The 144,179-nt window shown below is 45.0% G+C and overlaps 5 protein-coding genes across 6 annotated transcripts in view; 2 read left to right on the forward strand and 3 right to left on the reverse strand.

Annotated features, from left to right (window-relative positions):
* The first annotated feature begins 64,206 nt into the window (after window positions 1-64,206).
* LOC119396836 (reticulon-4-interacting protein 1, mitochondrial) lies at window positions 64,207-70,973 on the forward strand. The gene is made up of 9 exons (XM_037664174.2): window positions 64,207-64,609; window positions 65,176-65,327; window positions 65,519-65,587; window positions 65,691-65,815; window positions 66,129-66,177; window positions 66,746-66,882; window positions 67,758-67,941; window positions 68,955-69,047; window positions 70,643-70,973. The coding sequence occupies exons 1-9, from the start codon at window positions 64,384-64,386 to the stop codon at window positions 70,775-70,777; spliced, it is 1,170 nt and encodes a 389-aa protein (XP_037520102.1). The 5' UTR covers window positions 64,207-64,383; the 3' UTR covers window positions 70,778-70,973.
* A 2,358-nt stretch (window positions 70,974-73,331) lies between these two features.
* LOC119396837 (centrosomal protein cep57l1) lies at window positions 73,332-85,496 on the reverse strand. Its single transcript, XM_037664175.2, has 7 exons — window positions 85,296-85,496; window positions 85,145-85,231; window positions 84,787-85,073; window positions 80,733-80,870; window positions 78,268-78,491; window positions 76,285-76,414; window positions 73,332-73,644 (listed from the first exon to the last, which is right to left on the reverse strand). The coding sequence occupies exons 1-7, from the start codon at window positions 85,345-85,347 to the stop codon at window positions 73,483-73,485; spliced, it is 1,080 nt and encodes a 359-aa protein (XP_037520103.1). The 5' UTR covers window positions 85,348-85,496; the 3' UTR covers window positions 73,332-73,482.
* Window positions 85,497-92,514: 7,018 nt separating this feature from the next.
* On the reverse strand, window positions 92,515-111,977 carry LOC119396838 (protein O-linked-mannose beta-1,2-N-acetylglucosaminyltransferase 1). Of its 2 annotated transcripts, none has more exons than XM_037664177.2 (19): window positions 111,794-111,977; window positions 111,645-111,722; window positions 111,534-111,581; window positions 111,037-111,118; window positions 110,035-110,184; window positions 109,078-109,187; window positions 107,281-107,365; window positions 105,043-105,169; window positions 103,213-103,279; window positions 103,012-103,110; window positions 101,695-101,784; window positions 101,512-101,588; window positions 98,839-98,938; window positions 96,677-96,726; window positions 96,399-96,525; window positions 95,742-96,003; window positions 93,922-94,095; window positions 92,784-92,915; window positions 92,515-92,688 (listed from the first exon to the last, which is right to left on the reverse strand). In XM_037664177.2, the coding sequence occupies exons 1-19, from the start codon at window positions 111,843-111,845 to the stop codon at window positions 92,577-92,579; spliced, it is 2,022 nt and encodes a 673-aa protein (XP_037520105.1). In that variant the 5' UTR covers window positions 111,846-111,977; the 3' UTR covers window positions 92,515-92,576. The 2 variants fall into 2 exon arrangements, with proteins under 2 accessions (XP_037520105.1, XP_037520104.1); XM_037664176.2 differs by having other exon boundaries at window positions 111,037-111,121.
* Window positions 111,978-115,470: 3,493 nt separating this feature from the next.
* LOC119397650 (serine/arginine repetitive matrix protein 1) lies at window positions 115,471-117,705 on the forward strand. The gene has a single exon (XM_037665074.1). It carries the CDS (start codon window positions 115,471-115,473, stop codon window positions 117,703-117,705), a length of 2,235 nt encoding a protein of 744 aa, XP_037521002.1.
* Window positions 117,706-136,584: 18,879 nt separating this feature from the next.
* The window catches only part of LOC119396839 (acetylcholinesterase-1), a 129,207-nt gene continuing 121,612 nt past the window's right edge, over window positions 136,585-144,179 (reverse strand). Inside the window, exons 4-5 of the mRNA XM_049417250.1 lie at window positions 140,825-140,916; window positions 136,585-136,971 (exon numbers count right to left, since the gene is read on the reverse strand). Of these exons, the coding sequence (XP_049273207.1) occupies window positions 136,595-136,971; window positions 140,825-140,916 (469 nt within the window). The 3' untranslated portion in view covers window positions 136,585-136,594. The remainder of the gene's footprint in view (window positions 136,972-140,824; window positions 140,917-144,179) is intronic.

A 144,179-nucleotide genomic window follows, 5' to 3' on the forward strand; every position in this document is an offset into this window, starting at 1 on the left:
CTTTACTTCAGTGATGGTTATCCTTAGCAGTTCAGAAAAGAAACAGTTACAAGATATACTTGGAATGGGAACATACATCTCGCTGCCACGTCGCAGCCTTGTTCTTTCTTTCATTTGTTCGGAACTGTTATAGCAATGCGAGCGGCCTCCAAGTCTTCGAAACAGCCAGTGATGAGTAGTTCTAGAGAACTGCTTGTGGATTCGATCCTCCATCTCACTCACCGGTATCCATTCCTTCAAAGAAACACTTTCTTCTTGGACGTACCCCCTTATCGGCATTCAAGTCATAGGCGGTTCATGCAGTCGAAAACTAGTTATCTCAACGCTCCTGCGCGCGTGTAATGAAATACCGCAATAGGAAAAGTTTAGCGAAAACTATTCACTGACGAAGTCGAACGGAATGTAATGTGAGCATAGTCGCTAAATTGCCAGTCTGGTTAGAACGGCCGAATGTTTGAAGAGCTGCTCACGGGTTAAAGAAGGTGACCTCCGAAGAAGCCGACAATGTACCTTATTTTATGCACTGTAAGAGTGTTATCCATGTTTAGTTCAAACAAACAAGGTCAAAGACGAGCGAGATCTATTCTCGGATACAAGTTCCTTATCAGCTTAACTGCTTCCTGATTGACAAAGCCAGTGAAACTGGACGTTGCTAAAGCAAGCGAATACGGCGTATAAATATGAGCGTACCAGTAAGGTTGTTTTAGCGACATCCATTTGCTCTATCTTTTCTCAAGAGAGCTTGAAACTGCTTCAATAAAAATGCGGGCCTGAGCCAATTAACATCACAAAAAGGTTATCTCCCCATACACAACTACATAAACTTATAAACAGTCATATGTATCTTGGATATTTGTTGCTTATCGGTTCTCTGAACGAAATACCTTGATTACGTTTGGATGTGTTCGAGTTTAAAGTCCTCACGGACTGAAACGTGAAAATTTAGAGCTAAATAATTACCGTACTACAGTTCGCGTCATAGCAGCGTAATTTCGACGCAAACACTGGCATCAGAGCCATCATTACCTTTAGCGGTCAGATTTGCAGCGACATGACGCGGTTATCACGAGCAGCTGCTCATAGCAGTCGTTATAGCCCCCAAAAAATGAGGCGCTTCAATTCGTTTGACTGTACATGCCCCTTCGTTGTGGCGAGTTTGGTGTTTGTAATTTAACACTTCATCGCATTTGTATCGATCAGCACGCTAGGTTTGTCATCGATCAGCACGCTGGGCGAACCTCCGCACCATTTATTGAAGAGATCCTCTTTCCCTCGTATACACTGCAGCAATGTTTCCTTCTGTCCTCCTAATCCAACGATCCGTTCGTTCGTCAACTCAATGATCCATGGGTCTATCAATTCATTATTGCGGCCATTAGTCCTCGCTAATCCATCGTAGCCTACCTCTCTCATCATTGGAGTACATGTTCACAAATGCGTATCTTGCCTTGTCCTGGCCAGAAAATGCGTTCCATTGTGTTTGTATGCGTGCGTAGCTTTCACTACGCGTTCACATCCAAGAAAAAAGAAGCCCTATTCAACCAGCAGCGCTGGTACTTACTGACTTCGCAGTGGTTTGGAGCGCCGAGCTTCAGGTTTCGTGAGGCATTACGCATCACTGGCGGCACACCTTGTTCAGCTTGCCACGCGAACGGCTTTCTCCTATGACGAGCTCTTCTGCGCCCTAATAGCCATTTCGATTAGTCCCCGTTCCTTTCGGCTGCTTTTACGCTTCGCAGCAATACGCCGGCTGTGCCTCGTAGCTTTCATTTGTTCTTCCACGCCATCTGCTAACGGCCGCTCGATTGCGGGATTACCTATAAGCGTAAACTCTGTTTTTTGCTGACGTGTTCTCCCAGGCACCAACTAGTGCCCCCTCTGAAAAGCGAAATAGACAACTATTGTCTTTTTCTCTTTTTTGCTTTAGAGGTTTAGTAAGCACAGTCAACAGCTTCAGTTATCTATTCCGATGCGCCTCAATGCTTCGGATTGCAATGCTGGACTAGTTGGGGACAAATGCTCTTCGATGCAATCCAGCAGATCGGAAGGAAGGAAGGAAACAGAAAGGCAGAAGGCAGGGAGGCAGGTACGCTGAGAGCATACATTCGGCATTTGTCACGGCTACCGTCAGATCATTTAGCGTGTTTGCCAGCGCGGAGGCCCCATGCTTCGTTCTGCGGTATTGTGACAAAATACCACGACATATTACCGCCTGGCTTCAAACCTGCGATGCGCCCGGCATCTGCGTTGTGGAATCTCCATCAACCTGATGTGTGCTTATCGGTTCCTGGAATCGTTAAGAAGGCACGAATGTCACCGCTAGCTCTGAAGCAGTTGTCTTTGCGTCTGTTGGAAGAAACCTACCTTGACAGCAAGCATGTTTACACCGATGGCTCCACTAATTCCAACAGCTCTACAGGAGCGGTGGTTGTTCCATCTGATAACATACTGTTACAGTTCAAGTTTTCTCACATCACGACGTCGACAGCCGCAGAACTCGCAGCGCTTCAAGGTGCGGTCAAGTACATCCTTCAGCAGCCACCTAATCAGTGGGCCATCTTTTGCGACTCCAGGTCAGCCTTACAAACACTACGGTTTGCTTTACGGCACGGATTACACGAACAATCCGTGCACGAGATAAGGCACGACTACCACCAAGCTCTCGAGGAAGGACATAATATTATATTTCAATGGTTGCCGAGTCATTGCGGAATTGTCGGCAATGACCGCGCGGACGAAGCTGCACGATCGGCTCATGACCAAGACCTGCGGACACCCATACCACTCTTGAGAACGGACGCCGCGTGGCGACTACAATCACTTGCACGCCGTATCACTCTTCTACAATGGAATACACAGGGTTTTTCCTACACGCGCCTGTATTCGATTGACCTAAATTTGAAACTTCGTTTGCCATCCGGGCTCTCGAGACGCGATGCAACTTTACTGTGCCGCATGTGGTTGGGCGTGGCATTTACGAATGCGTATTCGTGTCTAATTGGAATGGCCAGCAGTGCGGCATGCAACATTTGCGCCTGCGAGGAGACGCTTGAACACATTCTATGCCACCGCCCATCATATCAGGCTCAACAAAGTAGTATGGAAGTCAAGCTCCGTCACCTGGACTCAAGACCGCTGACAGAAAAGAAGATATTGGGACCTTGGCCTACGGTCTCGCATATGCGCAAGGCCACGAAAGCCCTCTTGTGCTTCTTGAGGACCACCGGACTTCACGAGCGCCTGTGAACTAACAGCGCGAGTTCGTGTTGTGTAGTTTCACGCTGTTCACCCATCTCTTACACTTCTTCTTTCTTCTCTACCCTTTCCTTTCTATTATTCCCCCTCTCCCCCACCCCAAGTGTAGGGTAGCCAACCGAGCCAAAGCTTGGTTAACCTCCCTGCCTTTCCTCTTCGTTACTCTCTCTCTCTTCCGGTTGGCTACTGGGGTATTAGGGAAAAGAAACAGAAAGATGGAGAGAGAGAGAGGGGGGGGGAAGGAAAGCGTAAACAAGTTGTGCTGTCTGATGAGTAAAGGCTAATAGACCTTATATTATTCCCTTGTTGTGGTTGTCGTTGTGGTTATTGTCGTTGTTGTTGTCTTCGTGTTGTTGTTGTTGTTGTTGTTGTTGTTGTTGTTGTTGTTGTTGTTGTTGTTGTTGTTGTTGTTGTTGTAAAGCAACGACAACAATTTTAGCAAGTAAAAGATTACCTTTAGAATTAATAGTCTATGTCATATTCGGCTATACCAAACGCCGCTCTTTAAGTCCGTATGTCTTTCGTTCGTATAGTCCAACTCGCGATACACAGCTTTAGAATAGGCTGCCCAAAGCCTGGCGTACGTAATCGCTTGGGTTTATTGCCACTGCGTATGCGTCACACTCTAAACTCTTGGGTACGCACGTTATATTTATAAAACAGAGTGCGTGCCCGAGTAAAGCAAAGCCTGGGCACCCATTCTAAAACACCCTGATATCTGACAGCCGCATCATTTCTTTCTTACAGCAAAGCTGTGTATGCCGAGGTGAAACGGATGTCCGTAGGCAGGTTATCCCTATGGCGCAGGTATGCGTCACAGATATTTGACAATCCCCTCTACCCATCACTGCTCCACTTAAAATGAAGAAGTGTCCACGGCCGAAAACTTCCGTACCGCAGAAGTTGGGTAAACCCTTCTTCTCACGACTAGTACGTCCGCTAAAGTGTCGCGAAACGGAGAATGCGACAAAAGTATACGCTTGGCGCTCAAATGGCTCCTGAAGATAGAGAGAGAGAGAGATACGAAGAGGAAAGGCAGGGAGGTTAACCAAGCTTTGGCTCGGTTGGCTACCCTGCACTTGGGGTGGGGGAAGGGGAAATAATAGAAAAGAAAGGGTAAAGAAGAAAGAAGAAGAGTTAGAAAGGGATGGATGAACAGTTTGAAACTACACAACACGAACTCGCGCTGTTCACAAGCGCTCGTGAAGTCCGGTGGTCCTCAAGAAGCACAAGAGGGCTTCCGTGGCCTTGCGCGTATGCGAGACCGTAGGCCAAGGTCCCAAGATCTTCTTTTCTGTCAGCGGTCTTGAGTCCAGGTGACGGAGCTTGACTTCCATACTACGTCGTTGAGCTTGGTATGATGGGCAGTGGCATAGAATGTGCTCAAGTGTCTCCTCGCAGGCGGCTCCTGAAGATCGTGCCCGAAACGCCAAGCGCATGCGGTAAGCGTGACAAAAGACGACGCATGTCGCGGCAAAAAGACGAATGCTGTTCAAATCGAAAACCTTAAAGAAGCATACGCTACATTCAGAAGGGACTTTCTGTACCTTTCATAAAAATTCAGCGTCACCTCTGTTCTGTGTGCTACACAGCTTCGCTGGTCATTTACCTTCACAGAGTGCAATGGCTCCTTGATAAACCCACTGTGGTAAACACCGGGAGCTTGGCTAATCAACCGACTCCACAGTGTGTAAGGGCGGTGATTTTTTCCTTCAATTCTTGCTTGTTTGTTAATTAGACATCGATATCGTGATGTTGGGATAATAGTCGGTTCTGAGGCAGCCTACCTTCCCATGTTTACACATCAAAGGAGAGCATTTTTTCTGACATATGACAGTGCCTTGATTCTCCTTTCCTATTACAAAACCATACGTAAGATGTCGTTACGCCGTTCAACCTCTTAAGAACGATTTACCTTTCACTCTTTTTCAAAAATACAGAAAGAATGTCTAGTCTCATCGTAAATGTACTGACTCAGAGCGCTTGCGTCGTAACCACTTCGTCACTGTACCGTTTTTTTTTTTTCTTTTTACGTAGAAGTGGCAAGGGCCGCGCATAAAACTCGCCCGCTGTCTGTGTGAAAACGCCCGAGCTGGGAAGCGTGTTCCGGTTGAGAAGCTGCAGCCCCGAGGGCGTTTATGGCAACACGCAACAAAGTGCGCGCCTCTTTGGGAGCGTTGCCAAGTGCACCACCCCGCGACGCAACACATCACCCACTTTGCTCGCGTACGGAAGCGAAAATACGCAAACGCGGTGCTTTGTACACGGTGCTCCCGTCGTTCCCACGTTTGTATGTTCAGCTCGGTTTATTCGCCTCGAAAGACCCGTTGCCAAGCGTATGTGCCGTGAATCTGGCGAGTGAACTTGGTTTTGTGAATTTTATGCGTTTGCCTAGCCGCGAAAAGCTTCGTTTACCTTCACTCGTTCATTCCAATCTCGTCGTAAATTTTAAAGGGGCCCTCCAACACTTCTTCAGTATGGTCATTAAACGCTGTTGACCGGTAGTCGAGGTTCCTGAGACTTTAATGTTATTACGGTCACGACAACTTTCTGCAGTAATTTTGACATACGGATGAGTGAAGCAAATTTTAAGTGACACAACTTCATATCGTTTTGTTTAAAGCCTGGTAAACAACCGCCGCGAATCTCGAGAAAGAAATCCATCCGAAGCAAATTCGAGGCTTGTACTTCCCATCATTCCCATTATGGTCGAAGTGCCGCTCAAGGAGCCCCGCATAGACACTAGCGCCAGATTCTCATCTAGCTTTTATAGTATGAAACTCTATGGAACATATATTCTGACATTCTACTACTACAATCCTTTTTTGCACTACCCGTCGTTAGTGTAGGAAACAGCTTGTGTCCAAGGAGGTGAAAGTATCGATGTTCAGGCGCTCCCTTAAAGAGGCCCTGCAAGACTTTTTGAGTATGGTCAGAAAACGCTGCCCATCGCAAGTCGAGGCTCCTGAGAACACACTAGGCAAACGTTATAGCGCAGCACGCGGCCTGGAATTTACAATTAATTCTCAAAGTCAGCCAGAAATCGTTCCCTCAAGGTGCTCAAGGTCGTGACGCGAGCTGACAAACGGACGTGGCTTCTTGCCGCCTTGTCATACCCCCCCCCCCCCTTCGGAGCTTTCAACGCGCTTGCTGGTACGAAAGGAGAGAGCGCTTGATGCAACAAATCCCTGTAACTGAGCTCATACTTGACGGATTGTAAAAATTTTTGCGGCAGTCGATTCGTGAGACAATAAACTCCTTTAATGAAGGAAGCCATTCGACGATTACGCGGAAAAGTATTGCAGAGCTCCTTTAACGTGTAAAAATGCCTGCACTGATGGAAAACGCGGATGACCTTTTACTTGCCCAGGTACTGTCTTGAAAAATGTGTTAGATTGTATCATCGAAGAAATAAAACATTTATAAAACCTATATGAACAAGATAACAAAAGAAACTAAAATGAACATTGGAATCAATATGTGTATCATGTACTTTTTCGTTTTCTCTCATTGCTGCTCCTTTACGGGGTGTGACGTCAGGAACACAGGATTGCTAAGAAGCAATACTGCACGAATTTCGAGTGTGAAGCTCTTGCTAATTTCATTATTTGTGTAAATAACTTTCATGGACTTCGTTGTGATTTTAAAAAGCGTTTTCACCTCATTATTTTCTGCAGATTATACCTGAAGATAGTAATGAATTATAGCTTGAGTTGTGCAGGAAACAACAAAGGCGAGAGCGTCAGGCAAAAAAATAAGTGCGCTCGCAGTTTATCAGTAAAATTGTACGCTTCCCTTTACATTCTTTCTTTTCTTGCAATAATTATTATTATGTTCTTGTTGTAATTAAACATCAGTCCATTACTCTTTCCGAGAAACCGGCAACGAAAGCCTCCAACGTTTCCGGTTTCGCGACGCAAGGACAAAGTAATAAATCAAGCTGCGCATTGCAAACACGACGTGGCAAAATCGCGCCGTGTTTTCACAATCCACACCAGTACAACATTCACATCAGCTCAGCGTCCTGCTTTCTTTTCTTTTTTATCTTTACCATTTTCCTATGTTTGTTTTCATCCCCTCACTATGCCGGCCGACGGGGGGAGATGTTTTCCGCGCCAACACTCAATCCTCATCACTTGCACAAACAAAGTCTCTCCAGCATTAACGTGCGCAGCGATGGCACTGATTCATTATTTACGTTCCTCGTTATATACCTTATACAAGGCGCTCGAACTTCGACGTGATCTGTTTACGCAGCGCTGACTAAGCTTTTTTTTTTTTTGCGTTTCAGGAGAACCACGCGGTAGTTGGAGAGGCGCACGTGGGCTAGCGCGCCCAGATAACTGCTTCAACGATCACGGCCTCCCAAGCATCTGGTCGTCTATGCATTCCGTTGGCCTCTACCAAGAATACAGGCTTCATTATATTTTTTTGCTTATTTGCTTGTTGTCTAGTGCGGTAGAAAAGAATGCTAGACTACAGCGTAGCATTCTGCTACTGGCTATTGATACTATTATTTTTACTTGTAATTAGACAATCAGCAAAAGGCATGCCTATTGCACCAGAAAATGTTTGAAGATGTTCGTAGATTTCGTATCAAAATAGTGCTGTCTCTAGCGCGCGCGACTCGAATGTTCTCTTACATTTTGGAATGTACGCGCGCTCGATCGATTATTCACAAGTTTGGCGCAGTGCGTGCGTAAATACACGTGCCTGAACTATAAATCTTCAACGATCGAATGTCACGCTCTCCGTTATCGTTATGCATTTACAGATACACGTTCATCCAGTAAACAGATTAAGTCCGAAGCTTCGGCTCCGATTAGCTTTAGCTTAGGCATGATTTTAGTTGTCTATTATTGGCTAAGTTAGGCAAATTGGTGTTATGGCAGAAACATTTTGATGTACTCTCAATCAAACGACGCCTCTTGCGTACACATAGGTAACAACTTGAGTTAATTTTTCGATTTCCAAATATTCAGAAAAAGTCATCTAAAAAGTAAGAATCAATGGTTTTGGTTCAAGTTAGCGGTTATATCGGATAGATATTATTTCGTAACATAATTTTACTTATTTAATTTTACGCATTATTTTACTTACCCCAGATTTCAAATCGGCGATCGTCATTGGCAAAGAAGGGAGAAACAAGAGTGAACGTGAAATCTGTGAGGCCTTCGAAGTCAGGAAGCAGAGCAAAGCGTCATACGTGAGCGAACCCTCGGTCTTCCTCACAAATAAAGAATTCGCTTTTCCGGATAGCTGATAATCTTCGCGGTGAATTTTTTTTCGGTGTTTCACACGTTTCATGCTCTGTACTGTTAGGTGTGTAACTTTGACATGGCTCAGGTGGCCCTTTACGCGTGCGCTGCTGATTCATGTGTGGGGGCGTGTGCAATTCTTCAATAAGCACTCAGTTATAAGCCCAGCGCTCGTCCTGTCTGGTTGTTCTTCTTCGCTGTCTTCGTGTGGTTTTTTTGCTGGTTTCAGCTTCCGGCAATTTCACGTAAAGAGCCAATAGACTGCCAGCATAATTCATAAAAATTTTTATGATCGAGTTCTTTAAAAGATTGTGAGCAGCTAGGATCATTACGCCACCTGGCGAAGCAGATCTCAACGGTGCGCTTCTTTACACTTGGCCTCTGAGATCCGCTTCGTCAGCGGGTGAAACATAAGGTTAAACCAAGGAATACACCAACGCAGACTAGTGCCGACGTGTCAGTGCTACTACCGGATGCCTCAGTCAAGGATTACAGTCGCCTACAATTCTTTTATACTTAACATGAACTTGGTCGACGTAAAATTTATTGAGCTGTATTCTACACGCGTTTGTGTTATACGAGGTGATGTACGGCAGTAGCAGAAGTTTCAGGCTTGTGACCGCGGTAGGCATACACAGAGGAGATGACCGGCCCACCAGCGCCTACCGGCACACATCAGAGTCTGGGAAACCGTACGTGCGGCAAAAATGGGCGCGTCGGCAACATTATAGCGGCTGAGACGGGAAGTGCTTGCGTCGCCGGATGATTTATGGAGCCCGGCTGGACGATCTTCTCTGATCGATGGGAGATGCTGACTGGCCAGATTGGGCGACGGAAATAAGTAAACGCTCGGAGATACACAAATACAGCGGCATGAGAGTAGTTAACGTGCCAACGATGCTGAATGGTACAGTAGTACGACTGAGTACAATGCAATGCTGACAAGGGGAGAAAAAGGACCTATGGGTGTTAGTTACACTATTCCGAGGCACCCTTCTATCGCCGACGAAGGTTGCCGCATCTTTCGTACTTCCGGTATGACCAAGATGAAGAAAGGCAACACAAGGAGATAAAAAAAAATTTGTAGGCGACCCTGATCCTTGACTGAGGTTTCTGGTAGTGGCACTCACACGTCGGCGTTCGTGTTCTCTGTTGCATTCCTTGGGTCAACTTTCTGTTTCGCCGCACTGCAGAAGCGGATCTCGGAGGCCACGTGGAAAGAAGCGCGTGGTTGATATCTGCTCTACCAGGTGCTGCAACGATCCCAGCTGCTCACAAGAAAACCATCTGCTCTTTTGATGAACCCATTCAATTGATTTTCAATAATTATCCTCACAGTTAATTGAACCTTATCTTAAGTAAACTTATGCGCCGATATCATACGTATCCGGTATAAATCTTAACGTTAACCAGACCCACTCTTATCAGTTTTATTTTTAAGGGGACTTTTTTTGGACGTTCGGAAAACCGGAAGCAAGTGCTCGACCAGAAGTGCTGAGAAGAAAAACAAGAGTGTCACTCGTAGCTCATGCCACTAATAAAAATGGAAAGACAGGGAGCTTAGCGAGTTCTTAGATCGGATTGGCTACCCTGTGCTGGGCGAAGAGGATTAGGGGAATAAAAGATGGCGGAAGAAGACACCACCAGACAGATATTAAGACACCTTTACTAGTCCGACAAGTTTACTAGTCCGACAAGTTTACTAGTCCGTAAAAAGCGCAGCAATGCTTTCAACGCCTTCAGCGCTGAGGACTGTCCTCGGCCATTGCCCTAGAATTCTTTCTTCTTATAAAATACCGCTGTCAAGTCTGTCTAACGCATTTATAATTTCTCTGCGCACTGAAACGAGGACAATCGCAAGACAGGATCGACAATCGTCTCCTCGCGCCTACAGTTATCACATGTGGGGTTACAAGGGAATAAATGTGTGCAAAAATGAAACTAACTGCTCCCTATACGGTTCTGTTTCTATGCTGGTCGCCAGCCGTGATAGCTTAGCACCGACGGCGTCACGCTGCTAAGATCGTACGCATGGGTTCGATTCCCAGCCACGGCGGTCCTGTTTCAGTGAAGGCGAAATGTGTCACAGTTACGCGTGTACACAGGTTCAAGTAGACGTCAAGGAACACCGGGTTGTGGTCAAAATTAATGCAGAGTCACCCCGCTATAGCATGCCTCACAAGCATACCTTCGTTCTGGTACGTAAAACCCCAGAATTTAAATTTTTATGCCTCTGATGGGCCACGCTGGGAATACGGAAAATTGTACACAAAAAGAGATGTAAAGGCAGCAAAAACTAAGTAATAAATAATGAAACCTTATGGAAATTTTCATGGCACTAATTCAGAAATAGACGTATCAAAGAGGTGCAGTACACTCGGCAAAACCACCAGAGTAAGCTTCTAGGCGCTTCAGCGAATTCAAATAGACAGCCTTTCTAGACAAAGAGACAGCAAGGACCACTATCTAAGTACAACGGGATGTACCCTCCGGGAACTTGTTCGTGCTTGGTCGATCAGTAGAATATGCACGTGCGACTGTAACACAATTAGAATTAAGCACTAAGTGCATTGGGGTATCTGTATAGTACTCTTCTGTGCACACCCTTGTCAGCGATAATCTTCCGTTGATAAATACCGTACCTCATCATTGTCCTTGCGACCCAGGCAGCTCAAATGTGAGCGAATGACGAGGCTGCGCTCGAGTCATTTGTTACTGCTTCTGTATACCTGACTAACAGTGGCCTGGGCCGTGAAGGCCACCGCTACCGAAGGGCTTTCGGTTGTCGCATCTGAGTCACCAACGTTCCCTCATTATTTGATGTCAATAAAAGATTTTATTATTATCATCACTAGCTCGTACCAATCTTTGTATCATATAGGTTTCGACATTGCCTTGCATGAGTTCGTTTAGTAATAGGTTAGTGCGTTTCGTAAATGAGGTGAGTAAAAAAAAAAAGATGCTCCACAGCGTTCACAAAAGCGAGATGTCGATAAGTTGAACACATTCGTGTCCGCCAAGCGCGGAGCCCGCAGCTTGAGTTCACTGCTCTGCCTGAATATTTAGGATTCACACGCGAGGCGCTCGTCGTCCACGTGTCACCGATCGACCCAGGAAAACACGTCAGCAAAAAGAAGGCCAATAAAGCAGTAGATATCGATCGATTGCACATCTTTTGGCCGTTCACTTTCTCTTAATGAATGCTTCAACTGACTTTGCAGCCTGTCTATCGGCATAAGCGTTGTATCGTTGAGGCTATAAGTGAAAATTGCGCGGTGTATCTTAATTTTGCTATTTTGATCTCCTCAGTCAGTTCGGTGTTATTCTCGATCGGTCTGTCCTATTAGTGTGATCCTGGATGTATTCCACGTCTACAGTTCCGTTCTGTGACCCAAAGATTACAGCGAAGGCAACGTGTAAAATATTAACGACTCGAGAAGTGTTGAACGGGGACAACGTCAGCTGGCACACGAAAGTAATTGCACGGTGAAAACTGCAGGCGCTTCTATTGTACTATCAAAATTCTCCCGAATTATTTCCGTGCAAAGAATCGCACAGATTCTTCTAGCACGGGTTAGTAGAGACGTGTCTATCTGGTGGCGCCTCTGCGTCCGAATCCAAAAACAGCAATTGCATTTGGTTCTGCTGTGTATTATATGTGAGCGTAGCGGCTCAAAACTTACGTGGGCGGAGTATAAGAATTAGTTCAAACTGCCGAGGGAGATCTGGTGCTGACAGCTGAAACTTTCTCGCGTCTTAGGTGTCCAAAGGATCGATTTTGTTTTTGTTTTGTTTTGTGTACTATCGAAATTCCCCCGAATTATTTCGGTGCGGTTGCGCTGTGTTCAGACAGCAAGTACTGTGAAGTTTTGAACGCAGTCGCGTTCTCTGTTTCTTAGGATAACGTCCGAGCAGCTACCTTCCTGTCAGGTCGCAAACGTCACATTTGATATGGTCCATAACTTTCATAAGTAAATGAACGTTTGCTTCCACTTTTTTTTTAATTTTGTATGTGCACAAACTATTTTTTCGGCCACCGGAGATGATGAAGTTGATTGGTTTAAGACTCCATGTTCTTCAGGCTGTAAGAGTGTTATCGAAGGCGCAGCCTCAGAATAATCAACTCTGAGGACAGAGCTCTTAAAGTAGGTGTCAGAAGACATATGACACAGTACCACATGCGACACTTGAGCAATATTTTTTTTAATTAACAGCCTGAAGTACTAGGTGCTAAAAGCCTATGATTACGCGGCACACCATGGCAGGAGATTCCGGAATAAATATGACCACCTGTGGTTCTTTAATCTGCACGTAAATTTAAGCGCACGGGTGTTCTTGCATTCAACGCCCGTCTTCATGCATGCGCCGTGGCCTGGGATCGAACCCGCGTCCTCGAGCTCTACATTAGTCAGTAAAGTACTACCGCTGGTCGCGAGCAATTTTCTTTCCTTGTACATTCGCAGTGCTGCTATTTGCTGCTGTGAATTCTGCACGTTACTGCATAAACTGAGTTCATCGCTGCAACGTCGTTATTGGCATTAAGATGCTATCAACATTGTTTTGCACCAACCGCCTGAGTTTTGGCACATGATTCCATCTTGGTATACGGCATATTTAACACTTATCATCATCGTCTTCACCTTCGCCGCTTCTCTGCCGCGGACGTTGTTTTATTACGTATGACAACTACCAATTGTCCGCTCAGTTACGAAAACCCATCAATGGCTACGCCTACATCTGGACGCCCTTACTACCAAACACTAAAAAAACAATTCGCTACACCAATTGCTTCCCTAAAAGTGAATACGATGCCGGCGATCGGATTGCTTCTTCGCCTCTTCGTCCGTTGCAACTAAGCAGATCAAAAGCCAAGTCATTTCCCTGACGCAAAAAGAAAAGCAAGTAAAGATAAAAAATCCGGTACTCAGTAACAACATGTAAAGAAAGGAAAAATAAAAGGCAGGCCAGCAGACATAACAGAGCGGCCAGAGGCAAGTCGAAAACAAAAAAAAATGTAGGCCTGCCGCTGAGGCCCTTGTTGCGAGAGAGCAGACGTGGTTATGCCATTCGTTCCATGTCGGAGCCATTATTGCGCGCACCGCGCGTGTGGAGAGAGGGAACAGGCCAGGAGATAAAAGGACCCGAAGGGCAAGCCGATAAAGGTTGAAGGAAAGAACAGATCGTGCAGACAATGACAGCAGGCCAAGCGTGTGAGGGAGAGAAGAAGACGAAGAAAAAAAGAAGCAATGGCAATGATGACGACGCTCGAGTCTCGCGCATCTGCCTTGGTCGTCCGGAAACTTGCGTCAACTGCTTCCCAGGGAATACGCCCTTGGGTTCCTTGAGAGCGGAGTGGCTGCAACGCCATCGCCAGAACCAGTGGCACTCGCTTGGTTCTCCTAAAGAAGCACGCCATTGAAAAAAGAAAGGCAGAAAGTATCGCGACGAGATACAAATTAAAAATAGATAGATTGCAACGAGACAATCTCCGCGCAACGCGTACAGTCTTTTTTTTATAAAGTCAAGTTCAAGGCGGAACCGACTCTGGTTGTTGTCTGTGTGAAAAAGCGTCACTGAAATGAGATTGAACGAAGACGATGCTACTGTTATAACAGCGGGTGGCCACCATTAGATGACATTAGCCAATGATAACCCAACGCTAGCCAACATTCGCGATCATTTAGCCAGAATTAGCCAAAGGTGACCATCATTTAGGCAATATTGGTCAACGCTAACCGATAATAGCAATAACTTAGCCGACGCAAGTCAAGATTAGCAAGCGCTAACCAATACGGGTGTTAAGTAAAAACTAATAGGCCAGAACATTACCGCTCACAAAGCGAGGCCGTGTACACTTGGACATGCTCTAGCATATAAAAAATTCATTGTCATATTCGCTTAGCGAAGGCCTTGTAAGGTTTACCGAAGTGGTTTTGATCAACAATAACTACAAGAACAACAAAACTGTCAGAAACAAAGCGAATAGCATCCCGCTCATACGAGGGACAATAAAAAAAAGTCTCAAATTCGGATAAAAGCTTCGAAAGATGTGGCTCGTTCGCTAACTACGGAATTCCCGAGAATTTTCTTCGATATTACTGAAGATTCAGCCTCTTACTAAAGCAACAAACACTTTCGGGGCAGGTTTTAAGAGTTTCAGTGTTCGCAGCATCTCGGAAGAGTAGCAGTCTTAACGAGCTTTCCCGTCTCCAGAACAGATAAGCTGCAGCTTAAGTATAAGGACAAGACGAGACAGTGGCTGACAAAAAGGAGTTACGAAAGCGTAATAAGAACTGAAAGCTGTCAGTAGATCGAGGTCAGTAACTTCAGCGACGAGAGTGTACTCTAGCGGGAACAAAAAAAAGAGAGAAATGGGCGCATGGCTAAGGAGGCTGCCTGAGTGCCGCAATGAGTGGATAGACGCATTAACGCTGCAGTAGGCAAGTAACATTGATAGGAAATCCGAAAGAAGTTCTGTAGCAAGCGCGAACAGTGTCCAAACTAGGGCAAACATACAAAAAGGGGGTTCTTCGTTTGTATTGGCGTCACGCCATGGCTAGTCTGGTGAGTGCTACTGCGCACGCTGTTGGCTAACTCCGTGAAGGGCGAGAGAAACAGGCGATAGCAGCTGCTCATTTGTGCTGTCCCCGTAGCGCTGCCGAAGCTATTTGAAACGTCCATGTGGAAATGTCGCACTGGAAATTTCATCTCGCTACTGCTCCTGCTAAGGCTGCTCTGCCACTGAAAGACAACATGTGCAAAGAAGAAAACTTGCAGGGGCCGAGCATCACATTTATTTCTGTGTGAGCTACATCACTCACTATGTTGTACTTTTCGGGTGGAAAAAAGAAATGGAAGGGAAAGGGGGTCAACCACCCTATATGTATGTTCGTGCGTGTGCTTGTATGCGTACGCGTGTGTACACACAGGCCAAATTTAAAATTTTCGGAGGGTTCGAATCGCCACCAACCCTCCGCCCTCACCCCCGGACTGCGCCAATGACAAGTACCTTTGCGGTTGTTTTTGTTTCATGCTTAGCCCCTGTCAAAACGCGACCGTTGTTGCCAGGAATCGAACCTGCGATTTATGTTCAGTGACAAAATTATTTGTTTGTTGTTTGTTTGTTTGTTTGTTTGTTTGTTTGTTTGTTTGTTTGTTTGTGTTTTGTTTGTTTGTTCGTTTGTTTGTTTGTGTTCTGTTTGTTTGTGTTTTGTTTGTTTGTTTGTGTTTTTTGTTTGTTTGTTTGCTTGCTTGCTTGCTTGCTTGCTTGCTTGTTTGTTTGTTTGTTTGTTTGTTTGTTTGTTTGTTTGTTTTTCACTACAAGTTAGCTGATGTATTAAAATGCTGCCTTTACCTCATACATGCGGCCGCTATTATGACGAAACAATGTCTCTGAGAAAGTTTCGATGAGAGCTTTCAAGAATGATAACCCCGGATAAACCAAAATAATAAAATCAAAGCAGTGCAGCACGTGTGCCCCTTCGGTGCGTGCGAGTGTTCCTAAGTGCCCCGGCTCAAAAATAGCGCGCATGTTGGGCGAGCTTCGTTCAAAATCAAGAAAACCAAAAAGAGTCGCGGCTGAGAGATTAACCTTGGAAGATCGATTTTTCGCGACCTGGTGGCCCAACGCTCGAACGAGCAGCCTGGTACGCCTCACTGACGCTTCTAGTGGACACGTCACGCGGCGAGTAATTATTGCCTCAGTTTGCTGAACATATCGTAACTGGCGCGAAGCTAGAAACATGAAAAAGGGCCGGAGGAAACAGACAGAAGAGGCGCTCTTCTGTCTATTTCCTCCGGCCTTTTCAGATGCGAAGTATCTTAAGGCGGAGCTCAATCCGGTGGTGGTGTGCGGCGTGACCACCCTTACTGCGCATGCTCGTACCCTCTCCACACACCTCCTCTCCACTCCCCCTCACCATTCCCCCTGTCCTCTACCCCTCTCTCCTTTCCCCTCTCCACTCACCCTCTCCCCTTTCCCTCTCTCCTTTCCCCTCTCCACTCACATTCTCCCCTTCCCCTCTCCCCTCCTCCTTTCCACTCTTACTCTGAAACGCGGGCTAGACACGCCGAAATTCTCTCCTGCGCAACGCCGCGATGAGCTCGAGCGCATGCGCGTCCCCTCCCCTTCTCTCTCCTCTCCTACGCTGCCCCCCTCTCGCCCGCCTGTCGACCGCGTTCCCCGCTCGCCCTGTGAGAATTAACGGCCAGGCTAGATCGAAGATACGTCGCGCGTAGCGTCCCTCTTCGCATTCCACGACGCGAGGTCGGTAGCATGCCCAACGAACGCCAACGGAACGCGATCGTGCAAGTGCTCCGGCTTCGCATCGCCTCATGATCCCCTTTAGCGGGAGATGGTGTAATTTTCTCGTGTTTCTAGCTTCGCGCCAGTTACGATATGTTCAGCAAACTAAGGCAACAACTCGCCCAAAAACAAGTTCTTCTAGAATTATTGCCTCCTTCAGCGTGCAAGCGTACATAAGTACAAACGCGCATTTGTAAAGGGTAGGAGGATGCGACGCTCCGAGTTGAGTAGTAAGTGAAAGCTACTTTGGGAAAAGTACACGTTTCTAATGACTAACCGTACGAAATTTGCTCTCTACACGAAGTCATGCATTGAAACGATTCGACTCGTGGTCCGCCGCGGTGTTATAGTGGTTACGGCGCTGGAATCCTGGGATGCTCATCCGCAGGTTGCGGGTTTGGTCCCGACCGCGGCGGTCACATTTCGATGGAGGTGGGATACTAGAGGCCCGTGTACCGTACGACATCAGTGCAAGTTAAAGAACGCCAGATGGTCAATATTTCTAAAGCCCTGCACTACGGCATGGCTCATAATCGTGCCGTGGTTTCAGCACGTTGGACACTAGATATTATATTTGACTCGTCTGAAAACATGCATAGGTTTTCACGATTTTGATTCATAGACACGAGCTTTATACTTCGCAAAAAGGATTTCAGTGTTAAATTCAGAGTTTGTGTAAGGTTAATTGCGACCGCTTTTTTTTTACCTAAGGCCAATTATTACCGAACTGAAAAAGCCACCAGGCTTGTGCGGAGAAAAAAGCATTCCTTCTTTTGTTATTCATAAGATGAAACCTGTATTCTGTATCTCACTATATCTGCGTTAAGCAGGCCAACATTATTGATTCCTTTCTCCTGATTCCTTATATAAGTGCGCGATCATCCTTCGACGCTTAGGTTAACGAACTTTCTCACTTCAGTTGTTCTTCTACATAATGACTGAAATGACGCTTCCGCAAAAGTGCTTATGAATCAAACTAAGCGCTGTCAGTAGGACCATTCTACAGTCCTGGGCCATATAGTTCCTTGCACATAGAACACAGAGAAACGATGCTACCGATGCATGGACATCTTCTGATGATGATTATGATGATGACGACCTCTTCCTGGTGGCGCATCTTTCTTTAACGTCTCCACCCGACCATCCTAGTCTCCTTTCATATACAACACAGTTCATTCACGTGGCTCAAACATACCTGCCACTTGCAATTCAATTTCCGTGCCGTGTCCCGCAGGCCACGGTTGTGAAGGACGAAAAGGGCTTCGCGTCTAGCTCACCATCGCATGCGCGGTTCGCGTCCAGTTTCGAGTCGCCTCGGCGACAGCAGGTTGGCGTCGCGTCACCCGACGCATGGAGATGCCCGACGCACGGTCACTACTTCGCGCCGGCGATCAGTCACGCCTGGCCGGACTAAAAGCTCTCTGCCGGACAGCGCATTTCCACCTGTCACGCTCAGAGGCACGCCTGTGTGGTCTATAGGCCGTGCGTGCGTGCTTAGTGGCGCGCGCGCTGCTTTTACTCGTGCCCCGCCTGGGTGTTGTTTTTCTTTCTGCCGTTCTCCTGTGACGCCAGGCGCTGTTTGTTTGTTTGCTTTTTGTCTTTTTACCCGATACTGGGCCTGACCCTTATGTATAATATATGCAGGACCTTCCTGACAAAAAAGGAAGGGCGCTCTAGTGGCGAGCGAGAGCAGTGCTTACGAGAGACCTTCAGTTCCGGTCCACGTAGGTGTCCCTTTTCCAACTTATTATTTCAGTTGACTTCGTTTGTATTCAATGTTCCGCTGCATTACAGGAAGCCAATGACCCGCGGCACGCGGCGCTTCGTATAGTGAGAGAGCCTTAGCAGTTTCATAGCCCTGCAGGCAGTCTGTAATCATGTCAATACTTCCCCCCTAGGAAAACCACGTGCCCGTTTTTTTGTGTATATACGGGAATTAATTTTGGTTTTCGTTTTTCTTGATAACTCATGCCGCACTAAAGACGTAACTGGAGATTTTCCTGTCATGTCTGGTGGCGCAATATACGTGGATGCGCTAAGATCAATTTTATCTGCATTAAAATGAACGAGAGCTTCTTTCATTGTTACATACTGATCAGAACTCTGACTTGTTATCTTTCAGAAAAATAATAATAGTTGTAGTACTAATGATAAGAAGAACAAGAATATCTGGGGTATTACGTGCCAAAAGAACGATGTGATTCTGAGGCACGCTGTGGTGTAGAGATCCACAAATTGCGACCGCCTCGCAGGGGCGTAGGCAGAATTTTTTTCGAGGGGGGATGGGGGGGGGGGTCACCTTCTTGATCAGAAGTGGGGACCGGGCACGCAGATATGCTCGAACGTCATTGTTTGCTCTCTATGCCATGGCAAAAAAAATTTTTCGGGGCTAGGGGGGCGGGGGCGGGGGGTAGGGAGGGGCGGGGCGGGGGGACACGGGCTCCGTGTGCCACCCCCTGGCTACTGTAGGCACACAAGGGACAAATGGCTTCCTTCCGCGTTGCACGAATGGTCATTTGTTCTATCTGTGCTCGTTTTCGAATATCCTCCATACTTGCTGGAAATACCCTAAACTAGGCGCTCAGACAAATGCCACACTGTGATCATATGTATCATCATGTGAGAGCTTGAACATTGCGTCGAATTGTGTGCCCCCAACAAGGAGGTTCTAAAAGAATTGGCCCCCAGATAATTTCACTGTTCGTGCTTCTTAAGCCGGATATTCTGGACAAGTGAGCCCTGTATAGTAGGAAAAAACAGGCGAAAAATTGCTGTTACTGCTTAGAAAGCAGCCACCATATAAAAGGGCTAAAACATATTGCCTTTTCCCGACGCAACTTAGCTCATCGAAGCTTCCGGAATTCTAGTAAAGCACCCTGATTTATAAATTTGCGGTGTGCCTCGTAGAGCATGTGGAAACTGAGTTTTCCATCCTGAATGCGAAACACTCCAATACAAAAACAAAAAAAAATTGCGTAATTCACGGGAGGCCGTCGATGCGTGCGCACTGTGATGCCGACGCTCCATGTCACGTATATAGGCCTTCTCTGCGCGCCCGAGTGACCACCCCTTTATGCACGGTGCAACAGCAGAAAAACGCCATTCTGTAGGCACACGGACGGTGTACGCTTGCGAGGAGCAGCAACGGATCAGTGCCCTGGAGACGGCCCTCGTTAATGAGAAGCCACTGATTAAAGGAGTGGCTACAGAGAGCCGACGTTGATTTCGCAACGGCGCTCTTACTCCGCAACAAGCCTCTTGTTTTCTCTATTCACAGTTACCTGCACGCAAAATAATAATAATAATAACGAAACAAAGACACTAGCAACAAATGAGCAAGGATCGTTTGAAAGGCTGCGATCTTTAAAAAAAGAATGCGGAAAAACACTATGTTTGCTGGCCGTGGTATGGCACCTGGTTGTCGCAAGGTGCTTTACACGAAAGTAACAGACACAGACGCCTGTTTCCCGGCAAAGTTCGTCACTTAACGTAAGCTTTTCTTGTGTCGTTTCGTGTGAGCACGCTGCAGTGAATTCTCTGCATTTGTCTTCTCATTTCCTTCCCTCATCTTTCTACTCCCCTTCCCCAATCCTCCAGTGTAGGGTAGCCAACCGGCAGTTTTTCTGGTTAACGACCCTGCCTTCTCCATTTCTATTTCTTCCCTTCCTTTCTTTGTGTGCGCAGATACTCTACGTGCAATGTAAGTAAAAGTACCGCAAAAGGCGTAATACTGCTCGATACGAACGAGAATGACGCTATAAACTCAATGAAGACAAGATTTTGGAACTACCTTCTGTTCTTCAGTCTGATGATTCGTGGTCTCTGCGCATTTTTTTCCACCCATTGGCTCTGATAGAAGAAACGTGTACTTGAGCAAAATAAAAAAAGCTCACATTGGCTAACCTTACATTGCTTAAGAACGGTGGCAACTGAAGGCCAGAGAAAGAAAGACAGAGAGGAAGAAATACGAGAAAATGGTTCTTAAGTAAAAGTGTTAGTAAAACTTGTGCTTCAGAGGAGCCATGCATACGCAGTCTGCGCTTCCACGGCCATCGGGCATATAATAGATGTAATGCATTCCGCAGTCTGACATTTGACCCCGAAGCGGAGACCGGGGCTCTGGGAGTGCTGATTTTACAGTCATGACCTCCCAACGTGTACCCATTATTTCGCATCACGGTGAAAGGGGAGCAGCAATATTTTCATTGATTGATTGATTGATTGATTGATTGATTGATTGATTGATTGATTGATTGATTGATTGATTGAGTGAGTGAGTGAGTGAGTGAGTGAGTGAGTGAGTGAGTGAGTGAGTGAGTGAGTGAGTGAGTGAGTGAGTGAGTGAGTGAGTGAGTGTGAGTGAGTGAGTGAGTGAGTGAGTGAGTGAGTGAGTGAGTGAGTGAGTGAGTGAGTGAGTGAGTGAGTGAGTGAGTGAGTGAGTGAGTGAGTGAGTGAGTGAGTGAGTGAGTGAGTGAGTGAGTGTGAGTGAGTGAGTGAGTGAGTGAGTGAGTGAGTGAGTGAGTGAGTGAGTGAGTGAGTGAGTGAGTGAGTGAGTGAGTGAGTGAGTGAGTGAGTGAGTGAGTGAGTGAGTGAGTGAGTGAGTGAGTGCTATTTCTTATCTTTAAGCGCCCCTAGTTTCCAATGTTTTCACTCGATGTTGGTAAGAAATAAAATTTTCCCTGCTGCGTGCAGTCAGTCAACAAGCAGTTTTCAAGACGAGAATCTTCACGAGAAGATCTAGAGTAACACGATGAACGCAATAGGAGGCATATTTAAAGTATTTCGATATGAAAGTCCTAATGCTGAAATAAATGCCCGCGTAGCTGATTACGAAACATTTAAAATCATGCAAAAGGTTGCCTAGCTCATGCGAACCGGCATCTCCTGTCCTCAAACGAATTCGAGAGTTCCTGCAGTACCCACCACGGTGGTCTAGTGGTTAAGCTGCTCGACTGCTGACCCGCAGGTTGCGGGATCGAATACCGGCCACGGCGACCGCATTTTTGATGGAGGCGAAAATGCTCGAGGCCCGCGTGCTTAGACTTGGGTACACGTTAAAGAACCCCAGGTAGTCGAAATTTCTAGAACCCTCCACTACGGCGTCTCTCATAATCATATCGTGGTTTTGGTTGTTAGACCGCAACAATAATTATATTACCGAGTCCCTGCAGTTAAACAAAGTGTAATGAATGAACTTGATGCTAAACGTCCCATCTACATTGATATCCTTACTCTGCGCCCGCCATGCACGCACTCCGGAAATACATTTCCTATCGACTTTTTAAACTTCATAGCATACAGTATCAACGCGCGCCCTATTTACATTCTGAGTTCTCCTTAAGCATCTTGGCCTGGCACAAATCTTTTATCTAACTCTGCGCAGAACCTCAAATGATCAAAGCAAGGCCGCGCTTTCCAGCTCTCTTTTTTGCAAGCATCGACGTAGAAGGTTTTCTTGGCAACAAAGCTATTTCCATATCGTTGTTGCGTTCACTCGCCCTTTAACGCCAGACGCCATCTTCAAGCCGCCATGTTTGTTTGTTTTTTTTCAATTACACTCGAGCGTAACCTTTCACCTCAACCGCCACTTTATGCAGCACTCGACCGATCTCCCGACCCTGGCGCCGCAGTTGTTCACGACTAGAGATGCGCAGTTTCAGAGAGCATCGGTCGCGTGCTCTTCGCCGAACCAAGTGTCTCCATTTGCTTTCCGAATTCCTCTTTCGTGCTTTCTTTTCATTTATTTCGTTAGTTCGCATCGTCTTCTTCTCCATCCCTGTTATCGCGAGCAATCCAAAAGAACGGAAACCCTCCAGCGCGTGCATCTGGATTTCATTTTCCATCCTTTTCAAGCGAGCGACTGTAAAGGAAAATCGTCGAAAGACGAAGAGGAGCAGGAAATAAGGAACGTATCACCCTCCCGACGAAGAATGTCGACCGTAGAAACGAAAAAAAAAAAAAAACGACGCACAGCTAGAGGAGGGGGGCGCCTGGAAGAGCAAGCGGAATCTGCGACAAATTGCTTTGCTCCCTCGTTCGTTCTTTCTCTCTCTCAGCGACAATCAGTGCAAGAAGAGAGGCCGACTTCTTGCTAGGTTTCCTTTGCGGCTGCACGCACGCACAGATGCTGGAATATTTGGGTCGGTGGGCGTGTTTTGCCATCGAGTCCCACCGTATACGCCCAAGAAGAAACACGCATTCATGTAAAAGTGCGAAAAAATTGAGCGACGCTTAAGCTTCGCCTTTTAGAGTTGAACGCGATAGCGATATCCGGCCCCATCCTCATCGTGCTCTGTTTCGCTTGTCATTATGTACAGTCGCCCGTTCTCATACGCACGCACGCACGCACGCACGCACACACACACACACACAAACACACACACACACACACGACATACCTATAATAGAGTAGAGTAGATCCTATAACTTTGGCACACACCCACGCTGGGGGATTGGCCAAGAACCGGATAGTTTTTAAAATCTAATTGTTAAAGTAAAGCGTAGATTTTTTTCTATTTAAGAGGAAAGAAGTAAAATGAAAAAAAATTTAACCTATACCTATACCACGGCCGCTCGATGAAGCGGCCGTGCCTATACCTATAGTATAGCTAAAGGTTTCCGCCCTCTTCAACAGCACTTTTATGACAACAGTGTACCCACTACGTGTGTGTAAGAGAAGGGGCGCACTAATGTGTGTGCCCTTTGTAATGGGTGGCATGCTTTAAACCAGCAGCAATTACGCGCGTGATGCTTCTTCGAAGTTGCGATGCACCCACTACGTGTTCGTAAGGGAATACGCGCAGTAATGTGTGTGCCTTTTGTAATCGGTGGCCGGCCGACTTAAAACCACCAATGCGTTATGCAGTTCACATGGTGTGACGCCCGATGGCAATATACGCTTGTACCCCATTTTACTGCGATATTACATCTCGTACTGTGACACCTGTACACAGGACGCGTATGTCTGTGAAGCATTAAAGTTAATTTCAGTGCAGTTCCAAGCAATGGAGCGGCTCTGTGGTAGAACAGTGAACACCTGCTTGCCACGCATGCGGCGGCCTTGGTTGGATTCTCGTTCGAACCTAAGATTTTTTTATTGTTTATTTCATACAATATAAGGATTTTTCGCTCGTAACCCACGACGCCGACACCGGAATTTCTGCGGAACGAGCTCTTTAACGATATCGCATTAAAAATGAAGTGTATGCACCGAGGAGCCGCATTCGTGTCGCACTCAAAGCAAGAAAAGAAGATGCTACGTTGTGAATTACTTTCACCCGCTGTGCTGACCCAATAACTATACAGGTCGCACTGCTGATCTCGTGACCATAATTTCGGTCCCGGGAGTGTATCGATAAAAAGTGAAAACCAGTACAGCTCGAAAGACGCGCTTTAGATAATCACAAGAAGACTCATTAGACGTGTCTACAGACCTTCGCTACCCTTACGAAAATTCTTAGAAGTTATGTTGCCTTTCTGTTGAACTTTTCCTGCCCTCAATATACCTTGTGTTGACACATATGAAATGCAAGATGATCTGTTACGTGCGCCTCATTCTTCAGTTAATGTCGTATTGCCCTTATGACATAGTGAATTTTACCAGTTGCTTATTATTGCCAGGTTGTTCGCGTTCCTGTAAATTATCTTTTGTCCCAGGTATCAAATACGTAGTCGTTACCTTTTTTATGTCTGGAATCGTCGTCCTTGTTTATTTGTTGCACTTATTTTTTTAGAAGAGGATAGCCAAGCCATAAACGCATAACAAGCCTATTTATCAGACTGATAAATAAAGCTAGAGCAATCCTCGTTTTCGATATTGCATAAAACACTACAGAAACAAATGGAAGGAACTGAAGGCAACTAAAAGTGAGAAAATTCTAGTATCGACAATGCTATGTGAAAACACACGTGCCTCGTGTCTAGCTGATTGAAACTGAATGAATGATTAGAAAGCCTTCCAAGTTTTTTTTAGTGTGTGATAAGAAAGTTCCGCAGCTCTAAGGCAATATGTAGGCTTCTGATGCTTTGTTTTTTTTTTGTTTCCTCAAAAGTAAATGTAAATTCTGGAAAGATTTATTTTCCCTCGGTGTTTTTCTTTGAAGATGAAAACGAGCAAACAGTTCCTGCGTGGTTCAAGATGAATCGCCCTCTTCCTGACGTTAAAGGCATCGCTATAGTAATGTATCCTGTATTTTTTATGCTTTTCGTCGTACTTTCTTTGTCTTTTCTTTCTCTTTGGATGTTTCCGTTTCTAAACACGTCGCATAGAAATTAGACTCAAGCAGCGAGGTAGGGCCAACAGCGTAGTGTAACGAGTCGGCAAAACCCAAAGTCGGTAAAATGAAACGAAACGTGTCTGCATAAAACTCGGTTTTCCCAATTGGCTGAGCTTGCAAGACAGTTCAATCAGTTCTCCTCCACGGATGTCATTTCGGCCGCCCTGTCGAACTCCCGTGACAGCCCGAAATGGGAGCGCCGGAATCGTCTTGACTAAAAAAAATAAGAAAAAGAAAAAGGAGAAGATACAACGAGAGTACTTGAGATCCTCATTTCGTTGACTGCGCTGCCCAATACCTGGTTTGGCCGCGCTGTGGTAGATTCCTTGAGGCACAGAAATAAAGAACGAAGTGCAGAATTTCCATAACCGATATAGATCTTACACGCTGTAACAAATTAAAGAAAAAGCTCGTATAATTGCGGATTAGATTGTCGTACGATAGCTCACACTTCAATGTGATAAGAACATATGGTTGAGAAAGAAAATGTACCCAGTGGAAGCGGTATGCTCTAACGAAAACTCCTTGAATCTTGGTTCATCCGTCGTGTCGCAATGGCGTGCTACACCAACTGCTGCCTCCTACCGGGTGTTTGCAAGGACGTGTGTGAGTAGTGAACTGGTCGACCCCCGCCCATCCGTGCTAGTGTATGCCGAATATGCCACCTGAATGGGTGGCATATACCTGCATGGCGCCTGCATATGTGGCCAGACGTCTGTATCATATTGTTGCTGATAATTTTTGTGTTACGTCGGAGTAAACTTTTCTTCAGTCAGAAAAAAAATGGCGTATTTCTGTCGCACAACGGTGATCATTACCTATCTCGCGTACCTTTCCTTGCATTATTGCCGCGCGCCCGGTATTTCCAGCGTCGAATAACCAACGCGCTATCGGCGTGGCATAATATTCTTGACAAGAAAAGGGGTGAGCGCTCAGTGTTCAAGAAAGGAAATGTTAGCAAGGCGCAAACTGCAAACGGTTTTTGGAGTGTAACGCGTGCAGACACGACGCTGTAGGAGTGCTTCGCCACTGATACAACCGAAATTCCTCGCGACGCCTTTCTGTCACCTGTAGTGTCTTTGGACGTGTCATTGTGTCAAAACGGAGTAGAGCACTGCGAGGAGCGTGAGACCAGGTACGCCGGTCGACAGCCAAGCGAGGCGTTCCGTTTCTCCCGAGATCGCCACTGATAGCGTGACCGGAGAATTGCGTTTTCTGCGCACACAGCTGCATCCTCTCTTGCTGGCCACCCCTTGTATACTCCGTAAGAACACGAGGACGGCCTACAAGTGCGGCACCACCACCCATCCGAGAGCAATCTAATTAGGCGGAAACCTTTCTGGCTGATCGGTTCGCTTAGCACGAATAACAGACTGCTACAAGCGTTCCTCGTAATGGGGTCCTTCCTCCTCTCCCTCCTTCGCGATCCACTCACAATACCGCATCTGCGGATTAGTGATCGCGATTACGCCTGAAGGTCCATCTCGTGAGATGGGCCTTTGCGTCTATCTCTGTGCCTTGTAGCCTGTTTTTATTTATTTATTTATTTATTTATTTATTTATTTATTTATTTATTTATTTATTTATTTATTGAACGAGGGGGTCGTATGATGCGTAAACATTCTTTTTCTGCTATTATATTGACGTGTTATCAGCTTGTCCGAACAAGTGATGGGCGTTGGCGATGACGATGGCCATGGCATCCATCATACCGTCACAGAGCAGGCAAAAAAGAAAAAAGAAAATTAAACAGAATGATGCATATTGATGCGGGCCTTGAAAGTTTGAAGAACGTCTCTTTTGTTCATGCGATGAGCCGTTATCATAAATGTGCGTCATTTGCATCTCGTTTCGTGCGTTTAGTTAGAGCGATGGATCATTCCTCCTACAAATGCAAGCAGAGATGCGTGACCGAAATTCACGTACACGGCACGCACACGCACACACACACACACACACACACACACACACACACACACTGTATATATATATATATATATATATATATATATATATATATATATATATATATATATATATATATATATATATATATATATACAGTCGAAACCCGCGATAACGAAATCCCGAGAGAACGAAATTCTCACCGCAACGAAATATTTTCGGAGCACCGGCGAACGCCCATAGGAGTCAATGCATTTCATAACTCGCGACTACGAAAGATATTCATATCGCAGTCCCTCATTAACGAAATTTTTGAAACACGAGTGTGCAAATAATCTACTCTCGCAACATTAACTACATTCGAAATCTGCTGAAGTGCATTCATCCTACACTTAAATTGTGCAAAACTATCGCCACAGCACACTTGAGAAGCAGTCGCCATCATTGTTTGCAAAAAAAAAAAAACAACATAAAGCTGGCGACAATGGTGATGATAATGGCTTGCCGAAACACCTGCTCGTTATCGCGGGCTACGTAGCCAAATCCACATTCCTCATGGAGTTTCGTTCGTTGACATGGCTCTGTGCTTGGTTTTGTCGGCTTTGCGCGCACATGGTCGCGTGTGTGGAGCCATTTGTGGAGCGTTCGCTTGGCCGTTTGGTGCAACGTGAACTGTGTGTTGCGATTGCTTCATCCAATTTCGCTGCCTCCAACGAAAAAGCGGAAGTTCATCACGCTGGAAGATAAGGCTGCAATCATCAGTGAGGTGGAAAAGGACAGGGAAAAAAAATGGACATCGCCGAAGAATTCGGCGTTGCGTGCAGCTCGCTGTCCACGATTCTGCGCTGATCCAGCGGAGCCAGAAGAAGGTTCGCCTGTAGGCGCACTTGATGACGGTACTGGTGACAGCGCAGTGCCGCCGTCACTGACCAGTGCATGGGGCGAACTCTAAGCCGTGGCAAACGTGATTCCCGATCTAGAGGCATGAAATTGCTGCATGGTAAGGCCCACCAAAGCAAACTTACTGACTTTTGGAAATAAAATGTGGTTTTTCTAAATTCCATGTCTTTTCTGCGGCATTCTCGCGCCAACGAAATTCCCGCAAGAGCGAAATTTTGTGCTTTCCCCGCCGATTTCGTTATTGCGGGGTTCAACTGTCTATATATATATATATATATATATATATATATATATATATATATATATATATATATATATATATATATATATATATATATATATATATATATATATATATATATATATATAAAGGTTCCTACCAAACTCTATTTTTGTCCTTTTTGTGTGAATCTCGTAGCAATAAGCACGGGCGCGCGTACGCCCTGAGATATCGAACACCGGCGGTGCAGATATTGGCTGCGATGCAGCGAGAAAACAGGAAGTGCAGGACCCCGGGTTGTTCCTGAATAATCTACTCCATCGGAGCAGCGCCCAGAACTACAGCTGCGTAGCAAGGCGGGGCAGAGCCACTACGTTCTCCGTTGCATGTGTGGGTGTTCTCCCTCACTTTTATTTCTGTGGCTCTTAGGTCAGATTGGTAGTGTGAGCAGCCGCCCGGATACAGGACATTGCCTTGCCTTTAGATGTTTGCTCCGAATTTACGTGCGTGCCCAACAGAATCGAACCGACAATGAGCAGTACACATGCGACACAGCAAAAAAAAAAACGGTTACTACTTACAACGTATAGTTTGGTTAGAACCTGAACTTGACTTCACATGTCTTGCAATGGTTTTTACTCATATCATTGTTATATCTCTCACTGTAAGCTCTAAAAGCTGTGCGTACCAAAGAGTTTTATTTGTCCATAACTTCCGTCGCAGATGTGTTTGATCATGAGTACCAAGATTCCTAATAATAATCGTCTCTCTATCTTTAGTTTCTTTCATTTACTTCCGTTCGCACTCCTCTCGTGTGTGTTAGGAGAAATGATTAGCTTGCAGAATATCTATCTATCTATCTATCTATCTATCTATCTATCTATCTATCTATCTATCTATCTATCTATCTATCTATCTATCTATCTATCTATCTATCTATCTATCTATCTATCTATCTATCTATCTATCTATCTATCTATCTATCTATCTATCTATCTATCTATCTAATACCTAAACGCTTTACCGCTTGTGCGTGTGAGCAAGTACAATCTCCTTCGATTTGCCAGCATGGATCGAAGGTGACGTGCAGTGAGCCATGTGTGGCTGGGCACTGCTCTCAGCACAACGCACGAATAAATCCTCTCTAATTTACGGTGAATAAATGGCAAATATACAAGACCCGAAGGCATCTAAACGTACATTCGTGTTGGCCTTCTCGATATCATAACGCCCGTCCGCACGTGACCAGCCGAACGGTGACGTCTAACCGAGACGCTATTTTTTCATTTCCACGAAACCTTTCCTTTTTTTCTTTCCCACGAGTATCACAAAAGGGCGCTAAGGAAATAGCCACGGCGCTTTCGCTTATTTACTGGCGTTCCACCATCAAAAACTGAGATCGGGCTACGCAATAAAGAAGGGGGCCTCCCTTTGAAGTACGACCGGTGGGTGTTCTTTCATTTTCTTCGGTCCGGGACGTTTGCGGCCGTACAGGCTGAAGATAGGCCGCCTTCTATAAGCGAGGCCTTAGGCCTAGCGTTCTTTCTCTCCCTTTTGCAGTTAACTCTATCTCTTCGACATAGAAACATAGAAAGAAAGGCGATTCAAGCCTTCCCCTGTTTTCGCCCCACCTTTTACAGAATGCGGGCACAAAACTTCTCTTTCGATGGCAACGTCCTACGCAGCAGCAGAGGTAATGCGCCTTTTCGCCTCCTATAGATACCGTGGAACGGGTGTAAGTTTGGCCGAGGTATTCGGCAGCTCTCGCTTCGAAGGATCCCTGCCGATGCTTCGAGTTATCCGCCTCCCGTATGGCCGCCGGCTTTGCGCAGTTCTGCCCCGTGTTTATGTACGCCTCGGCTTTGGCCGCCCGGCAGAGATGGTAACGTTTTATTGACGCTGGCATCGAAAGGGAACAGATCCCTCTATCGCTGTTTCCACATCCTCCTATCTTATTGTTCTCTTTCTCTCTAACAATCCGCTTTTCTGTCTTTAAGTAAATTCCCTCTTCTATGAATTGATCTATAGATCTATAAGTCGATCTGTCTGTATACCTGTTTAGCTTTGGTAACGTTGCTTGCTGTATGAATAGGTTCATCATATCTATCGGCGGAATGTACCAGCGGGTGGGCTTCTTCTATTATTTTCTTATCTCAGTTTTTGTTCGTTCGTCACAGTACATACCAACTAATCTATCTATCTATCTATCTATCTATCTATCTATCTATCTGTCTGTCTGTCTGTCTATCTGTCTATCTATCTATCTATCTATCTATCTATCTATCTATCTATCTATCTATCTATCTATCTATCTATCTATCTATCTATCTATCTATCTATCTATCGATCTATCTATCTATCTATCTATCTATCTATCTATCTATCTATCTATCTATCTATCTATCTATCTATCTTGTCGTTTCTTACGTCTCTTATGGACGTCGCCACGTAATGCGGCCTCGCAGACATGGTCGGCGTTTCGTCGTGCACACGCTTGTTGCCGAGGAAGCATCTCGCTCGCCACCGAGAGGGAGCGCATGTAAGAGGGTCCCTGCCTGAACCACGCAAAAACAAAAACAGAAAAAGACGGCTTGGTTGGGAAGACGAGAAATAAAAGAACGAAACGCGACAAAAACATCGAGGAGATGCCCGGGCCAACATAAAACAGGTGCGCTATATCCGTTATAGCCGCTTCTGCCTTCCGCTCTGGCGAACCAGCTTTTTCCCTATCCCGTTCTTCCTCTTCGTTATTTTCTTGTTAGTCTATTTTTCTTCGCGTTCAGTGAAGGCGGCGCTTTTCCGCCTCCTATGCACTGTGCGAGGCTTTCCGTTCAGCGCTGCGTTTATTCTTGGCCGCTCTTTTCACACTGTATTCTTCGTTTCTTACTGCATACTCCATCAGACTGTCTATGCCTGCTTAAAGTGGGCTTAGGCATTCCTGCAGGGCGTTTGTTGTGTTTTTGTTTCTCTTTCGCTCATGGATGTCGGTATACGTGATTAAGAGATAAGATCGACCGCTGTGTTACACACGGCATATCCTCAGCGCTTTCTTCTCTTGTTTTTTGTTAATTCTTGCGGTGAGCCGGAAGAATATACCATCACATTCGCCAGAACGGTGTCATTAGAAGGTCTCATTAGAATCGGCGGTGTCCTTGCGAAACATTTAAGGAAGAACTACAGATGGAGCAAGGCAAGGTAGCGGGCAATGTGTCACCGGTTTTTTAAATTCATTTATCCTTCTTAAGAAGAACTACGACAATTTTCACTCAATTTTTCTTTATTATGCTAAAGACCACGATCTAGAAAATGACGTAGAGTCTGAGTCTACTGCTCGCATACAATTGGTTCATAACTTGTGTCACTGTACATCTCCATCGCAAGGTTCCATCCATCGTTCTTCTTTTTATCACCTACCACTGCCAAGATAATAGTTAAAACAGCACCGTGTACAGCTCTATTTCCAAGAAAAAAAAAACATTTTGTGATATGCTATCCCGTTTGAGTGCGTTTCCCGTCAAGGCTGTCAGGTATGCCTGCGAGGCCTTATTACCGACATTTGGTGGCTCCGGCGTGTCACGAACAAATGAACGCTGCGCAATTCAAGTACTGTCGACCGGTGGTCATTTCCCGTGATATACGCCTTTCCCAAAGACTGCGAAAGTTGGCGAAAGCCTTTTCTTCAGCCTTGATTTCTTTCCTTCTTTCTTCTTCTTTTTTTCAGTTTCTTTATCTCACTGTCAAAGCATATAACTCAATCTCAATCTGACCAGGCTATGAGAGTGGTGAACTGAAACCATGAATGTTAGAAAAACGAACAAGCCACCGCCCTGTCTTTTATTTTATTTCAATGATTTGACAAGGACTATCACTTCTTAACAACATCTGTCACGCAGGGAGCGCAAGAAAAAGAAGGTAAATCTTATCCAGCGCTTGCGCAGGAGCGTCCGTCGGCGCACAACGCGTTCGGAATATCGAAATAAGCCCCGCCTGAAACAAACCTCCTCCACGCAGATAGCAAGGAACTCTCCATCGCAGCACGTTCATACTCGCGCAATTAAGCCAGCGCAGAGGCGTCTGGCAGCCCCGCATACCGTAACGGCTTCAAGCTGCAGTGCCGCTTCCATCGAACAATGCCGGAGGCTTAGTACAAAGGTTACACACTGTCGCTAAAAGCTAATGCGATGCCGAAGGAGCCGTTCGACGCAAGCGCACAATGAGGATCGAAACCATTTGCTCCAGACGTTATTCGTGCGTGCGTGTGGCTACTGCGTGCGCATGCGTGCGTGTGAACGGTGTGCGTGTGTCAGCACGTGCGTGCGCGTGAGCTCTCGTCGTACGGCGTGAAAGGGTTGTACTCGTGCGACTCGACGTGACTGCCCTACCACAGCAGCGTGCTTTCCCGCCAATACGACGCGTCGCAGCATTTCGCCAAATTGAATCTGGCTCAACTTGGCTCGGCTGCTCGACTGGATCGAAGCACAGGCGGGCTGGATCTGTAGCGATCGGTGAAATCCGATCTATATGCGCGGTGCGCAAGCGAGGCCGGCGCGTTGATGAAACGGGCGCGAGCGCTTATTAGATAGGCGAGACCTTTAGTTCTGGTCCCATTTCCGCCACTCAGTGTTCTGCGCGTTTTCCCAGCATATTTCTCTGAATATGGGAAGCGCTTGTTTCGTTTTCTAATTTTGGTCCCTACGTGCTTTGTTAGTCCCGCTTCGTCATAAGCGGGCTTCGCATTGAGAACAACTTTGTCGATATGCGTGAAGCTTCGCTAATAGGTATACTAGCCAGAAACCTCGAGCTGTGTAGTGTCTCTGGACGCTGCATTTAATCTCCAGTACTGCACTTATTATACGGCTTCGAGCAGCCTTTCGGTCTCTGGCTTTAACCTACTATGTGCTTGAAATTTTGCTACGTTTGTAGAGCAATTTTAAGGGCTTCAAAATGGCTTGTTGATGGGCGTTTGTAGAGCAACAACAGGGCTTGTTGCTGAGCTAGTTGGTTCAATACTTGAGAAAAATAGGTATGGCGGAACAAGGACGGGGACGAAGGGAAGGCACGAACTGACAAACATAGTTTAAGAGCCGTCTTTAATTTCCGCATAGTTCTTTTTTTTAATTATAGGGTTTTACGTGCAGAAACCACGATACGATACGAGGTAGGCTGTGGTGAGGGACATTGCATTATTTTGACCATCTATTATCTTACGTGTACCTTAATATAAGGACAGGGTTTTTTTTTTTTTTTTGTCCTAAAAAATTGTCAAGATCGTTGCGAGTCTGTTTGTTGGTTTACTCACACAGCGTATAAAAGTTTGCTGGTCAATATAACAGAGAAAGCGTACATGCGCTAGACCAATGAGTAAATACTGTGCATTCGAAAGCAAGAAATCTGAAACAGCAAATGGCGTCAACTGTTAACTCAATTTCACACTCCGCGTACCGCTGCACGTAGACGTTGTAGTTTTTTTCGCCCTTTCTCTTTATTTTCTTGTTTGTCTTTTCTTCATCCAATGGGGCAATGCACAGCACCTATGCAAAGATTTTATATTATCCATTCTATTTCGAGGTATTTACAGCTCACCGCACGACCTTCACACCGTCTGCTTGCCCGTGCAAGCGAACAAGCAAAAAATAAAAAATAAAAAATCAATGTACAGAAACCTTATCCGATTACCAACTATAATCTGCGGATTTGCGCGCATTTCCCGAATTCGTTGCGCTTATATCTAAAGGCGCCGGCTCCCATCGCGTCTCTCCTTTCGCTGAACACGGTGAACGGCATATTTCTATCTTTTTTCAATTAAAAAAAACGCTTTTTTACTGGAGAGAAAATCTGAACCACATTCACGGGGAATGGCTTACACGTTTTTCTGTGATGCTTCTTTCTTTTTAGCTTTTATTTCCCTATATACAATTTCATTTTGGCGGCTTCCATTCTTTGCCTCTCCAAAATTAGCTCCACGAAAAAAAAGCTCCGTCGACTCTCGGCTTATTAGAAAAGCTTTCGACGCGGATTCGCATTACCTCTTCGCTGCCCCTTTCGGTACATACGCAGTCTCGCACCACACGTACACACCTAAGACATCGAATTCGCGATTCAACGAGGACCATAGAAAAAACGAAACCCGAACTTGCAAATGCTTTAGACGTAACAAAATCCGCAAAACCGCGTATCGTTCCCGTACCTGTAATATAAAGTTCCAGGCCTAGGCGCCATTTTGGTTCACTCCTGGGATTTCTCCAGAATGAACCCTGTGCCCGAGACGCTCGTTCTTTCTTCTTTCTTTTCTTTAGCGAACGTGGTCGTGCGAGTCTTCTTATGCTCCTTGGAGTCGCGCTATATAGCTTAATTAAATTTCTACTTCTCTTCTGGCGCCTTCAATTTATTCTTGGTTTTATTTAACGCGCCTCAGCTTCAATTCCTCTTAAATCCTGAGCTAATCAAGCAGGAATTTCAGATAAACAGCCTTAAAAATCTAGGAGGAGCCTCCAAAACTCTACTGGACCCTCTAGGTAAGGTAGAACATCTGCTTTTTACTGCTTTTTACTTTTACTGCTTCTTCTTGAAGCAATTTACAGCGTTTTTGTTGTAAAACGGGGCAAAAGGGGAGTTGTCTACATTATTGTCCGTTTGCAAATGCGACCACACTGAAACCACATCTTAGATCAATGTTGAGACGATATCGAAAGAGAAATTGTGCATCTCCACTGTATACGATGCAAAACGAACATAGATGCTTCAGCGTGCCGTCGTTTTGTTTATCCGAATGAGTATAGGGCACGCCATTTCTGGATAAACAATTAAACAGTTTTAGCTGCGAAGGTATGATGTCTCCCGCAAAGGGAAAAGACACGTGAAAGAAATAGGCGGATGACACAATACGAATGCTTGACAGTCACCGAGAAAACCATCCTCCTCTCTTCTTGTTATTTTTTTTTCTTGTAACAGAAGCGTCACGTATGCCGAATGCCTGTCGCGACGTATGGTTGTGCTTGTCCTCCTGAGTGTGACTTGGAAAGAACTCGTGCTTTTTTCGATAGAATTTAGTTGTTAGCAAACGCTAGTCGCGCTGTACATTTTTCTGCCCCGTTTCCCTCTCGCTGCTTCAAAATAGTGTCCCCAGTACAAATTGTTCGACTCGCGGTGATATTATGTGACAGTTCGAATACGACGATATGTGAAAGTAGGTATGTGAAAATACGATATGTGAAAGTACTTACAGCCATGATCAAACAGGCGCAGCCATCCCAGCGGTTTCATATCGCTATGATAATCCAGAAAAAATCGCACTGCGGATCAAAAGCTGGCTCGAAGTTTCAAGTTCGAATAGCTTTACAAATGCTTTTGTCGTGAACAATGACTGCTGTCCCATATTGTCACATTTGAACTGTAGTATGAGACAGTTCGAATGTGACAATATGTGACTGTTCGAATAACACGCCTCCGACCACGGTCTGAAAGCACAAACGGCTGCGGCGATGACAGCACTTTTATGCTGCTGTGATAATCCAGGAAGAATCACACTACGGACCAAAAGACGGCGCGCCGTTACGAGTTCGAACAGCTCTAGAAATGCCAATTTAGCTTTTGTAGCTTCTTCTGGCGAATAACGACTGCAATTCAGAAAGAGTCATCGCTGACGCGGATGCCAAAGTTAAAGGAACGAACGGAAGCTTTAAACTCGCAAGGCACCGGCGAAACAGGCAGAGCCAAACAATAACAACACGGCAGCGGCCGCTCAACCCATTTCCTTCACGTCAGGCTCTGTGCGGGCAAATGAGAAACTTCGACACGAGTGTTTTTCCTCGGGCCATGTGCGCAGACTGGACGTCGAGAGAAACAGCAGCTTGCTGTGCGCGGTTTGTTATTGTTATTCTTTCGACCGCGGCCTTGGCTATGGTCTCGATGGCCTCTCCGCAAACTGCCTGTTTTTTAGTTTTGCTTTCGATATTTTTTAAGCGTTCCTCCTCAGCGGTCAAGAACTGCTTGAGACAGACTTGCTGGTGGCAACCTCGAACCCGGCTACAGTAGCACCGCCTCGTTTTTACAAGACGTATACTGTTTTCGCTGGGCGTGCTCCTCTGAAGTGATTATATATTCGTGGTTCGCTCTTTATAGGAGAGCACCAAGGTCCGTTGGCAAAGAAGAAAAAGAAAAAGCACGAAAGGTCGTCCATACTTGCAAAAGCAAAATGTTCACCTTGCTAACTTGTATCTATGCAAATAGTATCCGTTCCTGTTTTGATCTAGCTTCTTGTCGCTTTCTAGCTGTATACCATCGTTTCTATATTACTATCATATTTACTATCACTATCCTTAACGTGTACTTAAAACAAATCAATTTTCCACATAACGAGGACCCACTATGTAGACAGCTTAGTCGCCTCACGCATCTATAACCCTTACCTCTTTAACTATTTCGATGCATTGTAACTAGCGCACACTATAAGCAGAAAGCAAAACGCTTTGCATTCACCGGCAATGTTAGCTCAAGAACGTCAATGAAACAGCCTTACAGCGTCATTACATCTTCATTTGAACGCCATCATTGACATATAAAGAGCTGTGCACAGAAACAACGACTCTCACCCGCCACGGTGGTCTAGTGGTCATGGTGCTCGACTGCTGACCCGCAGGTCGCGGGATTGAATCCTGGCCACGGTGGCCGCATTTCATCGCAGAAAAAAATGCTAGAGGCCCATGTGCTTAGATTTAATTGCAGGCTAAACCCCGGGTAGTCGAAATTTTCCGGAGCACTCCAATACAACGTCTTTCACACTCATATCATGGTTTTGGGATGCAAAACCCAACAATTAGCATTAATGAGGGAAAATGCTAGACGCCTAAAACACCGTAAGAAGGACGAAGAAGCACAGGGAAAGAGTGTCCTTCGTCCTTCTTACGGTGTTTTAGGCGTCTAGTTTTTTTCCCTCATTACTATGAACCAACTAACCAGCAACAAGTACTTCTAAATTAGCATTAATCTTGAGTGTGGTTAACATCGATTTAACGACTTCTCAACTTCTTCTTGTCCCTTCCAAACACACACACACACACACACACACACACACACACAATAAACCGTGCTGCGGCAGAGGAACTGTATAACAGGCGCGTTCATGAAATGAGCAGTGCGTTGACAAAATAGTTCGCAGGGCATGTTCGCGATAACGCTGTGAACGCCCGACAAACGCCTATATATAGTCTAACCAATGGCCTCCATTACTAAATAATCGTCTCCCGTAGCGCACTGCGGCTTACCACTAGCTTAGGTTATCACCGCAGTGGTTACAAAAATACTAAAAGACGCTAAGACGATCGCTATATGGTACTGCGTGGCGCGATCAATTTTATCGCCGTCCTCGATAAAGGTACAGACTTGAACGTGGCGTTCAACCTGCGTGCAAGACCTGCTTCAGAGAACGGCGCGTGCTCAATATGCAAATTCGGAGCCCCCATTCTAAGCCCTGGCGCAGTGTCAACGTGTATTTGGAGAGCAGTAGTGGACGCGTGCTTTGTCGACGACATGCTGCGTGCATAATTAACGGAAACTCGTTAAAGGTCGCCCGGCATTGACTCGTACGGGCGGGAGCGTGATTAACGAGCGGACTGTAACCCTTAACGTCACGCTTGAAAGTGCGCAGTCTCGTATGATGTAACAGAAAACGGTCGGCCATTACACCGTAAACTTTTAGCTGATATAAGGGACGCGTTACTCGGAGGTGAGATTTAGATAAATAAGTGCGTATTTTACTGAAACATAGACAATGCGTACAGGTGAGCGATTTTGCTGTTCAAATCATAGCTTTAGCGCCATGTAAGGCACCTGTGACGTTTGCAAGCACAAAAAAGAAAAAGAAAAATCACAGCATATCCACGGAGTGAATGATGATGAGTGGGCGAAGCTGCGGAGGTTCATCGGTAAACCGTGAATCTTCCGTGAATTCTGCCCAGTACATCATCACCGACGTGAGATCGGGCGCGTTCGATGAGTTATGACGACTTGCAGCTCACTTTAATTTTACATGTACGCTGTGAATTTTCATTGTTTAGAAAACCATTGCTTTAGAAAACATCTGGCGTCTTTCGTTAAGCAGCTGGCGTCTTTTCTTTTTGGTTTAGAAACATTTGGCGTTCTTTCGTTTTGCTTTTAGAAAACATCTGGCGTCTTTCGTTGGTGTATTTCATCAATCAACGGCGTTTTGAACAAAATTTTTATTGTTTAATCACGCACAGGAGAAATCTCACCAGGCACCACCTTGGAGGTAAACAATGGCTGCTAATGGGAATGAGAGACAGAAGAAGTCGGCTTTTAGCTAACACTTACACTTCTACTTCTACTAACGTTTCCTACTGGAACATGCCAATGGCTGCTAATGGGGAATGAGAGACAGAATTATTCGGCTTTTAGTTAACGCGCACGCTGCGAATTTTTTATTGTTCAACAACGCACAGGAAAAATCTCCCACCGGCACCACCTTGGAGGTCAAGATCTGGTACTAGCGTTACGACTGGTTACGCACTACTACGAGGGACGAACGGGTGCCGCCTTAAGGAGCTTCGCCCCTAAAAAGAAACTCCCATGGATACTTATGCATTCGCCTAGGACGACTCGAAAGAGAAAGCCATCCGGTGTGACAATTTTACCGTGCAATTTATATCACGCGAACGCCGCAAATACGAAGCGTTGCTATGAGCTGTCTGTGCGCAGACAGCTTATAGCAACGCAGTTATTATTAGCGCTTGGAAATTCAACGGTAAAAAGTACAAAACATGACAAAGTGCGCCGACGGTGTGTGGCTTGATTTTCTTTTGTGTGTGTGTGGTGTGCTTCGTGTTCGCTAGATTCGCAACAGCTGAAACGCACCGATTGGCCCAAACCTTTGCTACGGCTAACGTTGCAGATATTCGGAGCTAGACATTGGCATGGCAAACCAAATTTATAAATAGCGCCGCTCACTGTAACTCGACGTTTTCTAGCAGTTAATGTTTCATAATTACCTCTTGAAACGACAGAGCCTGCATGCAAACAAGGCTTCCACGAAATCACCCAAACTGAGGGAGTAGTGTCTCGTTAGGATGAGATCATCACCCCACCATCACCACCCCCGCAACATTTAGCACTGCCACTGTCATCATCATTATCATCATCATCGTCCTCATCAGCTAATCGTTACTCCGTTACATGCTAGTGGATAAGATGGTATACTTCCCATGGATTTTGTTGTTGTTGTTGTTGTTGTTGTTGTTGTTGTTGTTGTTGTTGTTGTTGTTGTTGTTGTTGTTGTTGTTGTTGTTGTTGTTGTTGTTGTTGTTGTTGTTGCTGTTGTTGTTTTCGTAACCCAAACAAGACAGAATAATATAATAATTGTTGGAGTTTTACGTCCCAAAACCACGATATATGACTATGAGGGATGCCGTAGAGGAGGACCCCGGAAACTTCTACCAACAACAATGCACCTGAATCTAAGCACACAGGCCTTATAGCATTTCATCTCCATCTAGATGCGGCCGTCGCGGCCGGGATTCGATCCCGCCACTCAAACAATGCAGAAGTTCATGGGAAACTGGATGCTTCTGGTGATGAGAAATCGTTGAACAGCTAGGTGAGGACGCTGGAGCCCAGAAACATTCATTGTTCAAGGATTCTCGTTACTTGTTTAGTACTAGTTCTTCATTCTTCTATATAGGATACGAAATTTTTCAACGAATGCTTTCCCGCCGCGCCTTCCTCGAAAATTCGTCAGCAAATGGGGGTGTTGCGCAAACGCAACGCGACTCGGGCTTTTTCGTAATCACACTAAAAGGCGTCCGTTTCTTAAGATTGCCGTAAGAGTGCCGTTTCTCTCTCTTTTTTTTTCCTCGCAACGTGGAATGCTATACTTTTTTCGCGAAATTTCACGTCTCTGCTCGCGGCTGCACTTCATCAGCTTCGCTACACAAAAAGAGTATTGTTGAGAAGATAACACCGTTTGACATTTAGCCGCTCGTAAGAAGAAAACCTTTCTCGAAAATTCCTTGCGGTAAAGACGGTGCATGCGCACTGAAATGCCAGCTCTCCCTTTTCGAGGAATCTCCTTTCATTCGGTGCTCCATCCCAAGTGCATACGAAATAATCGCGACGCAGGAAGCGGGCGCTTCTACAATTTCAGATTGCTTGCTTCTCCCGACATTTCCGAGTAGGATTGTTTTCTACCTCGTCGGAATTTCTTAACGCGCTTAAAACGAACGGACAAGCGCAGAGGTCTTTAAACATTAAAATCACACATATTGTTGTGGCGTCAACCGAATGAATGAATGAATGAATGAATGAATGAATGAATGAATGAATGAATGAATGAATGAATGAATGAATGAATGACATTGGCATTCAGTCTCCTAAGAGAGCAAAACAGGGGATCTACTATAGACCTTCAATAGCTGTATATTGAAAAGACAATGAGAAAAAAAATCGGCAGATCCTACGTACCGTGGGAGTCGACGTTATGCGAAGCATGCGGCGGGTAGGTGACTGTGGCGTAACATTTTTACTTAGCGACACGTTACAAAATGACGCTAAAGATTTGTATAAATTTTATACGCACACATATATATGTTGAAGAGCCGCATATGTGTTATATAAGCAGTTGTTTACGGTTGGGTAACGCTGCCAATGGCAACGTGGATATTACCACCGGAAGCGGTAAGCTGATATGTAGTGCTTATACGTGCCCCGAGAACGCACGCACGTTTCACGAACCCGTGTGCATGTGCGCAAGAAGTTCTTGACAGTTCTTGAACAAGGGCATCATCACCGTGATCAGTGAGCACCAGCTTACCAGCACCAGCACATGACTTGTTATAGAATCCGGTCGTGATCGTGGTGACGAGGGGTCCATGTGTAGTGAAGTATGTGGTATAGTAGAGCTGTTGGAATTCGTGGATGCCTTGGTCATTTCGTAGACAAATTGTCTGTTGACAGAGCCGGCTAAATGTCGGAACCTGAAGCCACCCTTCGCGTTGGTGGGGTATAGGCCGTCGAGGCTGGTAGGCCTCGATAGTGCGACGTAGACCACCATCAGTGGATGGTGTTTGTCGTATTCGTAGACTACCTGGGCGTATGTGGCCTACGTAGCCTAGTCTACAAAGCGGCTGTCAGTCACTCTCGCATCATCCTCGGTCAGCATGAGGCCATCACCCAGCCTCGTAAGAAATGAAGAGGACACTGCGTCGTTCTGGCGGACTATGTGCACTTTACGGTGCGGTGATGTGGATATCACATGTAACTTTCGTTAATGTATTCCTCCGGGGTCGAGCAATGCTTCAATATAGCTTGCTGAATCATATGAATACAAACGTAATATTTATTAGACTGCTATAAAAGCGGAGCCAACACTGTAACTACAGATGTTAATCTGATATGACGCCTGTATCATAGGTGTACACATCGTAGGAGTATCATGTAGTGTTTATCGCTTTGTTATAACATTAAATAGCCAGCACCACAACCACAGCTGATTTTGCGCCGATATTACGCCTGCGTAGGCTGTTTTTCCAAACCAGTCTATAGACCTGGCGTGGCTCAGTGGTAGAATACCCTATTGCCACGCAGAATGCTTGGGTTCGACTCCTGCTGGGATCCTAATTTTCATTTTTTCCATTCGTTGAGTCAACGCTGCCGATGTTGGTTTTCCTTAACGCTCTAGCATTTAAGTTACCAGTGTCTGTTCTCGCCGTTCATGGGTAGATATAAACTGTCAATCACCTGTGGCTCATACCCGTACACCGCGGCCCGTGGTAAACGGGTATGTGCCACACGTGTCTAGTGGAAAGGGTTTGACGACGTACGCGACAGCATTTTAACGTTATTCATGTCATGACCCGGCAATCATATTCGTCAAATCCTCTTACCCTCCCATGTAAATTTTGGTCTACACCAAGTTAAGGAGGCGATCATGAGAGCCCCCAGACGTAGGCGGCTAGATAGATAGATAGATAGATAGATAGATACGTAGATAGAAACGCTCAAAGTGCCAGAGGTTCGCTAAGAAATGCTTCGCATTTAAAAGGGCGTAGTGTAATGCATGCAGGCTGATTATATAGACTACCGCCATAGAGTCTATACAAATAATATTTTATGCACTTGCATATAACATGACTATCAGATATGTTCATTAAAGGCTCTTTCACACCTGCGACTATCACCCTGTGACTAGCACATTCGCGCGACCAAGTTAGTCGCAAAGCGACTGTTCGCAAATGACAGCAAACGGCCGCAAATGGCCGCTTTGGTCGCTGAGCGACTACTTTCGCTCAGTCGCTCGCTGCTCGGTTTTGCAGTCGTGCGACTACTATCGCAAACCTCTGAACGAATCATATGCGCGGGAACAGGACGTCATAGCAGTGCGAGCAGACGTGAATTCTGTGTGGCGACAGGTATATGCCGCACGCAAGTGTGAACGTCGCTCACGTTGAGTCGCGCTTTGTCGCTAGTCGCAAATGGTTGCGCGACCGATGCTAGTCGCAGGTGTGAACGAACCTTAACCACACAATACCACGAAAAGGAGGAATATTTATACGCCAGACATTGTATATGTACATAGGTTTTCTTATTATTTCTTTGTCGTTTCATATTCCTTTATTCTCTCTAGGTTTTTTTTCTTGTTTTTGTGTGTTTCTTCAATATTAACATCATGTTGATGGGATGGTCGGCTCTAACGTATCCTACTTTTCCTTGTTTTTCATATATTAATTTAAAAAAAAACTGCGTACGTTGCCGTCGCTTTTCTTTTCTTTTTTTAGACCGCAGCAATTATTCGCATACGATATCGCGTACCAACCACCCCTGTCGGTGTGCGTTTTCCCAACCTCGTCTCCGTGGAGACGGACCAAACCAAATTAATCAAAGTGCTAGCCCAACAACGTCGCGCCAACGTTTCACAAATATCGTTATGCAGATCAACCGTTGTTCTTCTCGTTGCTGTTCTGCATACAGGGCAGGTAGATGCTCCGGTCTTCTTAATTTCTTAACGCGGGAAAATAAGTCGAAATTAACGGAATCTACAACTGACCGCGTTCTCTCCCCCAAGAGCTTTTCGCGTGAAGTAAAAAAAGAATTTTAATCATGCAAATGCGCTTGTCGCACGTCTGTCTGTCTCATTGCGACAACGGGTCCTTGACCTTCTAAAAAAGACCGAACGAAAAACCGGGCCACCGGCGAGCTTTGTTGGATAGTGTAGGTGATTGTTAGGTTGTGGTGACTGAGGCAAACCACGTCACAATCTCAGCCGATAAAGGCTGAAAGCCTTTCTGGGGAAAATACTGTGCAGTCATATCTGTGAAATTTTCACGTGCGATGGCTCTGCTGGCTTCCCTTCATTAAAACCAATAAATTAATCAGTCGTTTTATATTGGTATATTAGAAAAACTGCGAAATGACAAATAAAAGAGGTCGTTCGACAGATCGAACAATGAGCTTGCTTCCGTTAACAGCGGCTCAAAGAAAAGAACGCAAATGATTACGTCAAAACATCAATACCAAAATAATTAAGATACTAGTACAAATGATGCTCAAGGAGTCCTAGGTAAGTACTCCATCGTGTAGCATCCTCGAATTTTAGGCGTAACTTGATTAACCGAGATAAGCAGTGATATTAAGGTAGCAATATACTAAATATATGCGGTGGTATTCACATAAACGTTCATACGTTAGAAATGCTTGAATGAGCTGATGCCTGTCAAGACTCATATCAGGCCTATTATTTGCGATGGCAGGAGTCCATTTTCAAAAAGTTTTTGCTCTCCTTTTTTTAACATCTCTCTTCTATTATCTTTAATCCCCCTTATCCCTTCCCCCAGCACAGGATAGCCAGCAGGTCTAAGAACTGGCTAACCTTCCTGTGTTTCCGCTTGTTCCTTCCTTCCTTCCTCCTTCCTTCTTGCAAGAAACAAGAGAGAGCAAAGGATACTTAGTTTAGATTAGTCACACGCACGGGAAAGCGTATCAAGAGACTAGCACTTCAGTCTGTCGCCTTCAAGTGCTTTAGAGGCGCTCGTACGACATTGCATCCATTACCCTCGTCACGTGTACTGTAGCAAGCTGCACAAAGTTCAGTTAGCCTCCAGAAGATATCGGGCTGCTTTTGTCTCACATAGTGAGGAAATCATAGCGCCGATTGAAAAAGACCTACAAAAAAAGAAAAAAAAAAGGGAAACGAGATGCGAGGCATATCGCTTCTTCTAATTAACATTCCTTTCCTCCCTTCCCCCCCAGTGTAGGGTAGCAAACCGGACGCGCGTCTGGTTAACCTCCCTGCATTTCATTAATTTCCTTCCTCTTCCTCCTGCCTTTCCTGTAACGTTATATATATATATCTCTCTCAAAAGGGCTTGTTGCTGAGCTAGTTGGTTCATTACTTGGTTCTTTACTCTACTCTCTCTCGCTCTCACTCTCGTTCTCTCTCGATAAAAAAAAATTGCCCTGGTGCGAAATCCGCTTTTTCTAGCATTTCATAGAGATAATTTTGTTCTGTTGTACGAGAAACAAATCCTTCATGTCAGCTGGATTCCCTCCTTCCTAATATCTTGAGAAAAAAATTGAATTTCTGGTATACTTCTTAAACGATACGCCATTAAGTGGAAACTTATCGAATCCTCCTCTTTCCGGCGTTTCCACGCTCCTCACTGTGTGTGCGTTGAATCGGGGTCCCTCCTCTCTCTATATTTAGGGGTGCACCTATGGTTTCAGAGCACAACTGTCGTCGTTCTTGTTAATGATGATGATGATAGTGGTGATGACGCCCCATCCGCAGTCTTCGTTTTGACCTCGCAAAATGTCCCGAAGGCCGTCGTTTTGCTTTTACGCTTTTCGGTGCCATATAGATTCGCTTGCGCCCCTTGATTGTATACGCCTTCCAAAAACACTCGGAACTCTGTATAGTCTCATACCTCAACGCCCGCCCATCGTAATTGATCTCCCGACGAGCAGCGTCACTGCCGTATTTTATTTTTGCTAATCATTTCACCGGGAAACGCCGCATTCGCGCCGATCGACAAATCGCATCCGTCTTTTATCCTTTCGTTTCTGGCGTGTACGTCTGTATGTGTGCGTTTCCCACTCACCAAGTCTTAGACGCCTCTTCTCGTTTATTTCTTTTTTTAACTTTTGGCTGTTGTTGTCGCGACAGGTGCAAACACAGGAACCGACGACCCAGAAGTGGACGGACACAACGTCCATCAGCTGGCCAAAACAAAAAAATAAAAACAAAGTTATAGTAAATGATAAAGAAAGTTTTGTGTACTCCTGCCACCTGTCACCACTGGCGTGTTCCATTTCGCCCGAGAACTGTGTACTCGATTTTCCTTCCGGGTCTCGCGAAAGCTCTCGGCATCCTTTTTTATTTTCATTTGCTTTGTTTTCCGTAAAGTGGAAAACGAAACGCGGGGACCCTCCGGAAACCCGCACTTCCATGAACCAAATTTGAAGACAGGCTCATTATTATTGTCGTAGTTCTTTAGCGCGCACTTTTGTTTTTTAATCGGTAAGAACGCAGCCCGCATCCGTTTCTGCACCTATGCCAGTACACTTTCATCGATCGAAAAGCGCGTCACTTTTAAAGACGATAGTCTTTCTTTGGATACTTGAAAGCAGAAATTTTGGTCTGTCTGTTTGTCTGTCTGTCACACGATTCAGCCACCCGGCCAAAGTTTCAGCGCTTGCTGAACGCCCACCCAGCTTGAACTGGTAGCTGCGTTCATACTTGTGAACACTGTCGTACCCTGTGTCGTCGTACCTTTTTTTTTATATTTTGTTCTATCACTCTTCCAAGTTTTTCAAACATGACCCGTAATTTACGTGGTACTACTTTCGTTTTGCTCGGTGACGTAACCGCGCTAAAGCGTTCGATCTTTCCTATCTTTTACGGATGTGTCCACATCAGCCTGATCGATCATCCGTTTATGCTTTAGCTTTCTTATTTCTTTTATCGAAAGGACGATTAAGCTAAAAAGGGAGTAAAGTAAATAAATAACTCGCTGCTTTTTCTCAGAGCTTGGCATCTCGAAGAGTTGTCGAAAAGACGCAAACGTTGGCGAAAGACGCGCTCAAGCAAAGCGACAAAATTTTGTCAGTGGACGCGGAGAACAAATGGCCTCCAATTGAACGTTGCAGCCGGACGTCGCAGACACGCGATACATTTCGCGAGGTACTTCGTACTCCTTCCTTCGGCTCACACCGTGTTTCTTCAGCGACGTTCTCGATGTACAGTGCTTTCGTGCGAAATATTTGACGCCCTTGGCAGCTTTTCTTTTTCTATTTTACCGCGGAGCCTACACAACAAAACTGGAAAGTCTTCTATAGAACCGTAGCTTGCATCGCAGGACTGGGCTAAGATTGGAAGAAATGCTTTTGCGAAGACGAGGTGAGATCCAGAAGGGGTTTTCGTTCTTTCTATGTGGGTCGTCGCTTTCTTTATCACCTCTTTCGCTTTTGCTAATCGAATACGCAGTTCTCTAGCCTATACTACCCCTTGTATCGTATCTGACACACCATGTGATACATCTCGATTAATCTGAAAACTTCATATCAAGGAGATTGTTCTGAAAGCAAATATACTAAAAAAAAGTATGTTTCTGTGATGTTATGTCTTTACCAATAAGTCTTTAACATTCTCAAGAGTGAAGCGGAATTACTCTTTCAAAAACGAGAAATGGGGTGTGGCGTGCCAAATAGGCCCGTACATTTCAGCATCTGCAAAAGCTGGTGTCAGGCACTAACTTCGCAAAGAGCATTATACCCAAAAATCTTGACGATGATAACTTACGAGTTGGGCAAGATATACGAGGCAAAAATCTGCAATTTCCAACTCACAAGGCACTTCATGCCGAGTAGGTGTGTCTGTTTGGGAACAAATAGTCAGGTGGCGTTATTGTACTGCCTTTCCCCGTGTTCGTGACTACCTCTCTTCTCAACACCTTCCCGCCACAGCGACAATAACAGAACAAGGCTGGGGGCAAGTTCACCCTAGTCTTATGGAGCGGGGAACCTTGCTAGCACTCTTCCTGGAGTCGTATGATTGCGGCTGGAAATAAAGCTCTCTTTACTGGAGCTTGAGGCAAAGGAAGAAACCGAGAAACTAGCTTACTCTTCCATCTTATGAGATCCCACCGGCAGCGAGTTCATTGGCCAAAGTATTAAGCAAGCAATGGGCCGGTAATCTCACCGATGTGGTCGGCACTCTACAGATTAAAAAAAAAAGAACTCGAAGGTGCACTTGGCATTTCGTGGAGAGTCGTAAAAGAAACCAGGATTGGACTGTAATCAGAGTCTGTTATCTTCTTCAGGGAAGAAAGCGTGTGTAACGAAAGTAGCGCCTAAACTACGCCTTAGCTCACGGATCCCTACGCGCAACTAACGAGTTGTCTTGCAACAGTTAACGTGAGGCATTGGCTCGCTGGGATGTACAAATAGTTAATGTGCGGTAAAAAAAACACAGGCAAAAAAAAACAAAAAAAGTAAACATGCAGGAAATTCTTCCTGGGGAAGTTGTCGTACACTGCAAACGCAAACTAGCCGAATTGGGCGTTTTAAGGGCTACAATCCTCCTTAATACTACCTTCATCTGGACACTACTCCCTTAGGGTGTAATGAGGTGGGTGTAATAAAGTTCTGCGTCCTCAATTTTACTTCGTTAAGAAATTATGTGGAAGAAAGGAGGTAAATTCACTATATGACGCCATTCGTCGAATGGAGTTCCAAGAACAAAAAACTCCCATCTCATCTCCTCTGGCATGTTTTCTCTATTTTTTCCGAAGCTTTCCATAATGCCTTCAGTGCTGGCGGGCATGTATGCAGCTGTGCGGGGGAAAGAAGTAAAAGAAAGAGGCGGCATGCTTCAGCGTACTAAAAATCCCTTGCACAGATAGCCCAGAGAAAGAGATACACGCGACCCTCCGAACGGCTGGAGAGGAAGCGAGGCAGCCCTTTGGCCTTGGCGGCTGCAGCCTACTGCGGCCCGCCCCCGCCTGGTCAAAAGCAAGCCAGACGAGGCGCTACCGAACTGAAATGGGACAAAGCTTCGCGCCGCATGCGCGCGCGAAGAAAGAAAACATAGAAAAAAAGAAAAACGCGAGGAGGGAGTCGTAGTCGTTCCCGCGGCGGCGCGATCGTCGTAGCTATGCCGGCTAGGCCTCGTGAACGCCACTTCTCAAGTGATCAGCTGTGTCGGTCGTGTGTGCGCGTTTTGTGCCTGCAGCCTCACTGTGTTCTCGCCGCTGGATGTGATATGCGTGCTTTGACGACAGTGCGACGTGCTACGCTGCGAGTGCGATAATCGCGACGGCCTGTCGACTCAAGCGAGCGTGCCGCTGTGCATTAGATGATGGGCACCCTGCGTGCTCGGCACAGTCAGGGACAAAAATGGTAAGTAATACTGATGTTCTCTCTCTTTGCGAGCCCTTATCGTCGCTTATGCACCTGTAGATGACCTTCTGCACATTGCGTCGCTTGAAAAGTGCAATGAAAAGCAAAAAAAAAAGAAAAGAAAATCGGAATGTCAAGCTTGCGAAATGCCAGCGCACAATGAGCGTGGCATGTAACCCATGCCGTACATTACACGCATGTCATTCATTGTTTCCATGTTACCAGGTGTCATTTATGTACGTCATACAGTCACGTCACGCTATACCAATCTTGGTATGATATCAAGTTAGAGAACCGTACGCGAGTGCACCAGGCTCCATGCCGTAAATGACATGCATGTCGTTATTTTCATGTTACTATATGTCATTTATGTTCGTCGCACAATCACGTCACGCTATATCAATTTAGGTGTATGTCAAGCTAGCGAACCGGCCGCGAGCGCGACATGAGCGTGGCGTGTGTACATGACATGCATGTCATTATTTTCATGTTGCCAGCTGTCATTTATGTTGGACGTACAGTCACACTGCACAATACCAATTTTGCTGTATATGAAGCAGGCGAAACGGCCACTAGCGCTCCCGAGACCATGTTGTCAAAATAACGCCATACATGACAAGCGTGTCATGATTTGCACGTTAGAAACTGTCGTTTATGTGCGTCATGCACTCTTGTGACGCCATACCTATTTTGGTAAATATCAAGTTAACGAAACAGTCGCAAGAGAACCAAGGGAGTGGCGTGTAAATCATGTCGTTAATGAAATGCATATCATGATTTTCAAGTTAAGACCCATCATTCATGTTCTTCATGCAGTCAATTAATGAAACAACCATCCCATTAACGAAACAACCACACGAGCTATGAGTCGTAGGCGGCTAGATAGATAGGAAAATAGATCCATTCAAAGTCGTAGAAGTGTTTAACAAATGCTTTGCATTTAAGTCGTTAAACTCAGATAGCAATGATGTGTGATGCATGTTTTGGAACTTCTGTGAATATCACTCATGCTTCATACGACCAGTCAATCGACCCAGGAGTGCGCCCTGATAAAGTTGTTTGCACGATATAATTTTCTTGCCTGCGATAAAGCATGAATGAGGCATGATGCTTTCAGGGAATATACATTAGAGCAAAAGGCCACGGTTATCACATTGTCACATGATGGAATGTGCATAAAGGACAACTTTGTTTTCGATTTATTCTTTTCTCCAACTTCACTTGTTTGTTTTAATCCTTCGTCATCGTGTCAATTTGCGTACATTGACATGTGACAAGACCGTGCGCTTTCATTTTGCAGCATCTACCTTGGATGCAGTCAACTACCCTGGACATCTTTCTCCCGCCATGCAACTGTGAGAACCCACCGAAGCACAGATTGTCAGGAAGTGAAAAGACTTTTCGGCAACAATTTTGCATTGCGCACTCTGCCCATCTCCTGAAATAGAATAGGTACATAAGCACTGTACCTTCATACATATGCATCAAGGAACAGTGAAATAGCATATCAACGTACATTAACATCATTAGCTTGGATTAATTTAGCTAGAACGAATAAATCATGTTAAAGCTATACAATGACGGCCATATGTGACAGACATCTGCCAAGTGCAGTGTGTATTGTGAAGCACATGCGTTTTATGAAGTTCGAAGTTGTGCCGACGGGTTACCAGCCGCTTTGTACATACATTGGTCCATATATAAGCCCACGAAAAAAGGAAGCTTGCAAGTGGTGGCGCTGTGGTGTAATGGTTATAGTGCTTGCTTTAAGTGCGTGTGGTCGCGAGTTCGATTCCTGTGTCGTGCGTACTTCTATTCAAATGTCATGATTGTGCATAAATACCTTGATGTCCATTTTCTATTATGTCCTAGTGATGAATAGTAGCGGAAATTGGCCGGTAACCGTAACATAGTGCCTAAAATACACTTTTTTTTTTTCATTTCGCGACCGCTCTAGGGCCTCGTATAAAAGGAGGCTTTAACAGCTCTCGAAAGAAGCAGAACTCTCAATGCGCTCTGTTCAAGCCCCCAAAATGGGTTATTTAAAAACACCAACTTTACCGCCAGAAGGAGGCTTTAAAAGCTCTCAAAAGAACCAGAAAAACTTCCAATGCGCTCCGTTCAAGCCATCAAAATGAGTTCAGTAAAAACACAAATTTACCTCCTTAGTTCCGTCTAATCACTTCCTCCTTTGAACCTCCTTTGAACCTCCTTTCGAAGGGGGTTTCGCGTAGTACCTTTAGGATGCACGCTGCGCAACGAGCCCAAAACTCCCTAAAAGGCTCAAACCCGTTTGCAGTGTATAATGCGAATCATTCCTTGGGGCTGCCGATTCGGCTCACATTATTTCGATTATACTAACCAAGAACGTGAACAGAGATACAAGAAGCTGGGAACCGCCATCTTGAGGTCTCCTTATTAAAAATTTTATTCAGCATGCTCCTGTATAAAAGCTGTTTCAGAAATTGGTGCCTGCCGGCAAACTTGACTTGTTTAGCTTTCGAAGCCTGCTACATTTCTGAACATACTAACGTCGACTGTATCCATAAACACTGTTTCAGATATACGTGCGTCCTTAACTTTCCGTGTTGCTTTTCTAAAATATAATTTGACTTTCAGAGTTAGAAATGCGCCTTCTGTGCTGAATCATATAAATAATGAAGCAGAGCAGCTTTTAAGCTTTTTTTTTTTTTTTTTTAGTGGAGCTAAATGTGCACTGACAGAGTCAAAAAGGAAGCGATAGAGCTGAGTCGCTCTATTCGAAGTTCATATTGCTGAGCTTTGCTTTTGCAAGGCGCGCGGAGTGACTGCGACTCAAATAAAAACAGCTCGTTCTGAGCATCTTTTAGGTGCCGTAGCAGTAATCTGAGACACGCTATCGGGGACCCCCAGAAGACGGAGAGCGAAACATGGAGCGACGTGTCTTATTCGCGCAGTGCGGCCCGGCGAATTTAAATGAGAACACGTGCGTGCCTCTCCTTCGCCACATCGTGTCGTTCCCCGGGCCGTTCCACCTCAGATTACCACATACCCCGTCCAAATTCGCACCCTGCAGTTCCCTGCACTCGGTATTTTCTTGCGTCCATTCACGGCTATAATCTCAGACCTCAGCCGTACTTTCTGAACGTCTTCACCACGTAGAAGATTACACAGACATAAGAGAAAAGCAAAAAGTAAAACAAAGTGAGTACCGCTGAAGACGTCGTCGGAAAACATAGCACGTGACTAGGCAAGGAAGAAGACCGAGAAGCTTTGAAGATGATGGTCTGGTAGACACCTTTTATTGCCTTTTTTTTTTCGTCTTAGCTCTGTTTCTTTCTCTCACCCTTGTAGCCATACCCAGGCCCGGTGTGTTGAAATGACCCTAAAGAGGGCAAAACATAGAAGCGTTGGGTGGCACTGAAAGCAACCTCTCCATTCACGCGTCTGTTCCCCCCGAAAAACCTGCTCTTTCGCGGCTACGTTCCTGGCTCCGTAGTTGTGTTTTAAGCCGGCTGCTGCGCAGAAGGGGTGGCGTGAGGAAGCACACGGGGAAAAGTACGTGCGTTCCTTGAGCACGTTTCTTTTGCGCAAAATTGTTCACAAGAGATGTCGTGTCTTGTTTCGTGTCAACCTCGCTATCCTTTGCTCGCCAGCATGCGAGACAAAGACACATCGGAGAGGAAGCACGTACTAGCAGTGTTGTATGTCTCAAATCAAGCACGTGGTTTCCGCTCAGGGCATGCACTGGCTCTGAATTTCAAATTGGCTCGAAAGTAGTCGGAAGCAATAATTCGACGTGACACTGGGCACTCGGAGGCAATTACGGAGGCAATTACGTGCATGGGACTTTGTCGCATGCGCTACTGCTGTGGTTTTCGAATACATAAAGAAACCCATTCTTTAACGCACGCCCTGTCTTTTTAGAATGAAACCCATTCACATAGCCAGTGTCCACTTTGTTTTCTGTCCAAACAAAGAGTGCCGTTCAGCAGTGGGCGAAGCGAAGAAATTTTTTCTGTTTCCCGTGATCTGATGGAAGACGCATGAAAGCTGAGCTGATTAAGGACATTGTGCTTTATTATCTTTGTGACGCCCCTGCGGACGGGCGCCACTTTTCTAACCATCGACCTCTGAAAGGAAGGATACAATTGCCAATGTTGACAAGCAATTAATAATTACTGAGAGGGTTTTGCATGCCATGTCCACTATATAACTATGAGTAACGCCGTAGTGAAGGACCCGGGATTAATTTCGACTGCCTGGGGTTCTTTGAAGTGAACCTAAATCTAAGCACATGAGTTTTCTTTGCATTTAGCGCGCATCAAAATATGGCCGCCTTGGCCGGGAATCGAACCCGCGCCCTCAAGCTTATCGCGCGAAACCTAATGCACCGAACAACCACGGCGGGAGGCAAAAAGCTAGATAATCTATGAAGATTAACGGCGTGAAAATTATGTTTAGAGGAAAAGTGAGGCGATCCAGAGAAGTACGTACTCTACTGTGAGAAAAAACGCAAAATTCACGCTGATTAGCACATAAAAGAGAACGTGTTAAAAAAAAGATACTCCGTGCATAATCTCCTCTCGAAGTGGTCAAAGTGACACTTACGCTTGGTACTAATCACTTGCCGTTTTTTATTCGTATGACGCTGTGTTTAGGCTTTTTTTTTTCTTCTCCTTCATGACGTCCCGTATCAAGTGCTTGTATTTCCTGCGCTCGCTCGGCGTTGCGGCCTTCCCTAGAACGTTGCTTGCTTCCCATCTCTCAATGTTGCGCATAAAGTACGCGCGTTTGGGCTCGTTTACGTTTATTGACAAATGCTCTACAGTGAAGATGGTGTTATTTTATTATATGGATGTTATTGACGTTACTTAATTATACAAAACCTGCAGCCGATAACAGAAAGGGAGAAGGCAGGGAGGTTAATCAGAAAAGCTTCCGGTTGGCTACTCTACATTGGGCGATTAGGGAAGGCCATTAGAAAGAAGTGAGAGAGACAGAGAGAGAGAGAGGAGGGAAGAGAAAAAATAAAGAAGAGAGGCAGTGAATTCACCGCAGCGTGAGAAATTGCACCACGAGTCGAAGGCGTCCGCACAAGCCCGTCGTCTTTTACAAAGCACGAGAGTGTCTTCACTGCCGGCCGTAAATTAGGGGGTTTCAAAAGTGGGAAATTTTGCAGTCGTATGAAGTATAAGTATAGAGAATTGAAGAAAAAAAGCAAGTTATTAGAGATCTTCAGATTACGTCTTCGTTTAAACGTAAAGAAATCGTCTGGTCATAGTGATGATCCTGACGATAATGATGTTTACTTGTGCGGTGTAATTTCTTTGTGGAAACTGCGCGAATTTTTAAGGAAATAAATCATGGGTAATGTGTCACTGTTGACATCAACATTGAACACATGGAGGCTAAACCATTCATAACCTTGCAAAACATATCAATGTAAACATTAAGTAATACCTGTAAAGAAAAAGCCAATCTAACTGTATACATACACACACACACACACGCGCGCGCGCGCGCGCGCTTGCACGCAGGCACGCACACACACAAAGGCAAATGGTAGGCAAGAGTTACGTGTACTTTCCACTATTAAAAATTATTTGCATTCCGAAATGAGCGCGTTTCGAGCAGCATAGAGGGAGATCAATTTACGTTTGCATTTGCCGCAGCTTTTAAACCTATTCTTTAATGCTTAGTGTAATAAACCCGAAAAATAAGCGACGAACTTGCTTCCGGGCTTCGCCTCCTTTCGCAAAGGAACATCACCACCTGAAAACGTTGTCACCGAAGCAACAAGGTTTCACAGAGCGCCTGATGTGACCTGCTTTGACTCTCCCATGGCAGTAAGGTAAGCATGAGAGAAGAAGCTTGGCGATGCGCGTCACGCTTCGTCTGCGCTCCCCTGGAAAGCCAAATCACTGTGCTTAGTGCGTAAGACAGAGACCGACTATCGTGCTGCCACCTACGAGCTCTAGCGTGCACTTAAGCGCCCGTGCCTGCCGTGACTCGAATGCTAAGGGCCAAAGGGTAACCGTGGGGAACATGGCTGTAGCCTCCCAGTGTATGTATACTCTTGCTTGGCTGTACGTTTTTCTCTACTTTCCTTGTTTTTTGTCTTTGCCAGTTTGAAATAATCCGCAGGTCGCCCCGGGTGTGATTTTGTCTGCGAGTGCGGTTTAGGTAGTCTGTGAGTGCTGATGCAAAATCGCACAACGTTGTAGAAGCATAGGCGCCGGTAATCTCTTCAGAACAAACCAGAAAAAGAACCATAAGGGGACATGATTATGTGTGTTTTTTAGACCGCATAGTAGTAACATAGTATTATTCGAATTGTATATTATATGTGCCGCGCATTTCTTTATGTTGGTGTTATTATGAGACCACCGTTTTGGGTGTAATTCTCTGACCCTGTGTGTTGTTCGCTCGGCCCACTCAAGAGCTAAGGAGTGGCCGGCGCCTTATATGTGCTTAAAGGCGAGTGAACGCGAGCCAGTTGGCACGTATTCGTAGTTAAAAGCAGCGCGAAGTAGACACGGACAAGAATGATTTATATGAGACCTCAAAGGTTTCATATGAATCATTTCCTTTACCGTGTTTTTGTTGGTCATCCTCTAATTTATCCATCGATTCACTCACAATCATTGTTATCGCTGTAAGTGAGCCTGCACCTCGAAAATGGATTGCTGATTGCTTGTTGTTTTTTCTGTTTCTTGTTCATCCTTGTTAGGGGCTGGCTTTATCGGTTTTACAGCGAAAGCTGTTATGAGATCATTTCACCGGCCGTTTTTGGCGCCGTAGTTGTCCGCCGCCGCCGCCACCACCGGTGTCCGTAACCAGTATCGCTTGAAATAAGCAAAAAACGAAATAAGAAAAAAATTCCAGGATGGAACGAGGTTCGAACCTGGGCACTCTGCGTGGGAGCCCAGTATTCAACCTCTGAGCCATGCCGGTGCTTAAAACTGCTTTGCAAAAAGGTCCTATACAGGCTTCATGTCGGGAAGGAACCACATTAGCATATGCAATATAGCGTGGTAGAAGAGTAAAATAAGCACCAAGCGTCGCACAACGCGAATTCTGTAACCAGGCATCACACAATGCGAATTGCGCAACGAGTAGGTTGTTGAATGCTTCCAACCCATTACAAAGGGCTCTGCCATAATTCTTCGTCGTAATCAGGCACAGCATCAACAAAGTGCGCATAATGCCTTACATGCGTTTAGCAGGTACCACGGCTCTCCGTAGAATGACGAAAAATGGCACAGTGCCTGCTGCCCTACTTCTCAAAAATTACAATAATTTATAGCGTAGCGGGTTCCTCGCAAGTGCACTTGTATTGGTTGCCAAGGAAGCCCATAAGCGCATGATCCATTTCCTCGGGGTCTCAGTAAAATTACAATGATTTATAGCGTAGTGGGTTCCTCGCAAGTGCACTTGTATTGGTTGCCAAGGAAGCCCATAAGCGCATGATCCATTTCCTCGGGGTCTCAGTAAAGTTCTTCGCCCCCCCCCCCCCCCACCCGTCTCTCTCCCACGTCAACGTATGTTATACAGTATGACGGGAGAGGGAAATAGCGACCGGGCGTCGCCCAATGCAAATTACATAACTGGTGGGCCGTTTAAAGCTTCCAACCCATTACAAAGGGCTGAGCCGTAATTCTTCATCGTCATCAGTCGTCGCGTCAACAAAGTGCACATAATGCCTTACAGACGTGTAGCTGGTGCCTGGCTTCTCCGCAGAATGACGAATAATGGCTTAGTAGGTGCTTCCCAACTTGACAAAAATTGTGATTTATGGCGTAGTGGGTACCTTTCTAGTGTACTTGTATTGTAGCCCCAAGAGAGCTTACAACGGGCTCTAGAAACGCCGCTCTTCCAGCTTTCGCTGTGACTGTGCTGCGGTTTCAGCGCAGGCCTGGCGTTTTTTCACGTGTGTTCATTTTATCTGAGTGTGGAAGATGCGTGCGCACGGTGTAATTCATGTACACGTGATAGTTTTCAGTGACAATGTAGTTTGCCTACCTGATGCTTTTTATTGGCCGTTTGATTGGAATGGTGTGTGCGGTTTGTTGCACTGTAAAAACGAGCTGTTGGTGTAATAAAGATGTCAGTTGTAAGTTCAGCGCTCGTCCAATGTACTGTGTTCCTGCGTCCTCGTCCCTTTTTTGCGCTGTTCTTCCCCAGCTATGCAATATCGCCGTTTAAAAACAGAAATAAGATAGTGGCACAGTGAGGAATTGGGCTTTTCCTCACAAGTGCTCAATACAGACGGCTTTGTTGCATCTCCTTCAATCACGCTTACTTTTCTTATGCTCCTTTCTAGCAGGACTTCCTGGCTTTGGTTAATAAAAATTTCCTGCAATTAAAAAGTAATCTTCTGTTCTGTTCTGTTCTGTTCTGTTCTGTTCTGTTCTGTTCTGTTCTGTTCTGTTCTGTTCTGTTCTGTTCTGTTCTGTTCTGTTCTGTTCTGTTCTGTTCTGTTCTGTTCTGTTCTGTTCTGTTCTGTTCTGTTCTGTTCTGTTCTGTTCTGTTCTGTTCTGTTCTGTTCTGTTCTGTTCTGTTCTGTTCTGTTCTGTTTCTGTTCTGTTCTGTTCTGTTCTGTTCTGTTCTGTTCTGTTTCTGTTCTGTTCTGTTCTGTTCTGTTCTGTTCTGTTCTGTCTGTTCTGTTCTGTCTGTTCTGTTCTGTTCTGTTCTGTCTGTTCTTTCTGTTCTGTTCTGTTCTGTTCTGTTCTGTTCTGTTCTGTTTCTGTCTGTTCCTGTTCTGTTCTGTTCTTTTCTGTTCTGTTTCGTTCTGTTCTTTTCTGTCTGTTCTGTTCTGTCTGTTCTGTTCTGTTCTGTTCTGTTCCTGTTCTGTTCTGTTCCTGTTCTTGTTCTGTTTCGTTCTGTTCTGTTCTGTTCTTTTCTGTTCTGTTCGTTCTGTTCTGTTCTGTTGCGCGATATTGTGCCGTGAAGTAACGTAGGCTTTGAGAAAGAAAGTGATGTTGAATGAGACTTGAAGTTATGTGGTCTCAGCGTTTAGCGCGTGCAATTTCTCTAATTTTTTTTTTTTTTGAGCGGGGAGGGGGGGGGGGCGAAGGAGGTTTGACAGTTGGAGATTACAGGCTTCAAAATTTCACACTTTAGATTATGAAGAATGTCGCAGTAGAGCACAAAAAATTAATTTTGACCACCTGGGTGTGTATCAGGTGCATTCAATGTACGGCACACAGGAGTTTGTGCACCGTCCCGGGTTCCATCGAAACGCGGCCACCCTGGCTGAGGTTTAAATAAGTACAATTTACTTATGTACTTAAGATAACGGAGCCCGTATTCGCAAAAGTAGCTGAAGCTGGAATTGTTTGTAAGAAAAAAAATTCCATCCAATCATGACGGCGTACATTTTATAAGCGAAGGCTAGCGGCCAATTGCAACCTAACGATGGGAAAGTTTTGATTCAACGTTAAATCTAATTAAATGGAGATACATCTGCCCGGATGAAAAAAAAATGCATTGGGTTAATTCCGTTTCTGTTTATGTCGACCGAAACTCAAGCTTGAATTCTCTTATTACGGTGCGCACCACATGGGAGCCCGCATCTTTCGTTTAACCTCTGTGCTGAGTGAGAATTGAGAATTTGCCCCATTTCCAAACTATAGCCGCGATCGGAACCGAGCACCGGTGATTGTATGCTGAACGGCAGCTCATCATAATGTATGAAACATGTGCAAACAGTTTCGCGCTCCTATCTCTCGGAGCAATAATTACATTTCCGGGTCAGACAAACCTGCTCGTCAGCGCGCACGACTGCTTAAAGCAAACTACAAAGACCGGGTACCCGTGTTGAGCACGTGTGTTTACTTGCATTCCCGGATTCTCGGATGTAAAGAGAAGTAACCGAGAGAGAGAGAGATTTAAAAATCTTACTTGAAACGAAGGTTCCTGTACATCATCGAGTTTAAAAGGCAGAAACAGTGTTTACTATTACTGCGACTGTATCTTTTATTACAGATGCTGCCAGACGGCACGACACCTAAATGATTTATTTGGTATGTTAAGAAGTTTAATTATTAGAAACAGGTGCCACTGTTTATAATCTAAAAATGTATATTCTTCAGAACAGAATGACGTTTCTTTCGCTTGCACGATTAAAAAAAGCATTTCTCACACGTATAGCTTATAAAACTAACCTACGAAGATGTGATATGTGCTTGCTCATAATTTAATTGGTTTTGCTAGGATACCGATAACAACTGAGCGTTTGCACTGCTGACCCGAAAAACCCGGGCTTGATCCCGGCCGCGGCGGCCGCATTCCGATGGAGGCGAAGTGCTGGAGTCCCGTGTACCGTGCGAAGTCACTGCACATTAAAGAACACCGGATGGCCGAAATTTCTGAGGCCCTCCATTACGGCGTTTCTCATAATCATCAGAATGTAATGAGCATGCGAAAGGAGAGACGAAGAAGAGAAGAGGCGGAGAACGAATAGCTTTGCAAGGCCGCAGTGCGCTCCGCCATTTTTGTAACTTCCTCAATGTAAGTCGTGCAGGTTTCGCCTGGCACTTGCGCGCGTTGCGTGAGCGTCTGTTCTGGTCTTTTCTTTTTCGTCGTGCAGTCGCCGAAACGCTCTTTGATCCCAGAGACAAATCTGTCCCACGCCGTTAACGTTTCCTCGTGATTTCCATACCATACTAACGCTGTATCCGTTAGAAAGAACACGACGTTCGAAAGCTGGGAAGCGACATCCAACTTGTTGGCGGCGCTCAACCGTTTGTAATGGATGAGCCAAGCCTCGACGTTTTCATCCGGCGAAGGGACGGGCATCTCTCAGTTGTGGTGCAGAACTGGTCGTCGCAGAAGTTGAGAGAGGGTGTTGTTCGTCGGCGTTGTGAAACATGTCCAACCCAGATGGATTCGGTGGTAGTCCAGCAAGGCGACGGCTCCCTCGAAGAACTTGCGGTTCAACCTCCGTTTTCGGGGTTCGAGTACCAAGCACCTCCACCACAACTGTTACAGCGAGTTGTGATTAAATGGCTTTATTTACAGGAGATGGGCGATGGTGGTACAGCGCACTGTGGCCTTGCAAAGTTCTTCGTTCTCCTCCTCCTCTTCCTATCTGCCTTTCGCATGCCCGCTACAATGTCTTTCTTTTTTTTTTTTTTTTGAAGTGAAAAGGAGTTGTCACTTCTCTGTTTAAAATATCTGGTTAATATTGCCACACGTGCTCTCTACTTTCTCTGCTTTATGTTACCGCCCCCTTACACGTGTTACCTTGCCTTGCGCAAAACCGCGCCAGAATGTCTGGGAACGTTCCAGATTATTTCAGGATCATCTGTTAGTCTTGAGCGCGGAAACGCGAACAGCTGAGTCTATTCTGGAACTAACGCGGCCACCAGCGATAAGGCTGGAATCTTCGATGTCGCCTGTATAAATGCCGACGCGCCTTACCGCAGATAAAATTATATAGGCGGCCGGCGCTGGGCGCTCTGTTCGCCGCCGTCAGCTTGGCGTCAGTGTACAGATTGCTGTAGTTTGACTTCCCATTCCCCGGCCACATGTTCGGCCAAATAAAGTTTCATCTTGGACACGCCGACTGCTGCATTCGTCGACGTCCCGACGCCGTGACAATATTTCCAAAGTCCTCAATGTTCCTTTCTCGTTTTCTTGCAGTTATGGTGGCACACATGCTTCTGACGTCGACTAGATCGCCTCAGGATCGCATGTCGCAGAGGAGCGTGCAGAAGCGTCTAACGTGAGGCGGTGAAAGCGTAACTCTTTGTTTCTCAAGGTTTTCTTATAATTTAATTGTTCTTCAGATAAAAATTCCAATTTGGATTTAAAACTTCGTCATTCACTTCCAATTCGGTCACTCAGCGTCCATCCTTCCTTTTTTTTTTCATTTAACCACAGAAGCTTATGAGTTATACAAGGCAGTTTTTTATGGTCCTTCATGGCAGACAGATGTACAGGTGTTAGCACCGGAGAATACTTATGCAGCATATACTTATGCAGCACTTTTCGCAGTTCATAGATTCTTTTTTGCAAGCGGTGATACCACAACGGCGATGCTGGAAAATGGACGTCCTGGCAACGGATGGCCTGGTGGCGCCACCTGCTAATGCGCAGCGCAGTTTATAAAGGCGGGAAAGTTCGGAATAGACGAACGATCTCTCCGCGCATCTCGGTACGTTCACTTCCTTACAAGCGACAGGGACGGCGCCAATGGGGGCAGGGGCGTAGCCAAGGGGGGGGGGGGGGGGGGGGTTGAACCTCCCCCCCCCGTAAATTTTCACTTTTGCTTGCGTATATATACACGCACACATACAAACGCACGCACGAACGTACATAAAGTATGGTCGAACCCCCCCTCCCCCTCAAAAAAAAAATTTCTGGCTACGACCCTGAGCGGAAGGCACGGGGGAGGGGCTGGAGCCCCCCCCCCACCAAAAATTTTCGCCTGCCCCCCCCCCCCCCCCCTTTGCCCCCTAAGAGCAAACAGTAAAACACAACGCATAAGTTCCCCGCCTCCCTGCCCCCTAAAGGAAATCGCTTGTCGTGCGTGCGCTGTGCCCACCTCCCCCCTCACCCCCCACCCCCCCACCCCACCCCCAAAACCCCAGTAAAAAAATTGTGGCGCCGCCCCTGCACCGCGACCGATGCTTTCAACGACGATTGTGCAATCATAAGTGGTGGCGGAGCCCCCAATGAAATGCATCAGCTATTAGTGGGCCCTTGTCGGGCGACCTACGTCAAAGATAAAAGTGGGCGTTCAGTTGTTATAAAGAAATTACGTCACATAGCTTTCTGCTTCTTGTTCTAACACTCGAGTACGCGATTGCTCACTATAAACGTCAACTTGCTTACGAACAAAAACGTGTGTTAGAACGTAGCACGATGAACTTGTAATAATAACCATGGCGCACGCAAGCAATTAATGTAAAGCTGCTTTTTAAATCGGATCGAAACAAATGATGACACCTATTTCAACACATCACCGACGACATGCGGTGATGGAGGCCTGCATTACAGCCAGTATTTACTGCTCCTAATCTGCAAAGCGGAAGGGGACGTGCAACGCGCACAATGACGGCGCGTTGTCCAGTGCTTTTCCAGTTACAGAAATTCTGCAGATCCCACGTACCGTGGGAATCGATGTTATGCGAAGCGTGCGCGAGAAAGTGACTGTGGCGTAATGACGCTAGAGAAATGTGCAAATGGCATACGCACACACATATGTTGAAGAGTCGCAGATGTTTTATTTAACCAGTTGTTTACAGATGCGAAACGATGCCAACAGCAACATGGGTATTAATCAACACCAGACGCGGTAAGCTGATATGTAGTGCTTATATTCTTCCATACTGGATAGCGCGAAGTCGAACAGGACAAAGAAGGAACACAGATGCACACGACAGGCGCTACTCGCAACTAAGCTTTGTTCAGAAATATTTTCCTAGATACATACCCAGCCGAGTTACACGCGCAGGCGCACTGCACGTACGTTACAGTCGCAGTTGCAGACTTGCAGTTACAGTTGTTTTGCTTGTACTTGTCCGTTATGACGGACAACTCACGAACGTTTCACGAACTCGTGTGCATGTGTGGAAGGGGTTCCAGGGAGTTCTTGAACAAGGTCATCATCACCGTGATCAGTGAGCACCGGCAGCTGGACAGGACCTGTTATCGAATCCGTTCGTGATCGCGTCTACGAGGCGTGCAAGTGTAGTGAAGTGCGAGGTCTAGCACAGCTGGTGGAAATAGTGGATGCCTCTCACGAAGAAATGCTCTATGATGCCTCCTGCCCTTGAAATGGCAACGAGGTCTTGTGATGCCCTGTTCACATCCAAGCCGTCTTTCATGCAGTGTAAAAAGCAGACGTTGTTGGGTTTTGAATCGATGTTCAAGTCACCGGTAATGATGAGGGGCATGGTCCCCTCGGCAGAGTTATTGTAGGAAGCACTGACCCCGGTTTCTGCGTAATCCACGTTGTCCACATTACGGTCACCACGTGGACGAGCGGATGGTAGTCGAGCGTCTTCCAGGGGTGTTCTGTCTTAGCTCCCTCAATTTCTAGTTTCGGATCCGCCGCGGTGGTGTAGTGGTTACGGTGCTCGGCTGCTGAGCCGAAGGTCACGGTTTCGATCCAGGCCTCGGCGGTTGTATTTCGATGGAGGCGAAATGATAACGGCCCGTATACTGTGCGATGTCAGTGCACGTTAAAGAATACTAGTGAACATTGGTAAACACTGGTTAAAGAACACTGGAACAATGGTGAAAATTTCCGGAGCCCTCCACTATGACGTCTCTCATAATCATATCTTGTCTTTGGGACGTAAAAGCCCTACGATTCTTATTATTATCACTTTCCTCGCGTGTCAATGTGTATGTTCGCGGTTACTGTGTTGATTGACACTCTGCATCACCTGTGGCACATACCCGCATAATATGAACTCTGGTATGTGGGTATGTGCCACACGTGACTGAGAGAAAGGGTTTCATGACGTACGCGACAGGTATTTTGCGTTATTCATGTCATGACGACTGAATCGTGTTCTTCACATACTGATCCTCTGCCATGAGAATTTTGGTATATTACAACCTATGGAGACTATCAGGAGAGCGCCCGGTCGTAGGCGGCTAGATAGATAGATAGATAGATAGATAGATAGATAGATAGATAGATAGATAGATAGATAGATAGATAGATAGATAGATAGATAGATAGATAGATAGATAGATAGATAGATAGATAGATAGATAGATAGATAGATAGATAGATAGATAGATAGATAGATAGATAGATAGATAGATAGATAGATAGATAGATAGATAGATAGATAGATAGATAGATAGAAACGACCAAAGTGCCTGAGGTTCGCTAAGAAATGCTTCGCATTTAAAACAAGGCCTTACCTGCGCACGGTGCAGTAGAATATTCGGAAACAAATCAGGTCTTGGCAATATGCCAGCCTATTGTGTGCCCTAATAAGGCCTGTAGCCAGGGAGGAAGGCCCTAGCCCCCCCCCCCCCCCCCCCCGAAAAAAATTCCTGGCTACGGGCCTAGCCCTAATGTGCGCATGGTGTCAGCGAGGGGCGGATACAGGATTTTTCAAAGTGGAGGGAAGGTCGGGACATGTTTGGCACATGATGAAAACATGCATCTTGTTTGTCAATCCCATTCCCCATCCCTACACAGAGTAGCATGCCAGCGGTATACTGACGCCGGCAAAAATCTCTGTATTTCTAATAAAGAGCATCTCTCTCTCTCTCTTTGTTGAGGCAGCGCAACCGATGAAGACATAAGGTGGGGCAAAGACATGAAAGTGTTGATTGGCAACTAATTTTCTTTAGTATTCAATGACCTTAATGAAAGACTTATGCAGTCTGTCAGCTACGCCTAAGCTACGCAATGTCTGCGCAGCAGGTCTCAGCACAAGTCAAGGCTGGCACAAATGCAACGTAATCGCAAAAAGAAACGCGTTTAAACTACGCGCCATTTTGCTTCTATGCTGCGCTAACACCACCTGGCCGCACACATGCAGTTCAGATTATTAGTAAGAAAAAATAGAAACGAGAAATCAAATCATGAAACATATTTTGTTTTTAACAACACAAGGGGGCGGTCGGAGATCTCTGAGATTTTGACGCCAAAGCGAATATATTATGCTTTAATTCTCTACAAGCAGCCTAGAAAATTAACAGCGGCAAGCAACACTGTTGACAACAAACACCATGCGTGTTTTGCATAGAGTTTGTTTTGTGTCGACGGTTCGTGGTGAGCAGCAGGTGCGAGATAACATACTGACGTGAGGACGATAAACTTTTCCGATTAGCGTTCACAGGCGTAATTGGTCTTACTTCCCACGTAAAAAAGCTGCAGTAGACTTTTGTCGCAGTGAAGGCGCGATGTTTATTCAACGGTTGCTTGAAACCGAGCGCAAGCTTATTACTTTCGGATCTCGGAGACTCCACACATTGCCTGCGAAGATGAAAGCATGGCAAGCCCGCAGCTTTAACGGCATCGACAGCGTCCAGATGGAAGAAACACGAGTTCCCCAGCTAATATCATCGAACGAAGTCCTCGTTAAAGTCCACGCAGCGAGCGTCAACCCGCTTGATGTGGCGATGTTGGGTACGTAACGCATCTAGTGCGCTATTACCCCGCTTGTTCCCAAGGGTGCATAAACGTGAAAGAGTCGTGAATAGAAGGTAAAATGCTGTTCTTGAAGGCAGTGTTTCCCTGGACCTCTTCCACTAACATTCTGCAACGGGGTACGATGAATACTTCTGAACGATTTCAAATACTGTATTTGCTCGCATACTGCCACCACTGGTTAGCACTGGCTGATGCTAGCTAGTGTCGGCTGAACGGTGGCTTTTGTCGGCTAGTGTTGCCAGACTATTGGTAAACGCTGGCTAGTGTTCGCTAATATTGGCTGTCTGCTTTTACAACAGCAATGCTTCATTCGAAAGTAGTCCAATGATTGAGGTGTCTGTAATCACAAATTTCATATGTTGTCATTATTGTTTTGCTTCAGCAATTCTTGTCTTCGTGCACAAGACGCCCCAGTTCATTTTCTAACTACAGGACCTTCTCCTGTACATACATATTTTGTCATTTTCCTTACCATTTTATTAGCATAAATAATCCGATTCTGATTCTACCTTTCTGGGTTTTTTTTTCCGTTTTTTTAACAGATGGATACGGGAGAAATGTTATAGACGTGCTGAGGACGCTTCAATACTTTCCTAACAACAGGGAAAGATTTCCTATGGTCCTGGGCAGAGATTTTTCAGGTGAAGTCGTAGGTGTTGGACATGGCGTGAAGGAGTTTCAATTTGGAGATCAGGCAAGACAATCAATTGCTTTCTTTTTATCTACACCTTTCTGCAACACACTTGCGACATTGTTCATAATACCTGTACGGCATCACAGCCCATTCATTCCTGTTCTCAGTCTTATGTGTGCTCAATTTTTTACCAACATATCACTCCGTCATATGCCGAGTGACTCTGTGCATGACGGTATTTTCTATTGCAGGTCTGGGGTGCTACCTTGGCTGGTCGGCAGGGATCTCACGCAGAGTATATTGCAGTACCCGCACGTGTTGTAAGAGGCTTTTCTTGATTTCGTATGCAAACTTGTTTTGTGTGGCAGAACCAGAAAACTTGTGTGATGATGGAAAAATGTTTGCACTCCGCCTACTCTGCAGATAACGAAAAAGCCAAAAACCAAATCTCACTTGGAATCTGCAGCATTGCCTTACGCAGCATTAACAGCGTGGGCTGGAATCCGCACCGTGGGAAACCTCAGCAGGTATACAACGCGAAACAAAAGGTGAGGAAGGTGACTCAACAGACTTTTTTTCATGAAATGAAGTGACTTTAGTAGCTCTGATCTCTTTGGAGAGACCTGGCATATTAAAGGCAGCCTTTAGTTTTGCATGTCTGTAGTACTTCACCACCGCTGATCGATACGCTTCATTATAGCTGTCTACCTCAACAAAGTTCTTGTTGTTTTTATGCCAGCTTTTGTAAGGCGTTGTTATCCAATGATGAAATTTAAGCTGTTCTCCGTAGGGAAAGGGATATCATTGAACTCTGTGTGTTATGCTTTATTGCATGTTTTTCTCTCTTTTCCCCCCTGGTAGGTGCTTAGTTTTAGGGGCCTCTGGTGGTGTTGGGAGTTTTGCTGTACAGGTTTGTTTTATTCCTACTTACTGCTTGTCATCAACATGGCACAATAAAAGTGCGAATACAATTACGGACTCTCTGGTCCAAATATTTGCCACTGCTGTGGTTCTGCACGACTGTTTCCATTTGCAAGTTCTGCCTAAGACACCCACTTTCATGCTAAGTCATTGTTACTCTTGCCGAGTTCATTGCTGTGTTGGTTGCTTGTTAGAATGTAAAAAGCATAGATGGGCACTCCAGATCAATTTTAAAGACCCAGGGCTCTCCAAGGTGCACCTAAATCTAAGTACCCCGGTGTTCTTGTATTTGGCTCTCATCAAACTGTGGCTGCCATGGCCGAACGCTAATGGGACAGTATCGCTTCAAAGCTGCTACTCTACAAAATGTATTGTGAAATGCCACCTCTGTCTAAAATTTGAGCATGAACAATCAAGTTGGTTAGCTGAGGGTACCTTTAGACTTCAGTACGTTAGTTACACAACATTCACTTGTGTAACGGTGCCTTAAACGTAGTTGCTTCCCTCCTTCTGGTGGTGTACTGTTGGTGGCTTTATACGAATGGTTGTGTTTGCAGCTATTAAGAGCCTGGAATGGATCCGTCACAGCGACATGCAGCACCGGAGCGGTAGAGATGGTTTCGAAACTTGGGGCAGACACTGTTGTTGACTACACTGCACCCGATTTCGAGGCACAGCTACTCCATGGCCCAAGGCATGTGTCATCAGTATTAAAAACTTGTTCGCTGCGTAACTTATTCTTATTCCTATTGTCATCAGCGTGGCTTCTTAAGCATCTGCGTTATAAGCCTTTTCATCACATATCAGCATTACAGCATGCCACGCTTGTTTGAAGGAAGCCTAACAGGAGTGAGAAGTATGCAAGCACACTGGCCAAGGCCAGTTACAGAACACGTTTACAGTGGAATTGCATCTCTTTAAAAATGCAGGATATGCAGGTGCTGGCTGCAACTGCACGTAAGCCTGTCACATGGACGGAGAAAAACGCTTTTACCTTGTGTGTTTTCAATCAACTTCATCATGTAAAGTAAATGCAAACACACAAAATAAAAAAAAAGAACACGTTTTTTTGTGCCACATCAGTCCATGTCCTCAGATGACACATGTACGCTCACCTTATGTCCCACGTGTCCACTCATGTATTTGTCGTTTAGCAACAAGTACAATTTATTAATTATAAGCATCTCCTTTCTGTGACAGATGTTTCCAGCTGGCGTACTCTGACAGTGACATTTCCAAAGAATGACCATTCCCCAGCATTCATTTTCTATCAGTCAGTGCAAAGCTAGAAAGACGGCGGTACAGGAAGCAGTGATTGCACAGTTTTGCACATCTGTTAAATTGTATTATTAGTTAGCATTTAAATAGTTGGTCTAATTGACAGTAGTGCACATAATGCAGTCATGCTGTGAAAAGTGCTCGCTGGTCACTTGAACGATTTGTTATGGAACATAGTTAAGGCAATGTTCAGGCAATGTCCATTCTGAAAAGCTCTCACATTGGTTTAAAGTGTCTGGCCTTCATATCCACGATGCCTTGCTAAGTTTCCACACTCCCCATTTCTTCCAGGTTTGACTTTATTCTAGATTGCGTTGGTACCCATCAAGGTCTGTCTCCAACAAAGCTGCTTCACAAAGGCCGCCTTTCAACCTACGTTACCGTCGTGTCACCCGTATTGAAAAATACGGATAACATGGGCATTTTCTCTGGCATGGCACTGTCTGCGTACCAGGCATTGCAGGTTACTGTTCAGGTGAGGATTTAGGTGAGGATCTAATAATAGAGGGGTGGTGTTTAAGCATCATGTTAATTATGTTTTCAGAGCAGCAAAGATTTTGACATTTCTGTTTTATTTACTGTAAAATGCCGAGCAAGCGCCCCCCTCCCTTTTTTGGGAGATTTGAAATAAGCGCCAATGACCGAGCAAGCGCCCCCCCCCCCCCCAACCTTCCTCCCCTGCGGCCACATTTTTTTCAAGATGAGCATCGATTGTGTAAAAAGAACCACAAGAATGGGTACACTGATTGCGTATCTAATGTTGTTTATGAAATTCTGTTGTCATGTGGCCGGTCGTATATTGGTCATCGTTCACCGGGTGTGGCATATCTAATGCACCAAGTGGTTCGGTGGATGGTGCGCTGCACGCTAGGCTCTCCAGTGTCGGCCATGTACCACCGCTGGTCTTTGCAGGCCGAGTGCACGGACTCGGCGCCAACTTTTACGCCCTACTCTGAGGAGTTGTTTGACGAGTTTGATAGTGAGGAGAGGGAACAAAAACAGTAAATAAATAAAGCATTTCATTAGAAACATGGATGGGCATTTTTTCCTTTTTAGCGGCTCTCCCGCCGTCATTTTGAATTTCAGTCCGGGACCGAGCAAGCGCCCCCCTCCGAAATCTGGTCGCATTATCCTTCACCGTAGGGGGGGGGCACTTGCTCGGCATTTTACGGTACTATATTTTACAAACCCAGCTCTAGAGACTGTCAAGGTAATGTACTATAATCAGTAATATTGCAGGCAGTGTACCTAACATAGAGGCATTAGAAGTTTATTTATTTAAGACAATGACAATTATGCACAAGATGCACATTTGTCGAGTGTAAGAGGCCGACAAAAAGGCGCGAATACCTGACAGAGTGTAACACCCACATAGAAGCGTTTATTGCACGCAACCTTGACTAAACCATGGGAAACTGTCTCTGCCTTTTGGTCTTCATATTCATGATGCAACTGCATATAAATACGAGATGTGTTTGTAACTTGCAGGAGCTTGCCGATGGTCGCAGTGCTCGCTGGGCTTTTTTCTGCCCCAACGCCAACGCACTGAAGGAAATTGCCGAGCTTGTTGACCTTGGCAAGGTATGTACTGTCATATATGAAGTTGTTCATTCGTCTGGTTGATTTTCTCGCAGAACAGCGCTCTCAGAGAAAGTACTTCAATTGTGAAGTATAATAATGTTGCAGTATTGCCACAAGCATTAACAGCACATATTCGGTCCGAGCAGTATTGTTCAAATTTTCAGACACAGCAGCTGCGCTTGTTTATAAATGTGCAAATTTAGTGGTTACTATTTATGGCTATTTCTGTAAACTACCCCTTGTTTATTAATTGGTGCAAACCACTGCAAGCCTTCAGAACTCTGAAGCGTTCCGCACCCTCACTAGTGCCTCGCCTAAAAGATCAGACAATTTTGAATGCTGCAACTGCAAAATATTCTTGAAAACGTCAAGTTGTATTGTAAGTGTAACTCGATTTCAACAAACGAATAAGAGTTGAAGAATGCCCCACATACTTTGCAGCCAGATTCCATCCCTTCGTGAAAAGGACACAGGCGAGTTGATTGTGTTGGCAATTCTAAGTTTGCATAGTGTTGCCTCATAGAACCCTTTGCAGTGCTCTAATTTTTCCTTTTTAATGTTTAAAATGCAAGTTTAAAGCTTGTCTTCACTCTGCTGACCCAATTCTGTTGAGTGCTTAGCCATTACCATTTGGTGGCTGTGTTTTGGTCTTTGCCGATTCTGTAGCAGATGAGAACAGGGACAATGTCAACAAAATATGTTGGCTTGAGGATCTGGATTAATTTATGTACCAATACATATCTGCTTTATGAAGCATTATACTGGACGCCTATGTTGATGTTGGAGAATAAGTACAGAAAGTGTCGCTAGCCTCTGACATGCAATCCAAATGAAGTCTCAATTTGAGAAGAAAAAAAAAATTGTGAAGCTTGCACCAAGTTGTGCAAGGCTTGAAACAGCAAAGCTGGACGATTCTGAAGTCTAATCTGTTTTGCTTCTATGTTGTTGCTAGGCTTGAGCTAGGTGATACTAGGTTGCTTCTCAGCGCAGAGAGGTTCGAGTTAAACCACAGACGTGCACAGACATGACACGGATGTCCAAACTCCAGAGACAGACACTCGCGCTGAAGCCAAGCGCCAACAAGAGATGCTTCTGCGAAGCTGAAACGTGGGGCCATGGAGTTTATCCCTAGGTTAATCCCGATGGTTTATTTAAGCTTTTCTCAATTACTGAATACGTCTGTCTAGAAATCTTAATTGGTGTTTGCCACCCGTCTGTTGCCTTCCTCGTTTTTAGTGGACCAGCAGTGAGTAGTGGGACTTGCCCAATTTCTGTAGCACATACCCGTTCATGATGATGATAGCTTTTTGTACACCCCAAAGCTTTTACAACAGGCTTAAACCGCTTCGCTGTTGAAAAAAAAACATCTTTAGAACTCTTACAGCAATGTTTGCCAAGTGTTTTATTAAGCTATGCCATCAAGCCATACAAGATTTGTGGCTTGGTGACTTCCTATAATTTATGTCGCCAGATTTACAGGCATCCTTAGTGCCTTGCCAAGACACGTGAAGCTTGCTACACAAGTGTTTGCACAAGTTTGATGTCGGCAAGAAATTGCGAATGAATAGAGTACTACAAGCATATCACCTTTGCAGGTGACGCCTATTGTCAGCAGCATCTATCCTTTCCTGGAAGTTCCAGCAGCCTACCACAAGATGAAGGAAGGCCATGCCAGAGGAAAGATAGTGATCTCAGTTGTTCAACAAGAGCCTCGTGCCGACAAGCCCTAGAAAGCGTGATTTAAGATAGCACAATTTGTGAGCCACTATATACTTACCAAAATACGGGTAGGGAATGTTTACGAGTCGCTTGTAAAAAAAAATGCAGTTGCAAGTTTCGGTTTGTGGAATGTTTTTATTGCCCTACTGTGGCTTTAGGATGTATTATACTTGAAAAATAAATTTCGAACGTCTTTGCATGAGTGAACACTTAAGGCACTGGTCATCAACAAAGATAGCATATAGTGGCATTAAAAAAAAAAAAAAAGCTTATATTATACACTTTGCCGTCGACTTAGAACATTGCTCTCATCATTTTAAGAAGTTCCCCGGGTTTACCAGGAATCGTGGCAAGACAGACACTTCATTTCTATCCAAACACATGTCGTTCTCACAAAAGGTGTTCAAAGCACTGATCACACCAGTGACTTATTTATGGTGTTTAGTGTCTCAAAGCAACATTGGGGTAATGAGATACCATAGTTCAGAACTTCAGACTAATTTCGACCTTTATCGTAATCTTAACTCTAAGTATGTGGATGTCCCTGGATCCTACCCTAGTCGAGAACTAAAACTTCAACTTCTTGCTCAGCAGCAGAATTTCACAGACATCACATCAACATTACGGGCAAGATTTAAGTTGCTTTATGAAAGACCAGGCGTAGTCATAAGTGATGGCAAAACACATCAATAGGACATCAGTGGACAAAATTGGCACCTGCGTCCACGATTTGCCTATGGTGGCCCTCAGAAAACCAACTGCATGAAAAATTCACCATGGTTTTGCTACTGTATTGACATAGCATGTTGACAGCAGACTACTTCAAGCAGCAAGAATGATTTGTAAAGGAATACTAGAAAGTACAGCTTTAAAATGGGACAAAGAAATATACACTGAACACTGTACCATTTTGAAGGGGTCATGAACACTGCTTGTGTTTCGTGAAACAACACATAGAATGGAAAAGAGATGCTGCTGTGAACAACTCAGCCAAACCTTGCAGTCGGATGTGGCAAGGGGTATTTACAAGCGGAGCACGAAGTTCCCACGTTCTCAAGTGCTGTCTCTACAATAGGTGGGGCGCCAGCTGTATGTTGCCATAGCAACAGATTGCTGCTATTGGCTGATAGCTGACGTAAACCAACAGTGGTGTTTAGATCAAATGCACTTCTTCTCGAATGCACCAGATGCACTTCAAATACGCTTCCTCTCGATTATTTGCCACGGGTTCTGCCATGTGCTGGCACCGCGCTCCGTAGTCTGCTAACATTACACAACAGCCACATTTGCACGCGTAGGAATCGCAACAGGAGAGAGCGATCACATTTCATTACGCGCACTCAAGGTCATGACATGCACCAACGTAACTTCTTTCCCCATGCCATCCCTCCCTGTGTAGCTTCCAGAGTGCTCGTCAGGATGAGAGAAAGCGCTTCAAGCATGCGAACTCCCTGCAACTCCACTCATTCTTGGTGCATTCGAGAAATTTTTGTGGCAATCGATTTGCGAAAACTCCGATACTGAGGTCATTCAATGATTACTTGGGAAAATGGTTCATGACCCATTTAAAGCTTCGCTTCTATGTCTTCGAATGAGTGACATGTGTGACCTCGAGAGTCAAGTGGCACATCCTCCTCTGTCGGTTCTCGGAAAGCAGGGAAACCCTGGCGACGAGTGAAAGGACGCAAGAACACTAGTCTCACCCCACCAGCCAGAGGGACAGGGACAGCACAACTTTTTTAAGGGCACCTACCGAGTGTTTTTGAATATTTAAATGAAGCGTAATTATATGCTGTTAATTCAAGTTTGTTTTGTCTGGATGTTCAGATAGCGGACGCTTTGACCCGCGTAATGTGAGCCACGATATCAGCATATGAACAAAACATTATACAAGTAACAGATTTTTTATTATTCAAAGTGTAAAAACAATCTACTTGTCTTTCAATGTCCCTGCTCTTTTCAAGTGCTACAAAAGTGCCACGACACAGCCACAGGTACAAGTTGCAAAGCAGTACGACAGAATGGCACAAGGAAGCGGTGGACCATTTACTTGCAGTCACCCAGAGGGGCATCTTGCTGAAACCAGGCAAGTCAGGTTATACCCCAAACACAGCTGCCAGACATTGCATCACCGTCATGGCACCGATGTCCGTGATGAGAAAGCATTTTCTTACTAGTTTCTCCCAAATAATAGTTCAGCAATAGTGTTGATGATTCCCTTAATGATGCTTCTCTTAACGTATGCAGCATCTCCATTTTTAAAAGAAGAAGAGACGAATCACTTTACCATGACAGACATCTGTGCCGTGACGTGACATGATGGAGCATTTGATGGCTGTTTGAGTACCACTTCGCAATTTCACTAGTTATCACACAGCACCAGCGGTGCGTACACTAACAAAAAGTATGTGACCAAATATTTGGCGAAAAAAAAAAGTTTCTTGGCAATGTAGGCTTAACCCTAACACAGCACTGCAATGTTTGCACTGCCAAGTCTGAACTGCAACTTTGCTTCAGATTACACACGCAAGGAATTAAGAATGTTTTTTTTTTGCTCTTTCGCAGAAACAGTGGCTCACACACTTTTCATCGTAAGTGTAGGGACCTCAAAAGCCTACAAACACACTCGACAGGCAATGGAATGATCTACAAGCTCTGAATGTGAGATCAGAGAATCACTTTTGAGAAATCATGGTTTCATGGCGGGCGATGCATCTCATATCTGTTCTTCAAGGTGGCTCTGAATCCTTCTCAATTCTCGCATGAAGACACGATTGAAAGCGTCACCACCGTGAGAAGACGCAGAAGCCGACCTTGGCTTCACAGTGGCCTTCCTTTTGTGTGTCAGCTTCGCTCCCGTGCTGTTTGAAAAACCAGTCTGCAAAAATTGAAACACAAGTAAAGCAGCTTGTATTGCTACAAAGACAAAAGGAAAGTTTCTGAAACTAAAAAGCACTCATTGAAGGGACAATAAAAAGCAACTGTAAATCAGTTTTCAATGGTAAGGTGTATTCTTCTAACGATACCGTAAAACCGCGGTGACACAACTGTAGTTGGTATGAATTCTGGTGATGAGAATTCAATAATCACCGGCAGAAATACACTGTATACAGTGAGTAAAGCATCGACTGTTCTGTACACGTTGCCACTCCACTGCAGATCACACGAATGCATGAGCTGCGACCACTGTCACAGCAGATGCAGTAAAGCGGGTGGGGCCACAAGGTGCTGGTCGCCACTCCACCTCGCAACCTACTGTTTCCCACAGCTGCCCAATCACTCATATGTCACTCTGTCAAGCAGTCTGGCCCAGCAGCGGCCAGAATACAGTAGACTCTCAGTAAATGAAAATCTCTTATGAAACGGAATTGCTGCTTAAATGTATCAACTTTTTCTAATGTGATTGGCTTCGCATTTGAATTCTGCACCCCCCCTCAACTCTCAGTAAATGGAACTCCTGTTAAACGGAACATATTTTCGATGTCCCTTCGTCCCTTTAGATTCCGTTTAATGAGAGTATAGAGTTTCTTTACTGTATAGAGCAGGGGTATCAAACTCGCCCCATCTAGAGGGCCGCAGTCACGAAATTTAGTACCACAAGGGCCGGGACAGTGAAGATGATGGGAACGGTAGGATGGGGGAAGAGTTTGAACAAAATGTCACTAAACGTTTCCATTTGATACAACGCCTTTTCCATATCCCATATACGGGTAACTTGTGAAGGGATTTGAACGTCGGGTTTCGAAAAATATATCGGTACTGATTTCCGCAATGACTAGATCTGGACGCAGATGTTGAAATACATATAGAGTTTTCGTATGGTGATGTTTTAACTCATAGTGACCAAAGGGAAGCCTCACAAAAAAAATGCCCGAGACCAGTCCCATCTCTGTAGCTTATCCGAACAAAGCGCTATTAATTGCAATAGGTGAGAAAATAATGCGAGCACTGTTTAGAAAAGTCACAAAACTTTATTCCGTGTGAAGTCGCAGGCCACATGTTTGAGACCCCTGGTATAGAGAAAGGTAGAAAGCATGATACAGCATAACATCAGCCAGCCAGCCTTTGATGGCCTGACAGACTATCATGGGTGAGCGCAGCTGTGCAATCCAATGCACACAGTTTTCCCACTGCTTCTTCCTGTACGCAATCCCTTTCTTTTCCATGTCCAATGCTAAAAGTCACACATAAAGCGTGCATAAGGGAGGGGGGAGGTTATTGCATGTTTTTCTGAGCCTGGCGTCCAGCTGCTGTTGCCGTGCGGACACTCGGCATGGCTGAATGTACAGGTGGCTCGCACACCCTTCAACCTCAAAGGTAATCTCCAGTAAGTGGCAAGGGCTGTGCGATACGGCCGGTTATTTGATGCATTCTTTTTCTATAAGCCTAGTGTTGGATGTCATGTTAGAAGCCATGTGGGATATCGCGCAATAGATCATGTTGCGCATCTAAGATGCAATAGTACTAGCAACATGCCCTAGAAGCCTCTCATGTTAAGTCAGGATTGTTTGTGCTGCCTCATGCCTGAAACAGCATTACCAATCTGCAAGCATCTAAGAATTCTTTCGGCCACAAGCAAATTAGCTTTTTCTTGACTTTGCCTATGTTTTGACGATGTACTATACGAATTTTAGGTTATAAGAATATTTCAAATGGCCCCACAAGATTCATTGGTGTATGTTCTTGTGCCTTGGGCATGGAAACGTTGACCATTAAAATAAAAAATGAAAGCCTAGCTAACCTAGTTAACGACTTATTAATCACCAGATCTAAGACGTTTATTCATATTGTCACGCGGCCATGACGGTGAAGAACGCTCCAGCAGGACTTGGACATACGGAACTCTTTATTTGGGTGAACTTGTGCCAGGGAAACAAAAAGTCACACTACATGTAATACACACTGTACACCGATAGCGGTGAACAGAGCGTCGGGCTTTGATAATCTGATCTGTTGTAAGGAGTGTCGACATTTATACCTGCGGCATCGGAGGTTGTAGTGTTATCGCTGGTGCTCACAAAAGCTCTCGAATCAACTGGACCTATTCAAGTCCTGTACATAATCTTAACAGCATAATCTCAAACAATCGCGAAGCTTCCCAAACATTGCAGTGCGGTCTGCACTGAGCATTGATAAGTTTTTGTGGGTGAAACCCGAATACATCAAAATCAGACAATAAACGCGCATGGCAATATTTATCCTTCAAGTACATCAAAGACAGCAGGAATTTTCTGCATACCAGGTAATGAATAAATTACCTAGCAAAAATTTACTAAACACTGCTGAAACCCTTGAAGTAAAAAATTTCACTGCAAAAACATAAGACCATGCCAGAACAAAAAACATAACCAGGCATTCTCCTTTGACACATGAATTAGTCACTAGCTCATGGTGTCAGCAGGGCTTGACAGTGACCTCAGAGCACACAACAAAATAAACACCAGCACTTCACATCCATCACTAGCATTAAATTAAAGCCAACAAAACAAAATTTGGTTTCATGAATGCTCAAGCATACCTCTGGCTTTCCAATATCTGCCATTTTAGCCTGTATCCGACTGATTAGCCGCCGGCACTGGCACTTCAGGGAGTGTCGGGTGCCAGGCATTTGGGCCTGATTCAATTGTTTTAACAGGTGCTCCCCTTGGCTGCAATAAGCAAAGGCATAAATCAGAAACAAAAGCAAGGCAGAACAACAACATACATGTTCATAGACGGCACAGTCATCACTTCAAACTAGGCAACTACAGTGAAATGAAGCCTGAAGGGATCAAGAAAAAACTCACAGGGTCCCTTATGCGTTCACCTAAGACAAATCGAAGGTGAAAGCCACCTTCTTTTTCTTCTCAGTCGATGTCTTGATCCTCCCCCGCCACCCTCTGAAAGCTTTCTGCACCTAACATGGTTTTGCACAGTCTCCGTGATCGACCTACCTTTGACCAAGCAAGGATGTCATTTGATGACGTCACGTCACGTGATGCCACAAATTTTGGTGATATGTGACGTCATGGTTACATCATATGGGGACATCATCACGTGATTATGATTTTTTGCATCACTCGTGTTTACACTGCTGACAGGGGACGCCGGTCAATTTTCACGTTTGATGAGGCATCTAAGGCTTTCGCCTTGATATCTTTCATTATACAAGAGTTTTGCTAACTGAGTAAAACGTACACGTGCGTAGCACCCAGATACAAAAACCAACCAACTTGGTGGTAGTTGTCTGTTTAATCAGCAATTCCATTTAAGCAGTCTCCGTTTACAGCGATTTCACAATACCAAAAGGGCAATTCTAGCAATTTTTCTGTGTACACTGATTTCTATAAGGTTTCCAATACTATATGTTCTCTTTGGTATTCTAATGATCTGTGCTAAGCTATACAAGCAAAAGTCATTTAGTTTTCATGAAAATGAATTTTAAGGACCTTAAGCGATTTCCTGAATCACATCTTCGATTGATGTAGCCTACATACAAATATCACTAGCAAGACAATCCAGTTTTGTAAAAGTAAGCAAGGCTGAGGAAGGTTCGTGAAGGGGAAAGCTATGATCCACCCAACTGCTACCCAAAGCTAAAAGAAAAGTCACAGAGGTTTCGCAAAGAGAAAGTTTCATGCTTGAAGAAATAATGTCACGGGCGAAGAAGGGCAGAGAATGACGATGACGAAGTGCTGAGCGGAACGTGCTTGGACTACGGCAGCGTTGTACGCTTTTGCTGTCAAATATACCCTGCTTATATAGTTTCTACCCCGCACCTCCACCAAAGATGTTACGGGGAGGAAACTATATACCCCGTAACAATATCATCCCAGTCCTGGGATCAAACTTGGGACTAATTCGACGATAAGACCATCTAATGTACTAGTAACCATGGTTCTCCATTGTAAAAGTGATTCACAGCACTGGAGTTCTTCCTGGTAATTTTTTTAGGAAAATGCAAAGCATAGGGAGACATTTTCTCTCCAAATCATAAAATTTGGGCCTGGCATTATCAGTATGCAGACAGAATTGCCTTCTTTGGAAGCACTCTCACTGGTAGAAGAATCTTTTCAGTTTCTTAGGCTTTCATTAAACCGACCACCAATATGTGGTTGTTGGTTAACGATAACACAATGGTACATTCAATATGTGTCACCATGCACTATATTACTCATTTAAACATACCTGTACAGCCAGCCATGACAATATCAACCCGAGGTAAACCTAAGATCAACCTATGATCACCTAATATCCTACCAAAACATATAAAATGTCGCGTCACCACAGTAAAGCACATGCTGATGGTGCACAAGGTGACTGCAAAAGCAATTCCCTAGAGACTCTTTCGTAACTTTTTCATAACTTCATTCACTACTGTATATTTTATGTCTTACACCTTTGGTGACTTTAGAAAATCGGGGAAAAACTTTTCATATAATGCCAAAATATTTTTTAGGCTGCAAACTGCTGGAGATTCCTTAATTAGCTCAAGTAAAAAAAGAAAACTAAACGAACTCACTGCATTAGGTGCACAAGGTCTCTGCTAGCAGCGTCAGGTTGAGATGCCGCACGCAAGTCAATCTCGCTGTTGCTCTTGGGCAAGCCCCCATTCCCGACGACACAAACATTTCGATGTACGCTGTCCGTAAAGTCCTTTGCCACGTTGTTCTGTGGCTTGGCCTTCTTCAGGAGGGACACGAGGTTCTGAAGATTTGCAGGGAGTGAGTGACTTGCTGCAGTACTCTGAAACAATGGAAAAGTGTAGCAGTACACTGTCTGACTGCCACCTTTATCATCGTCAGAAGTTCTATAATACAATTTTTATGTAACAACAGTTGACATGTTAGAGGAAGATACAGTACTCTACACATTCATGGTACAAAAAACTAGAGCTGTGCGAATAGCAAATTTTGGACGCAAGGCGAACTCGAATATTGAAGTGTGAGTGCGAATCGAATAGAATATTTTTCGAATATTTCTAGAATATTTCTCGAATACTTCGAAGCGAAAGTGCAGAAAAAAAAAGTTGGAGACGATTCCTAAGCATATTCTTATGAGATAGCAACACCCAAGTGTTTCTTTCGCTGGGTTGATGAAGCGCTGGCGGGGTGGTGTGTCATAGACGTCTTATCAAGAATGAGGCAATGTAGAAACCAAATTGTATTTATGTACATGATTTGGTGCAATCAAAGTGTTGCCGACAACACTTTACACGTGAAAGGCAAAGATGCCATTTCCTCAGCCTCTCCTCCTCTTTCAACTTTTGTGGAAGCCCAACTGATGTGGCGGACAAGGGTGTGCTCCCTTCAAGTCCGGAGTTCCAAATATGCCTCGTAGACGTCGAGATATGAGAACATCTGAAATTTTGGATGCTAAAAAGCTTCGGCGTCCGATCTTTCAGCCCGACTTTCAGGTCCAAAACAGCATTAGCTGAGCCCCCAACTCTGCCGCATCTTTCATCTCCATGTTGGAACCAGCGTTTTCTTTAGTTAATACATTTGCGACCTTGCGGAGATTGAAAGGCAGTTTTGCCGCAATACGGGGGTGTGATGAGGTGAAGCATACTGAAAATCTGAAGGGGTCACTTTCAATCGGAGGTTGACTGTAGTATTTGTCTTTGGGAAGTTGGAATTGTTCGAATAGTAAAATTCCAGTGCGAATCGAATCGGATAGCAAACACTATTCGAAAAATATTTGAAATTTCGAATATTCACACACCCCTACAAAAAACACACTCCTAAGCCTATAGAGTGCGAGAGCCATGTACCACATACCACTTGTTCTTTTCAGTATTTCTCAACTCCACAACTATAGGTGCTAACCGAAGTCCGATGCGAACACGAAACACAGTACTACACTTTAAAGGCTTTTTTTAAGGAACTTTTCACTAACTGTCCAGTGCCCAAGTGTCTTACGGGGCCCTTCAACAAAAAGGGACTTCATGAAACCAACTTGTACACATTTGCTTTAGCAAATGTTCACCAAACCTAAAGATGTGAGCTTGTCAAGTGATGGTAACAAAAGCATTATCTTAATGGACACACACTTGTTCTTGCCAGTTACATTGCAGCGTTCCATCGCATAGCACACAGCACTGGTTAACATCTTTCATGGTGTGAGGAAGTACCTGCAAAAACGCGAGTGAAGAAGACGACAGCGCTGCTTCCTTATAGAAGATGATAAAGAAAGCAGATTTGAAGATCACACAGCGAATGCGAAAAAGGAAGGGCTCACGCAGACGATCGGTGGTTGGAACGCCGGCAAGACGCGGCGAGAGAGCCTACTGCGGACCCGCAACTACGCGCGAGATTCTGGAGACCGGGTTCCTGTGTCGAGCCGTTGAAGTCCTCGGGCCATGGCGTGACAGGACACGAGATCTGGGAGAGCCCTGCTGCCGGCCATCGTAGAGACAGTGAGAGTGCTCGCAGCCCCAGAGCCACCGGATACCGCGTCGAGCTAGCTGTAGTCACCTGCTACTTGCGGCTTCGCCTGAGCCTGCTGCTTCCTTCTGCGCCGGGACGTTGGCCGCAGCACACCAGCGACGGTCGCAGCGTAGGGACGCATCGAGCCTCACTTCACAAGGCGCTGGACGTCTTCAGAGACCATTGCGAGACTGCATATTTCTTTTGTTTTGCGAACTGCGTGCATGGGCCCGTGTTATTGCACTTGTTGTCCTGTGTGTTTGTCGCCCAATATAACTGCCTTTCCTGTCACGCACTGTCTCCATCTTCCTCGCGTCACATACCTTGCGACGTGACGAACCTAACCATTACACATGGGATAAATAAAAAGCCAGAGAACATCAGAACACACATCACTAGCCTCACCACTGCATCCTTCTGTCTTGATACATCATCGCTGTCTTAAGTTAGTGTGAAGAATTGCCATTTAATAGCACTGAGTGACAAACTGCACATTCAAACAAACCCATGGCTGTTATTTGCTAAGCATTGAGAAACTGGCATATTCAAGAAGTGTGCTTACCTTGCTGAGGATAAAAGGCACATCTGCAACAGTGAGCCTACAATGGTCAGGAAAACGAACAGTGTGCGGAACTGCAGATGTTGACCTTGCTCGGCGAGCACAGCTTGGGTGCTTCGCAGGTACTGCAGCTTCAGGCACCTAAGGCAGGGTGCAGAAAGCAATTGATAGAATAATACACCAATACCCACAAGTAATCATTGCCGAATAAATTTGAGCCAATTTATAGCGTCCTTTCACCTGCCACAAACAATTTCTCATCATGCAATGAATTTCACAAGAAGCCTATGAGAAAGCCATCAACTTATGACATGCTAGTGTGCCCAGTGCAGATAGTGAATTGAGGGACAGCACTTTGATTTACTAGAGCAGGAAAAAAGGCTGCATGGGTTGTTAGGTGTATTGCCCTTATTTTTTAAATCTTTCTCTTATTAGTGCTTTGTTGCTCTGACACTCTAAATCAGGAGTCTCAAACTTACCACCTCAGCTAGCGGGCTGCAGTCACAAAATTTATTCCCGCAAGGGCCATGGTACAGTATAACCTCATTACAACAGACCTTCATAGTGAAGAGGATCTTGGTCTGTTGTAAAGGGAGTATGTAAAATCCAAGTACTGTTACAACAGACTTTCATGTAACACTGGAATGGGTCTGTTATAACCGGAGAGAATTATGGGTCACAAACATGGTCTTATTTTTAACGGGGGACCAAAAAAAATGCGATTTTTGGAAAATCGCATTTTCAGTTTCTGTAGCCCATTTCTGATTCCAAAATATCTTCAATGAAAACTACGTAGAAGTGCTATAAAAAATTTGTTTTGCGTCCGCCGACTCGGCGAAAATTGCGGAAATATAAAAAAAAAAGCGTTTTTCAAAATTATAGCTCGGCAACGGCGCAACTGGGCGCCACCATTTTGGGCTCGTCGTAAGAGCATTTCTCCGCGTTCAAGTTCTCCGTTTCAGCTGGCTCCTCCATTCAGTTACAAGCGTACGAAAAACACGTTTTGGCTGCTTCTGCGGTATTACCGCAGAAGCAGCCAAAACGTGTTAATGCTCGCTTCGGGATCGTCGTCTGCTGCTTGTGCGTCGCGAGGTCATGGCTGTCGAAAATTGCGCTACTTAGTGACGCGTTCGCACTCGTTCTGTGTTTACGGGTCGACGATATATTTGGAACGCTTTAGTTGGGCAGCTGCAAGCGGAAGCTCAATCATCAGATTACGATAGCGCGCCGCACTCGTCGCGAACATCGCAGACGTGCTACGAACAGCGTTGACTCGTTGGACCCGCTGTTCGAGGTTTTTCTTATCAGCACTTCGAAGCTTATGACGAAGACCACCGCGGGACAACTCCTTTACTCGCAATCGAGCATGACGTACTTTGAAACATCGGGCACTGCGGCCACGCACATCGCAACCGAGCTTTCTACTAGATGTCGTGGTTAGGCCTAACTCCGTTCACGGTGCCGATGTACGAGCCAAATCCGAACTTTGCGGGCAAGAACATCGCGCTAGCGGACACGCGAAAGCGAAGAAGCCGTAATGTCCTTCGTCTCAAGCAACGAATCGCATTGCCCGCTGGCTCCTCAGAACCGCGGATGGGCATTTTGCGCATCGGCAGCGGACCCCCCGGCCAAGCTCGCCGCGCAGCGACCCGCGCGGAGAAGCGGTGGCAGCGGCTCGCAATTCGCGTGTCAGCGTCCCAAACGCAACACCAAGCACGCTGCGCGCCGTTTTTTTTTTTTTTTTTTTTGTCGCTACAGCTAGGCATAGCTGATCATTGACAGACCTGATCATTGACGTTCTTAAATCGGTACGTCGATATTCGCGGTGCGCTGCTCCCGTCCCGAAAGTATGCTAAGCGAATGTTTGAAATCGGAAGTTAATGACCGTGGTAGAAAAGTCCGCTCTAAAGGAGTCCTGACCACCTTGCTGGCCTGAAATTTAGTCAATTATATCCGAATGTCCGTTGTACCAGAATCCGTTGTAAACGAAGATCAATCAATGGAACTAATACGGAGGTCGGCATAACGCCGCAAATTGGTATGCAATATCCGAATGTCTGTTGTAAACAGATCCGTTGTAACGAGGTTACACTGTAGTGAACAAGGTTGAAGTAGGGGACGGGAGAAGGTTTGAACAAAATATCACCTAATGCTGCCATTTGAAAGAAAATGCTTTTTCCATATCTCATATACGGATAATTTCTGAGGGAGAATTTGGCGTGAGAATTGGAGAAACATAACGACACTTATCTCGAGAATGACTAATGCATGGACGCCGATTGTGAAATCGTGATTTTGTTTCGCGGTTATGATTCCATGCATGGTGACCGCTTGGAGTGCCTCCTGAAAAAAGAATGCTTGAGCCCAGTCCTGCCTTTGTAGCTTACCCGAACAACACGTTATTAATCGCTATGGGTGAGTAAATGGTGTGGGTATCAATTATCAAACACTTTATTCCTTGAGAAGCCGCGGGCCGCATAATTGAGACCCCTGCTCTAAATACTTCGAAATAGCATGACATAATGTTTTAGAAGGTTTTCAGCTCACTTTGGAGATGCCATTACTAAGATCAGTTCAGTTGCTCTCAATGGTGTAGGTTTCTCCGACAGCAACTGTGATGACACAACTGCTGGTTACATGCAACTACACCAAAGGATGATGAAAACATTACCAAACCCTCATTTGAGCTGCGCCCTCTCAGATGTTTGGGGCTTCACCACCTATGATAAGGGCATGACGAACTCTAACAGTACGATTATTTTGTTTACAGACCTTGAACTTAACTAATTTCTGCCGATGGCATCGTTATAACTTGATCACCAAGTGCTCAGCAATATTTATTAAAATGCTGCTATCAATGCTGCCTCTTTATACATAACTTGACGTCAGTTCCTGTCTTCCATCCACCATCACCGAGCACATACGTCTCAGTGACCGCGCTGTGTTTACGTTCATGCATGGATTGTTCGGCATAGTCCGCGTGTTTTGATCGTTTGCCTTGCGCTTATGACGAAAGAGAATCGTTCAGTATATTATGCAGCCTGCAGTGTTGTTGGTGGTGTCGCACATAATGGTTAAAACAACTTCGCACGAGTCACCTACAGCGGCGCTCTTCGCCGCCTGCATTTTGCGGCGTTCAAACTGCACAGATTTCGTTGCTGATTGCTGCATAAAACCATGGCCCAATAACATGTCTGGCGCCCAGTCGGGGTTCGTTTCACCGAAGAGCTAAGAGGACCTCCCGAAAACCAAGGCGCAATCACTGTGTTCAATTCGGTGCTTCACGTTTCGACAAAAATTGACCTCGCACATAATTCCGTGGTGATAACTCGGCGAAAAGGTGTGGAGATTCGGAAGCATAACTTGCCTGTTATGAAGTGACACCTGCACGCACAAACATTGTGCAACGTCTGAGGTCGTTCCTGCTTACACGTGCATAAGCCATGTGCTCCGCTTCTCGGACAGCTCTTTCGTTCGGTCGCACGCGTTTGTGATCACGTTTGGCAATCAGTACGTCCCTGCATCTGGTCCTTTTCTTTTTTTTTTATTTACACTTCTCGTGCAGCAGCCAAATATCGCAAAAATCGCCATTGCGATCTGCAGCGTTGACGGGAAATGCAAGAGCTGCACAGCTCGACTCTGTGTCATTTGCTGCCATGTGCTCGGTAATGGCGGCGCATGCCGCGAAATCATATCCCAGAATTCCGCGGTGTGATGTAGTTGCAAGTTATGTATTGCGCATGTATTTACTCTAAGAACAGATACCAAATGTCCCTGTACTTGTAGAAAGAAATAGAAACAAATGAGACGATAAATGAGAGGCTCTCTGTGCTGCTAAACAGGGCAATACTCTAAGGCATCATCGGCACGCCATTACATCTTCATATTTCACACTGCTTTGACATTCACACTGTCGGATCAATTAACCCAAGCTTCCATATTTGAGACAGATGTGCATTACACACGACCTTCAACCGCAGAGCTTCAACGTAATTAGATGTCACCGACACGCACGACTAGTTAAATGGGCGCACAAAGTATGAGTGAAAGGTCGAACCTTTGGATTCGTTTTTCTCGATGCCCTTTCTTTGACGTCCGTGTTCGTTTCCTGGACAGACTTCTGAGAGGCAAGTTGCTGCTCGGAGTGAGAGGACCGGACGCCTTGTGGGCCGTCAAACACATCGTCGTCGTCGTAACCGGGAGACTTGGCAAACGCGGCGTCAGGAAGCCCGTCGGAGGTGCTTCTCAGGTTAGTGGAGAAGGCCAGTACTCGTCGCGCGTACCGCAGTTGCTCCTCGAGTAAGGCACACTGGGCTTCCGCCAAAGCAATGTGCTCTCCGAGATCTGTTTAGGAGAATAAGACGACATATTCAAGAAGGCTGAAACGATACGGCCCGAAACAACGTGACACCTGCCTGGAGTATGACGGTCGTAGGCCGAGCGCTTCTTCGCCTCAAGGCGATGGACCTTCTCCAAGAGCTTGGCGAGTGAATTGATCACTTCTGCAAATTATGAGTTTGCGTTAAGTTCATGTTTCGCAAGCCGCAAAGAGAAAACGAGCCTCACCATCGCCTTTGGTGCTGTGAAGGCCAGCGGTATCTTTGATCTGTAACGGCATTGCCGGGTAGGTTTTGTGGAGAATGTGAACGGGTTGTGCTCACTCATGTACAACAAAGGTGTTCTTTGGAGGCCCGCACCTTGCACATAAAAAAATAACTAATCTGTAGAGTATTCTACGCAGAGAGACGGCGACAGCTTTTCAAAACTCGCTAAATGCGAAGCGCGAGAGAGACATGTAGCGCCTCGCAACGACAAAAACGCGCATAACGATAGCAAAAGTTTCGGTTTCGGCACGCTTCTGACGCTAAACTGTAGACTTATCACAAGTTCAGCGCGAAGAAACTGCGAGTATAATTCACTAAAAAAAACCTTCGATTACTGTTTTTTCTTGGGAGGACTAGATCGAGTTCCAGATCGAGCCACCAGACTTGAAAGAACTGCTCAGCATTTGTGATGTAGCCTTCAGTGAGCTAGAAAAGTATTCTGGGTCACTAATCATAGAGCTTATGGACAGGGGCGTAGCCAAGGGGGGGGGGGTTCAAACCCCCCCCCCCCCCGAAATTTTTCAGTTTTGCTTGGGTATATAGGCACGCACTCATACAAACACACGCACGAACATACATAAAGTATGGTGGAACCCCCCCCCGAAAAAAATTTCTGGCTACGCCCCTGCTTATGGATGAGTTTATAAAATACCGACTTTACTGATTTTAAAATGATCCAACCTTATATTCTTTTTGTCATTAGATGCACAAAAGCTCCAACTATCTTAAACTATGCTTAAATCTTAAACTATGCTTGCAGCACAAGCTTCGTACACGTGACAAAAGAAAAAACACAGAAATTAGCATGCAGAAAAAACCAAAGATGTCCACAAGTGGCCCAGATGAACAGGGTAAATTTCAGTCTATCACAGCCAAGTTCTCACCTTCAAGCGGGTGGTGGTCCAAAAAAACCATAGAAGGCAGGAGTCGGGGAAGATGGAAGCTAGCGATAAAAAATTCGTAAACAGGGTCCGGGTGTGCTGGAGCCGACGCTTCTACAAGTGGACTTCTCTTCTTCAAGGCTGCAACTGCTTTCCTTAGCGCTTGTGTATATAATATTCTTCATACCCACTCCTCCAATCCAAACAAAGGATGAGAGAGCAAATGAGAAGGAAGGGCCGCTGTGACTAATTGGGTGAGTCAACAGGAAAGGGGAATAGTCCGTAAAAAAGAAACAAAGTGGGGGCGGGGGTTGACGTTTCACTGAATTATGGTTTTCAGAAGGAAGCACAGCTCGACAATGCTAATTTAATCCACAGGGATTAGCATGGTTAGAAATTCCTAGAGGAGGGGCTTAATTCTCATTGGTTTTCGTTGTGTATGTACCATATTAGATGTATTCAAGAGCCCCTTGTGAAACGTTTACACCTGCTGGCTGGAGTGTATTAAACTTGTGAATAAGGTAAGACTATATTTTTTTGTTTCTTGGGGATCGGAAGTTTGACTGAAGTATGTAAAGTCTGTCGAGATTGTCGAAATTGTGACCTGCTACATTAAAATGCTGTGCCACTGCTTTCGGTCATTTTTTCGTCGCGCTCATGCGATGCCCGTTTAATCTAACATTAACAATCTGACATTTTAGATTATACAGGCATTGCGTGTGTGTGTGTCGGTGTGACTGACATAGAAATCTGCAAAGCATTGGATGTTTACATTGGATATCGGTCAGAAGAAGTGAGGCTTTGGGCGAAGAAAAAATTTAAAAGGTTAACCCATGCAGAAACGGCTAATGTACCCAAACAAATCGCTTCAGCTACCTCCATACATCATTACTACTAACATAGTTGCAAGGATGGATTGGTGAACGGTGCGGACAGTGTGCTCCGATATGTTGAATACAAACCTGGGCACACCAGACAAACCGTACGCCTCTGGTTATGCTTTGAAGTGCACAGCACCGAAACAATAGCAAAGGTAAGAGGTGAACTATTGATCGAGGCAGCCCGGAGAAAAGGCATAGAAGAGAACTGCAACTGTAACCATCGACAGAAAGACTGGTGTTGCTTGCAGACAAATGCAGTTTCCTATCGTACAGGCGGGTGCGGTCAATGTACATAAATCACAAGGAGCAACATACTTTGATGCAGTATACGAGTACAAAAGGAAACACCCCCAGAAATAGGTATATGTATGCTGCTCTTAGCCGATGTACCGATGTGAATTGACTCTTTCTCACAAATTCCGCTGGCGATCAAATTCTACCACTGCGTGCAAACTCTTGACTGTGTACTTATGGATGAGTTTCACTGATTCGAGAAGCATCATTTTCCTACAATCAGCAAATCAGTGCTTGAAGATGTTAACAAACAAGAAAGCGACTACATAATCGGTGCGCTTAACATAAGGTATCTTGCAAAACGCGCACGGCGTAATACACAATAACATCCCGAGTACGTCTCACATTCTCTGCTTCTCTAAAATGTGGACAGATGCGCTCATCATTTGGATTGGTATAGTCCTGTATCTAAATCATGTGCTGCACTCAGGGTTGGTGAAGTAGCTGTCTATGTCACAACAGAAAAAGCGAATCTCATTGGCTCTGCCTCGCTATGACTCTCTGAATTTCCCATGGAAACTGGTGATATACGTGGGACGTCTACACCGGAAGGTGTGATGATGCTTACAGTTTACATCAGACCCAACACTTCCCACTGTGACATGGAATGCTTCTTGCTGAAAGGACTCTCAGCCATCGTTCAGCAATACTCACTAACTGTAATCTGCAGGGATTTCAATGCTGACATCTCAAAACCCAGTTGCAAATAGATTATAAGCGTTCTTCTGGAGAGGTTATCACTAACCTGTGCCACATTACCCTACCCAATGACAAACAACATGTGTACAGATCTCACATCCCTTAATCACTTCTGTAAAGCAAGCATGGCCAAACCATTGACAGTATACCATAGCGATCGCAAAGCTACAATGACGAGTTGCAAAACTGAACGAATCTTTAAAGGGACCAACAACTGGACAGAACGTGTGATTAGATCCTGGTAGAAATGAAAATACCGTAAAATATAGTGACACATTCTAGCATCCATTTCGCGTTGTGAGTAGGATTTATATTTTTAATTCGTGCTTAAAAGTAACAAAAACCGGTATGTCGCACAGCCTAGAGGAAGAGCCTTGAAGCAGGATTATGAAGTCAGTCACTTTGCTGTACGTAGTCTGATACTGTCATGCACGCCATAATTGGTCCTCAAAGTTAGAGTATGTATATTATTATCTATTCCTGCTCTGTTCTGTGTTGCCTATGAGGTAAAATGAGTTGCACGGCGAGATGCGGCGCTGCCTTCGCGGCTGCCAGTGGCCCATGTAGAGCCGCGGCGCATGCGCACGGAGTGCCCGCATGCGCAGTAAACCGCCGCGCTCGAACCAAACAGCTCTCGCGCTCACTGTTTGCAGCATGTGTTGTCAAGTGTGTATAAGACTTCATATTCGCCGCAGATAGAAAAATTCTGATCAAAAATGTTTCACAGCGTTTTCCACGTTACCATTCCGTGGCTAGACACTCTGACCAGTTAGCTTTCCAATGCGCTAAAGAAAATAGGTGCACTAAAAATTGGTTGTCAGTCCCTTTAAATTGTAAATTCTCTCTTTAAAGAAAATGCTTCTAGGAATCGCTTTTGAGAATCTTTGTACATATGTAGAAATATGGTCTACGAAAACGTATGAATAAACTAAGCACATTTCCAGTCTCAAATGATGTCCCTTTAATGAGTACTCTCAGAAAACTAACCAAGCCCTCCCCTAAAGAGAACAGGGGTGCGCACAAAGCCTGTCCAACCAAAATGTAATCAATGCTTCACCAAAACCTAAATCATCCCTGCTCAATGCCAACCAAACCCAAGCCAAATCAAACCCAGCTCAATGGCTGACCTTTACCTGAGCTTAAAACCATACCACACATACATCAGGGAAACAGCTGCTGCACAACACCCACTTCAGTTTTGGTTTCCATCGAATCAAGCGAAGGATAGACCAACACACATGCCAAGCTTTGCTTTCCACCATTTTCCCGGTAAGGGAAGGGCTCCTAATTTCGTTTTTTAATTTTATTTCAGAACACTGGCATACATGGGGTTTGGGGGGTACACCTCTCCCCCCCACAACCCCCCAAAAATTTTCAAATTTGCATGTGTATATATACACACACACATACAAATGCACGCACCGACATACATAAAGTGTAGTTGAAGCCCCCCTCTGAAAAAAATTTCTGGCTACGCCAATGTTTCAGAAGCCTGTCAGGGCAGTTGGACATAATATATATAGTGTTACGCTGAAGCGACAACGGAGCCAAAGGAAGACAGACGCACTTCGTTCTCCTCTTCCTTTGGCTCCGTTGTCGCTTCAGCGTAACACTCCTCCTTTCCCAGACGAAGCCCTCTGGGCGAGTATAAATAACGTGCGCTAAGAGTCACGGAGATGACAGCTAGAAAATCGTCAAAATTGTCAGTGTCACATGCAGTTGTTGGTAGAGGGAGCCTCGAGAGACAGTCGGCGTCAGCATGATGGCGGCCACTCTTGTAACGGATTTCAAAGTCAAATTCTTGCAAACGCAGCGCCCATCGCGCAAGGCGGCCAGACGGGTCACGGAGACCAACCAACCAACATAGGGAATGGTGGTCAGTAATGATCGAAAAGTGCCGCCCGTAGAGATATGGGCGAAACTTATGGACAGCGAAAACCACAGCGAGGCACTCTTGTTCAGTCACGGTGTAATTCTTCTCGGCCTTGCTCAATGAACGACTGGCGTAGGCAACGGCATGCTCGGCGTCATCGAAGCGCTGGATGAGAACAGCGCCGAGACCTATTCCACTTGCGTCGGTGTGCACTTCTGTTGTAGCAGAAGGGTCAAAATGGCGCAGTATGGGCCCAGAAGAGAGAAGGAACTTAAGTTGGCGAAACGAAGAATCACAATCCGCTGTCCAGATGAAAGGCGTATCCTTGCACAGCAATGAAGTCAAAGGGTAGGCAGTATCAGCGAACTTGGGCACAAACCGTCGAAAGTAGGAGCAAAGACCCAAGAAACTTCTTAGTTCGCGTTGTGATTGCGGTTGTTGAAAACTGCTAACTGCAGCAACCTTCTGCGGGTCTGGACGCACACCATGCTTGTCCACGAGATGTCCAAGTACAAGCGCTTCTCGTTGGCCGAAGTGACATTTCTTCGAGTTCAGGGTAAGGGCAGCTTGTACATGTTCGCGCACCCTCGCCGTCCTTGAAGATTCCGTCTTACCGGCATGTTCCTTGTCCAGCGTCCAAGTTACTGTTGGTCGTGTCGACACTGAAGCATTTGATGCTATTGTTGAGCCCGTGCCTTCGGTCATTGCGAAGAAAGGTGTGCTTGTACCTCGTTGTATTATCTCTGTGGACTGTGGAACAAGTGCGTTGTGGGTGTCAAATTTATCAAACCAGCCTGTTGTGCTACCCAGCGGTATGCGACTTGCCTCGTTTGAAGCGGATACCAGCCTCGGCATAGACGCCTTAAGTAATGACGCCTCGCTCGAAGGCCGAGCGCATGAAACTGGCCCTGGTGTCCCTGAAGACTCGTCACCGTTTCTGAATATGGTCAACAAGGCACTGCCCTCCGAGAAGCGTCAAGCCCTGGTAAGCGTCCTTAGCAAGCATGCTTCATTGTTTGATTTCACCCAGGACGCTACCAAAGTTCGTGTTCCAAATACGCGGGCTCGCCACAGGATCGACACAGGGTCTGCGCATCCCATAAGGCAGAAACCATATCGCGTGTCCGCATCTGCTGGGCACATGGGTTTCGCCAAAACGTACCACTGCATACTGTGTCGATTCTACTGGCCTAGTATGCGACGCAATACAGAAAAGTATGTGGCCAGTTGTGATAAGTGTCAGCGATTCAAGCGACCAAATACTGCTCCGGTCGGTCTCCTTCACCCTGTGACACCACCCTCATCGCCTTTCGAAATGGTTGGAGTGGATCTTCTCGGCCCATTTCCACGTTCATCAAACAACAACCGTTGGGTTATAGTCTGCGTTGACCATCTGACACGTTATGCGGAAACCAAAGCGATGCCAACGGCCACGGCTATCGATGTATCAGGTTTCCTCCTGTCTTCGGTTATACTGCGCCATGGACCACCTCGTATTATTGTGAGCGATCGTGGTAGCCAGTTCGTGGTCGATGTAGTAGAAGAGCTCTTGCGTCTCTGTGCTTGTCAGTTTCGCCATGCGACCCCGTATCACCCGCAGACAAACGGTCTCGTCGAGCGCACCAACAGGACATTGACCAACATGCTTTCGATGTACGTCGATTCCAGGCACAAAAATTGGGATGACATCTTACCCTTTATCACCTACGCCTACAACACGGCAAAGCATGAAACCTCTGGTTACAGTCCATTCTATCTTCTTTATGTTAGACCACCCCGCAGCTTCCTTGACACCATTCTACCTTTAAACGCTCGTGCGGACTCTTCTATTGCCCAGACTCTCTGCCGCGCAGAAGAAGCACGTCGCATTGCTCAGCTCCGTACGTTGGCGTCCCAGGACCGCTCCAAGTTCGCCTACGATTCGTGACACAAGGACGTGTCGTACGAAAAAGAGGACAAAGTGTGGCTTTGGACACCACTTCGCAAGCGCGGTCTGTGCCAAAAGTTTCTGGCTCGTTACACCGGCCCTTTCGTCATTGTCGATCGCTTAAGTGATGTCACTTATTCGATCGCTCGCCTCATAGCTCACGGCTACCGTTCTAGGAAGACGCAGCTTGCTCACGTCGCCCGCCTAAAGCGCTGTCATCTCCGTGACTCTTAGCGCACGTTATTTATACTCGCCCAGAGGGCTTCGTCTGGGAAAGGAGGAGTGTTACGCTGAAGCGACAACGGAGCCAAAGGAAGAGGAGAACGAAGTGCGTCTGTCTTCGAAGCAACTCGGTGTCGGCGCGGCAACCCTTCGTCCCTTTCATCTATTCACTTGTAAATAAACACACCCCATCGTAACAATATGTTCAAGGACACACTGACAGATATGACTCATGCATGTAGTCCGATAGGGAACAGTAGTGAAGGCCCTGTATCCATACTCCAAGTTAGAACAATGAAGCCATGAGTGATGGTCTACCACACAAAGGGCTGGTATCTAAAAACAGAACTTGCCATGACCCAATTAGATGGCTAAAGACAGAGCTGTATGATAATCGTATGTAGTTTGTTTGCTGCAGAACATTCTTTATTTCATATGACATTCTTCATGCTTCACAGAGAGTGCCTTATCCCGAGGTAACAACGCGCAGTGACACAGGGCTCATGTTTTTCGGCTTGTACTTGTAGTATGGTGAGTAACGTCCAATTAGGAACATGTCACGCCCCTTCCAAGTGAACCTGGAAAGAGCATACATATTGCTTAGAAGAGCAACGAGAGAAAACAGAGGAGTTACATTGCCTACGCTATTTAAAAATGATCATTTTGTATTTACCTTAGCATTCCACGATACAACCCTCTTGGTGAAAACTTTGGGTGATGATACAGGCCAAAACAAGAGCAAAGGGCACGCAATGTTTCAAAGTCATCTTTTGATGCTTGATGGAAGAAGATGCTGATTGGAGGCCTGAAAAAGGGTACATTTGGCAAACAATTATAAGCATCCAAGGCCGAGTTGGCAAACAAACTTCTTAAAACATAAGGCTAACATAACTATAAATTTTTCAAAACATTGAGTGCTTAAATAAGATTAGCTAGGGATGTAATTTTTCTTCGCATTAATGTAAAATTAGTATTTTCTGAATGAATGCATCCCATCTCACCCAAATTCATGCCATTACAGTTGTAAATGCAATAGACCATTTTTCTGCACTGCACATATGCTGAAATAATGGGGGCCCTTGTCATGGTTTAGATGAAGATAAAGCTAATTGCAACTGCATGTGCTAGGGATTGTCTTCTATGCATGTTTATGTCAAGACAGCTGAGTCTACATTGTCCAAGTCATAGGGCGACTGGTTGGCCAAGCTGCATCGCAGGAAAGCTAGCCTTACAATAACGAAAAGGGTCTAAGAACCATAACTCAAGGCCTAGTATTTTTAACAAAAGATGATAGACCTGCACATCACTGGTCAGATTTTTTTTTTATTACTACAGTGACCTTTAGATACGTCTTCAACAAATTAGTAAATACGCAGCTTTTCAGTATAAGTGAAATCGACATTAAATGGCCAGTGACTGCTTCTTCAAGACTCTCATTAAACGAAACCTGAAAAGACCACGAAAATATTTTCCATTTAACAGGAGTTCCATTTAGTGAGAGAGGAACAAGGGTGTGGATTTTAAGTACGAAATCAATCATATTAGAAGCAGTTATTCCATTTAAAAGATTTCCGTTAAGTGAGAGTTTACTGTAATAAAACCTAATATTTAGGGCCACGGTATTGTGTAGTGCAGGCACCAGAAACGTTGTCATGGTTACCGTGCTTCAAACAACATCCACTGCCTTGTGTAGCTGCTGTTTTAACAAAATGCTGATCCACCACAGAAAAGAGAAAAAGAAAAGAAAAAATTAAGGCGCTATGATGTCTCCTCGCTCCTCTGTTAAACAAACACGTTTGACGAACAGGTACCTGTTCGATGCTGTTGAACTGGACAGGTGCGGAAGCCATGATCCAGCACTGCAAAGCGTGAGGTATCGCTGAATGAGTGCCCACGTCTCACAGGTGCTCAGCATTCCGTGCAACACCTTCTCATAGTGTGAGCGTTCAAGAGTCTCCACACCTTCGATGGTAACTCCCAGCTCCCTAGATGTCAAGGGGGCAAAAGAAAAAAATTACATGCTCATTTAAGACTGCTGTACTGGGCAACAAACACAATGTGCACGGCAGAATTACACCAGAAATCACTGTTGTTGCTATATATCATGCAGGCGAATGCTCTGAGCAACAGGAGAACTTTGTGTGCAATCTGCAGAACAAACATTCTAATGTCGGTGGTACAGTATTGCTTGGGATATAAGGAATCTGAGAGGAGCACAGCTGCAGATGGTTCCAGAAAAACCATAAGACCCTGGCAGTTATTCCAGCTTTCAACCACTCACTGCAGCAGTAACAAGGCTCTCGCAGTGAACACTACTGCTTTCTTACTGACTAAAAACAATAATTTTTTTTTTTTAATGCACGAAGTGTCATCTTTGTTTGCTAGAGTAGTATTTCCTGCCCTGACCTTGAAAATACATGTGCAGACTTTGTTGTCAGTCTGTTCATAATACACGAAACACTGCAGGAAATGCCAAGTGTGAATGCTGCGTGACAGCTCAAGCTATCTCCGCATATTGCTGCAGGGGCTCGTGTTCAAAATCCAGTTGCAATGGTTAGCTAAGTGCTGTTTCTGTTTGCCATTAGGTGAGGGTAAACTCGACAATAAGTATGTGGTCTCACGACAACAACAACATGAAGAACAGATGAGAACAGCACAATGGAAAGGACAGATGGATAGGCATAGTGGTTCCCAGCTTTTGACAACTGTCATAGAAATAGTACTTACCATATGGCAAGTCGCGGCTTAAAGAATGAAGTGAAATCAGCAACAATGTCAGCATCATCAGAACACAGATATCACATAGTCAAAGGCAGAACTCATAACCTACAGTGCTAAGCATATGAATACCTGGGATGCACAGCCATCATGACGTGTGAGCACTTAAGGGGCACAAAGACGCATATGCGCAGTATTAAGTTAAGCTGCGTGTCAGTAAGTTATGCTAATGCAATAGCAAAACGTTACCCTCACTTGCCAAGCAACAGAACATGTAGTACAAAGAAAAGACAGGCGATGATGCCAACTCCGAGCTCTCACAGCATCTCTTTGAAACAGCACGGAGTTTGACAGTATTTGTTCAATTCTATTTATTTGTCAAGGATGCACTGAATTTCATTCTGAACGAGGCTGCCTCAAAAGCCAACACAACTGCACATACTTCTTACGTCTTGCTTCTCATTAAGAGAGGCGAATGTTAAGACAAGTTCACACAATGTGCAGTCTGTCAAAAACAACTCTCCTACTGTTGTGGCACATCAAGAGGAGAACCAACAAAGCAAACATCCAAGAAGAAACAAACAAACAGGTTTAATCTTTTTATTACCAGCTTGTACAACTGATTCAAAATGGAATTGGCTGGTTTTCATTGGCTACTAAAGGAAGTGTGACGATTTTTCAGCAAGACAAGGTAAATGTGAAATGTTCGATGGTTTTCTTCTAAACCACTGTATGCAAATCACTGGCATCCTTTAATATTTACCTGTTTTAGAGCCCCACAAGTGCGGTTTGTGTCATCATTGCAAGCTTAAAGAGTCTGGATGTGTTCTGCTAGGAAGCATCAGTATCACTTATGTATCACATTGCACACCGCCACAAAAGAAAGGGTGACAGTGAATGAAAAGACTCTCACATGTCGGTGACTCTTTCCTGTGACAGCAGTGCTCCGATGGCCTCCGAGAACGTGGTCTCGTCATTGTAAACGAGATCCGAGATTCGCATCACCCTGGAGACGTCTGGTGATATCGTATCACCACCACTGGGTGAACCCTCGAGTGCAAAGCGACGCTCACACCACGTCTCGGCAGGAAAGCCTCTTCGCACTAGGAAGCCCATGCCAGTCAGGCTCTCAACGCGAAACAATCTTTTGTTATTTCCAGAGACACCCTGAAATCCTGAAAGCAATGCAGAATGAATTATTAGAGGTTTCCCACCAGGCACTGAAGATGAAAACCTTTTTAAAACCTTTTTATTTATTTGTAACTTTCATATCTGGCCAGCATTTCTTTCCGCGTTTCTTCCTTTCGATACGCTAAGCAGAACAACATCACTGTGGCTAAGTCATCATGGCGGATCAGATATCAACATATTTCGTCTTCCATCTTAAATGTGTACAGATGCACTAAACAGTTTACTCATTATGATGTACTGGAGCAAGTGCACCTTCTCAAATTTTGAGTGTCATGACTTGTGTAATATGTATGCAGCAACTTCATTAATATTTCTTTTCAACCAAATTAGCACATAATTAGCTTTCTTGTAAGTTATACCACAACTAAAAGTGTCTTGCCATTGTCATTCCATGCTGATATGCTGCTTATGGTCGAATCCATGTCCAGCAGTGGAAGGAGCTGACCAAGATAAGCCAGAAAGTCGGGTCCCAGCAAAACACCTTCTTCAATCACCACGAAATGTGCCTGAAAAAGAACAAAGAATTAAACGGACATTGATACTATTGTACTGCACTGTACAGACGCGATACACGGAGTCAATAAATGTACTTCATTGACGTTTAGCAGAAAAGTATAGCTGCCTTAATGCAAGAGAACATGAGAAGCATTCACTTACTGCATCTGGAAACAGGTGTTTTGCAAATTCAAATGCTTCAGTGAACTGATCTGTAGGAGATAAAAAATAATGAAGTGATGGCTATAGCACGACTGCTGCACTTTCCCAAACAAAGCAAGTAAACATTAGCACACATTATTTTTTTTTTTTGTCGGCCTTTTCCAGAGGCATAGCTGTTTCAGTTCATGGTGCACTGACACCTCTTAAATGCAACAAGCAATTCTTAAGCTAGTGCGATGGGTTTCAGATGGATAATGTATCTGGCAGGTGACATCACAAACACACACACACACACATATGCATGAAGAAGACATTATCACAGTGCATATGTACACCATATAAACACAAATACTTAATTATCCCTATTGAAATGTTCCGTATGCGTTCCAATAATTCCCTATAATGTCCGTAAAATTGGCACAGAAATTGAATGGAATTTATACGGAATTCGCATATACTCTGTAAGATTATACAGAAATCATACGGACTTGTTGAGCAATATGTTTAAACTGTTCCAACAGTGGGATTCAAACTCGGGGCCTCTAGCACTGACACCCAATGCTCTATCCACTATGCCACAGACATATGCTTCATCAGGCCAAACAGACTATCCTTAAGAATGTCTTGCATGCAAACAAGCGCGTTCAGACACTTGGCATGTCTTCCACAATGCAGATGATTTCTTCATCCTGCAAGGCGGCGTGTTGAGACGCTTGGCATGTTTTCGCAATGTTGACGTGTCGCTGTGTCACCGTTATGCTATTCACATTGACAATGATAGTTGACACCATTCAATTTCTGCCGCAGTTTCTTTTTTAAGGCGAAAGTCTTATACCCCGGTCACACTGGCAAATTTAGTGTCATTTTGAGCGAGTGCACTTACGCCCCCAGAATGTCACTTTGGTGGCATGCTGCTACACGAGAAAGGGAAGTCTACTTTGGAAATGATAGTAATGGCGATGGGTACTTAAGTAACACAACAGACATTTGTTATTCCAGCCAATGCTTCTTGAGTAATAATGTGTTATAGCTATAAACAGCCCTTAAAATAAACTTTAGGTACAAACGCGGCGGCTGCCGGCCATTGCACGGCGTGTTCTGGGTATGCCCCTGGCGGCTGTGGCCGCAAACTGCTTGAGAGCGAGAATAGCGAAGTAGTTTTTGTGGTATGTAGTACGTTTTAATGTATAAGAATATTCCTAATAACGAAAGCGATAGTTAAAAAAATGCTATGAACTTAGCTTCGGATAATGACTTATTTATTCTCGAGCCACTGCTACCGAGGCTAGACACTCCATCGACGCGAAGTGAGTTTGGCGAACGCACTCACGGGCAAGTGCACTTTGCAGCAAGTGGCACTAAGCGTTCCCGTGTGACAGCGTGCGAATGACACTAGCGGCGAAGTGCACTCCCTGAAAGTGCACTTAAGTTGCCCCGTGTGACAGGGGTATTAGATGCCTCACCAAACACGAAAATTGACCGTCGGAGTCTCGCAGTGTCGGCATCAGCACGAGTGATGCAAAAAATAATCGTCACGTGATAACATCACAGATAACCAAATTTGTGACGTCCTTATGACGTCACTGTAATGTCACATCCCATGACGTTACATGATGAGGTCATTACATGATGAGATCATCACACGACATCATCACTTGGTCAAAGGTGGGAGGATCACCGAGGCAGTGCAAAATCAGGTGAGGTGCATAAAGCTTGCAATATATGCCTCCGATCCTAGAAGCAGTGTGAAACCAAATTAGGTGCAGAAAGCTTTTGGAGGGGGGGGGAGGATCAATACCTTGACTGAGAAGACAAAGATTGCTTTCGCCTTCAAGTCATCGTAAGCGAATGCATAAGGGACCCTGTGAGTTTTGTTTTGAACAAATGTATGATAGCTAATGCATCATTTAATGATTGAAGTGAAGGGAAATACCTAAAAGTAAGGTTAAAATAAGCTGCCGCTTTTGAATTTGATTAATGCCAGCCTCATTACCCCTCTCAGACCATTGCCAAGGTGATTTTGAGTTTAATGTTTGTAAGATTTTCCTATCATGATAGCTGCATAGTTCACTGTGTCCCGAGACCATGACAAATTTGAAAAGAAATTTCAACCTCGGTGCATGTACTAAATGAACAGAATAGCAAGTACAAAAGCCACAGACCACATGGTTTGCCAATTTTAGCAGTGTCTATCTGCTCCGCTGCAAACTCGAAAAGGTCGCAGAGTTCTTTTACTTCCGGGTTCTCAGGTAGGTAGAACACCTATAATTCACAAAACAAAGCATATTAATCGAATCCAAATTTCAAACCTTTCTTTCGGGTGGATTAGTTTTCAGAAACACAAGGAAAGCATAGCATAAGAAGAAAACAGCACACTTCATCTTGTGCTTTGTACATAATGATCTGTTGGTGTTTACAGGCCTTTTAGGATAATGTATCACCACTTGGGCTGTGTAAGACACCCAACACAGCATTTTAAGCTTTGTGTAAGGTACCACAAACTTCAGCTATTGTCAGCTTTTCAGCTTCACCCTCTTGCAACTTTTGCATGCATTTGGGATGGTGTGTTAAAGAAAGTAAATTTTGGGGGTTTTACACACCAAAACCACGAATTATGACGCCTGCTGTAGTGGAGGACATATAAATGCAGGTACAAAGTGCATCTAAATGCAAGTACACTGGTGTGTTTGCATTTTGCCTTCATCAAATTGTGGCTGTGCTGTTCTCGCGATTAAGGGGAGATGCGGATCGAAAAACGGGAGTTTTCTAAAAAATTATCGATTTTTTGTTTTCACCTGTTTTGTTAAGATGGACTCTAGTAGTACCTCTACTGCTCTGAAAAAAAAAAAATCAATGTCGAGACTCAACTGGAAATGCTTTAAAATTGCGTCTAAAGAGCACAAGGTGGCTGTCAAAAGGCGGAAAGTGTGTCATCTTCGAGCACCTTGCCGCTGATAATGCGCCGCCGCTGGCCATTGTCGACCGCATGAGGCGAAGAGCCGAGCCTCACTCTTCAAATAACGACGTTTTCCCGCGCTGCTGCAGCACAAGAAATAATAAAGAGAAGCACGCTTTTGCCGCCTTTTTCGAGCGCCGCGACTGGCATTAAATCACGTGGTACGGATCGGGAGCCGCCATTGGCCGGTGCGCGCCTGTGTGTGCTGTGAAGCCTACTTGCAGGATCCGTGTCTTGTCGAGCAGCGCAGCTGAACAACACTTTTCTCGAGTGCCTATCCGTTATGGATGAAGAAAGCCGTAGGAAGCGCGGTCACCGGCCTGTGAAGTTTCACGCGGCGCACAACTTTCGAGGACGCCGGCGCAAATCAAAGCCGAACACTCAAACCACGAAAAGATCGTCTGCTGCCGCAAGTCGTAGTGGCAGTGACGCCGATGCGTCCGACGAGTTTGCCGCGGCATTCGAATATGTGAGTGCCTCCCAGAGCAAGATCGGACTCTTCGAAGACGAAGAAAAATCACAGAGCGACGAGTCTTCATTGATTGCTGATATGACAGCACTGAAGATATTGGTTTAATCAAGGGCACTCCAGTTTTGAACGTGTTCTGGAAAAGCTTGGCGTGCTCCCGCCTCATGATCTGGTTGCTCTTGGCACATCACGGGACAGCACACGCCAGAAAAAAATGTCTCAAAAACTAACAGGAGAAGCAAGGGCTCGTCGGCATGCGCTGAAGAAAAAGTCTCTTGTCGAGGAGTCAGCTCGAAAGAGCCGTGAGGGCCAAACCTATGGTGCTGGCGCATTTTAATGGCAGTGGCCACTACAAGGAGGATTGTTCTTTCTTGTGTACAAATTTCGTCGCATTCAATGACATCTTTGATAAATAAACATGCAATTTTGACTTTAAAGCTCTTTTTTCTCAAAACACAAATTTTGCCATTTTTGTCAATGTGCCCCTCCTTTTTCGGGTACTTCTGGTGCTCAGATCTGCATGAAATTTTTCCCAGATTTTTTCCAATGTACGAGAAATGCAATTATCTTGTTTAAGTTTCAATATTCTTATTATATAATAAAAAAAGGTTATGTAAACTTTTACTAGGGTAGGAGAAATATGAACTTCCCACGTTAAAATTTTTCACGTCTAGTACATATTTTGTATGGACTTCCTAATTAGTTATTTGCATTCCACACTTTATTTGAAACATTATGAACTATAAATTGTAAAAAATTATTGATGTTTAGGTCTGAAAAGAGGGGGGGCAAAAGACTTAAGTTTTTCACTTTGTCATGTTGCAGAACTAAAAGTATGCAACTTGCAAGAAAACTAATTATATATTTGAAATCAGCATAAAAAGTTCTATAAGCAGCTCAAGTTTCATTGCTCTAGGGTGAATATTAAGGAAAAAGTGTCTTCGAGTAGCATCTCCCCTTAAGCCATGTCCTCAAGCATAGAGGTGCAACACGTCAGCTGCTAAGCCATTGCAAACAGCAGGTTTAGGCTGGTGTGTTACGGTGACTTAGAACAGGTGTTTAGCACAAAATGCTTGTGGTGGGGTCTTAAAAATAAAAACACACACATATCGCTTATGTATCTATCTATATTTATAAGTCCTCATCTGAGTGTCCTTGCACTAAACATGAGTTATTATGTCGTACCAACTCGTATCTGAATAGTTCACCATGAAATTATTGTACCACACGGTGCGAAGTGTTTGCCTGGAAAAAGTACTTAAAACCTACTTATTTATAACTATTTCAACCCCAAAAGAAATTTTAGCTAAAGGACAGTTGCCCTTTAACTAAAGAGAGTTCTTTACAATAACCTTAATCAAGGTGCAACAGGCCACACTTTCCTCTAAAAAAACTGTTGATCACACTTACGACAACACGATGTGGTTTTATCCCAGGCTGCATCACAAGAGTCTCTAGTGTTAATGGCAAGTGACGTATGTCTTCCCCTAAAAAAATAGAAGTAAGACTCATACAGGGCGGAGCACAGGAGAACAGTCGAAAGAAGAGAAAGAAGGCTTCCTTAAGATAAGACTGCATATGCAAGCAACGCACCGCTCATTACAATAACAGGTGTTGAAAAGATCTTGCTGCTTGGAGACCTCACGCTAGGGTTGGGAGAAAGTGGGTTGTCCACAACGTCTCCTAAATATGAGGCAGGTAGAAGAAATAAAAAGATGAGGTTTGCGAGTACAGTAGGTGTAGAGCATTCTTCACAGCAGCATAAAATTAAAGCAGGAAAAATTCCAATTTAGGGTGGCACAATAATCAAACCTGTTCATTGCACATTAATGTCTCCCATGGGCACGAATAATTTTCAATGAAGGTTAGCACTTTACATATTTTTCATGTCTTCCATTACGTTGAACAATGGCTTGCTGTTTTTTCTGACCACATTCTGCCACGACATCCCTTTTTTCAAAGTTCATCACACGAAGTTCCAGTCTGATGTGACACAGTGGTGGCATTTCCTGCATGCCCAGTGTGCTCAGTTTCAGTATCACCTGCATCAGGGCCTTCAGTTTCAATTATTAATACCTCAAATTATGTGTTTTTGGGGATTTCTAAAAAGTGGGATGCCATAAATTGTGATGTCCTACAACATTCCCATATAAACAACTGCTATCAATTTAATAATATAAAAATTAATTAATGGGTTTTATAATTAATCATTGCAATGTATCTTTAGGTGCGGGAAAGCATTTCCACCTCAACGTAGAATTCGTGTGTGAAGATGACAGGTGCCCGATTGTCATAGCATTTTTATGAAAAGTGTATTGTCTAAAAAAAAAGCACCCTGTATGATTGTTAGATTGCCTACTATGGAGAGATCTCCTGCTCAATCACTCTGAATAAAGGTCACCAGAAGTATGAGCAAAATTTGTCTTTCGGTGAGACTCAAAACAAAAAAGTTACCTCTATGCCTGAACATTTGAATTATTTCCCATACACTAAGAAGCTAACCATTAAACATGAAGTAAAGGAGATTCATTAGAACCTTGCTTTATTCTAACATGCGATCAATGACCAAGACTAAGCATAATCTGGCAATGTACTGTCTGTCTGTCTGTACTGTCTGTCTCTTTTGTCCATCCCCGATATGGCAGTGGTACATGACAAAATGACATTGTACAAGTGTCAAAAGTGTTTTTCACACTTTGATGCTGCTTGTGAACAGCGATATGAATATTAGTACATTAGCTTTTAGTTCAATGACCCTTTTCTGACATTATCAGTAAGGTGCCCCACGAAAGCTACCAAAATTATGCATCTTTACAATAACATAGCCACTTCAACTTAAGCTTGCTGCGACGTCACAAACGTCTCGACAATTGTTTCTGCAGAAAACACCAGCGGTGCTGAATTACGTACCTGAACAGAACGAAGGGAAGTGCTGATATTTTTTGCAGAAATGTCTTCGTGCCAGGTTCTCTTGAGGCCTAGGGTCTGGGTGAATGCTTCTCCCGGACACTTGAGAGGAGGTGAATTGAGCAGGTTAGTGTTCAAGAGACAGATCCACATTTACGTGCAGGATCGATTAACTCTCAAGTGATGGTTCGATACCATACTTACTCTGAAACGGTATGCAGAATCGAGTGTCGTGGGGGATAGCCCAGCCTTTCGCTTCTACAAAGTGCAGCTGTTGGCAGAAATAACATCAGGTGTGATGTTACCATGAACTCTGTTCGTCTGAACATCAAATAAACAGCTTTAATTTTACCTGCACTCTCATGAGTCACCACTATCAAGATAAACGTAATGAGATACGTTGATTAGATGTACTGACGTTTGAGGCATTGATTCCTCAAATCACAATGAGCTGTGCATGGTGACTAATCATTTCCAGCTGTCTGACAACATTAAGCAGAATCATTGCACGAAGTCACACCTTCACCATGCAACTTGATGACATTCAAATATAATCAGAGTTTTTCACGACCATTTCAGACGCCTTTGAGGATCTGAAAAACAGTGCTTTGACAAGTTAAAACATGGCGGAAAGCACGTTACTTATCTTAAGGTCTCAGACAAAATACCCCCATTCCCAACAAAACTTGACACAATGAAAATGACAATACAGTATTATATATATATGCAAATAAATGCTAGTAGCTCATACATGCGCACTATATCATGAATCTTGTTTTTTTTTAAACTAAGCTAATGCTGAACTAAAGAGATTTCGGATTGTAGACAATAAAGTGGAAAGAAAACAGTAATAGTAGTTGTGATGGGGAAAACCAAAGCAGTGTCATGAAAGCTGTAAACAGCATAATGTTTTTTGGCATCTATTATAATGGCACACAACTCAAAGAAACACAATATTCGCATGCTTCATGCAAGAATAACTCAACGTACAAACCTAGTGATGGCTACTATGCACAAAGCAAACAGGTCTGAAACGAAAACGAAACAAAAAAAAACATAAATAAGGCTCCTATAAACAAAAGAGCAAACTTAAACATTTCAGGTACATAGAATTTGATCTCATTTGCCAGATTTCCAATTCAATCAAAAACAAAGCATTCGATTGGCGATGAACAATCACACAAAGAAAGCAGATAGTACCATGATTGTAAGTCAGTTAGAAGTCACTCGCTCTTCTCTTGACAAATGATGCCATAATCTAAAATGGCTGCATTACAAACACAAATACCACGGCCCTTCACTGATTTGAGCATTGTGATCTGCATAGTTAATGTGGCCGCCGCAGGATGCCATAATGTGCCCGTGCTGTACGCTCACGATCACACTGAAACTAAGCCACGCGTTCGAAGAAAAAAACAGAAAAGAAACTGCTCAAGATCATGACGTATGCTGACGAACGAACGTAGCTTCTTGCCTCCTTGTCATCCACCACTGCACAGCTTTCAGTGCACTCGCTGGTCCGAAAGGAGACAGAAAGTGCTTAAAGCGTGTGACAAATCCCTGTAACTCTGCTCGTACTTGATGGATTCAAAAATTTTTTGTGGCAGTTGATTCATGACACAATAAACTCCTGCAGCGAATTCATTTGATGATTACTTGAAAAAGTGATGCAGGGCCCCTTCAACATCAACCCGGAGCACATCTGTACACCTCGCGATGCATTATTTTAGTTTAACAATACTGCACTTTTTGCTTTGACATTTACTACAAAAATCATGTGGTCAGTATAAAGGCAGTTTCATTATGTGATTTATTAGAAAAGGCCTTAAGTGCAAGCTAGCCTGCCCTTTTTTTAAGCATAGTTATAATGTGTACAAAAAGGTTTGTGGAAAGTCAATGCTCATAAGTAGTCTGAACCTTGTAAATTTTGTATATAACAGCATCACAGACTCAGGAACTATGGTAGTCATTAGCAATGTAGACTAGTAGTTTGAATAGTTTTTTGGGGCACAAACCAATTATAGCCACACGTACGTCTTCGTAAGGTGAGAACCCAGATATGCCTTTCTGAGTGATGAAGTACCACGAGGAGCGGTAATGCAGGTTCTGTGCCATTGCACTGCCAAGTTCATGGAGGAGGAGCCGGGCGATCTGCGAAAGCCTGTAATCCATTGAAGAAGACATATTGGGCACTGAATATTTTTGTACAGACGACAACACACCAAATACAATCACCACAATACGTTGCGGCTTGCAGCGCATGTTTTCACTACACCGATTTTAGGTGAGACACTGGCATGACTAATTAGCAGAGCTATGGTGCAAGTATTCGAGGGTGGGAAAATAGTGGTTTTTTTTAGATCGAGTCGGTCATGTATTGAATACTTGCAGATGTACAGGTACATTTCGTAAGTCTACCAAGCACGTTCTCCCATGAATTCTGCAGGCACAAAACAGCAAAGCCAGAAGGGCATCTATCACTAGTTCAGTAGTCATGAAGCGAGGGACACCACATGCAGAGGAGCAAGGCGTGCCTTCTCTACATTCCTCACCAATCCCTCTCTTATTTTTTGTTTTGTAGGCTGGCAATAATAGTTGATTCTGACATCCACGGCAGCTTTCCTTACAGTAAGTTTTATACATGCTGGCGAGTTATCTTCAATAATAATTAAACATGAGAAGTGTGTGAATATTAGTTTCGAATTCGAATCAAATAATATATAATCGAATAAGTCGATTCGACTTTCGAATAGCTAGTATTCAAAGTTTCGAATAATTTGACATAACAAGTGTCTAAAACGCAACGAAGGCCAATGGTGCAACTAGGTCAAGGTGGGGTGGCTAAAAGTAACGCTAACATTGTTACGTAGGCCTTTCGTTCAAACTGTCCCCGATATCCTGGTTCAAAAGCAAGCACATGTTTACTTTAAAGGTGAGTCTGTCATTTGCATGTGTAAAAAAAACATGAGAAAACTGTCAAGCCCTTCACACCTTCGCTTCCGAAACAAAGGCACAAACTTCTCGTGTAGTTCGGCCGCACACCCGCCTTAAGCGCCGTAAAACGTCCCGACTTTGGCCCGCGAAACCTCGGTGATTGGCTTCAGATGAGAAAATTTGTACATGCTGTGAATTCGCCACTGCTGCACCACACCACTAGTTCAGAAACTCCCATCGTTCCGGTGCACAGTTAAAATGCTGCTGTGAATGGGTGCCCGGAGATTTTTGGGCCCGGAGCACTCATGACGATGAAGCACAACATTACCATTGCCAGATGAGCTGTACTGGGTGACCATAGGGAAAAAAAATTAGCTACTGTACCCCCTTCTGTTAGCGGAGAGCCTGAAACCAGGTCATGTGGAACAGCTTGCGTTTCTGCATGGCAATTTGTAGTCTTTCGGTAGCAGTCACTCACCGCATTATGTGCTTGAGGACATGAGCAGATTTCATTTGCTAGTTCTTGCTTTCAATTTTCAATAAAGTCTTTTGTATTCGATATTCGATTCGATATTCAATATTTTTGGCCACCATTCGGCACTATTCGACTTGAATTCAATCTGAGATGAAATCTCGCTGTTCGTACACTACTACTAAACATTTCTTCTTTCTCTACACCAAAAGAACAGTGACAGCTAAGAAAGATGTCCCGAGTTTGTCCCATGCCACTGAATACACAAATTTTGCAAATTTTAAAGAGTGGAGCATGGAGCAAGAAGTATTTAAGAAGGAGTTACTGCTCGGACGCCGCAGACGCGAGGGCAGCGCGCTAGCGTCATGAAAGAAATGCGGTTTTCGCCACAGCATGACAGATGACGCTTCCAGCGTGTTGCACTCTTTTACATGCTCTTCTATGAACGCGACGCATAAAAATCTTGATACCGCCTCGTACATTGTAAAATGTCTCAGATTTCTGTCTGTAACATCAATTGATAGATATGACAGATATTTTAGCTGCAGTTACTAATAGATACTTGCCAAATAATAGGTACAACAGCTAGTTTCCAGTTAACACAGATCTGAAGGAGTAGCTTCATCGCACTTCCTACAGCACTACATTCTTCGGGGATTTTTCTGGCTATCTTTCTTCACTTTTGATTGCGCTGAGAACAATCTGGCATTTTCTGATTTATACTGATTTAATTAAGTGCAACTCAGTGGGCACCTTTCTTGGAATTTATCAATTATGACAGCAAATAATCTGACAGCCTGGCCGTAACATCCTTTTAGCAAGTCAAAATGTGACAGTAAGCAACACTTCTAGGTGATTCAACTCACTTGCGCGTAGGTTCGTCAAATGTGAGAAGAATCAAGATGTCTCCTTGCCTCAGGTTTAAAAGGAGCGTCTCAAGCTGAGACGAGTCTGGAATAATAATGTTGGACTGAGAACAATCAATAGTGTTCAAAGAGTTAAAGAAAAAAGTGCACAAAAAGTAATACATGATGCTATTGGCATGTTTAAATGACATCAATATACTGCAACAAAAACCATCTTTTTCATGAGAGAAGAATGCACTACAACCAAACTACTTAATATTATTAGGGATGGGCGAATAATCAGGCGTTCCGAATATTCGAACGAATATTACAGTATTCGAATTCACTTCGATACGAATTTAGATTATTCGAAATTTCGAAGTATTCGAATTGAACGAATATATGTATACATTTGACCGCACATAACCCCCTGTAGAGGTGGTTTCACTGCAGCGTCTAGGTGCTGTGCTGTGAAACAACCCTCCAGGGGAAATCTGCACTGCCGCGAAGCCACACTTTAAGGTTAAATGTACATATTTTTTAAGTTTAAAAGCGTGTTATATGGTCTTATATGCGCTAAGTATAGTAATTTTTACATTGTAACGTATTGCACCACTTATAACTTGCACCCTACTGCTATTCAAATCTTGATAATATTCAAGGCTGCTTGCACTTCATTTCAAACCAAATAAGTGACATTCACTCATACTTAGTTCCAATCCTTAAAAATATTGTGCAAGGGTCATGACAAAAATGCTCATTTTTCTTAATAATATGCGGTAAATACTATTCGAACGATTCGATTCAAAATTATTCAACCAAATCACTATTCGCTTCGGATTTCCTAAATATTATGCATGGGTGAACAATGCTCTGGAAGTCATTTTTATTAAGATCGGTGGAATACAGTAAAACCTTGTTAGTATGCTCCTGTTTGTTACATTTTCCAAACTCTTCATTTAACTTTCATAGGATCATGTGCATTAACATCCTGTTTCTTATATTTCCCTTCCCTGCTGCTAAGTCAAAAAAATGTGATGGCACCTGTGCTCACTGTTACATGTTACCACTTAGATCACAGCAGCGTGCAGTGCCATCTTTACAAAGAACACCACAACTGCCTATTGTGTACTCTGGCAATGAAATCGTTATCAGAAATTAAGTTTTCCTGGTTCATGTGTTCTCTTTCAGGAGTTCCCTGAATGAACGTAACAACGGGATTCTACTGTAAATATCAAGGATTACTACAAGGACAAGTACTGCCATCATTACTAAATGTCGGGATGACTGTAAGAAACACTGCTGGAACCACTGCTCTAATCATTAGTTTATCAACTTAGGCTCTCTTTGCAGCCTGTTCCATGAAGCACTGCTTGGGCATCTTTTTTATATTTCTAACTACATGTAATTAAGCGACACTAAAGTGGTACACTAGGTTGAGTAGTACCAGTAAATTGGTCTCCAACTACTGTAAAGGCAATAATAATTTTTCCCCACCAAATGAGTTTAAACAGAGTGCTGCAAGATTATGTTACCTGACTAAATTAGCCCACATTTGCTCTATATTCATTAACTATTTTTCACCATTATCCGAGACATTACGGTAGAAAAGTAAACTGCTGAGTGCAAATTAGGTACAGGACATAGAAGAACACACACACACCCCAGGACAAGTGCTACATGTGTTCTTATATGTCCCGTACCTAATTTGTGCTCTTCAGTTTACTGTTTGAACCAACTAGCCCAGCAACGAATTTTCTTATGGGAGAAAGACACATCAATGTCAATGTAGTTAGTACTTCTTTGTAAGTGTCATACCTTCTTCATATGTGTCAAAGTGGCTGACATGTTGCACAAAGCGTGTGATGCTGTCTATGATTGCCACGTTCATGCCACGCCCACCACTGTTCAGGTTAGCTCCAAGGATGCTGAGATGTAGAAATAAGCCTCGTCAGTGTCACAGTAATAAAAAGAAAATAAGAACAAGAGAATAAGCACATAACAGTGCCTACACTCATAAGACCATTGAAAGCTTTGTAGACTCTCGAGATAGAAAGATGCTACTAGAAGTTTGAAAAAAAGATAACGCGATTAAGCTGACAGTTTACACGCAATGTATCATGCAGGTAAATAGCAAATTACATGGTAAGCACTACAGGCACATCACAATCCACCATATAATGACATTAAAGCTGGTGTAATGTGTAGTTTTAGATGAAATGCTGGCAATTGAGTCAATAGATAAGCCCAGCCGAGCACAGGAATACTACTCATAAAATATGTTTAAATAAGAGATGAGAAGACAACGAATTAGAAACATACTGATATTACTATTCTGCTTGTAAAAACAAATGACCACTGTTTTCTCGTATGAACAACTAGAGTAGTACAAAGAAATTAGGTTTAGCTTAAGCTGTAATCACTTTCAGTGAAGTCACTGTCATATTGAACATCTAGTGCTCAGTATGCGTAGAAGCATGCACAAATGATGAAACATAGTATTTTTGTTTTTCAATTTCAACAATGCCAACTTTTTGGATGTGAAGATATTTGCTTCAAAGCTTGTGTCGTTAGACAATGAATGCATAATCTTATGGTCTTAATCACTGCAGATTACATACTTATTGAATGTCTTCCAGGACCAAGAGACTTCTGTATTCGCTCACTTCTTTGTAGCCGGTGAAAAAAGAAATGCACAGCAACATTATGTTCTTTAGACGGCAATGTTGCAACTCAGTCTACGATATGTGTAAGTAAAGCTTTAGGCATCCATACTACTTTCCATCGACGCACAGCTTTGGCTGATCATGATGGTCTTTTCCAGTAAAGATGTGGACCGCAAAGGAATCATTGGCACATGGCTCAGGCAAACCGCAGTTGGGAACACGCTCACCAATGAGTACAGCTGGAACGACATGTATGATCCTGCAAAAAAGCATTCATGAGCCATTGCACTTCAAGAAGATGGATGACCAGTGTAGCTATGTAGCACAAGACACAGAGGTGACACAGAATTCTGACGAAAGGTACACACACACATTTCATTGCCTTAAGTCTAGAGGCCTGTGTACTACGCGATGTCAGTGCACGTTAAAAACACCAGATGGTCAAAATTTCCCGAGTCCTCCCCTACAGCGTCCCTCATAATCACATCGTGGTTTTGGGACGTAAAACCCCAGATATTATTACTGCCTTGAGTGGTGGCAGCAGTCACCACAACAAAAAGCAAGCACACACATGCACATCGCTATCCAATCTTTACTGAACCGTGGCATACTAACCTGACAATGCAAACACCTGCAGCTCAAGAGCCCAGAATAAAAAGAACAGTGGAAACAAAGACGATAAGTGGTTGCCTAGTGGATCTTAAAGATAAATAGAACAAGCTATGGAAAAGTGCCAATGAAACAAACATACCACATTTACTAATCTACAATTAGGGAACTGAAAATGAACTCACTGGTACGCTATAATTAAAAAAAAAAACATTGATGTCACGAAAGTTCTCAAGTGCCACACAATGCCTCAGCCACGAAATACAACAGTTTGTTAAAGTATGAAAATAAAAGCTATATTGCTATATCAAAGGTAAAGAGATATACAAGGAGGTAAGTACACTGAGTCGCTTTTGAGAAGGCTGAAAGGAAGATAAACACGGTCTGAAAATGCAGGTATGTTTCTGATAATGACATTCTGACTGATATCTCGAAAACATTTGTACCGGTGAAAATGCTAAAATGCTCAAGAAAGTAGGTTCTCATTTAGCGAGCAACTTACTCTGATTCTGTATCCACCTTCAATCCATTCAAGAAACCCGTTAGGCTCGTCATGCTCATGTGTATGTCCTCGTAGAGTGAACCTGCTGAAAGGAACATGCAAGTCACAAACTACCAAATCCAAATCTTATGGATCAACTTGATTTTATACGTTTGATAAAGTCGTCAACCACCCACAATCTTGCCGCTTTTAAGTCCGTTCAACACGTGTCAATAAGGAGAGAGAGAGGGAGACAGACCATGACAAACTTTCCGGTGCGCGGTGTCCCTCGCTAAGGCAGGCACTGGCTGTTATTTCGGCTACGCCACATAGCAGCCCTGACGTGCAGCTAAAACAATTAAAGTTAGCAAGCTTACATGCGCTAGCAAAACAAGCCATGCAAAGCGAAACAACTGGAAACCTGCAGATAGTAAGCAGTTATTTGAACATATTCTGATGGTCTGTTAGAGAGACCATTACACACAGTTGAAATAAAGCGGCGACAGACGGTAACTCACCGGTCGAGTTCAGCCCCAGTGCATAATCGCCGCTACTCGCGTTATAACCTGCACAGAAAATATGAAGCTCTTGTATTCTGCTAATATTCGGCGACATCCGAGAAAGCTCACCCTTCCAGGATAACCAGGGTCTGAAAAGGAGGTACAGCACGGAAATGGCAAGAACAAGCTTCAGACGCAAGTGGGCAGCTGAAAATGAAACCACTGTGAGCACCGAGCAAGCGTCTACAAAAGTTCACAAGTGCCACAGGTCAGCTTACCGCTCCCGCTTTTGAACAATTTGTAGCAAAGCACTCGCGCTTTTATCACCATGTTTCATATATGTTATATAAAATCGTGTACAATGTCTACAAATCAAGGATGTCTACAAATCAAGGTATCTTCTCCTCCTTTCTTTATGCAATTTTGATACATCGGAAGGCGCCATGTTGAATGTGGTTGCCAGCCTACAATCTCGTAATCGCTAAATTTAGTCATGCAGCCGTGGTAAAGACCAGGATAAAGTCGCACGAAATCCGCGCACGAGATTTCACGGATTAAAACGCGACATCAAAACTCTTAATATAACGGTTGGTATGCGTGAGGGCTAGCTATAAGCGCGCCATATAGCTGCGAATCTGGCCTCTAACTGTTGACTCTGATTCAGTAGAAATTACAACGATGACACGTAAAAGGGGGGGGGGGGGTTCAACCCCCTCCCCCCCCCAAAAAAAAATTCTGGCTACGCCCCTGGTACATACAAAATATTTTTTAAGCATTGTGTGTGTGTGTGTGTGTGTGTGTGTGTGTGTGTGTGTGTGTGTGTGTGTGTGTGTGTGTGTGTGTGTGTGCGTGCGTGCGCGTGCGTGCGTGCGTGCGTGCGTGCGTGCGTGCAAAAGGGGATACACGAAGTTATAAAATTTTCAATTGATGCATAACATTCTCACCGTTCCGTGGTTCATAGGGACTGTTTATCACGTATGACATAGCAGGGCTTATGACAGTATGACAAGTCAGGGGGGGGGGGGCTCGGGGGTGGGGGGGGCCCTCCTTCCATTTCTTAAAGGGACCGAAAACTGCCCAGAACATGAAATGAGTTGACTCCACTGATGTAAAGATTGTCCGTCGCACTGACTCAAATCGACCCTGTTTTATCGTGAGAGATGGGTTTTTTATTTTTATTTCTTAATTGAAAGTCGCGAAAAATGACCTGTAGCACCTCTGGCGGCAAAAACATGAATGATCCGATGAAGACGGCCACGTGACCATTGATTGATGTACGCGGTCAACGATTTTTTTGTTAGTATTGAAATATTGGTTGTTTCTTTATATTAGAAGGTATTACTCCATAATAATGTACATATAGGCCTGCGTTAGTAGTATGCATTAAAGTGGTGCTGCCTTCGCGTGACGTAATGATCCCATGCTCATCAGCGCGGACTTGAGCAACTTTTCAGCGTGCTCATGCAACCGTGCACGTAGTTTCCAGGTCGCTAAGATTTTGTAGCGACATATAGTTTTGCTACCTACACTTCGTCTCAGAAATTACGCGCGCTGCCACTCGCTGCGGCTGTGCATATGCACAGTTACGTTTTCGATTACTTGGCTTGGCTCGTATATCGAGAGCGTAACGACGCCGGGACAAGCCATCGATGACAAATGTGCAGGCAACCTTGGGCGCAGGCGCACACAACGCTGCACAAATACCGGGAAGGTGTATAAAGCCACACATCTCATTGTAACAGCTTGCTATTTTCAAAAATGGTTGGAAAGCTAAAAATAAAGGTGGTTAAGCATACTTACAGTAACTCCTGCGAAAGCAGAACAACGACAACTTTCACAAGGGTTAGCGGCATCGCTATCAATTCTCAGCGTTGCTGGAGCAAGCCTCCATGCGTGTTTGGAGCCTTTCAGATCGAAAAATAGTGCTCATAAAATAACGACGTGCTTTTCGGATAAACCACTGCAGCTACAAACGCTACAAAGGGTGAGCTTCCTGTGGCGCCGTAAAAAAACTCTGTCGAGAAAAATCAGTTGTCGGTATGTATGTGTTTATGTATGTGTCGCCGACCGCTGAGGGCCCCCCACCAATGAAGGGATATTTTAAGCCCTGATGACATATACCCGCATACCTACGGGCCGTGGTAATATATGCGGGTATGCACCAAACGTGATTCACACACCGCAACGTCCCGTCCGTTTGAGCGCTGTAAATATTAATAAGAAAAAAAAACCGGCTTTGAGTAACTACCGAAAGGGCAAAAATGAAATAAGGAGGGAGGTATTTTACGATAATTCAAGGGGAAGCGCTTTACTGTTTGAAGCGAGATCGGGTTGCCTTAGAACGCGTAGTTATAAAGCGAGATTCAGTAAAGAAGAAGAACAATTGCACATGCTGCAGGGAAGATAGGGAAACGGCAGAGCATGTTCTGATTGAATGTGGAGATCAGGGGCGTAGCCAGAAATTTTTTTCGGGGGGGGGGGGGGGGGTTCAACCATACTTTATGTGTGTTCGTGCGTGCGTTTGTATGTGTGCGTATATATATACGCAAGCAAAACTGAAAAATTTCGGGGGGGGGGGAGTTGAACCCCCCCGCCCCCCCCCCCCCCCCCCCTTGGCTACGCCCCTGGTGGAGATATCCACCTAGGTGTACGTTTGGGCACGAGCTTACATGAAGGCTTGGGTTTTAGAGACGACAATGGAAAGCTGAACACACCCGCGATTGAAATAAGTAAGAGACGGTTAGAGTATTAATGTGGCAGAAAATTAGAGAGAAAGGACAAAAATAAATATTGAACTAAAAATAAGGACATTCTGCCGTAAAGGGCAGATAACCAGGCTGAGAATTTACATTTTTTTCCCTTGTAGTAACATAGACTTAATTGAAGTAGAGACACTAGGCCAACACTAAGAAAAAGAAGAGTAAAGGGATTTTTTTTTTTTTTTTTGTCGAGCCTGGTGGCACACTTGTCGCCGCCCCGTTATAGAGGGGACGCTCATATATAGCATACATCCATCCATCCATCCATCCATAAAATATTAGACACTAGCCCAACTGTCATTATTACTCGTGTCACGTTATTCATGTCATGACCTGTGAGTCGTCATGCACTCAAGTCCTCCTATGACAAATGAGATCGTCCAGACGTAGGCAGCTAGATAGATAGAAACGGTCAAAGTGCCTTTGGTTGGCTAAGATTATTTGGTTGGTTGATCCGGCCTATAGAAGAATGGCTCAACCCACCACAGGGGATCGGCGATGAATCGGTTGGTTGGTTGGTTGGTTGGTTGGTTGGTTGGTTGGTTGGTTGGTTGGTTGGTTGGTTGGTTGGTTGGTTGGTTGGTTGGTTGATCCTTGGTAAACTGGCGCAACCCACCGCGGGGGATCGGCCATGAAACGGGCGGTGCCTTGTTATATAACTAAAATTGCTCATATTCTGAGAATTGTTTAGAAATACATAACTTTTGAAATAACTCATTAGCTTAATTAAGGAAAGGAAAATAATAAAAAAAAGATAAGGGGAAAAAAGCTGGAGTTAGATAACATTCAATTCGCTTTGAACGTGCTTCGCTTTGAATTCAGCACATCTTCTTCATCACGCACAGTATAGTTTCCCATAACTGGTGCCATTGACGGATATCGTTGGCCTTAGCCTAATGAATTCCTCGAACGTCTTATATTCCTCGAACATCTAATATATAAAAAATGAAATATGGGTATCGAGGGCTCGAAATACCACGCCGCATCTTACGCACTTACCTAAGTAAATTCGTGTGCAATTAATTGCCATTATATGGCGAGCGATGCTCGTTGCAGTTAAAGAAAGAAGAAGCGGCAACGGCACGCGGGCCTTGAGCTCGAGAGCCGCTCGAGCGACGGTTTCGAGCGCAGCGTCGAGCGCGGGTCGTGCCGATCCGCCAGATTAGGCTAAACAAAATTCCACCATGTAGGCTCCAATGTCAGAGAATACCGCGAAGGTGACCGCGGAGTACTTCCCACCGGGAGAAAAGGGTAAGCCAGCGCCCGCGCCCATCAACATCTCGCCAGAATACATCATAAAGCCCGGCCTCAAGTCCGTCGACGCGAAGAGCGCCGACAATCCCGATGTCACCACTACAAGGCAGGTGACTCCGGATGGCATTGTCATTACCCGAAAGAAAGAGAAGTTCGCCATTAAGCCCGATGTCGAGGCAGTCGTCGTCACGGCTACCGCAAGACCTCCAAGCCCTCCGCCGTCGCCGCCTCCGCAGCAGGCCATCGCCACAGCGCCGGCGCTTACTCCGTTCCACCAGAACTGCCTCTGTGTACGACCAGTGCCTCCGCACGCTCTCATACCTTTCGTGCGACCCATACATCCGCCAGTGCCATTACACCCGCCACCCTTGATACCGAGAGAAGATCGGCGAGAGTCGGCAGCCGAGCCCCCGGAGAGATTCAGCCGCAGCGTCCAGACTGACTGCCCCCTCCACTTCAAGGCCACTTTGGAGAGTGAGACCATCGAGTCTTCTCCTGATAACATCACAGGTATCCCGTTCACGCCTATCTACCTGCCGGCTTCGATGCAGAGGCAGAGGAACAACTTCGCTGTCCACGAGTCGACGCTGGCTCCGCAGCAGAACTTCAGAATCCTTTCGCCGCCCCCGGTGATCGAGACTGCGGCTGGTGAGGCGCAGCGCGCTGTCGTCACCCTCGAGAACGAGTACGATATCAAATTTCCAGCTCCTCCCCGGCGTGAGCCGTCAGTCAGGGCGATCGGCTGCGGATCAATGGAGGAAGATGACTTCCTCGGCAACGCATCAATGGTCGCACAGACCACCATAATCCTCAACGAGGGCACGCCGGGCACCCCCGGGAACATCATCGTGCGTCGCGGCAGCAGCGCCACGAACTTGGCAGCTGCGCCCATGGCGACAATAACGCTGCCTCCTACCGGGCAGCGAATGACGACGCAACAGATCACAGTCCCGTCCGTCGGACCGGTTCAAGTGTCCCCGCCACAGATTACCATTGCCCCTCAGCCGCAGACCATATCGCAAGTGCAACAGACAACCTCGGGCGCCCAACCGATGGCCACCATCAACATCACCTCCCGCATCCGCGACCTGACCGACCAGGTGATGCGCGAGTCGCAGCGCGTGAGCCGCGCCCGCGACAGGCTGCAGCGTCGCCGTCCGGCTCCCCTGAACCGCGTTTATTCGGCCGAGGACAAGCTGTACAACCTCATGACCCTGGAGAACAAGCTGGCCAACGAGATCGCCAACTACCGGACATCTGGACGTGTCCGGGACCCCGAGTTCCTCTCGACGCTGGCGGAGACGGAGGACAAGCTGAGGCGTTTGATCAGCGCGGAGAACGACGTGGCGCGCGACATGCGCCGCATCAAGAAGGAGAGCTTCAAGCAGGAAACCTACAAGGTAATCAGCCCGCGCCGGTCCATCACGCCGGCCTCGTCGGCGACGTCGACCACCATGTCTTCGTACAGTCCGTCGTCGACACCTATACCCATGCCTCCCATGTATCAAATGCCGCCCATGACGCCCATGACACCGCCTCCACCGATGATGCCGTCGCCGCAGATGATGATGATGGGCGGCCAGCCCATGATGGGGGGCCCGTGCCAAATGATGCAGCCGGGAATGAACATGATGGGAAGCGGGCAGCAGCAGCAACAGCAGCGCTTACCCGGTCCTGGCATGTATCCGAGTCTGATGCGCATCAGCATTGAGTCTCCCGAGTGCACTTGCACGAGTTTCACGTCGTCGAGCACCGTCTCTTCCGGCTCGGACTCGTTGCCCAAGAAACAAGTGTCCAAGGACGAGACCAAGGTGGTCGTGGAAATGCCCAAGTCCCCGCCTACACCGGGGACTCCGACAACCCCGCCACCGCCTCCGGCTGCGCCTGCTACGCCACCTCCGCCACCTATGTCGCCCATGATGTCGCCTATGATGGCAATGGAGATGGAGGAGGCGATGGAGGAAGGTGGACGCCACCACAAAAGGAAAAGGCATCATAAGAAGCATCATAAGAAGCATCATAAAAAGCACCATCATAAAGACAGCGATGACAGCTCGGGCACGCCCTCTCCGGACGACGCCGAGGGTGGTCACCACAAGAAGCACAAAAAGAAGCACAAAAAGAAGCACAAGAAGAAACACAAGAAGAAGCACAAGAAGAAGCACCACCGCGAATAAGGCCGGGCAGACGCACGTTCACGGGACTATGACAATAATCGGATTAAATTCAGGCCTTTCCGGGCCGCGCTTCGACGAAAACATTTGGCCGCTCTAACTTCTTCGCAGGGAATACGTACGCAATGGCGTCACTGCGGTCTCCATAAATCACTACAACGGCTGTCGTAGTTTATAGATCCGTTTCGCAATTGATTTTATTGCGTAGCTACTGTCAATGACCGGTCGATCATTGTGATAACCGAGGTGGAGCGTGGTTCGTGGTCACTAACAATGGGATGAAAGAAAGTATTTCAAATTACTATTCACCACTGCTTGCTAATAGAAAACACTTTCGATGAGAGGAAATGCTATTCCAAAGACACACATATACACTGGGAACGAGTAAGACGTTTGTTTACTAAAGGTATCGGGGGAGAAATTAAGGAACCGAGCTTGTTCTTCGAAACACAAATGGTCGCGACTACACACCCCACAGATTATACTTGTACGAGCGTTGCTATAGAACCACTGAATAAAAATTAAACATTGGCTCAAGAGGTAATCTCAATTCAACCTTTCTTATGTTTCAGCGCAAAGAAACACGAGGACGAAAAGAAGACACGAGGACACAGCGCTACTAACAACTGAGGTTTATTGCACACGGTAACAGCATAAATAGCAATGTACAAGAAAGAGGGAAAGGGTGTCAAAATCACCTTCAATTCAATTCAACTTTTCACGTAGAGTTTGACAATATTTTCCCTTCTAATGGGAAACAAATGTGTCACTTGTCCCGTTAATGGGGATGGCAATCGCCGGGCAGATTCCAAGGGCTGGCGTATGGGCCCCCCGAAACGCACCACGAAAGCGCGGACAATTTAGTAGTGTGCCAGCGAACGCCGGTTGTGGACCAAAGACCGAGTCAGAGCCAAGAGTTGATAACACAAACAGTATATATTCTCAGTTAAGGCAGTACAAGCATCACACAAACATGCACACTCGGCTGGTATCAATTACAACTCACAATGCAACTTAGATGGTGTTTAAACACACGGAAACAAAACAAATAGACCACGTGCTACAAATGCAATCTCATGCATTACAAACTATTCAAGAACATTTAAAGTCCTGAATATTCACCAAACGTATCCAGTTCACAATTCTTGGAACGTAACTTGAATGCTTCTCTTCCAGGAAACACTCACGCCACGCAAACTCCAGCGCTGATCGTCGTTGTTCCAACCTTCCGTCGTCGGTTCCGAATACTTCTCTTCCAGGAAACACTAACGTAATTTTTCACTGCTCACACGGCGTCATCACTCGATTCTTCCAGATCGACGACTGACTGACCGCACTACATCATAGAACACGTCTTCCATGGCCGACGGAACCACACTCAACATAACTTCACCATCTCAGGACCGACTACTGCTTTCGTCGTCGGTGCACGCTCATATCTCCTCGCTCCCGGGTTCCATAAGCGTCGGGTGTGTTCTTTGGCGTGCAGCACAGCCAAAGCTAGGGAAAGGGCGAGATTCTTCTCGTCGGTTCCACTCGCGGTGGCGTCACTCGGCGTCGCATCATGTTTCCTTTCGCGATGGTTCCAGACTTTGCCGGGCGTTTATCCGAGAATGCTGGTTGTCTGCGGCTGTTTCGGGTGGGTGAGGAAAAGCTTGTTTTTTTTCGTTGCGCGCGCTCTGTTACGGGTAACCGCCGGCGCCAGAATTTCACGTAGCTTTAAATAGGCGACGCGCGCCCGATTACGCGCTCGTTTGTGACAAAATGTCGTTTCATTTCGATATTTAATTAATCAGAAGATGACCTAGCCCATCTGAAAATCAATATAATTGCGACTGATGCATCAGTATCAAAGGAAAAGGCTGGGGTTGGCATCTTCTCTTTATCTTGACTGGTCTTTTTATACAAGTATATTTTAACGCGATTGCGTTAAAGAGCTCATTTTGCAGAAATTCCGGTGTCGGTGTCGTTGGCTGTGAGCAAAAAATCAGCGTTGTCCGTGACTGAAAAATTTTGAAGGATGCATATAAATAAATAAATAAATAAATAAATAAATAAATAAATAAATAAATAATAAATAATAAATAAATAAATTGCGGGCAGTTTGCACTAAATCGCGCAAAGCTTGGCACAGCGAAGCACGGACCCGTCGCCGCTCGTACTCCCCGTCGACCTTCAAGCTTCGCGGCTTCCTTCTCGGGAGTACGTAGCCAGGCTATGCACTATAGAGCGAAGGTTGCGCGCGACGTCTCCGTCGGTGGGGGTGGCTTATCTACTGGCCAGGTGGTGCGCTATCTGGTCGCTAGACGACGCGATGCTTGCTTCTTCTTTCTTTTTATCTTTATTTCCCCCTCTTGTTTCACTCTCGTTCGTGGATCTTCTCTCTCCTTTTTTCCTTCTGCATTTATTTCTCCCTATTTCTCTCTTTCTCATTCTTTCTGTGCTATACTTTACTCTCTCCCGTCCTTCTTTCCATCCTCCTCACCGTCACATCTCTCCTCCTCACGCTCACTTCCCTTTCCCACCCCCTTGCTACACTATACTATACAAGGCTATGCTATGCTGGTGTGCCTGGATAGCCGAGTGGTTCGGACGCTCGCCTTCAGAACGAGGGTACGCGGGTTCGAATCCAGCCTTGTGAAGAGCTTCTGTCCGGCAAAATTTTTTCTCTTTCTTTCCGTCTCTCTGTTTATTTCTCTCTCTCTATACTCGTTCTCAGGTAGCCGCACAGTGGCACATACCCGGTAAGATGGTGATAGTCTTCTGCGATCGACTCACAATGAACGTTAAGATGATGATAATTTTCCGCGATCGACTCACAAGGAACGATTTGCTAAACAGCTTCGCTATCAAAATCTTGGCCTCGAGTGGGAATCGAACCCAGGCCGTCTGCGAGGCAAGTAAGTGTTCTACCACAGAGCCACGCCACTGCTTGAAACTGCTTTGAAAAAAAAAAAAACGCTATATGAATGTCATTTAGTGGGAGGAGTCTCCTCAACGCATATAATATTGCGTGGCAGAAGCGTAGAATCGCGCCAGGCGTCAGAACATGTGAATTGCCGAACGAGAGGGTGTTTTAAAAGCGCACCCATTACAAGGCACTCAGGCACAATTGGTCATCATCATCAGCAACAGCATCAAGAAAGTGGCCAGCCGCGCAGATGCGCGTGGCATTTTACGGACTCGTAGTGGTTACTTACCCGATACGGGAAAAGTATAATTATGGCATAGTGGTGACTTCCCAACTGTTCTTGCAATGACCATTCTAGGATAGTTTGAAAAGGTTAATGTTACGCGTACAGACGTTCGTTTCCTTGCGGTACGGCTGAGGTCCGCCGATAACCGAAGCCAGACTAGCAATTGAGAAGGCGATGCGCACGCGGCCCGATTACGCTATCGTGCTTTAGTCTTGAGGCGAAGCTCAAGCGTCCTCCAAGTTTTTCATTGCAGAATTATTGGCTGTTGTTTTAGCACTACGCAAAGTTCCCTCAAGCGAATCAGCAGCAGTGATAATTACAGATTCCTTCTTAGCATGTACCGCACTTTCTGCGGCAACAAATTTAACACTCATTAGTATGTTTCGTCATCTAATACCGGTAAACATACAAAAAATTTTGTTGCTATGGTTACCAGGCCACCGCGGATTATATTTGAACGAAATGGGGGACTCATTAGCCACAATATCCCTGAAAGTACACCTCGTCCCAATTTTACGGAATACGGCTTGAGCGACAGCATGAAGGATCAGAAACGCTTGTTTGCAAAGTGAAATAGGAAAATTATAATTGGATAAATTTAAAGACTTGACACATCTAAGATATTGCTCGAATAAACAGTGGTGTGTATCTCGCCAGTTAGAAGTTTCTTACATCAGATTACGAGGTAGAATTCCGCAATTTAATTATTAGTTACATAAAGCTGAACTTAAGGCGTCCCCGTTATGCATGTTTTGCAACAAAGTCGAAACAATAGAGCATTTCTTTTTATTCTATTGCCGACATTCTATTCAGGGAAAAAGATACCATGTAGCTCCACCTCAGAAGTTAGGATCAGCAATAAATGTTGCAGTAATTTTATCATTTGGCGGCACTTCATTAGGTTACAGTCACAGGGATGCAATTATTATTATTTCCGTCAGGAATCCCAGATATTAGTCTTACCACTCATTAAGCATTTTCATTTATTCGATGTTTCATTTTTTAATCTAAATTTTCAGTTTACTTTAGCTTCATAAGTCTTTAACTTAAACATCCCGCCGCCCGGTTCTTGGCCCATTCTCCTTTGTGGGTGAGCGCCACCAGGAAGGTGTCGTCATCATCAGAAATATCTGCGCAAGTGAGAAGAAACACATTCGGGGTGTATAACGTAGCAATAGCAAAACTTGAAGGGGCGCATCATAAGCGATGGTTTTCAGTTCCGAAAATGAAATAAGGCAGCTGCATCAGTTTAATTATGCAAACTTTCAACGCTATAGCGTTTCAGAGCCCGTGCCAGCATTAACAATCACTTGGCGATCTTGCGGCCAGCACTAGCCGACATTATTAACCGTTTTGCCAACCATAGCCAACACTAAATGACGTTTGTCAGTGTTAACCAGTGCCGGTAATATCCAAATAAATACAGTAATTGAAGTCACGTGATCTAGTGAGACTCTGCGTGAGATAGCACTCCCCTCGGGGATCGTCCTGTTTGCTTTTGTCATGAATCACGCATCGTACCGAGTTACACAGTGCGAAAGGGAGAAGCAAAGAAAGGACATTGCCTTCAAGAGAACCAGTCGCATTCTTTGTAAGATATGCTAGTTTGGGGCCTCGGCTAGAGACCTCGTGTAATACGTGCCGGCCTATTTCGAAGAGCGCGCTCACCAAATTGGTTGGGTTGCTTTTCCCCCATCCGTACGCCGCCTACGACGAGACAACAGACCGACTGACCACAGCCGCTGCTTTGAGAGAGCAAATTCCTGGAAAGACTTCGCTGCGTGCGTGAAGAAACACGTCGTATTTTTTAATATTTTTTTTATCATCTCATTTGTGCTTGCAACTCCTCTCACGCACTCCTGGCTTGTTCCGAAATCTCTGAATCTTGAAGGCCAACAGCCAACGCTTGCACAGGCCGAGAACAAGAATGACCGCCGCGAAATTTCAATGCAAATGAAATGGAATGGACGAGTGCCCCGGAAATAGCTTCGGAACCCTGAACGTTTGAGCCACGCTTTATTTGGGCGTTTTGACCTTATCTGGCAGGCAGCAGGAACGTAACTTGCAATAAATGATCTCTCTATCCTGTAGTTCTGCTTTACGTTTCGCGCTGTGTCATACTTAGCAGAGAGAAAAAATTTAGCTCCCCATTTCTCTCTGTGTGGTGTTAGAACAGTTTCTTTAGCTCCGGAATGTTTTAGACGTTAGCGCGAACTCCACGCGTAAGAAATCCAGCACGCACGCGCTATGACATCGAAAGATACATCACTCGCTACTGGTGTCTACGTGCCTCCTCCTTTGTTCGAGTTAGCACTTCGCGTTAGTATCTACAGAGGTACGAATTACCAACTCGCTTAAACTGCCCCGCTCTGCTACGCAGCCCCCAGTTTCGCCACTGAAAAGAGGATGGCATAACAGCAACCGTTATAGTCACGGAAATCGTAAGAATTGATTTTTTTGTGTTCTACTGCCCGTGACAAACTCATTAGCTTTACTGTACAGCGTACTTTGCCACAAACCCGTTTGTTCAGCCACACTTTTTTTCATGCAGGTTAACTTCTCCTTCGTAATTGTGTCAGTACAACGGAGCACGCTTTACAGGACAAATTTAGGAAGCGTGTTGTATGCGGGCGTGCCCAATGACAGGTCTTTCCTTGCTCGCATTCCTTCAGCCAAATAACATTCGAAGTCAATTCACAAATGTTCGTTCCTTGCATCGAACAGAAGCAAAGATAGCTTTTTTCTCTCATTGGAACTTTCGGCATGACGAGCCCTTCCTCGAACCAGCCTCCTCTAAAGCTGGTTCTCTTACATTAATACACAGAGAAAACCTGTCTTCGACTCTTCGGGCAAAAACAGGAACTCCGTTTTCAGAAGAAAAAACAAAAGCAAACAGAAATGTTCTGCTGCTGAGTGCGAAGTCGCAGGTTCGATTCCCAGTCTCGGCCTCTTTCAAAGGCGGTGGAAGAGAAGGATGCACGTGTACCAAGATTTCGGATGAAAAAAACTTACTGTTGTCAACAAAGTTTTGCTCTTAATGTTGTCAAAATCAATTCTGAACCATCTGATACGACGTCTCTAATAGAACCAGCGTCGCTTAGCGATTGTGAACATTGGCGAATGCATGCCGCGGTGGCTTACGTCGCGTTGCTAAGCACGAGATCGCGGGTTCGACTCGCGGCGACGATGGCCACGTTTCAATGGAAGCGAAAGGCAAAATGAGCATGCGTAAATAGAGTTAGTAGGTTCACGTTAAACGACCACAGGAGCACAATGTTAATCCCGAGTCCCCCCAGTACGGGTGCCTCACAACCATGCTTTTTACACATAGAACCCCAGAAGTTAATTAAATTGGACCCCCACGAATCAATTACCCATTCATCTAGAGCTTGATACATGTATTTGAGCACCGAATTGAAGGCCAAACCAATCTATGGCACATATGACAGGATATATTTCATTCATTCAGTAGACATGGTTGCCCTATTAAGACAGGGCTGCCGGTCATCTGTTCGACGCATGAAGTCACCTATCTAAACCATTCAGGGCTTCATTATACTTTTTTCAAGAATATCAGGTCACGTCTCTTCCCTGATTCACTCTCCAGTATTTTCTGTCCTTTGCGGTCTTGTGCTGCAGTACTTTCTATGCATTTTCCTTCTGTCGTTGTCCTGTTCGCACTGAGAACAAAATCAGCCTTCCCCCGTTCTCCATACTTCCTTTTCCTGTTATTATTTATTTATTTTTATTTTGTTTTCGCACTCAGCTGGCTTATTCGTTCAGCAGGCCGATCAAGTCATACTACTCTTCTTTTTGGATTTTGAGCTTTTTAACGTTTCTTTTCATTTTCTGTCTCTACTTGTAGGTCGACATCCGGTAACCTATTGTCAATTCCGCGTGTGTCTTTCCCTCTTAGAGCGTCGGAAGAGAAGGCGATTGGGAGCCACAAAAATTCGGCTGACAGACGCGGTAGACACGGGACGGTTTTAAAGCGGCAGGGAGCCCTTGAGGCATCTATTCTCACGGTACACTGGATGTCTTTAAATTGAATGCCAGGAATGAATGGAGAGAGGAGATTTTTTTTCTTTTTTTTTCCTTCAAGTAAATATTTCTCCTTCTCTGTCGATGGGAGGCTTGCCGGATTAGATTTCGCGGTTCTCGTGGTCACTCTTGCGAAGTAGATACGAAAGAGAGAACGAAAATAGTACACAAAACGATAAAAAGAAAGATTTATTTGTCGATACGAGTCAAGGGCAGAGAAGGGCTCGTCCGAACGTCGGAAATCAATTTGTGTCGAAGGGAATGTTGTATAAGTGGGTGTGATTTTTCGCTTTCCCTCTTAGGGCTTAAAAAAGAAAAGTGTTCATGTCCTTTCTATATAAGTGTTCATGTCCTTTTGTTTGGGAACGCGTTCGCGAGCCAATTTCATGCATTAGAAGGGAAAAAATACAGAATAGTAACTTAGTTCCTGTAGCTAGACTATTCTTTTTGAAAAGTCTCGGTTTTTCTACAAATAAAAAACGAGAAAAATACAAGGAAAAAAGGAGGAATCGGGGAGGAGGAAATCAAAATGTGCGTCGAACTGCTGCACTGATGGCATCAGAGTAAACCGTTGGCTTCGTTATTTTTTCTCGCACGCAGTAGTCATTGTTTTCGCAGAATAAGTGCACAAAGGTTACTGGGTTAGTCTATCTTTTCTACATCAGCATGTAGTACAATTTTTTGTGCATATAAGCAAAGGCGTGCGCAGGCAAGGGGTGAGGGGCTAAGGTTCATCGCGGCGCCCCCCCCCCCCTCTTTATTAAGTCAATGTATGGGGCAGACTTTGCGCACCCCCGCCTCCCCTCCCGTGCGCACGCCTATGCATATATATGAGCAAATAACCTAGACTCGAGCAGGCACTGCCAAAGTCTATGAAGCCAGCTAAAGATGGCGTTGCGGTTCAAATTTAATAATATTTTTTTCATGCGTTCCCAATGTCTTCTTTCTCTTCACTTGATTACGACTCCTCCTCTCATGGCAATGTTACTAATTTCTGATGTAAGAAGCGCCATCTACAAAACTAACTGTAACTAATATTGATGTTTCTTCGAATTGATTGTACGCCTCGGTGGTACAGTGGTTACGGTGCTCGGCTGCTGACCCGAAAGACGCGGGAACACCACTATGGCGTCCCTCATAATCATGTAGTGGTTTTGGGACGTAAAACCACAGATATTATTATTATTCGTATTGGTTTTCTCGATTTACCGGCCGTGTTCTTGAGGTTTGAAAAGTTGTTGTGTAGTTCTATCAACAACATTTATACGTAAACAAGCTCAATGGTGCGCAAACAGACGATATTTCTGTAAACAAGCGAGTCTACGGCGTAACTATAATACTTTTGCAGAGGAAGGCGCGCACGGATATGTTTATTGAATATATTTATGATTCCATTTATTAAAACGCAGGCGATTTATATTTGGCGGCCCGGTTTCACGTTGCCCTTATAACCCCTCTTTTTCTTACGTACACATGTACTGATGATGTCGCTTGTTATTTGCAGCATTTATAATAATACCTTCCCAACGCTTCCTTAACATTTCTGTCGGTTTAATGATGTGCTTTGATGCTCCAAATGGCTACAAACGGTGCGCTATACGAAAATGGCGCTCGTTTATCTTCTTAAAACTAGTATTAATTAACGCGTATAAGCATTGCCTTCGAGCAACACAAACGAGGACGTTTGGCACCGGAACCATTAATTAACCTCATTACTATTATAACCATACGCGACTCGAACGGTCCCTTAGGAATAAGAGCGCTACTGCCGTACTGAGGACGTACTGGTACTGCTGTTAAGCTGCTACGAAGATCAATTACCAGCAGTATAACGTAACAGCGTCTAGCTATAAGTACAACCTGCAAAAAAATGTGAAAAATAAAAAAAAAACGGCCCTGTCTATACGACCGCAAAAATATGGAAAAATGGCGATGGCTGTGTGGCAAGCGCTATTTTTTAAGATTTGGATGCTCGACTAATTATTCGAACCTATAACTTTTGTTCAGTTGTAACGTGTACATTATAGCGCCACGTAAAATAAGGTCGGGAAAGGGCCTTGGAAAGCGGGCCTATGTAAGAGGAGCAGTCGTATCGCTTAAACCTAGAAGGGTAAAATGAAACGCTTTCTTCTGTGAAATATAATGAAGTGTAAGACGTGTTTATAAAATAAGTTAATAATGCGTGCACGCTTAGTTTCATACTTATACCGAAACAAAAACTTAATATGGGTAAATGTAGAATTTATGGGCTGCAACATAGCCAATTACAGCCTTGGACTTAAAAGAGTTAAATAGTGATAGGGAACGCATCGTAAATTTTCACTATTACAGCGGCAGTTGTAGATCGGGACAGAAATTCAAGATGACACACCTAATTGGCTCGGCGCGCGATGCTATAGAATTTAGTCTTCAAGAATAAAGAGCTGCATACTTTTTCTATTCTGTGCAGATCACCCTCTACTGTGTTAACCGCTGCTGTCTGGAGGCTAACGGGAAGCACAAAGTAATCCCTTACGGAAGCTGTGGCGCAGCTAACAGGCGCGCACTTCAAGTTGATTTATTTTCAGAACAAAACATATTGGCGTTTTATGTGTTAAAATTAACATATCGTGATACATGCCGTAGTGCACTCGGGAATAATCATGACCAACTGGAAGTCTTTAACAAGCTCCTAAATCTAAATATTTGTCGTAATGATGTTTGTTTATTTTTATTTGTTATTTGTGAGTTGTATTAGGCTGTACAACATTTTTGTGCACTTACTGTTATATGTTTTTTTTTTGTATTTGGCTATTGCATTTGGATGTATTGTTTCTTTCTGTATTGTACTTGTGCCTACTAGGAGACGATGCCCTGCTTTTCGATGCACTGCAACGTAAATATTTCTTATGCATTGTGTTTTATTGCTAGTTTTCTGACTGAATAATCGCCCCTCCTGCTACGGCTCTCACTGGGCCTGCAGTGTTCGGTAAGTAAATAAATAAATAAATAAATAAATAAGTAAATAAATAAATAAATAAATAAATACAAGGGCGTTTCTTTTCTATTTCGCTCCCAATAAAATGTAGCTGTTGTGACTGGGAATCGAACAAGCGCCCTCGTGGCTATAGCCACGCAAGTCACAACATAGGCTATTGTGTTTTACATGCGCTGTGCGCCAGTACACATCTGCATTATTTTGAAAGTAAATTACTTGCATTTATGCACCCATGCATGTTGCCCCTGTCATCTCTCGTCTTTTGCTGCCTCAACATTTGTGATGGCGCATCGAATATAGTCCACCCCGCCACGGTGGTCTAGTGGATGGCGCTCGACTGCTGAGCTGAAGGTCGCGGGATCGAATCCCGGCCGCGGCGGCTGCATTTTCGATGGAGGCGAAAATGTTTGAGGCCCGTGTACTTAGATTTAGGCGCACGTTAAAGAACCCTAGGTGGTCGAAATTTCCGGAGCCCTCCACTACGGCGTCTCTCATAATCATATCGTGATTTTGGGACGTTAAACCCCATGGCATGGCATGGCATGGCAAGAACTTTATTATGGTCCAGAGAAACTACGGCCCGAGGGCAAAGCCCCCAGGCTAAGTCGGTGGCTCCGCCCACGTCGGCACCGGTAGGCCGAACCCCAGATATTATTATTATTATTATTATTATTATTATTATTATTATTATTATTATTATTATTATTATTATTATTATTATTATTATTATTATTATTATTATTATAGAATATAGTCCAGCAGCGTGTGTTATTGCTGACGTCCATGTTGTTATTGCTAGACCATCAAGTCACTGGCGACTGCTGGTGACGCCATAAGAATATAAAAGCGCGTACTATTAGCTTAACTAACTTTAATCGTTTTACGTGTCAAAACAACACGCCGTAGTGGAAGATTCCGGAAGAATTTTGACCGCCCGGGGTTTCTTTACCGTGCACTTAAAATGTAGGCACAGGGACATTTTTACGAGAGCCAAATAGAGCACCCGTGTATTTACGTTTTGAAGCACGATAAACAACACACGGGGGCGGAATTGATACCGAGTCCCCCACGACGGCGTGCATCATAATAACATTCTTGTTATGGCACGTAAAACCCCAGAATAAGACAACGGACATTTTCGCACATTTATTCACCATCGAAATACCGTGATGAAACATTGAAACCGAAACCTCGCTATCAGTAGCGTTGTAATTAATAATTGTTGGGGTTTTCCACCTGAAAAAAATGATATGATAATGAGGGAGGACGTAGCAGGAGGCTCCGGAGATTTCGACCACCCGGGGTTCTCTAACGTGCACTTAAATCAAAGTACACGGGCCTCTAGCATTTCGCCTCCATCAAAATGAGGCCGCCGCGGTTGGCATTCGATCCCACGACCTTCGAATCAGCAGTCGAGCACCATAACCACTACACCACTGTGTCGGGTATCAGTGGCGTTGCGTCATAGCTGTAAAGTCACCACGGCGGGTAGTGTGGATTATTGACAAACATTGAAGCTCATATAGCTGACGCTTCACCTTAGGGTTGAATATATTTTTTTCTGAAAGCTGATCCAATAGTAAAAAAAAAGAAAGAATAATGTATGTTAGACACGAAGCAGCAGGCAGTGAACAATATCTTTTATTTCTTCTTTTCTAAATCGCGCAGACAAAAAAAAAAGAAACGAGAATACGTGGGAGATAGGATCTTCGACACACTGTCATTTTCAACGTCTTCGAAGGACAGCGTCCGCCAGATCTGCAACGCAGCCGGCTGTTACAAAGATTGATCTTGTCGATAGAGATAAATACACTGCAGCAAACCAGCGGTTCACATTTGCTTTTATGTCAGCGGAGATAAGAGTTAGGATTTTTTATCGACGCAAGTAGGTGAGAAGCGACATAAAGCAAACAAGGAAGTAGCGATGAGTTCCACGCAACGTGCGGAAAATCAATATGTAACATATCTTTTCTTTTCCCTGCCGAATTCCGCTTTTCAAACACTTCTTAAATGATTGTTTGGCTAGATTGAGCCACGCATTCTGTACAGATGCGTTTTTGTGACGCCTTAGACACATATGACAAGAAAAAAAAAGAGGTTGAAGACAAAGCACGGCTTTCAACACAGCTGTTTTCTTTATTGTTTTGTTGGGCATCATAGCTCGCAGTCTGTCTCAGCGATAAGTCTTTATTCGTTTTTGATTGTATTTTGCTTTTCATCTCCCTTCTTCTCATTATCTTCGGAGTCGCTCGGCGTTCTCCTCTGAAAGAAGCATCGTCCAACACATTTCCGGCGACTAGACAAGAAACCTGCGACACAGAACACGGCGAAATGTACGATCATCACTTGCACTAACGTTTTAATTTCCGCGTGTTAACGCGTAACACAATCCACGTGTGTTACGCGAAGTCCCCGGCACGCTCCGGTCTGCTTATCTGGGATGCCTCTGACGTCACGTTGTATTGAGTATTGCCAGTGAATGTGTTCACCACGTCTGTTACGGCGAGAGGAAAATTATGTGCGCAAACTTCGAAAAAGAAAGTCAGTGTTATGCTATTGCTCTTAAACGCATGTTTACAAGCGAAACAGGAGAATGTAGCGTGAGTTGCGCTTTGCTTGGTATAATTTTGACATTTTCTTCTCATTACAGGGCATTAACGATAACACTGCCCTGAAGTACATCTACAGAATACAGACGAGGCGTGCGTAGATTGAGAGATTAAAGCGGTAAGACAACATAACAATGAAATAGCGTATGAAAGTGCATACGGTAGTCGATATGCGTGAGCGGTCGGTGGATAAACGGAAAAGAAGCAACACATTCGTTTATTTTAGTCAGCGACACACAGCGATAACGCAGGCCGGCTATTCTCGCCTAGTGCGAGGCATCCCACGATTTAGATAAGTATCACATGATGTTACGAATTATATGCCAAACGAGAGAGGGATCGAGGAACAGACACAATTTATTTACACAATATCTACGGCTGCAGATACGTTTGGTTCGTCACTGTACCGCATAGCGAATTGCACAGATGCTCTCACATTCGCCGAATAAAAAGAGCGAATAATGCTCGATAACCAGTAAACAGGTAGGTCGAAATTTTCCTATCAAGACAAACGCACTGAAACTTGCCACGGGCACGCCGAGGTAATCGGAAAAGTAGATTTCTGACTCTAACAATATATAGCAGTTTTCACGATGTCTTCAAGCTGGGTATTCGCTTAGAGACGTTTATTTTTTTTTATTTTTTTCTTTCGTTCAAGGCGCATGTATAGCGCGTTCATCCTCGAAACGACAACAAAGTGTGTAAACTGTAATGAAGGGAGGTGAGAAATTTCGCTCGGTCATGAATTCTTTTTTTTCTCTCTCTCTCTCGGCGCAAACACGAACGGGCCGCGTCAGTTGGCGCGTCACTTCCGGAGGGAGCTGGCGGCAGAGCCGGACTCCTGCTGCTCCGCTGAATGGAGCAGACCGCGCTCGGCCGCCGCAGCCATGACGTCATCGGCAACGGACCGCTTCCCGGGGCCACCGAGGAACTCCGAGTAACGTTTTCCCGGGCCACCCAGGAACTCGGAGTATCGTTTCCCTGGACCGCCCAGGAACTCGGAGTATCGTTTTCCGGGACCGCCCAGGAACTCGGAGAGCCGTTTGCTGGGCCTCGCGCGGTGGTGGCCCAGGATCCAATCCAAGTCGTGGCCGTAGCCGCGGCTCCTCGCGAACGGGCTGTCGCCGGCGTACAGTTGCTGCAGGCTTCTGCTGAGTGCGCCGTCTGGATCTGCTCGCGTGTAGCGAAATGGGTGAAAAGTAACACCGGTTAGAGTGCAACGGGGTTTATGTGCTGGAAAGGAAAAACTTGTAGAGAACTCAGTCGCTTGGTTGATATTGAATGAATACAAGGTTGTTCACCGTACAGCTAACATTAGCCGATATCAACCAGCAGCTGGCCAACAGTAGTCCACACTAGTTAACCATATTTTAGTCGAGACTAGCCTACATAACGCACCGCTCAGTCAACGCTATAGTCAGCAATAAGTAAGCATTAGCCACTGCTGGCAGTATGCAAGTAAATGCGATAGTCAATTGCTGCCAGCAATCAACATATCCAGTTACAGAACGTGAGTGGAAGAGGCAACGGAGGACACTGTCCTCAGGAAAGAAGAAAAGACGTAGGTATTGACGTCTTGCGGCCATTACGCCACTGCCCACTAAAAGAAACAGAACACTGCGCAAGAGTTGCCCACTCATCGGAGATTCATGGCTGGACAGCGAACAGCGCCCTTTGTCCGCGTAATCATTATTGCCTTCGGCTTCGACGAGCATAAACTCGAAGCTGTGAAAGCGGAAGTCTTTAACGACGATTTTACCAATCTGAATGGGCGACCGACCGCCCCGAATGGGCGCGACCGCCTTTTCTAAAAGTTCCCTGCATCGCTATACTGAATATTAGGGAAGATAGTTCAGATGACGCAGAGTTTTTATCAGCTGTTTCGCCAGTTGAACTTTTCGTACTCTGTTCCTATACCTAAGCGCCTCTCCTTTGTCCGAGGTTACTCGACATTGCCCAGTATTCAGTCGAACGTGCTACTATGAGTTCGCCTCCTCCCCTTTTTAATTTAGGCTGCCACACGTGCTATATTGGAGCCCAACGCTATAGATCAACGAATGAGCGATGCTTCCTGATCGTTAGAGAGGGGGTACACAAAGAGACCAGTCTCAGTGCACGCAGAGCAATGTTCGTTTGGTCAAGCATCGCAGGTGCGGTATTCTCGAAATGTACACGCTTGCGTGGTATTCGACTTTACAAGCACGATCACACCTGCAATGTTTCTCACCATCAGTCAATAATCATAACTAGCGCCCGATTTAAGATTCCCATCAAAGGCTTTCTACACGTGAAATATGTACGTACGTATATATGCAAGATGTGATCAGACTTTACGCGTTTTTGCTTGAACTGATCCTACACGTTTTGATATACTTTTCCCTGATTACAGTGGTCTTCGTTATTTTTTAGCTCCGCGTAATTTTTTCATTCTTTAACCACGTTTACAGACCTAGTGAGTTAATGCTAAGAACACTGCTAATGCCCTATTAATAATTGTTAGGAAAAGGGCGCCAGGACAACTAAGTCTGCGCGCCAGCCATGAAATCTAGTGGGCGCGTGAACAAATGAGCAACTTTTATTGTGTAATAGACTGCATATTTTGCTTTCAATTGTGGCTTTCTGCCGACGTACGTACGTCCAAAGCGCCGAGCACAATTCGAACAACGCTGGTGGTTTAATGGCAATGCAGGTTTAGTCTCAGATGTTTAGGCGACACGGTTAGGTGAAACATTTAGAACACAGACTCACGTGTTGGGTGGTGCTGACCGAGCCATACAAAATTGTCTTACGTCCCTTGAAAGAAGAAACAGAACATGGGTGCGTTTAAATGTCATGCATTGAAAAGTGATGCAGAGAATGGTTACATGCACTGTTTAGGCAAGGTTTAGAGTACGAGAAAAAAAGAAAGTGGCACGTTTAGACGAGAATTTTTAGAGACCTACATCAGTAGAAAGAAAAAAAAAATGCAGGGTTCTTGTGTTGAGTCGGGAGAACAGAAATACATGCATGAAAAAAGAAAGAAAGAAAAGGAGGCAATGGTGGAATTTCCGTTTGAATGAGCACGTGTTTAAAGGCAAGCGTCAGCGTTTTAGCGACAACTGATTCGTTTGGGTTCTCGGGATGACCTCTTCGTAACCCGTAAACTACCGATCGTTCATCCGCAAAGCAATGTTTAAATTAAAAGAAGAAAAAATTTACACGAGTGCACAATAAGTTTCTTACAACTGGGATTCCGCAACGATCGTATATAGATCCAGCCCGACTGCAGCGAGGCATTTAAAAAAACTGGCCTCATTTTTTTGTCTCGGTTAATTGAACTTGCCATTAGGGCTGGCCCATTTGCGTTTGTTTCTGTTCTCTATCTGGAGTTACTGGTATCGCGCGAAGTCCTTGAGGGGCGGGTTTGAAAAGAATCGGTCAATGGCTTCGTCGCTGCTAGTTCATGCGAAGATGATCATAAATTTATGACTGTCATTCAGAGAAAGTCAAGCGCACGGCGGCATTGGGAAAGATAGAAAGTTTGACCTCAGAAGCCGATATCTCGAAGTGAATTTCGACAGAGGAGTTATTGGACAGAAACGTTATTACCGATTTGCTTGTTATGCTGTTCCCCCGACAATGAACAGTAAAAAGATAGTTCTGTTGAAGATCGATGTCTGCTTGCAGTTGTATATATAAACAGTGATGCTAGCAACGGAATGACAACTTCCATGCGTAAAGAGTAATCGGAAGCTCATCTATCTATCTATCTATCTATCTATCTATCTATCTATCTATCTATCTATCTATCTATCTATCTATCTATCTATCTATCTATCTATCTATCTATCTATCTATCTATCTATCTATCTATCTATCTATCTATCTATCTATCTATCTATCTATCTATCTATCTATCTATCTATCTATCTATCTATCTATCTATCTATCTATCTATCTATCTATCTATCTATCTATCTATCTATCTATCTATCTATCTATCTATCATCTATCTATCTATCTATCTATCTATCTGTCTGTCTGTCTGTCTGTCTATCTATCTATCTATCTATCTATCTATCTATCTATCTATCTATCTATCTATCTATCTATCTATCTATCTATCTATCTATCTATCTATCTATCTATCTATCTATCTGTCTGTCTGTCTGTCTGTCTGTCTGTCTGTCTGTCTGTCTGTCTGTCTGTCTGTCTGTCTATCTATCTATCTATCTATCTATCTATCTATCTATCTATCTATCTATCTATCTATCTATCTATCTATCTATCTATCTATCTATCTATCTATCTATCTATCTATCTATCTATCTATCTATCTACATGCTCTAAAAGCAAAGCAAATTTTGCGAGCAAGGGAAGGCACTTTCAAACACCAAGTCGTGACCAGATGTGACAGTACACTCATCCAGACTCGTACAAGTCGAGCATTCTAAGCCTTTCAGCTGGACCCAAAGCATGCCGTGTGCGGTGTGAAGCGCAAGATCTTATCGCAGCTTGACTTTACACGGAACATCACAGCGACGGCGATAGTAACAATTCGCTTGGAGTGACCCTATAATTGCTGACGCTGTAAATTATGTTTTAACAGTTGACCAGGAACAAGAGCCCGTCTTCCTTCCCGGCTCACTTTAGTCGACGTACAATTTAGATTTTTAGATACATGCAATCTTTACTGGAGGAAAGCCCGGCGCTGAACCCGCAAAGCCACCGTATAGTTTATGGGTGAGTAGATGCGAACTGACGCAGCTTAAAAATGCAGCCCTGGTGTTTTCTACCACTTTTTTTCTGTGACTATAGCTTTGTAGTGCATTTCACGATGTTTCTTTGAACGACTAACTTTGGAGCTTAGGTGCTCATTCAGTTTGCGATAAAGCGTTCGGAGCCCCTAATAGCTCAACGGTTATTAAGACGTGAGCGGCAATATAGCGATGTTTAGAGAGTATGGCATTCGCCCTAGAAAATTCCTGATATGCTGAACGAATAAGCGCACCTAATAGAAGCAGAATCAGATATATAGTGTCAGGTTTATACAGTTATGGCCCTATAAAGCAGCTGTGGTGAGAGTTAATCACTTGTATGATGTTTAATCTGAGTAAGATACTGCGAAAGGAAAGGGAACGCCTCATAGATCACAATTCAATACTTTTCAAATGATAGCCCGGCGGCATTAAATAGGCAGTTCAGCAGCTCCCATGATTCGTATCACCAGACTTCCCTCCAGGAGTTTTCGCACAGTAACGTTATGGTCTCCAAACGGCCTCCGAGAGTGACGATATGCAGGGTTTTCACACGGGCTCTCATATGCGTATATACGTTGAGGTGTTCGTTTCGTTTCTTCGACGCCGTATGTAAAGCGTGTGTTACAGAAGCATTGATCATCGTACAGTTACTGCTCGTAGTATTATGGATAACAAGTTCAAGGCACTCAATTATATTGCGCACATTCCGGTACGCGGCTTTCAAGGCGTGCGCAACACGGCGCTGTCACCGACAGGTAGGGCCATGTAGTTTCACTGCACTCCGCTAAGTGCGCCGATCTGTTTGGGTAATCTATCAGTAGTCCATAAAAGCGTTTAAATATCAGGATGCACCGAAAGTGCAAAAGGGACAAGCTTGGTGCCACATGCCACCTCTCCCCTTTTATGAGATGCTCACATCATCATCTCCGAATTGATGGACTAGTTTGGACTGGTCCTTCTAGCGAGAAGGCACAAAGGCTGGTGAGCTCTGGACTGAGGAGATCACGGAGCCCATTGGGAGCGGAGGAGCTACTCACGCTCGCGTGCTGTTCTGAATGAAATCTGTTCTCTCTCTTTCATAAACGTATTAAACACTCATTACGATCGACTGCATATAGAGCGCTTAAGAACGCGGCATGTGGGACCAGCGCTGGAAAACCTGCTTGACGTCACAATCGGAGGCCTCAGTTTAGGTTTAGTTTAGACATGACCTCCGAGACAGCTGGCGTGGCCCGCTACCGGCGCCAAGGAGGTGGTGGGCCCTGACCCCCTCGACATGCGCCTCTCGCCAGCCATCTCGGAGGCCACAGTTGGGAGGTTGTACCTCGTTTACGCGTCCGGCGAAGAGTAGGACGCGTCACGTTTCCGCCGCCCGAGGAACTCGGAGCCCATGCGCTTGGGCAGCAGGTCGGAGGGCGAGGAACGTTTGCCCAGGAACTCGGAGCCGATTCGCTTCTGCTTGGCCGCGGCCGCCGCGGCCGCCGCCATGGCCAGGTCGAGGTCGTCGTCATCGTCGTTGTCGTAAGCGCCTCCGCCGAAGCGGTTCACGCCGGCCGCGGCGCGAAGAAGCCTGGCCGCTCGCAGCGCGGCAGCGGGCGACCGCGCGGCCAGCTCTTCCTCCCAGAAGCCTCCAGGCAGCACGTCGGAGGCGTCCAGTCGGGAGGACGGCGACCGCTTGCCCAGAAACTCGGAGCCCATGCGCTTCGCTGCGTCGAAGCGCGCGACAGAAACGCAAGGCCGCGCCGCGTACAGCTGCCGTTGCAAAATGGTGGGACTGTTTCTTTAAGTACACTGTGCGTTCTCCACAGTCTTAACAATTGTGGGTACGGTTCATGCCTACGTGTGTCGAAATGGTTTTCTACAATCTGCTGCTCTACTCTTCCTTTTGAGTAGAACAAAAGGCGAAGGCGAGACTTTTCTCTATTTTCTTAAAAGAGGAGCCGGCAGCACATGCAAGCGTTGAGAGCATGTTGCCACATTACTGCGGTTTTTTTATTCTCTCTCTCACATGTACCTGTCACGGAGCAAGTTTCAGGTAAATGATGGGCGTCAGCAATGCCGATTAGAAGGAAGTAATTGGTACTGTCTGCTTTCTTGTACAGTTCAAGTTGAAACGAGAAACACCGGACAAACATACTAGGTAACAGGAAAGCAAAGGTCGAAACTTTTAAGGTGTCTTGATCGTTGGATCATTAGACATTATAGCAGAACAGCGCATTTGCGCGGGAAGTCAGTACTGCGGCGCGGCAACCTGCATGACTTCGAATGAGTAGCGCATAAAAAACGGAGGCAAAGGATAGAGACGTAGACTCCGTTTGCCTCCGTTTTTTATGCGCTATTCATTCAAAGTGATGCATCCTTACGAACCTGCCCAACTTGCCGCACTGTGTACTTCAACACTGAGAGCTTTAGGGGACCTGTATGTACCACACAACGCCTGATGCGTCTCTTCGTGCTGTTTTGCGCACTGCATGTGCCATTTTCTTTTTGGGCGACACGCTCAAGGTCATGGCAATAAAGCGATGTTTCTATGCGATTTCTCGGCGTTTCTCCGGGAACAGGTACTACCCATTTTTGCCGCTCGATAAAGGTGTGAACTCCACCTACACTGCAGCCATTTGCATGCTGTGTAATCAACTTCATGTTGCTGCACACGAAATCGTCCATCATACCGTACCTCACCTGTATGCGACCCGGAGTCTGCTACGTGCAGTGACTACAACAGTACCCCAATTGCAGCATTCCTGAACGTAGTCCTTGTGCGCGCAAGTTTGGTTGCGGCGAAGGCCCGAGCTTTTTTTGGTATTTATGACACGTACTACGCATACCTCTGTATATTGCTGCTGGCTGGCTATAAGACCATTTAATTAATATCATAGAGAAATATTGCAGTCACACAGGTACGTCGTGCATGCTATACAGCAATGTGTATCACTCTTTCTAAAGGCTCACCTAATGACTGGTTGAACCAGTTTGTTGTGTCTAACAAACAACAATAATAATAATTGTTGGGGTTTTACATCCCAAAACCAGGATATGAGTATAAGAGACGCCGTAGTGGAGAGATACGGAAATTTTGAACTCCTGGGTTTCTTTAACGTGCACCTTAAACACGGTCTCCTAGCACTTCACCTCCATCGAAATGCGCCCGCCGCGGCGGGGATTCGATCCCGCGACCTTCGGGTCAGCAGTCTAGCACCATAACTACTTGACAACCGTGGCGGGTTTTCACAGCTGAAGCCCTTTCCGGTCCTGTTTGTCTTCGCGTTCTGTATTTTTCCATAGATTTTGGTCGAAACATGCTTCAGCTATGAAAACGCACCAACCGTAGTCCCTGTTGCAGCTTTACTGGCTGAAGCCTTCGCTTTATGAACCCAGGATCATCTACAAATATCCTGCAACCTACAACGTCTACGCCAGGCCACCGTACAGGCCTACGCATAGGAGTGGAGAAAAACGTGCAGATAGCTTTCCCGCGAGCAGTGGCTATGTGAAGATCAGAAGCTGCTGGAAACACCGTTTGCCACACTGCCGGAGGGCGCCATGGCGGGAGGCCGATATTAATGCGAATTTTCGCGCGGAGCGCGCTGATTGCTTCATTATTGTGCTGATGGGGAAAGATACGCCTCTCTGTGCTAGGGTTGGGGGGCTGGAGGGGATGCTCCTCGGGCTGGAAGTCGAGGATGGCGCACCATTAGCGTGCTCGGTTGCGTGTGAGAGCCTCTATATTATATTCCATCAATGTCGGGTGCGCGTTATCGTAAATCCCATTGTGTGCCCGTTCCATCCACTCTTGCAATCCCTCTTCGTCTATCTGTACATACGCAGAGGATGAATTCTTGGTGACACTGGCAAAGTCCCCGACACACACGCGCTGTGGTTCCCCCATCAGCCACCGCCGACTTGACCTTCCGGCCCCAAAACGCAATCAAGGGTGTGCCGCGATGAGAGCGAAAATTCCGATGAATGCCGGCTGGGGAGTTGCGGAGAGTTTCTTGCGCAATGGAGCGCATTTATACAGCGTCCCGTGCTTTAACGAACACCAGGGGTCTTAGGCACGTAGATTGACTCAAGGTCGGCGATCTTTCACTCGACTTCGGCGAAGCTACTTCGAAACAACGCTCTAAAATGTACAGTCGCGGACAAAAGTTTGGAGACCATGGCAGCGTCAAGAAATAAAAATTTCTTCTAGCGCAGCTGCAGAGCATGGAACTGCTTCAATGGTTGGTCGAACAGGCGCACTTCGGCTAGACCACTCGACCACTCGAAGGAAAAGGGCAAGAGGTTCTACAAAAACCAGCGGTGCCTTTCAACATACTTTATTGCAGTAGACAAGTCACATATTTGTATACATGAGGGGACATTTTGTATGTTGGAACTCAACGCTGTGTTTGTAGCCTCTCGTCCTTGTCCTTCGAGCTGTTTCTGCGTTAAATATATGGATTACCAAGAAGCCCAAGCTACCCTTCAAAAAACCATACTAAGGCTGCAAAGAAGAAAATGTTCTTTGCAGCACCAGTTGGTCTCCAACCTTTTCTTCATGACTGTAACGTTGAAGCAAAAATAGACATAGATTCTCATGCAAACGCCTTATGTCCTAGCCAGCGAGCAACAACTCTGAAGAGACAGCGTTACCGAGCGCGCAGTTCGGTAACCGCTTAAGTAATTATAATGTTCAATCGAACGCCGACAGTAAAGTCACTCGCGCCGCTATGCATTTACTAGCAATCCGAGGTGATAAATATAGTCGGGGATATATCACTGTACGGCTACCGGCTTAATCAAATTCCGAGCGACGCAATAGCACACTCAAGTGGTATGGATAAAATATAACAAAATTTGTTGCGATATTGTTGGCAAGCAGTCGGGATTCGCTGTTAATTCTTTTTTTATTTTTCAGGTGCATAAATACCGAATAAATTCCGACGGTTCAGTCCTGAAATGACTGTTGTTATACAGGTTTTAGAGACGGTTTCACTGATACTGAGCAGAGGGAAGAAAACGTAGTTAGACAGTGTTTTAGAGCATCGCCGGACCATTTGCCCCAACACGGCTCTATTTCAAAGTTTGATCCCATGACAATATTTATAGGCTTTAAGTACAAAATTCTCTTTGGATATGCCAGAAAAAGCCACACAAGAGTGGAAGAGCTGATGTGTCACTTTGCACGTGCAGTCGCTTGCACAGTCGGGCCCTTATTCGCAAAAACGTCTGACAATAAAAATGTTACAGAATACTTCAGCCAATCACGATGCGGGACATATCATTAGCGAAACCGGCTGACCAGTGGGAAAACGCTCTTACGAAAGAGAACTTTTGTGAATTCGGCCCCGGAATTGTATGCTGCGGGAGGCGGCAAAGATTTTACGATGAGCCGTGTTAGTGCAATTTAGTCTTGGCTAGTTTTCGTTTAGTGTGAGTTTATCAGGCAGGCAAAGGGAGAGACAATAAACTTAGGCTAGCATACGTGCGTTCAGTGTTAGGTAAAGCATTGCGAATAAGTTTTGGTTTGAATCGCACACAAGACAATGCGAGGAGAGAGCGGAGCTCCCGTATTACCCTCCATGTTGGCGTGCACGGCACAAAAGAATCCGCACGTCGCGAGGACAGCAAGAGCGAAGAGGTGAAGGCAGCTCATGGTGACCAGAGGCCTGGGAAGAAAGACAAACAAGACGATAATGAAGTGTCAGCTAAACATAAACAGTTTGAAGGAGAGAAAATACAGTTATTCCTGTTTAAGAAAGCATGGCTTCATAATAACGACATGTTTGCTCCCAAACAAATAGTGATACTTAATCGAAGGTACGTCATTACAGGACAAGACAGATCCAAATAAGCCTCTACAAGGACATGAAAAATATTCAACGAACAGTTTCACAACGACAAGCTTGAGTATACATGATAAGTAATACAACTATAAGAGGTATTCACTGAGCTCGGCCCGCCAGGCGGCGCCAGCGAGTGCCTACATCAGGCCAACATAGCCGTGGTCATTCAGCTATCAGGCATATGACAGTGTGATGTCATGTGAAAAGGTGAGAAAATATATCAAAACAACACGCGCGGCCAAGCACCTTGCGTCTAGTCCTACGATGATGACCGCATGCGCGATCACGGCCATGGCGACTGCCGCGCTAGCGCTCTTTGCGGATGACGTCACGTGAATACCTCGTCAATGAGCTCTAGGGAACTCGCAGGATGAAATAGACTCATGAAAGACAACAACGGCTCACAGATTAGAGTAGCACTAACTGCAACATATTCCCGCGCGGTTTCCCGCAGGAGGAGAGCATGAATTAAAGGAGTCGAAGGCAAAATGTCGAAGGCAAGATAAGTTGTGGGATGCGTAGCTTTGTGTGGACACACACGCATCTACGAAATATCAACGGGTAATATATCCTAGGACACATTTAAAACCAATTTTAATGTGCGTGTCGCGCCATTGCACGCGAAACGCGTCTTTGGTTTTCGTGTAAACAAGCAACCGCCACCTGCGTCTCGAGTTTGTGTTGGCCGCCGCGATCCTTGCAAGCGCCCTCCCCTAGCAGACCTCTTCAACGGAAAGAGGGGGCAGACTTGCACGGGAGTACAAAGGCTGATGTACTTGCCTCGGCAGTGCATTTTTTTGGGGGGTCACGGATATTTACAACGTCTCAGAGGGGATTATAGCAGCACCCAGGAAGCCTTCGTAGAAAAGAGTTGTCAACGCGGTGATCATGTACACGCGGTTTTGTGTGCTTACGTAGCCAGCTACATTTACATGAAAACCACTCTGGGTCCCGCCTCTCTCGGCGCTCTCTGAAACCGAAACTGCGAAACGAGCTTTCCAGCCGTAATTAGTGGGTCGTTAGCTACTTATTGCAACCGAAAAAACAAGATGCAAAATTTTTGTCTCAGTGCTCCTTTGAATCGCAGATAAAGAAATCGTCCTGGTCCGATGGTAGAAACATGAAATCAGTGCCTGACTGAAACGGGTCCTCCATGAATTGAGTTAACATAGAGGGTCAGTACTTGGCAACGCTTGGGTAAATAATCAGACCACTAGAACTGCTGGAACAATGATGAATAATACAACTGGTGTTTCAGCTCCCCGCTTAATTCCAGACGAAAGTAAACATTATATTTCATATTGCAGCCATGTACATACATGTATTGATACGCCTTGCATCGAGCAACGTGTGTAGTGACTCGAGGGATCGTTTTGGACGTCACGCTCAAAAACATGGACACCAGACAAAAAGACAGTAAAGCAGGCTAGCGTTCGTTTCGTGAAAGAATCACACCCCAAACTCGTTTGGAAAAGGGAAAAGAAAGAATAGAGAAGAAATAACAATGCGCAGCTCGTCACATTAAATTGGTCTAGGGGTCTACATCTAGACCCACATAACGAATATTAGCATCACAACGAATTACAAAAAGGCCTCCGAAATGACCGGCTATCAATGCACAAGTCATCATGAAGAACATCCTTTAATTTATGCACCCACATATCTCAAGCAAAATTCGTCCCGAAGCCTAGTCGTATTCCACTCGATGGCGCTGCCAAAGGCGACCGTAGGGGATACTTCATGACGGCCTGATCTGATAGAACGGGCTGCGCTTTCTCTCTTCTATTGAAGCGGTTTCTCATGACATTTGCTGTCCTCTGCAAAAATCCCTCGAAAAATGGAAGCACAGGAAACTTTTCAGTAATGGTTACACTAAGTTGGAATACAATTCCTAAGTGCCAGCGCGACTTGGACAAGTAAGAATAAAAGGCTATCGAAGCTATTTCTCAATTTTCTGTGATTAAATTGAAAAAGTTTCGCTAAGCAGCAAACTGCAATCGATCTTCCAAATACGTCGACATTAATATTAAAACAGAAAGAACGAACACTTCTAAAAAATTAATTAAGAAGAACACTTCAAGAACTGCATTTCTGTAAACCCCCCACTGGTTCGTTTTTTCATCGATCTTGTCGCTTCGACGAAGCCCGGTTACAGCTTATTTTTATCCGCATACGTCTCCGCATTGCTAATGGCTTGCTCTCTGTTGCCAACGTGAATTTCGTAACGACCCGATCCCAATGCGCCTCCCACGCCCACATTCCTTTCGGCAGCCCACACCACCAACACCACGACCTGCGTCATTGAACCGGCAGCCTCTGTTGCTGTCACGGCATTGTGCACTCCATGGAGATGCAGCAACGCGCACAAAGAATATCTCCAGGAGTAATTTTCTCACCGTGTGCATCGAAATCCCGGTTTCTTTCTTCTCTCTGTTTCAATAAGCAAAACTATATCTTATACTCCATGCATTGGGGCGAACCGAGGCCTCTTCATCAACGTGCATCCATAAGAGCACGGTGTCGGGTGATCTGAGTTTCGTATTTAGTTTTTTTTTTTGTACATAGTAGTAACAAAAAAGCATTGTCATTATCATCCGCAGGCGCACTCTGATCTTAGGCTGTCTCTTTTTTATTTTTTGTTGAGGCGCGTCTGAATAGTTGGAAAATAATGATGCACCAATGTAGACCAGTTCGAAGCCATTCATCATCAACCGAGTGCGTAGCGCAGCATGGTAAAATAAACAGATACGTCGTTTTTGGCAAAATCCCTTTTGGCCCTACTCCCACATCATATAGGTCACATCTTATAGAGCTGTCATTAGGCGAACAATGTCACCTTGGTTTGGCAAGTCCTCCTCCTCTCTTCTTCCACCCCCCCCCCCCCCCCCGAAACCTTGGTTTTGTCGTGAAAGATTATTTTTCCAGTGTCGAATAGAGGAAGCCGGTCCGACTATAGGTGAAAGAGGCCGTGACCCGCAAAGAGTATTGTCTGAGGCTTTATCCGCGGAATAATGCATGAGCTCAGAGCACGACCGTAAGGTAAGGCACCAAATCACTGAAGCAAATCACAAGCCAAATCACTGAAG

This window comes from Rhipicephalus sanguineus, chromosome 6 (genome assembly GCF_013339695.2).
Source record: "Rhipicephalus sanguineus isolate Rsan-2018 chromosome 6, BIME_Rsan_1.4, whole genome shotgun sequence".
NCBI lineage: Eukaryota > Metazoa > Arthropoda > Arachnida > Ixodida > Ixodidae > Rhipicephalus > Rhipicephalus sanguineus.

Excerpts from the sequence above, each read along its gene's own strand:
- LOC119396837 (XM_037664175.2), bottom strand. The coding sequence starts at position 85,347 with ATGCCGTTACAGATCAAAGATACCGCTGGCCTTCACAGCACCAAAGGC. Across the intron at positions 80,871-84,786 it reads CGAGAAAAACGAATCCAAAG|GTGCCTGAAGCTGCAGTACC; the intron begins GTTCGACCTTTC and ends ACCCTGCCTTAG. Across the intron at positions 76,415-78,267 it reads GACCTTGTGCACCTAATGCA|CCAAGGGGAGCACCTGTTAA; the intron begins GTGAGTTCGTTT and ends TGCTTATTGCAG.
- LOC119397650 (XM_037665074.1), top strand. The coding sequence starts at position 115,471 with ATGTCAGAGAATACCGCGAAGGTGACCGCGGAGTACTTCCCACCGGGA.
- LOC119396838 (XM_037664176.2), bottom strand. The coding sequence starts at position 111,845 with ATGGTGATAAAAGCGCGAGTGCTTTGCTACAAATTGTTCAAAAGCGGG. Across the intron at positions 111,582-111,644 it reads ACCCTGGTTATCCTGGAAGG|GTTATAACGCGAGTAGCGGC; the intron begins GTGAGCTTTCTC and ends TTTTCTGTGCAG. Across the intron at positions 94,096-95,741 it reads CAGGAAAGAGTCACCGACAT|GGAGCTGGGAGTTACCATCG; the intron begins GTGAGAGTCTTT and ends CTTGACATCTAG.
- LOC119396836 (XM_037664174.2), top strand. The coding sequence starts at position 64,384 with ATGTTTATTCAACGGTTGCTTGAAACCGAGCGCAAGCTTATTACTTTC. Across the intron at positions 65,588-65,690 it reads TTGCAGTACCCGCACGTGTT|ATAACGAAAAAGCCAAAAAC; the intron begins GTAAGAGGCTTT and ends CCTACTCTGCAG. Across the intron at positions 66,883-67,757 it reads CAGCTACTCCATGGCCCAAG|GTTTGACTTTATTCTAGATT; the intron begins GCATGTGTCATC and ends CATTTCTTCCAG.